The sequence below is a fragment of the Sphaerodactylus townsendi genome, linkage group LG06, assembly GCF_021028975.2.
Source record: "Sphaerodactylus townsendi isolate TG3544 linkage group LG06, MPM_Stown_v2.3, whole genome shotgun sequence".
Taxonomy (NCBI): domain Eukaryota; kingdom Metazoa; phylum Chordata; class Lepidosauria; order Squamata; family Sphaerodactylidae; genus Sphaerodactylus; species Sphaerodactylus townsendi.
This window is the reverse complement of record NC_059430.1, coordinates 28,677,509-28,799,404: the sequence shown is the minus strand read 5'-3', so window position 1 is coordinate 28,799,404 and position 121,896 is coordinate 28,677,509. Positions and strand designations below refer to the sequence as shown.

General features: G+C 50.2%; 1 protein-coding gene across 1 annotated transcript; it reads left to right on the top strand.

Annotated features, from left to right (window-relative positions):
• Positions 1 to 3,322: 3,322 nt before the first annotated feature.
• On the top strand, positions 3,323 to 108,706 carry PTN (pleiotrophin). The gene is made up of 5 exons (XM_048501312.1): positions 3,323 to 3,616; positions 80,931 to 81,040; positions 82,666 to 82,839; positions 92,315 to 92,476; positions 108,064 to 108,706. The coding sequence occupies exons 2-5, from the start codon at positions 80,932 to 80,934 to the stop codon at positions 108,114 to 108,116; spliced, it is 498 nt and encodes a 165-aa protein (XP_048357269.1). The 5' UTR covers positions 3,323 to 3,616; position 80,931; the 3' UTR covers positions 108,117 to 108,706.
• Positions 108,707 to 121,896: the final 13,190 nt, after the last annotated feature.

Below are 121,896 nucleotides of genomic sequence, written 5' to 3'. Positions count from 1 at the left end.
AACCTGCTCTGCTTCAACCAACCAGCAACCGCCTCCAAACAATGCTGGAGAGCCGCAGGGGCGATGACCGTCCCCCTCTCCATCAACAGAATGAGCTGAGTGTCATCGGCGTATTGATGACAGATCAGCCCAAAGCTCCGTACCAACTGAGAAAGGGGTTGCATATAGATGTTAAATAATAGAGGGGACAACAGCGCTCCCTGAGGTACACCACACTGAAGTGGGCGCTTTCGGGAGGCCTGGTCCCCGCACCACACTTGCTGAGTCCGGTCCCGGAGAAACGAGACAATCCACTGAAGGACAGTGCCTCGCACCCCGGAAGCGGCCAGGCGGTGGGTCAAAAGGTCGTGGTCAACCACATCAAATGCTGCGGTGAGATCTAACAACACCAGCAGCACTGATCCGCCTCGGTCTAGTTGCATACGGAGCATGTCTGTGACGGCGACAAGAACAGTCTCCGTCCCATGCCCAGCACGGAAGCCGGACTGGAAGGGTTACATGGGCCACCATAGCAAATTCCACCCAAACACTTACTGATTGGTTCCCCACCCTGGGACATGGACAATATACCCCACTAAGCTTTCCCTTCTCACTGGACACAGTGAAACAGACTTTTCTCTGTGATGCACGTCTGAAGATGCCAGTCACAGATGCAGGCAAAACATTAGGAACAAGATCTACCAGACCACAGCCACACAGCCCAGAAAAACCACCACAACCAACAGAGGACATTGTTTCTATTCCTTGACTCCATCATTAAGCAAAAGAGAGACTGCAGCCAAGAAATCAGAAAAAGATTGAGGCTGGGAAGGGCAGCCATGAAGGAGCTAGAACAGATTCTTAAGTATCAGGATGTGTCATTGGCAATCAAGATCAAGTTAATTCATGCAACAATATCCCCTATTATTTTATTTATTTGTGTATTTAATTCTATTTATAGGCTGTCCATCCACCCACAGGCTCAGGGCAGCTTCCAATATGGGGATAATATAGTAAAGATAATCCAGTTAGATAATAAAAGTAATACAGTAAGGTTAAAATGGGTCGATACAATTTATTATGTGTAGATGTGAAAACTGGTCGATGAAGAAAGCCAACAGAAAGAAAGCAGATTCCTTTGAAAGGTGTGGTTGGAAGAGAGCATATGGGTACTGTGGGCTGTCCCCAAAAATTAAATCAGTGGGTTCTAGATCAAATCAAGCCTGAACTGACCCTGGAAGCTAAAATGACTAAACTGAAGCTGTTGTATTTTGGTACATGAGAAGACAAGAGTCACAGGAAAGGGCAAAAATACTAGGAAAAGTCAAAGGCAGTAGGAAATCAGGAAATGGACTGACTCTATAAAGAAAACCTCACCCCTCAGTTTGTAAGGTTTTAATAATTTATTTATTTTTATGTTTTATATTGTACACCGCCCAGAGCCCCTCGGGGATGGGGCAGTATAAAAGTTTAAATAATAAATAAATAAATAAATAAATAAATAAATAAATAAATAAATAAATAAATAAATAAATAAATAAATAAGACCTGGGCAAGGCTATTAACAACAAGGCATTTGGGAGGACACTGAGTCATAGGGTCGCCATGAGTCAGAAGTGACTTGACAGCCCTTAACACACAAACGCACACACAGGTAGCATAAACATGTGAGACAGAAAGGTGAGAATAGGAATGGGAACAGAAGTCCATAAAAGGCTAGGTCAGTGGTGGCGAACCTATGGCACGGGTGCCAAAGGTGGCACTCAGAGCCCTCTCTGTGGGCACATGCACACAGAGTGCGTCATGTGGGGGAAGGGGGAAGCACTGTTAAACCCCACTGATTTTCATGGGAAGAACTAAAGCGTGATCCTTTACCTGGGAGTAAGCTCAGTTGCTGGCAATGGGGCTTGCTTCTGAGTAAACCCTCCTAGGGTCATGATTCACCCGTTCGAAGAGTTGCACAGTTGCTTCAAAGCAAAGCCACTGACTACCAACAAGCTTACTCCCAAATAACGTGCACCTCGGACTCGGAGCCAACCATTTTTTCTAAACTAAACCCTCAGTGTTCAAGTTAAACTGCCGTGTTGGCACTTTGCAATAAATAAGTAGGTTTTGGGTTGCAATTTGGGCACTCGGTCTTGAAAAGGTTCGCCATCACTGGGCTAGGTCTTCTTCCTCCTTTTGTAAAAACTTCAAGTCTGGAAGATGAAACTTTTTCTCCTTGCTGGTTCTCTATGCTGGGATGCATTACAATGAAAATAGGATTGAAGGAACAGCGTTTCTCCTTCAGGCAAATGCCAGAGGTGTTGCCTATCTGCCCATCCTGCAGCATTTCAAAGGGCAGAAGCAAGGCCATTGGCATGCTTTGTACCAGTGCCAGGAGCATGAAGGGAAGTTATCTACAGACTCATAAATATGAACTGCCCCTCTCTTTCGGTGTTTCTGGTCCTGTGCCTTTAACACAAAATGAAATGAAGCCAGGGATATCTTTCTTAGTAATGGAAAAATTTTCTCCTGATTAACCAGTTGCTGTTTAATACACAGAAGCAAGACTCAAGAAGGGGGCAACCCAAAGGGAAGTAACCACTACACCACAGGTGTCAAACTCCAGGCCCTCCAGATGATATGGATGATGCTGGCAGGGGATGATGGGAACTGTAGTCCATAACATCTGGAGGCCCGCGAGTTTGACAGCTATACACTACACCATGCTGGTGTACATCACATTTCCTTACAAAGGTATGCTGGAAAGAACAATGTCTGGCCTGGGGGGTAAGCAAATGTTCCCATTGAAATTCTCAGCCGCTGGTTTCAGATCTTTATTTTTGCCCTGGTTTCCCATTGGTTTGCATTGTGTTGAGTTTTCACAGGCATTTTGCACCGCATTTCCATGTAGCGGTACCTCACTAGCATGTGCAAGATATGTAGAAAGTTTAGTTACTGATGCACAAATAACGCCGGACTCTATGATGCATTTGACACAACAGGTCAGGCTGCGGAGTCAGAAAACGCAATGAAAAGAAAATGTTAAGAAAAGGAACGGAAAGAGGTTTCCGAATCCAAAGAGCAGGCACGAGAGATGCACAGCTTTCCCTGAACGTGTGTAGCCCACATGCCAGTCAGATGGCTGCAGCCAGGTAAAGTTCCCAGAAGTCTATAAGCAATTCGGCTGTTACTCTTCCTCGGCACTGTATGTCTGTGCCCCCTTGAACGCCCGTCGCTCCCTGACAGAAAGTTCTCCCCTTTCGCCCCCTCCCTGCTTTTCAGCCCCGGTGGGCGCGCCTGGCCCTTGAGTGACCTCCTTTAAGAAGCTTCCCAGTCGGATCACATGAGGGACCCGGGCGCTCTCCTCCCGCCCCTCCTCCTCTCTCCTCGCTCGCTCGCTCGCTCCTCGTCCGCCCGCTCTAGTCAAAGCGAGGATCAGGTTCCCCGCCGGAGCATAAAACCTTCCGCGGGGAAACCCGAAGAGACCGAGAAGCCCCAGAGCGGAGCGCGTTCGGGAGGCGAGGAAAGGTACGCGCGCGGGCGGTTCCGCCGGTGGCAACGGAGCGGCGTCGCCTGGAGAAGGTGCGGGCAGCCCACGGCGGAGAGCTGAAGCCACTTGGGACGGAGACGGGAGATTGCCTCGCAACGGCAAGTAAGTCGGGCGGGACCCTTCCCCTCCCCCCTCCCCCCCCGCCCCCCAAATCCTCTTTTTCTCCATGGCCAAAGTTGGAGAGCAGTGCCAAGTCGGGCCAGCGCTCCCGAGAGCGCGTGGGAGCGCTCCCGGTTTCTATAGGTTGGAAAGTCGTGCTGGGGGCTGGGAAGAGAGGGGAGAAGGACAAGGACCCGGCCACGACCCCGGGCGGGCGTTTGGTGTTGGGCGTCGAGCGGTGGCCTTTGGCCGGATCGATTGCGCCTAATCGATTTCCAAAGCGTCGAGTAACGGGAGGGGATCGGGCCATGCTGGGGCGGGGGGGGGGCACCCTCTCTGGTGCCAATTTTGGGGGGAAAGGAGGCTGGGGTGCGGTCTTGTCCTTGGCGCTTCCTTCTGGCCACGTCCACACTGGTCGGCCTTGCGAGAGCGTTTTCGGGGGGGCATTTCCTCTCGGATCCCCCCAGTGTTGGCTGATGGGCGCCCTTCGGGTGGGGTGCGAAGTTGAAGGGCAGCCTTTCCCCCTCCCCTTTGAGGAATGTCGCTCAGCCCCTTCCCGGCGGAAGGGGGGGCGCTGCCTACTCCCCTCCATTCGTGCCAGCCCGTGTCGGGTGCTTCCCCCTCCCCCCCCCGCAGGGAATGGCACTTCGATGCCACCCAGCCCGAGGCTGCGGATTGTGGGTCTCTGCCGGACTCTCTCCCTTTAGTGGACTTTCAGGAGCCGCTGGCTAAACCGGCTTTGTGCAACTTTCCCCAGTTCGGCATCCTTGACGTGTGTGAGAAGGATGCCTTTAAACAAAGAGTTTATGTCGTTTAAAAACGAAGATCTTCGGAGAACAAAGGACAGCAGAACTATAAAGTTGGCAGAAGAGCTAGAATCCAGTAGCATCTTAGAGGCTGATCAGATGTGCAGGGCAGGGAGTGTGTAAGCTTTTGGGAGTCCCAGTTCTTTTGGTCAAATACCTCTCGAAAACTTATACCTCCTAAATCTCGTGGGGCTCTAGGGTGCTGCTGGACTCAAATCTAGCACTTCTGCCAGGACCGTCTTAGCAGTGCCATAGGCCCCCTCAGGCAAAGCAGTGCATGAGATACATGCACGTGTGGTTGCAGAGGTGACCACGATACTAAATCAGAGGGGACTGCAAATGTCCGCTTGTTATCATAAAAGTTAACATTAGTACTGTTCATTATCTTTAATAAAACATGTTTTATAAAACACATGTTTTATTAAATGTGCTAAATGCCCACTTTCCAATAACAAATATTTACAGTATAGTATTTGTTAATTTAACAGCAGGTCACAACACACACACATTAGTATGGGGCCCCCTATGCTCATGGAGCCCAGCATGCCCATGTGTTGGAAGTTGGCTCTGACTTCTACTGCAGCCCAACCCGGCTTCCCTCTGACACTGTAAAGCAGGTTACATGACCACTTTGAGAAAATGTTAACAAAGGGGACCTGAGATTGTGTGGTTCCCATGCCTTTTACAGATTCCCTTGCTGCCTAGTGGAGGGAATGGGACTTGAATATTGACCCTTAGCAGATAAACTAGAGGGTCAAAGAAGGGAGGTGCAGCAACACACCATCTCCTGAAGCCTTTTTAATGTTAAAGGTAAAGTCGGGTTCTATGAGTTCAAATGTGAGTTCAAACCCTGGATAAGTTTTTATCTTGTAAGAAGGATTACGCTGAGAGAGACCTCACAAGGTTGCTTTCACATATAATTGAATAGTGGCCTGTAGTTGCACTTTAACCAGCATGATGTAGTGGTCAAAATTTTGGAGTAGGTCCTGGAAAACCCTGGCTTGGTCACACTCTTTCACTGTAACCTGCCTCACGGGGATGTTGTGAAGATAAAGAGGAGGGGAGAATACTGTTTGTTGTCCTGCATTCCCTGGAGTATGGGTGGAATAAAAATGTATACAATCAATGTGTCTGTTCTTCGCTACTGGATTTTCCTGTGTGGAGAAGACAATCCAGGAGGTAAATAGTACAATGACACCATAATATACAGTGACGTATGGATACAGCTACCTTAGTCTCTGCAATTCAAGCGAAGCCCTTTACATTACCCAAGTCGCTAGTTTTCAGAGGGTGTAGTTGCCAACTTTGGGTTGGCCAAATCCAAGATTTGGTGGTGGACCCTGGGGATGGTGGGATTTGGCAAGAGCAGGAACCTCAGCAGGGTATATTATACCATATTGTCCACCTTCCAAAGCAGTCGTTTTATCCAGTGAAATTGATCTCTGTTGTCTGGAGATCAGTTGAAATGCCAGAAGATCTTCAGGCCCCACCTGGAGGTTGGCAACTCTATTGGAATTTTGCAGTGTGGGTTTAATGCCTGGTAGATTCAGAGAGCTCCAATCAGATCACAGAATCACTTTGCCAAGTGGGTGCAAGTGGATTTCATCCTGCTCAACTGATTGTGGGGTCAGTTTCACATGTTTCCAAATTCCACCTGGTTGACGTCTTTGAGGAAGTCGATTCCAGCGAAATATGGAAACCATCGAATTACTCATCTGCTCTGCGGTTCTCCTGGTAATTAAACTGAATTGGTTTCCAAAGAATCAAGTATCGGAAGCTTGAATAATGGATGGAGAAGCAACAAGCTGACCAGGCAGCTGATCCCAAAGAAAGCCCAGCCTGGCAGCAAGAGCTGAGGACAGGTGGACTGAGAGCAAAGACTTTATTTAAGCAGAGAGAAAGATACCACCAACAGGTGCTGTGAGGAGGTCAGCAAGCGTATTCTCCTCTGCTCACACTTTTTTTTACAACATGGAACAAAATATATCCACAGCTGCATTGCTGGAATAATCACAGGGACATAAAGATTCTAAGTGAAGCAGACACTTTGTTATATTCGTTTTGGAGGGTGGCCCTGCTGGTCTGCAGTAGAAGAGCCGGATTTGAGAACAGCAGCACCTTAGAGACCAACAATTTGGGGTGGGGGGCGGGGGTGGGGGTGTTAAGCTTTCAAAAGGCAAAGCTCATTCATTCATTCATTCATTCATTCATTCATTCATTCATTAGGCATAGGATAAAACAACAATCAGACTGACAATAACAACAATAGAAAAGGTTATTAGGTGATTAACAGGAGTGTGCAGTTGTCGATAAAGCTGTTGCCAAAAACTTTGCTACGTCGGTAGTTCTTTTAGTGCAGCAGCACTTATTTTGTCATTTGTATCTGATTCTCAGAAGTGTATACTCTTGACAATCTGGTTGGTTTCTAAGGTGCTACTGGACCTAAGGTGCTACTGGACCTCTTTCTTACTTTGGTTTTCTCATCATGCTTTAGTTTTCTCTGGCCATGTGTTATGATGACAGGCATGTCTGATAGTTGGTCACCTACAGAGGCAAGTAGTTTCAGCCCTCCCAGATCCTTGTCTGGACTGTGCAGCAGAGGTGGCAAGTGGAGGACTGTGGTGTGGATCTGGAGATCTACTTGGACAGCTGTGGCAATGCCAGCTGTTCCCAGGCCTTCTCTTTGAGAGATTTAGGCTGCAATCTTAAAAGCCATTAAGATTTACCCTGATCTGGATGATTTGCCTTGGCCTGGATGGCTCAGTTTATCTTGATCTTGTCAGATGTAGGAAGCTAAGTGAGTTCGTCTTGGTTAGTAGTTGGTTAGTACTTAGATGGGATAACACTACTGAGTCAGTTTATCAAGCTCAGTGTTTTTATTCTCTCTGGCAGCGGGCTCTCCATAGACGCTTTTATATCACCTACTACCTGATCTTTCCAACTGGAGGTGATGGGGACTGAACTTGGACCTTCTGCATGCTAAGCAGATGCTTTGCCATTCAGTCAAAGCTACAAGCTGAGAAGTAAGCATGTAGAAAGGCGTCATTTCTATCCTAACTTCAACAAAACTGGTAGCAGTGAAACAGGTTTCAGAGATGATCAGTGACGTAGCTATAGATATTTTATGGGGTGGGTTTGTGGGTGTGGCCTTTGGAGATGTGGCCACACCTCCTCAAGCTCCAATCCTTGCCTCAGTTCTTCAAGGCAGGGGACGGCAGCCTCCCTTGCCCCTTCCCGTCCCCTGCTTCCCCCCCATCCATCAGCCATCAGTTCCTTCTTCCCTCCCCTCCGGGGAGAAGGGACTGCAGTCCCCTGCCTTGGAGAGTTGCTTTTATAAGCACTGAGGCCAGGAGGCGGGGCTTGGGAGGTATGGCCATGCCCTCAGGGGCAGGTGGGGTGTGTGGCCACTCCTTTCAAGCTCCACCCCCAGCCTTCGTGCTTATAAAAGCAACACTACGAGGCCGGGGGCTGCAGTCTCTTCTCCCCGGGGGGGAAGGAAGAAGGGACTGCCAGCTGGGAGTCCAGCTGGAGTGGGCGGGGGGGGGGGAAGCCTTGGACATGTAACGGGAGGGTTTGAACCTGTAACCCCCCCCCCCTTACTTATGTCCTTAGAGTTGATCATCTTTACCTTGGGGAGTGTGTGTCTACACCTTTTCTAACCTCCAGTTGATTCTGCAGTTTGTTTTTTCCTCTGGGGTCAAGACTAGGGGTACCAGTTACATGGCCTGGCAATTGGCAGGAGTCCAGGGGAAGGGAGGAACATGGGGTGGTGTTTGTGGTCAACAGCATTATGGTGCTTGTGCTTGTGGGCAACAATGTTATGCCACTTCCAGAAATACCAAGAAACTGTGTAACAATTTTCTAAAAATCACTGGAAAATATCTGGTAAACCATAAAGTTCCTGGCAATTCCTAGAACCGACTGACATCACTTCTGGGTTTTCCCTGGATGTGTCATCACAGTATCACCTGATGGCCTATTAAGGTTATTTTTTTTCTCCTGCTGGCTGGAGAAACAGCAGTGGGAAATGAGAGCCATGAGTAGGGGATTCTATGCCCTCTGTGGGAAACTGGCAGCTCTAGTTAAGACATAGAAGGGGAGAAGAGAAGGCAGTGGGCCCCCAGGGGATTATTTCTGAAGACTAATAGGATAATGGAACAAGTTCCTTGATCTTCACTAAGTGTGGATTTGATGAAACAGCAGAGAGCCCCACTTAGCCATTTGGTAATAACATCCAGGTTGAAATTATAGTGGATCAATATGGATAAATATTAAAAAGCTTCGAGGTTGCAGGAAAAATGGAGAGGAAAGTATTGAGTTTCTGTCTGGATTGTTCTGTGTGCACGGAATGCACTCAAGACACAAGGCCAGTGGTTTGAATCCAGAATGGCACAGCTCAGAAGCAATGGTGAAGTTGGCCAGGGATCTCACCACAATCCCAAGTAATTAAGGTTAAACTCTTCTCTCTGATAATAAGGTTAACTCTCAGAGACCCCTTGCTTTGTTTACTGTAGAATTTCCCCTTTAAGAGTAGGAGTGATTGAATAGCTAACAGATGGTTACTCATGTATTTTGGATTTGTTTAGTTAAACTTTTTTTTAATTACAAGGAATGTTGGGTGAGGTAAAGAATAATTACATTCTTAGGGCATAAACAAAAGAAGATTGAAGATTTCCATTAGTCTGCAAAAAATAAAATTTCATTTGGGCATAGGAAGAGGAGATTTAACCCTTGAAGACAAATTGAGTTTTGCTCTGGTATTAGTGTTTCAGTACTGCTGATGTGCTTAAAAATAAATTTCATATTCTAGGGTATATTTGTACCATAAATAATTTTTAAAAAGCTATCACCAAGACAAAAATACACCTTGTGTTTGGGGGTAAGAACACATTGTGTTTTGTCATACTTAAGCCCAGAGCCTGAAAACTCTTTCATGTGAGGTGGAAAACCTGTAACATCAATAATTAGTAGTCCTGTTTGTAACTGGGGACTATTTTTCCCCAACAACACATCTCTCTGAGGTGAATTAAATGTCCTCCAGGTTGTCTGGAAGGTCCATCAAGTTGTTAGGAGGAGCTGTATTTTATCTCTAAAGGATTTCCCTGAACTGTTTTTGGGGGGGGGAGGGGGGGGTGGCATGGAGGCTTCATAGATTACTTTTATAACCCAGTGCATTTTGGGAGCTGGTATAGTCAATAGATTTCTGGGGTCGTTTTATAATGTGAATGATTTTTGAAAAATTTGCAGAACAGCAATTTTGACTGCTAAGTGGCTGTACTGTGAGGACACTGTTTACTAATATTCAGGTTTCCGAAGAGGAAGAAAATTCCAGTCACTTGTCTATTCATTTATTTAACCCCCTCACCCCATTTAAACTTTACTAAAACAGTGGGGGCCTAATTTTGATAGGTGAAACCAAGCAGGATTTCATTCCCCTCTTCCCTTCATGACCCCCATCCAAACCGTGTCTGCTTTTCAGAGATAGATGGAGATCTGTGATGGTTCTCACATCCGTTTTGGTCCTTAGCAACACCATTTACTTCTAAGGTATATTCCACAGTTTATCATCCATGTCATCTACAAGTTCTGGTCCCAGGCAAAGCTGTGGAAGGGTACTTTAGGCTAGCGTTAAAAACTAAAACAGATGGGGAAGGAGATCCATAACTGGATCTTCCAACATTTTTTAAAAAACTTAAAAGTCTTAGTAGGTGTTTTCACTGTGAATGGAGATATTGTTGCTTGACTAAACCAAGCAACCAATGAAAGGATGGGAGGCGGGTGGAGAATTAAAATAAGCTAAAACAATACCAAGGAGATTATATCAATGATCTCCCACCTCATCTGTTTCTGTGCACATATAATAGGGAAGTGTCCCTAGTGACACTACTGTTCCACAGTCAAGAACACTGGAACATTTTACAGGTTGTATGTGCAGCTGCAGCTGTTTTCTGTGTCATGATCCTTATTCAGACATGACGAACAAAGGCCACCAACTCAGTGTGGAGGTTATGAGGCAGGCAGTTGCTGACATGTGTTTGTAACATCTAAAGGTGCTCTGTATTGGTGAAAAGTTTTAATCGCTTGGTCAAAGAGGAACTGGACTTAAAGTGCAGCCTCTGGTTTCCTCATGTGGTATGTCTGGAAATGGTCATAACCTTTGAATCCTAGAGTCAAAATAGGAACAGTTGGCAATCTCATCCAGTTAAAGTATTCCATAGTTTTATTTGTTTGTTTGTTTAAATATTTATGTTCTATTTCCACTTGGCTCAAGGAAGCTTACAGGCTTAGACTGAAGATCAAATAGACTGTCTTGTACTGAAAACAACCAAGAAAGAATGTCTGCAACATTGCTTAGGCAGTTTGGGCGGGCAAAAAGACATGGCACTGACACAGAACTGCTCCACCTTTAAATGCAGGAGGTATTACACAATTTAATATTTCAAAGTACAAAACTGTGATGGCAAACCTTATGGGCTTGATATGTCAAACATTTGGAAAATGCCTGACTGCTGGTGCATCACCTCCTCTCTCAAATAGAAGACCAACAATTCCTTACATATTCATTTTATTTAAAAAATACAGTCCAATCATGTGGTGCTATGTGTTATATAAATAAGTGTCAAATAATTACAAAAATGACCCCAACAGGGAGAATAGCTGTTGTTAGGTGCTGGTGAATGTTGATGTGTCACCCAAAACATCATGGTATGTCACGTTTGACATGCATGTCTCAGGTTCACTGTAACTGGTGTAGAAGTCTCTTGTGAATAGCTATTAGTAAGAAGCGTGCTGACATAGACTTCTTATAGATAGTTTTTCTTGTTATGATTTATGCATTTGACTTCCTCTCATGGGCTCAGGGCAGCTTCCAACATTTTATATAAAACAGTAAACATGCAGGGTTCTTTTTAATGTGGGGGAGTATTCATAAATGACACCTCTCATCATTTAAGTGCTACTGTGCAGAGTACTGGCTTTGCTGCAACATTTGTCTGAATATTGTTGAAGGCTTTCACGGCCGGAATCACTGAGGTGCTGTGTGGTTTCTGGGCTGTATGGCCGTGTTCTAGCAGCATTCTCTCCTGACGTTTCACCTGCATTTGTGGCTGGCATCTTCAGAGGATCTGCTAGCCACAGATGCAGGCGAAACATCAGGATAGAATGCTGCTAGAACATGGCCATACAGCCCGGAAACCAGACAGCACCCCATTTGTCTGAATATTTAGATCAGCTCTATTGCTGAACTCTTGTTGTGTTTTAAAAGATTTCTTGATGCTTCACATAAACCTGCTTTGTTGCTTAATATAAAGAGGGCATTGAAACATGTCGTTCTGGTAAAACCATGTTCCTTTCCTATCACTACCACTTTCCCACCACTGTAATGTGGTGTAGTGGTTAAACTCATTGGAACTGAGGAGACCTGGATTCCAATCTCCATGAAGTCACGAAGCTTGCTGAGGGATACTGGGCCTTTCACTCTCCTTCAGCCTTAACCTACCCCGTGCAATTGTTGACAAGACAAAATGGGGAAGGGCAGAACCCCGATCTCCTTTCTGGAAGAGTATATATGCATTTTACCCTTAGGAAGATGGTTACTTTCTATAGAAGAATATGATAAAACCTCCGCTCATAAATGTAACCACTTGTTGCTAATCAGTGTAGAGATAAAATAAATTTTATAGATAGGATTCATTCAGAACCTGGTTTGCCTTTCAGGAAAATATAGTAATTTGCAGTAGATCCAACAGAAAACCAGGTTGCTGTAACAGATGTTACTGGCAATGAGACTCCATCCACTTCTGGGGTATGCTTGACCAATATCGTTTGTGAAGCTGTCCTTGACATATCTTCCTCTGGCCAAATTGCTCACAGACAGCATGTGCTTTGAAAGCAACTCTTGTGTCCATTTGCTTAGCTGTTCACCTCCCAGCCACCCTTCTGCTTCTGTACCACTGTATCTTGCCCTGTTTAGTGTGTGTTTCAACTGACCTTGCCATTGTGCTGTTGAAATTCCACTGAGCTCTTAAGTTCTTTCATAGATCTTGATTTTAGGTAGCAAAGGTGTTCTGCATTCATGTACATTCAGAAAGCAGTCGAAGCCGTTCAGATACTTTCCTGGGAGGACAGAGGCACAGTGGAGAATACAACTGTAAAAAGTCAGTTCCTGGAAAGTGGGAATTGCACTGAGGGATGTGTTATTTATACTTTTGTATTTTCAACCAGTAATAGGAACATATAATCGGGCTTTGAGATGTTCTCCAGTGAAGTCTTACCTTTTCTGGTGGTAGATTGCCCAGTTCTTCAGCCTGTTAATAGGGCTATAATTACTGTGACTCACATTAGCAGTGTGGTCTCCTTAAGGTGCTTGGATAGCTGCTGTTTGAGCTTATTTGGCTAAATTATATTTTGTGTTTCTTCGCAGCTATGAACTTGTACTGGATTCTTTAATTTGAATTATGTAAGAGGGAGAATATCCTCCTATATGTTTAGTTGGAAGTGATTATAAACTGTATGTTTAAATGTGTATACTACGTAATATAGTACAGTGGAAGCTCAGTTTTCATTGCCTTTGGTTTTCATCGGTTTTGGTTTTCATCGATTTTTTCAGTGAAAAATTTGTCTCGGTTTTCATCGATTTGCCTCAGTTTTCATCGATTGGCAGTAAGGTGCAGGGGGTTTGTGGAGAAAAATCGCCCAGACAAAGCTATTGCAGGCTGTGTCTGCAACTTGTTTACTGACAATGTCTTGCCCCATTTCAGACAAATCTTAAAGAGGCGTCAGATACAGACCTCTTTGGACAGCTTTCTGGTGCGACATTGGTCCATTGGCTCTGAAGCCAATCCTAGTGTTATTGTTTGTTACTGTTTTCAGCATTAAACACTATGTTTATTCACCAAAAATGTGTTTTTGGTATGTTTTTTGGAGGTCCTAGAACGGATTAATTGGATTTACATTGAGTCATATGGAAAAGTTTGCCTCTGTTTTCATCAATTTCGGTTTTCATTGATTATTTTTGGACTGATTGCCAACGAAAACCGAGGTTCCACTGTACTTTCAGCTTTACCAGTGCAGATTATTTTTGTTTTGCCTAACCTCCAGGGGTGACTGAGGCTATAGAGATTAGTTCCCCTGGAGAAAATGGCAGCTTTGGAAGGTGGGCTCTATGACATCACATTCCTGCTGAGCTCCCTTCCCTCCCCTTCCCTCCCCAAACTCTGTCCTCTCCAGGGTTCACCCTGAAATCACCAGGAATTTCTCAACCTGGACTTGGCAACCCTAATCTCTGCTTAGGATTGTCATCATTGGTAATTAAACTACTAATGGGCTGATGAAGACCAATACATAGTTAATGGTGAAAGTGAACGGCATGCATGGTTCAATGAATGTAAGATATTTGGGGGAATTTTAAGTGTTGCTTTTAGAGATTGGCTTTCAGAGGCAACAGAGTGGCTCAACTTGTGCCTGACAGATGGCTCGTTCTGTATGGATACTTAGCCATGCTTGTGCCATATGACAAAATCACTGTGCATGGCAGAGTCAATTACATAGTTGGCTGAATGGCTTGGGGAAGGCTTTTATTCTGTATAATGCTAGATCCATTCCAGCCATGAGCCTGATTGCCAACTCTGGCTTGGGAAATTCATGGAACTTTGGGGGCAGTGCCCATGGAGGGCAGAGTCTGGGGAGTTGATGGAACTCAGCAGGGAGTCTGCCCTCCAAAATTGCCATTTTCTCTAGGGTCACTGACCTGTCTTTCAGTACCAGTCTGGTTGATACTCCCACATGATATTAGAAGTGGACAAATTGTGAGGTTCCATCTAATGACAGAAGGAGGGTTGAGGAAAGATAACTAAGCTTTGGGTCTAATAGTTCCTTCCTCTTAGAAGTGCCCTTCATGCCTGGTACCTGTGGGGGAAATAGGTACCACCTGCAGAATAGATAGCCAGAGATTGGTGAAAACAATAATAATAAAGTGATGTCAAGTTGCAGCTGACCTATGACAATTCCTCATTGGGGTTTCAAAGCAAGAAAAGTACACTGTCTTCCTCTGCATAGCAACCCTAGTCCTTTGTTTGTGGTTTCCCATCCAATTGTGGACCATGGTCAACTCCACTTAACTTCCAAGCTCTGGGAAGCTCAAGTTTGCTGTCCAGGCTGCTGTTGGTGGAAAGTCAGCATGAAACTGTCCTTTCCTCCAACCATAGCACAGATATGATTTAACTGAAAAGAAGTTCTGCTAAGTGCATCACTGTCTATTAGGTATATGCATCAGAAATTTACTAATCAAAATTACACTTACCATAACTGCTCTTAAATCCAAGCAGATATTCACAACTGAGAAGTAGTTGGAAAACCTCCACTCTGGTGTTTGTCTTGGCAGTTTCTTGCCTAGTGTCATGTTCCCAGAAAGTGGGAGATGCAGTGATGCAGCAGATGAATGCCAGACAGAAGTCTCTTCTACCACAACTGATCACTAATGTTCCCACCAAATAGGAAAAAGAGGCAAAGGCTTACCTAGTCTGTGACAGAGATGGTGCTCAGGGTCTGAGGGGGGGGCAGGCGGGGGAGAAATGAAGGCATAAACTGATTGGCCTTGGGGGCACTGCACCTTCCATGCACTTTGATGGCAAATAATACCCCTGCACATACTCAGGGCAATCCAGAGTTTAGGAAGAAGGTCTTCAGGGCCTCTTTTTATACTAGCAAGTCCAGTCATCTCTGCTGCTGAACTATTCTTTTCAAGGACTGGTTGACATTATAAACTGGACCGCAGGTTGAAGGATATGTGGCCAGGGTTACCAACTCTGGCTTGGAAAAGTTGCTAATCAGCACATAGACTGATTAGCCACCTTGCATTCTGCCAGACGAAAGGTGACTCATATACTTTTTAAATGCTACATAGGTAGATAGGTCAATATGTTGGAGCCATACTTGCTAACTAGATCTCCTGTTCCTGGCCTCTGGTCTCCTTCTACGGCTTAGTGCAGCAGCACAAGCAAAGTGTGTGTGTGTGTGGGGGGGGGAGGGGAGAACCATCATTGGCAGCACCATTAATTTACTTCCATAACCAGATTTGGTGTCACACATTGCCATGATGCTCTGCCAGTTACCCAAATCTATGCTTCTGATGATACTTCTGGGATGCTTGGATTGTTTTCAGTACCCCTTGAACTGATCCCAGGAACCACAGAGATTTAGGAGACCATTAGAACATTGCAGCAATACATGATGCCGCTTCTGGTTATGTGACCAGAAGTGACATCACATGAGGCTTAGCCCCATCTTCCAAAACTTCCAGGGATTCCAACAGGCAACCCTAGTGCTTGCAGAAGGAAAAGTTTAGAGAGGGGAGGAAGCTCAGAGAGATGTGATGCCATACAGCAGAGGACCTTTCTGAGCCTTTGGGCACATTTTGAATTCTGACTCAGCATGGTGGGAGCTGCAACAAAAGACTGCCACAAAATGGCTGCTGCAGGAGGCAGAGCCAGCCACAAAATAATTGCCACAGCTTTACTTCAGTATCACAGTACAGATTCTTATGCTATGGTAGTACAAGAAAGCAACCTTGAAAAAGTCTACACAGCCGATCAAATTTCCAATATTCAATCAGAAGCCTTGCTGGGTAAAAATCCTTTCTGGCCCCTCTCGCTTTCTAGAAACACTTGGTGGGTACCAGAAAAGGTGTTGGTGGGCATCACAATGGGAACTTCTACAATTTTCCCTCCAAAGCTGCCACTTTCTCCATGGGAACGGATCTCTGGAGGTCAGGAGAATTTCAGGCCCCAAATGGAGGCCCGTAACTACGTGTGAGCCTCACAGTGAAGCTATGATTTCCAAACTAGAGGAAACCATTCCCCAACTCCAAAATGCGTGGCGTTGCTTCATGAAAGAAGTAAAAATAGGAAAGGATTGTCATTCCCCACTAGAGTATAATTTGAAGGGGAAAAGACATGCATCTAATCTTCACACCAAATACTACACGTGTCCTTTTTTGTAATGCAGAAATAATTTCTTGAGCTGATTAGATATTGTATGCAACTACCCTCATGGAATCTGCAAGTGTTTGCGAAAGTGATAATTAATTGCAATTTGTCGATTGGCATCTAGAAAATGCTGACAGATGCAAACCTTTCACTTTATCTTCGCTGAACTGTATGTATCTCAGCAGCACAGTGACTGTTTAATGTAAGGCAGATTGAGCAAACAGTATCTCTTGGGGTCAGGAGCGTGTGTCTACAGTAAATAGGGATTTAGGCGGAAAGGCAAGTCAATAGCTTTTTCAAATTGATTCTGAGAATGTTTTGATGTTCTGTTAAACTCTGAGGGGACCTATCATCTGTTACAACAGAATATGCCCATCACTGATCTCTCAATATCCTTGTTTTGATGATCACTTAGTAGGTTAAAAGCTGGCAGTCTATAAGGAATCCATCAACTGCATACAACTATGCTTGCTTAGAGTCACCTTCATCTGTACAGTTCTTTCAGCCTGTTCAAAGTGAGGTGGGTTCAAAGCTGTGGTCACACTAAGGTTGCCAAGTCTCCTCCCCCCGGCCACTGATGGAGGATTAGGGAGTAAAGTTGCCAGCTCCAGGTTGGGAAATTCCTGGAGATTTGGAAGTGTAGCCTGGGGAGGACAGGAAACTCAGGTGGGCACAGTGCCATAGAGTTCACTCTACAAAGCTTCCACTCTCTCCAGGAGAACTGATCTATGTAGTTTGGTGATTAAACTAAAATTCTGGAAGATGCCCAGGCTTCACCTGGAGGTTGGCAACCTTATTTCAGACATCTGTGAATTTCAACAGGCTTTTCATTACTTCAGAGAGAGGGAGCAGGCTCCATTCCTTTGTTACAAAGCTGTGTTGAAGAATCATAATTTAGAAGCCTTTTGTTGACCTTTTGATTGTCCATTTCCAAGCAGGGATCTTCACTCAAGTGAGTGCTATACTCACTGACTCTAAGGTATACACGCATATTTTGTTCATTTTGCAGTTGTCCTAGAAACTGCAGCCCTGGTGCTATTGCTTCTGTATTGTCAAGGACGGGGAAAAATAAGTCTGGCTAAATTTCCACATCTTTAGTGCTAAGAGGCCTTGCTGTTACTGGGGGAAGGCCTATGAGGTTCCCTGATTGTCTCCCAGTGGCCTGTGTCACCTGACTGAGCTGTTTGTTTGGATTGCTGTGTTCCCAGAGGTCACAATGGTGTTTTTGTTTGTGTGAGAGTCTCTCACACTTCCATTAACAGCTTGCCTGGGTGCAGCTGAGCCTACAATGGGGACCAAGGCAGAGTAACAAAAAATCCTGCCGCTGTGTTTCCCTACCAGAACAATGAGTGTAAATGTTTAGCCAGCGTTCATGTGTTTTCTTCATTACATTTCCCTTCACCTCACTTGGAATTTCTCTTTTTGGAGAATCAGTTGCCCATACATAATTGAAACAGTTGGAGGATTCCTGATGAATTGGTTCTACAAGATCAGCTACTACAGCTGAGGAGAAATTTGCAATGTCTTTAATGAACATGCATATGTTCTGTGAGAGGGGAAAACAAAACAGGAAAGGAACTTTCTTTTAGCATTTGTTCCTGAGGGCTGTGTAGACAGAAGAATAGGATGTGTAAAAGACTGGATGCATGTATATGGGGTGCTGGTCTCTGTGATATGTTAGAGGTCTAGAAGAGTTTGGATTTATATCCCACTCTTCTCAGCCATATGGAGTCTCAACGCAGCTTACAAACTCCTTTCTCCTCCTCTCCCCACAACAGACACCTTATGAGGTAGGTGGGGCTGAGAGACTTTGGAGAGAATGGTGACTGGCCCAAGGTCACCCACCAGGCTTCTTGTATAGGAGCAGGGAAACAAACCCCGTTCACCAGATAAGAGTTGATTGATCATGTGAAGGAGTGGTGAATCAAACCTGGTTCACCAGGTTAGAGTCCACTGCTCTTAAACACTACTCTGTCTAGCCAATCTCCACATGTGACCCTCTTCCCCACCCTCTTCCCAGTTCTGTAACCAGGTAATCCCACATCGCCTATATCAATGTCTGTAGGTAGACGTTTGCCACAGTGAAAAACCAGAAGTTGGGAACCGGAGCTGACTTTACTAGGTTTTTAACTCCGGACCCATTAAGTGCTTATCTCATCCCTTTCCCAATGGAGCCTCCTGCTCCATTCTAAGAGGAGGATAGGGGCAAAAACATCCCATGCACCTTATTCAATTCATGTTTGCTGAAGTGTTTTTTGTAGAGCAGATTTTACATACAATGCTTATGTCTGTAGTTTAGATTTCATGCATTTTGATCATGTTATCTGTTGCACAGTGGAAAAGGATAAGGTAAAATGGGATGTCCAAAAGAAGTAACAAATAACAACATTTAAGTGGAAGACATTGGATATGTGTTAACACATGTATCAAGAAATCAAAATCCACCCAGGCTGATAACCAAGGCCGACTGTATTTGGTGAACTCCAATGGTCTTCTTGATCCAACTGAGAGGCCCTCTCTTGGACTGGTTGGCAACAGTCCAAGCCTTGATGCTACATGAAGGAAAAAGCAACCATCCAGTTCTCAGATAATATATCTGTCCCTGAGTGCAGAGCATTTTTGTTGGAATCTATTCTTTGTATTCTTTTGTCTCTTGTAACTAATAAAATTGGTCGAACTCTTACTACTTATGATCTGCAGTTCTGTACACTTACATAACCTGTGGAATCCTAGAGCGGATACGTGGCTATTTTTATATCACTGGCACATGCAAGAGTGAGATAGAACAGCCCAGGTAGCAACAAAAGAGGACTTATTGGTGGATAAGAGCAATTATTGTAATTTATGGGTTGAATCCAGACTATCTTTTCCAATGGCAGAATGGCTCCCCTCTCTTCCTGCAACCCTCTGGTCTCCACAAAATGCTGTTCTTGAGGGCTAGAGGACCCTGAGGAATGACATGAGGGGGTTCTGCATCTGGGAGGGGGAATCAGTAGAAACTGCCACATTGATCCAGATCCAATGATAGGGATGTACAGTAGAATTGTCTGCCATGTACTGCAGCCTAGACATAATATTTATGAGCTTAACCAGCACTCCGAAGAGGTGTGTGCAGAATGTGAGAGATATGTGAAAGACACCAGTGTGGAGTGTCGATGTTATCATCAGGGATTCAGTCCCACTGGTGAAATTGTTGCAGCAATTTTGAGTAATGTCGGATGTTCGATACAAGAGAAAGAAACTAAAATGCAAACCGAATGGGTAGTTTGGTGTCTATTTTTTATAGCACACAGGAACTTAATCCCCAACGCCTGTACGGTATGTGCTTAATGGTGGAAGGGGGAGGATCTGGGGGGGGGGGGAGAATATCTCAACTCTTCATTCGCTGCCATGAATAAAGAGGTTTCGTGAGGAGAACTGAATTTTTTATGAATTAAGTGCTATAAAGCTGAGCTGAAGAGTAGGTGGTGAAGGAACTCCATATAACTAAGTTATGTAATTCAGCTCAAACTGTATTTACTAATGTGAAAAAAAGGAATGGATCCTGAGCCATAATTGTGATTGTTTCGTGAAAAGACTCATAGCTCACCACATGGGAGGTAGGGATAGAATTCCCTCTCAATATGAGAACGTGTGTGTGAAACATTGATAGTTCTATAGCATACTGTTAGGGAGTTTTAGAATAAACAATTCCCTACACAGCTATGGACTGGATGATGAACACTCCATCAAAAAAACCCCTGGCCCCTTGATCATGGCTGATGAAGAAGATGTGTGGTGAACCAGCAGATATTAGAGCATCCCTTCTTGAAATGGGCACAGTCTACATCCTGCTTGTTCTTCCTTAAAATAGTTTGTTTGAAAAGTTCCTTTTCTTCTATTAATGACAATATTTCTATACTCAGAGAAAAACTCATCTAATCAAAATATGTTGACATTTTGTTTAGCTAAGTTTGCCAAGCCATCATAATAGTATTCATTGATGACATCCTAAATCTATTGATTCCTAAAGTTTCTACTCCATGTAGTGCCCATGTCCTAGTTCAGTGATGGCGAACCTATGGCACGGGTGCCAGAGGTGGCACTCGGAGCCCTCTCTGTGGGCACGTGCACACAGAGTTCATCATGTGGGGGGCAGAAAATCATCCCCACCCCTCACACACACATCTAGGCTGGCTTGGGCCACTGAGAACGACATGCGTGCACCGCGGTGACCAGGGAGGACTTGGTTGGAGGGCCTGGTGCCTGTACTCCAGGTGGCTGCTGCCCGCGGGGGGGAGGGGGGGCAACACAGAGGAGACAGAGATGCTAGAGAGGCACAGAGTGGTGTGTGTGGGACTTGCTGGAAGCTAGAGCAGGCTGGCCCCTGCTTGAGCGAGTGGGGTGGAGGAAGAGGGAGCCAACCGGTTTTTTCTGAACTAAAACCTCAGCATTCAGGTTAAATTGCCAGGTTGGCACTTTGCGATAAATGAGTGGGATTTGGGTTGCAATTTGGGCACTCGGCCTCGAAAAGGTTCGCCGTCACTGTCCTAGTTAGTTTGAGTATGCAACTGGAGGGCCACTTGGAGGAAGTTCACTAGTCAGTGGTTCCAGCCACCATTGCTGGTTCAGCCTTTAGCATCAGCTGAAACTCTTTAGTGCCTCTTTGTTGGCAAAATGGGGGCCATGTTGTAATTTTCAATGGGTGTGCTTAAGCTTAGACGTATCCAGTGGCATCTCTAGTCTGGGAGGGATTGTATTATGATGTCATTCTATCTTCAGAGGTGCAAGAAAAGATGGAATGTGGTGTTAGATGCAGAGTTCAGCTTCCTGAAAAATTAACACTCACTTTTTTTTAAAAAAAGCCACATTTCCAGCTCTTTTAGGTAGAAACTGTATTAAAACATGTGGTATAACACCTAGAAAAATCTTAGAGGTCCAAAGGTTCTGTTGATTTCGATTTTTGGTGGTCCCAGAGATAGGTCCCCTCCCCTTTCTTTTGTTAACTTCTTCCTTCTTGCTGCTGACTAGCAATCCCTCTTCCCTGGAAATTGCATTGAGCATTTTAATGGAGAAAAGGGGAATAAAAGGCTTTTAAAAATAAATTGACCAGAGGAAGCAGTATTATATACATTTCCCCAATTCTCTTAAATTATTAAGGACACACAATTTCTATTGCCTGAACACCAATACTAGGGTTTTGTTTTGTTTAGCTCAGAAAAATATAAAGATTGGTGTGAAAAAGACTGTGGGAAATGTGTACCTGGACACCAGAGGCTATTGAGAGTCAGTAAAATGGTCCCATGATGTTCCCACTGGTTGATTAATTCCCGTAACTTAGGGTAGCTCTTTCCGCAAATGGAAATAACAAATGTCTATGGAGTAGGTGTTTATAGAACCAGCACCACAATTACAGCTGTCAGGTAAAACCTTTCTCAGTGGAGTACATTTCAAGAATTATCAACAAACAATCTCTTTTAAAAAAATTACTTGTTCTCTTTGCATATCAATTGCTTGTTGTGGTACTCTATTGTTTATTCCCTTAAGAATTCTTTACCATGCTCTATGTTAGGCATTTCCAGCCTTTTTTGGTATAGTGACCCACAAGTAGGATTGCAGCTCAGGCTTGGAAATTCCTGGGGCTTTGGGGATAGAGCCTGGGAGTAGTCGGGCTCAGAAAAAGGGGAACTTTACTGAGAGATCATGTCTTTGGCCATTTATGCATGCAGTGCTTACCTTGCAGTTGTGTGCTTCATAGTGGGTTTTTCACATTTTTTGTTTAAATGGGGGGGAAAACACATTGGGAAGCATTCACAATCGAGCTGACCCACTTCCTTGTTCAGTCCATGTGGACAGAGATCCATGTGGATTGACTGATTGATCAACTAGTACAGCAATCCAAAAAGGGGTACCCGTGGGTTCCTAGCATCTGCCCGCATGTCTTCTAGTGCCTGACTGCTTCCTGGGGATAAAACCCAAAGGGCCATGATTGGAACAGGATACCAGGGGTTTCTAGATGCTGCTTACCTGTGGACAGTCTGTCAAAGTACTCAGCTCTTTCCAGGCAGGTGCATAGCATCCATATGCCCTCGGTTTGACCACTGATGAAGACTTTCTTATTTTGATGGACATTACAACCTTCCTTTCTTTGGAAATGGAAAATGAACCGCTGATGTAGTTGTGGTTAAGAGCAGTGGACTCTAATGTGGAGGACCAGGTTTGATTCACCACTGCTCCACCTGAACAGCTGAATCTTATCTTGTAAACCAGGTTTGTTTTCCCACTCCTTCACATGCAGCCTGCTGGGTTTCCTTGGGCTAGTCACAATTCTCTTAGAACTTTCTCAGCCACACCCACCTCACCTCACCTCACCTCACCCACCTCTGTTGTGTTAGCCACTTTGAGACTCCTTATGGTTGAGAAAAGTGGGGTATATGAATTCAAACTCTCCTTCTTCCTTCTCAGAGCAAAGAGATGACCCTTTTTCTTGAACCAAATAATTTCTGACACACTTCAGCAGCTTACAAATCAACACATAGGAGTTTTGACCATATCACTCTGCCCTCTCCCCAAGAGTCAGACTATGGTCACTTGGTCTTCTTCCTGAGGTGGAGCTAACACTGCTATGCATTTCTTCTAAGCTTGTTGAAACTGCCCTCCTCCCGCCCCCTCCCCCAGTCAAACAGGTCTCTAAAAGGTGACTGGATATCAGAACAGGCACTCACTGCTGATTGGCTGTTTCACCTTTGGAGCAAGACTGCTTCCCATCCACCACAAGTGCCTTTTGCTCTTTTGTTTGTTTGTTTGTTTGTTTGTTTATTGGGTTTTATAGACTGCCCTACCCCCAAGGGCTCTGGGCGGTGTACAACATACCTTCACAACAACATATAACGAACACCCATTAAATTAAAATTAAAATACAGCGGTCAGTACAATATAGCCTTAAAGAAGGGGGGGGGAGAACTTTTAAATGCCGTCTGAAATTATGTAAATTATGTGTTATGGCTCCTTATTTTAGTGGGGATTGATTGCTTTTGATGGATTTTAAATGTATTTGATTGTTGGACTGAGCCCTCCTGAGCCCTCAAGGGGAGGGCGGTATACAAATTCAAATTCAAACAAACAAACAAACAAACAAACAAACAAATAAAACGGCATCCAGTGATAAAACCCTTATTAAAACCCTCCCAAGGTTTTGTCTCCAGCTTCTCCCCATTCTTGGAACTTCATGTGCCTCTCAATTCATCCACCATGCAGTTGGATAATTAAAGACTTGCTTAATACATTCCTTTCCCAAACATGCTGATTCTTTATGTTTTTATTGCAAAATGGTTCCCTTGAATATTTCAGACGCCTTAAAGAATTGACATATTCAAGTACAGCCAAAAAGGTGTCATATTTCTCACCCAACTAACTCTGTCTCCTCCTAGGAATAAATCACCCCTGCCCCAGGGCTGACCCTTCCTGCTCCACCAGCTGTATTGTCTAGCAATTCCAGCTTTTTTCACAGATTCCACCACCACCATGCATATGTTTCCAAAGTCATATTTGCCAAAGTATTACAAATGCAAAATGAAGGGGGCCAAATTGGCAAATGAGAGGGAGGGATGTTTGTTTACTATTGTCCCCTCCAAATGGCAGATTCCCCCCCCCCCCCCAAGATTTCCCCCCCCATCAGGGTTTGCTCCCAGTTTCAGAGCCTGGTTGCAAATTGTTTTTAAAATGGCACAGACGGTGAGTTTTGAGGGGTGAATGGGCAGGGGAGGGCGACATTAAGCATTCTCACCACCTACTCTCAACTGGAAGTAGTTTCCAGGCCCTTATTTTTTCATTATGAGGGGAAAGATTTGGGAACCCTGTGTGTTCCTTGTAATGCCTCAGTTTGTTGAAATTGCTTCTTGGTTTGCCATCTGGATTCTCTCTCTGGCTTGTTGCTGAGGTATAGTTACCCTCTCAATCATTTTCCTCAGGGTTGTCAACTGAGCGAAAAATGTTGAATTGATTACAGTGAAATCTTCAGCAGAGTTATATACCTTGCTGACACCCTTGAGTTTAATGGACTTATTAAGTTGTAAGTCTGCTTAGGATTGCACTGTTAATTACCTTCTGCTTAAATTTACACTTCAAGGAAACCTTTGATATTTTGCTATTTAATCATACTGGGAGTTAGTTTTCCAGCCCTTTCTGCTTGAAGGAGGTATGTGCAAGCTTCACAGCTGAATTATGATATTCTTTGAAATCTGTCTTGCTTAGTTTTTCAAACAAATCTCATATTTGCTCTTCAACACATGCCAACATTGGTCCAGCACGAGCGCCGCGTTTACTTACGGGCAGCGCCATTTATGATCATATTCAGCCTGTATTGCGCCAACTGCACTGGCTCCCGGTGGAGTTCCGGATCATCTTCAAGGTGCTGGTGTTGACCTTTAAGGCCTTACGCGGCCTGGGGCCCTCGTATCTTCGAGACCGCATCACCCAGTATGTCCCTGCACGGCCTCTCCACTCAACGGAGGCTAATTTATTAGTGGCCCCTGGCCCCTCAATGATGCGGCTGGGTCTCCCTGCGGGCCAGGGCCCCTACGGCTCTGGCCCGGCCCTCAGTGAGACACCCTTCTCCTCCGGCTGTCGGGGCCCTCTCTTGGGACCTTGACGAGTTCACGCAGGGAGCCTGTAAAGCGGAGTTGTTCAGCCAGACCTTTGGAGGGACTAGCAGCTGAAAATGGTGCCCCGAGGATGCCCCCAAATTAAGAGCCTATATTATTTAGGCTACCATCTAATGTGGCTCGCCTCCCTCCCCTCCCCTCCTTTTTTTCTGGGAGAATTTTAATGAAAAATGGGGCTAGTCGGACGCCTCCTATTATTATTACTATTAGTGTTTGTTACCGCTGTTTTAAAGATTTTAATGACTTGTTTTACCATGTTTTTATGTTGTACACCGCCCAGAGCCCCTAGGGCCGTGGTGGCGAACCTTTGGCACTCCAGATGTTGTGGACTACAATTCCCATCAGCCCCTGCCAGCACGGCCAATTGGCCATGCTGGCAGGGGCTAATGTAATCCACAACTGGAGTATAAGACTACCCTCACTGCCTAGGGGATGAGCAGTATAAAAGTTTAATAAATAAATAAATAAATTAAATAAATAAACACGTTCCTTGTTTCAGAGGCCTCCATATCTAAACATTGAACTGTGAAGTTTTAGTATAAAGGGAGCTGGGTCTCAAATGGTAGTGTCAAAAAATAGATTTCCCAAATTCAGTGGGGCCATGGCTGGTAGCACATCAGTTAGCATGCTGAAGGTCCTAGATTCAGCCCCCATCGTCTCTAGTTAAAAAGGATCGGGTGATATGCAAGACCTCTGCCTGAGATTTTGGAGATTTGCTAGTAAGTGCAGGCAACACTATCCTGGCTTGACTCAGTCTAAGGCAGCTGAAGTGTGCCCTCATGAACAAACTGGTGAAAAGTATAGCTTTGGATTATACACAGTTATTATAGAAGTGTTCCCGGGAGCCAGAAGGCTAAAAAGCACTGAAATTAGATCAAATCATCTTGGGGCTCAATTTTTAAGCTTTATTGTGGTTCAGTGGAAAGCACCATCGAGCTGTAATCAACTCATGGCAACTCTGCAGGGTTTTCAAAGTAAGAGATGGACACAGGAGGTTTGATATTTCATGCCTCTGTGCAGCAATCATGAACTTCCTTATTCCATCCAAGCACTAACCTGGCCTGACCCTACTTAGCTTCTGAGATCTGACAGGATCAGGCCTGTCTTGAACAGGCCATTTGAACTGTTCCAACAGCGTGTCAGAACATGTGACATTGTACCAGTGTTGCAGGACAGATCTGATGGGTATTCCTCAGCCGTGCATCTCGTTTTCAAAAGCACAGCAGCATGCCACCAGGGGGGGTCATCTCCTGCCTTAAAGCACCTCCAACTGAAGGAAAATGCTTACCTACTGTATGATAATGGAACCTAAATATTTTCGTTAGAAGGCTTATCAGATAACATATGGGGGAACAGATCTGTTTTCAGTTAGTTGGTAAATGATATGTTTTAGCTTTCTTTTTAAGTGTAAACCCCACCCCCCAGAAACACATGTAATCCAAACCTAAATTTCAGGTGAGCGCTACAGCACAAGTATAACATGGCCACCAAAAATAGTTTGTGCTAGCCTGTCTATTATGCTAATTACAACACGGAAGTGAATTGCAATTCTCTGCTTCATAGCATATATCTTTGACATGACCCTCCTCAGGAAAGAACCAACGGCCAAGTCTCACCCTGTCCCCTGGACTAGAAAACACATCATTGGAAGAACTTGATATGTTGCTTCTACTTTGACAGTTTTAGTACAGGAAAAGCTTTAAGGATGTCTTTAAAAAATTACACGATGTTGACAGGCAGCACTAATTCAGGGCCCATTTGCAACATTCTCCCTAAAAGCTCCTTAAGATAGTCTATCAGGTACAGGAGAGAAAAAACAGCTGCCTGTTAAGTCTAGCACAATCCAATTATCGGGCTTATAAGGAAACTTTAACAGACATTAAATGAAAATCAAACCTAGAACTGAAATCCTCTCACTAAAATTTGAGTAGAGAAAGGGTCACACAAGATATATATTCCCAGACAGAGCTTAGTTCATATTCATAGTCAATGGGAGAGAGGTACCCACTCACATACCTAATAGTATATTTAGGAACCATAGAGCTTGGAATATGAGAAAGAACTTAAAGCAATGCCCAAAGGCTTCAGCTGTTGGCCTATGGATAGCACATGATCCATTCTGTATTTGTGATTGTTTTCAGGGCCAGTTCTGTGTTTTGGGAGGCCGTGCACAGATAATTCTCAGGGTGCCCCTTCTCTGTTCACCACCCAGGCCCTATTCGCACTCATTCCCTTCCACCTGTCCTAATTCCTCTCACCCACCCACCTGTGTGACCTCCTTCCTCAGCCTTCTTGCAAGACTCGCATGGCCCATGCCCACAGCCACCTGTTCCATCCACAACCCATTCCCTGGTGGTGCTGGGAAGTGTGTGAATGGGTGACAGAGCAGTAGCAAATGACTAAAAACTCAGACAACATCAATGGGTCCTCTTAGAATCCCTGGGCCTTGGCCAGTGTCCCGCTTCAGGCTATGTTGATGCCCTGATTGTTATTTACTTTTTACTGTTAATTGTTAATAGCACAACCAGTGTGCACAAACATATGAACATACGCGGCTGCTATACAGAATCAAACCACTGGTCCGTGTTCCTCTTTATTGTTTGCTCTGACTGGCATAACTTCCAGTATTTCAGACAGAGAAGGGTCTCCATCACTTTGACCCTTTCTGCACATGCAGAATAATGCACTTTCAATCCACTTTCAGTGCACTTTACAGCTGAATTTTACTGTGCGGAATAGCAAAAACCATTTTCAAACAATTGTGAAAGTGGATTGAAAGTGCATTATTCTGCATGTGCAGAAGGGGCCTATGTCTGCCTGAGGTTCTTTTGACAGGAATATGATGGCAGAGATATGGCTGAGCACCCTATTTAAAGCACAAAACCTGTTTTCTAGTTACTGAGCCACTCACTCTGTCCTTTGCATGATGCTGCCTAGTTGTAAAGCCACCTCCTCCTGAAAGCTTACATTTTAAAATTTGAGATGAGGGCAACAAGAATCAGAGAGGTGGAAAGTACATTCATTCCACAAACATGGGTTAAGGCACAATTTCGGTAGAAAGGAAGCAGAACTGTGAGAACCCTCAATTATTGCCAGCGTTTTTCAACTCAATGAATCCACTGATGGAGTTGGTCTTATGTCCTGATGCCATCAGAGAACACAAGCCTAATCAGGACTTCCATCTTTTAATCTGACAGGTGATAGGCAGATCAGCCATTTACCTTGTTAGTGGGGCAAAATGAGTACAATATTAAAGAGAATTTTTATGACCAAGTACAATAATAGGTATTGAATAACTTGACAGAGGCTGTGCCTGGGATGATGGTGGTAACATAGTGTTGACAGGCATGGCGACAGGCATGGCAACTGGTGGGAGTGTGGAAGATGGGGGAAAGTGGGTACTTACTGTGGAAGGACAGCAGTCTTTGACACTGTGCGATGACATCGCTTTTGGTTCACCCCGGAAGCCCTGGCGCTACACTGGGGTGATGCTCTAGTACTCATTCAGAAGCTCCATAGAATTTTGGGGCAAGTGCTAGAGTGTCACCCTGGTGCAATGTCAGCATTTGTGGGTATGACCACAAGTGAAGTCATCCTGTGGTGATGAAGGTCATTGCTCCTAGTTTTGCTGTCCAGCTTCTGCCTTCTGGTTGGGTGAGCTTTGTAATGCGGCTAAAAGAAGGGCAAATCATGGAAGCAATGCCCCCCAAGAAATATGCCAAGCCCTGTCCATGAATTCTGTGTGAAGATATTTTTTAAAATGTGTATTTTTTCTTGGTCTGGTCTGCCTGCAAATCTCTCCCTGTAGCCTCCTTGAATTCTTTAAACCAAGCTGCCAGGCCTCAGTTTGTGAATGAATGATTGGGATTTGTTCCTTCATAGAGATGCTGGAAACTTTGACATCAACATGGATGCCAGGTGAACATATATTGCTAGACTCCCTCAGCGACACATAAAGCAAGTAACATCCCCGCTAACGCTAATGAATTCTACCTGTGGTTCTGCAGTATGGCCAGAATGAGACTTAAGATGCCAAGAATGCAGCTGATTCCTTATGACTAAATATAAATAGATGGTATGTCTGTAGCAAGACCAGATGCCAATGCGTACATGCTGGAAGATGTCAGTCTTATCTCTGCTACTGAAGGGCTACAGACATTACTGGGCAAGGAAACAGAACTCGTGGTTGTCAGTGACACGCAGTCACTTCTGTGTTCAAATTGCAAATTGTTTGCAGATTGCGAGGAGTGCCCTCAAAAATCTTCACAAAGGGCTGAGAATTGTTTTAAAATTGATTTTTAAAACTGTGCAGATGCATATTGTTTTACTGCAGCTTGTGAACTATGATTTGTACGCAGGGTGTCCATACTGCTCATATGTAAGGATGTTACTGAATTACTTGAGCATACGCTTGAAAATCCTGATTTCTGGCTGGGGTTCTTTCCACTCGCAATGACACTCATTTGTCTGTTCTGACCATTCTAATGACATGTAATTGCTACTGTAACCTAATGGCTGTTTTTTATTCCAATTGCAAATGTGACACAAAACTGAGTCAAATGTCATGTCTTGTATTACAAAATTGGAATACTGTAGAAATGACACAAAAATGGCATACAAAAGAGAAAGAAACAGGGAAGATCCTCACTGAAAACCATGCAACAGCACATGAAAACAAAATTAAACTAGCACACACACATATTTGGTAATGTTGTGGGGACTTAAACTATCTCTGCTGAAACTCTCATTTTGGAAACTGGACTGTGTCCCATCTTATCTTCTGTGCTTTTATTTTCCAAATCACATAACTTCCTGCATGAGGTAACCTTTTATCTCTCCCCCATTCTCTCCTCCCTGTCTCTTTCTCCCTTGCCCGCTCGCTCTGTTGTGGCTTGCTTTTCCAGTGATATTTCTCTCTGGGTCTCTCACTCTGTGATGAATGAGTTTCATTCATTCATCTTTCTTTCGAGGGTTTTGTGAAAAGCTTTAGACTTCACTTGCTCCCATTTTCTGAGCTCTGCTAATCATTTCCATGGTGACGAAAGAAGGGGGTGGCAGAGTGGGTGGCAGGGGGGTCAGAGGTCAAGAGTGGCCACTTTCTGAATTAAAGCTTTGAATTCCATTAGGAGGTGACACAATGCAGCCAAGAGTAACTCTCCAAGAAATTGGCTGTCAATGGAATCAAAGCAAAGAGGAAGGGAGGAGGAGAAGAGGAAAGAGATCAGGGAAAGGGGACTAAGCCTTTGCCATCTCTGTCAGGATTACACTTGGTGACTTAATAGTGCGGTGATTAATTTGTGTAGCCATGTGCCATGTTTCAGCAAAGTCTCACTCTCAAGTCCCCAAGCGAGCTATGGAGAGTGCGTTCTGAATATGTCCGTAGGGAATAAATCTGACAAAATGTTGAGTAGTAGGCTAGAAAGAATTGAATATGAGTTCACAGCAGAATCAAGATTCCCCCAAATAAAAGATAGTGCAGTATTATGGCATTTGAAGAACAGAAGAAGTGTCTGGATTATTACCCTCCTTTCTCTACTGTAAGGTGGGGCTGAAAGATTTCTGAGAGAATTGTGACTAGCCCAAGGTTTCCCAGCAGGCTTTATGTGGACGAGCAGGGAAACAAGTCCAGGTCACCAAATAGGAGTTCGCTGTTCATGTGAAGTAGTGGGGAATCAAACCTTGTTTTCCAGATTAGAGTCCACAACTCTTAACCACTGTACCACGAGTACAACTGTTGCGTTAAATTACCTCTGCTGACATACAGTGCCATAAGTCCACCCTCCAGAACATCCATTTTCTCCAGGAGAGCTGATCTCTATAGTCTGGGAAGACCTGTAATTTCATGTGGAGGCTGGCATCCCCATCAGTGTTCTCATGAGATGTATTTATGTATTTGAATTGTAATCCCTCCCTTTCGTCAAGCATCTCAGGGAGATGTATTTGGTCTTTTCCCCTCATTTATCCTGGAAAAAACCTGGAAAAAACCATCCTATTGTAAATTCTTGAAAACTGTGGAGTATCTGCGGCTTACTTGTAAAAAAATCAGCTTTGTATGCAAAACAGCTTCAGTGCACAACATCTGCAGCTAATAAGACCAAGGCCGATAATGCATGGAGTGTTTTCTAGCCCCACAGTCCCTTTGCAGTGGGGTCTGCTTGCATTTCCCTCTTTAAACACAAAGAGCTGCCCCACTGCCTGCCACATAATCATGGCCTGCCCCCATGTTGCTCCAGTCAAACGTATCTCCTGCTTCCACTTCCACTTTTGCCGCCAGTCAAAAGGAAAGATCAATATTACCCTTTAAGGGTAATATCGGTATTGCTTATATTGATATTGTGGAGGCTGTTTCTGTGGCTTTTGTATTTCAAGGAAAAAGCCAGCTGTCAAACCCTGAGGTCTCCCTCTCTAGTCTTCTCAGGTATCGACAGCAGGCATTTCTCTTAAAATGCAAAAGTTACGAAAGCAGCCTCCACAATATCAATATAAATAATATTGCTATTACCTTCAAATGGCTCTTATAAACCAAAACAAGCAACCTTCTATCTTGCCTCTGGAGCCACCCAGAAGGAGGGAAGCTCTGCAGTTTCCCAGGTCTTGCAAACTGTGGGGCATCAGGGACCTCGGGTGATGCTACTTTAATGATGTCAATGCAAGAATATCTGCCCTGCAGGAACCATATGCTTGCTGCGGGGCAGAGTGTAAAAGCAGTCCAAGAATCAGATGATGTTTACGTGAGACCAGGTAGAGCAGATGTTGGTCTGAGTAGACAGTACTGATTTCGATAGACCAATGGCCTGACTCAATAGAAAGTGGCTTTGTGTGTTCAGTAGAGAACCACGCATTCACTTTTAAGTGATCTGGGGTCCCCCCCCCCCTAAATTAGCTTATTTTTAAAAGAGAAACTTATTGCTGAAACATTTTAAAATCCAAATTAAAATTTGCTGTATCTGTTTTATTATTTGTTTGTTTATTTTAATTATTTTATTCACCCCGTGGTCTGGAGATAGTACTGCAAATTCCTTGCTTTTCTAACATCTCTCGGCCCATTTGAGGTTTAGATCTGCTTTTATTTCCACAAGTTATTTCTGGAACTGTAAACAGCGGAGGTATAAGCCTTGAGCCTTAGAAAGTAGTTAGCTTAATCATCAGAGCTTGTTTTGGCAGAAAGCTACTTAGAAGCCCAGATTGTGATGGGGAGAGGAATCCATAAATAGTTGGGGGAGGGAAAATGATAGGATAGGCTGCATCACAGATCTGGAAGCAGGTGCCAGAAATCCTACTTCTTTGACGTAGAACGTGTACCCTGAAGCTCTTCAGTGGCCTTTAAACCAACTTGAATGTTCATTTGCCACAAGGTTAAACTAAATCAAATTGTCACTCTTCGCCTTGTGCCTCCCTCCCCCGTGTCATTGGCAAATAAAGAGGGGTTTTTTCTCGTCTTTGATACTACAATCAGAAAATAATGACATTTCACTGCTCCAAAGTATTTATTTTAAAATCTTGACATCCTGTTTTTCCTTAGTTGTCCAAGGCAGCTTTCAGGATGAAAACCAATGCAACATTTTACAAATTCAAGCAACAAGTTGGGTGCTATCAATTACAAATTTCACAACCCTTCAAGGTAACTAACTGTGCAGAGCCCCAAAGAAAGCCCTACCACAGCAAACTCTGGAGCACTGCATTCAGAGAAGAACAGCAAAGAGAAAATCCTTTACACTGCCCTTCTGCACCCCTGTGAAGAGGAGATCACATAAATATCGTCTAGTAGCTGAATCCAGATGGTGGCGGCTGTGATCAAGAAAACTCCATGTGAAAAGCAATCTGACTTGCCACTCTTAGCTGATGGCACATTGACTAGGGGTGGAGCACAACAATATCAGAAGAAGAGGAAGCACAGACATCAATGCAGTATTCTGGGAATGACCATAGGTATCAGGTAGAACCACACAGTTTCCATACACAATGTCCACGGTGGCTTCATCTCCAGTTAAAACATCTTTAGGTAGAAACATTGGGAAAGACCCCTGTTTGAGATTTTAGAGAACTGCTTGTAGAGAACTGCTTATACATAAGAAGAGCTGTGCTGGAGCAAACCAGAGGTCCATCTGTTCCAGCTTCCTGTCTTACATAGTGGTCAACAGTTCTTATGGAGATCCAGTAACAGGGCATAGAAGCCGAGACCTTCCCTTGGCATTCCCTGCTTTCAGTGGCATTGAGAGGTTTACAGCTTCTAAACATGGAGTCTTCTTTAAACTAAAGCTAGTAGACACTTATAGACCTATCTTCCATGAATCTGTCTAACAGCTCCATCCAAGAGCCGAGCCCCCAGCTGTGGCGTCATAACGACACTTGGTCACCACTTCCAAAAAGGTTTCTTGGTGGCATGAGAAGGCTTGAAAAGTGAAAATGCCTCCCTGCTGCTGAGAAACTTCCAATGGGTTCGACAGAAGGCTAAATTCCCAGCTGCCAGCATAATGCTGTGAATGGCTGGGAGGGATCCGACTCCAGCCCACCTCTGATATGCTGGCAGTAGGGGCAGGGATGCTGGGATCTGACTCCGCATCCAATGCCGCATCCCAGTGCCAAGGCTGGTGCCATTTTGGCAGCACATATGTGGCATGAGGTTTGAAATTATTAACCCTGTATTTGCTGCCACACGACTTGTTTATTTATATATCACATGTGTGCTTTGTAATAAATATATATTTAAGGCTGGTGGCGGTGCCTGCACTCTGGCAGCTTTGTCCCTCCACTGGGATTGCAGAATTGCCCCAGGGGAGAGGGGGGAGAAAAAATATGCACCCGGCTTGGCTGCTGATGCCACTTCAGCAACAGTAGATTCACCCTCACTGGGAAGGGGCTCTAAATCTTCTTCATTAGGAGATAATGATGGATTTTTTTTGGTCTTTTTCAGTAGTACTTTTTCTTGCGATTGGAAAACATTGTGCTTGCTTACATACACTCTTTACATACAGGCATGCCTCTATCGGCAATTCTCCTGCTGCCTTCACCATTGCTTCTACCCTAGTCTGGGTATGTAGAAAAGTTTCCACTTACGTAGTGGCATGAATCACAAAAGAAGAATGAGAGGGTTTGGCTTTTAGACTCATCTCTACCTTTAAGGAGTTTTAAAGTGGCTTACAATCACTTCTCTTCCCCTCCCCCAACAGACACCTTGCCTGGTAAGTGAGGCTGAGAGAGTTCTGAGAGAACTGTGACTAGCCCAAGGTCACCCAGAAGGCTTCTTGTGGAGAAGTGGGAGGAATTGGAGAAAGCAGCACAGCACACAGTTTTCTTGCAAGCTGCTTCTTCTGCTGCCTTCTAGGTCAGCTCAGTTTCTCCTCTTAATGGTGAGATCTTCCAGGCTGTATGTCTTGGCAAGCCACGACATTAGCTCACCTCGTTGTCTAGATGCCAGTATATTGTATACTGAAATATATTTATTACAAATAGCACACTCATATGAACAAGCCATTTTGGCAGCAAATATATGGCATGAGGTTTGAAATTATTAACCCTGTATTTGCCGCCACACGACTTGTTTGTTTATTTATATATCACATGTGCTTTGTAATAAATATATATTTAATTTTGAAGTTTTTTTAAAAAAATGCTTTTTGTGCCAGTTACTTGGAAGTTGTCTCGCAAATCGAAAAGCAAGATATAATACTGTAACTTTAATAAAGGTGAATAACAGTGCAATTCTGAACAAAGTTATATCCTTCTAAACCTATTGCCTTCAGTGGTCTTGGAAAGATATGACTTTGCTTAGGATTGCACTGTAAATAAAATAAAAGACGTAAAGAAAACCGGTTGTTGTAGGTTTTCCGGGTTGTGTGGCTGTGGTCTGGTAGATCTTGTTCCTAACATTTTGCCTGCATCTGTGGTTGGAATCTTCAGAGGTGTATCACAGAGAGTAGTTGGTTACACACTGTGTCCGCACTGTAACAGACTTCCCTCTGTGATACACCTCTGAAGATGCCAGCCACAGTTGCAGGCGATACGTTAGAAACAAGATCTACCAGACCACAGCCACACAGCCTGGAAAACCCACAACAACCAATTGAATCTGGCCATGAAAACTTTTCGACAATAAAGTAAAGAAAACCATTTGTGACCCTAGTTAGGCCCAGCCCCCTTTCAGCTTATTTTTTGAGTCAAATCCCCTGCACTTTTAACAAGTTCTGCAGACATCAAGGAAAACATACAAGACTTCTATACCCTTCTTTAAAGGAAAGGTTGCATGGTATGGACTGATCTTGTCATATCTTGGAAACAAAGCAGGGTCAGTCCTCGGAAGGAAGACTTCCAAGGAAGGCTTTGCAGACAAATGCACTGGCAAACCACCTCCACTTCTCACACCTGACTGTGACTTGATGGGGCTCTGCGCACTCACATTCTCTTATTTTAATTCTTCGGACTTTGAGTGGCCAGCAAGCTTTTGGGGTTGTTGCAGCTTGGAGTTCAAATCTTTGCTTTAGCTTTCCACACCCTTAAGCCTGTGGAAATCAGGTGGAATCTCTCCCCTCCGCCCCCTGAAGTCATTTTCAGAGATTAGATGTTGTCGGGCTTGATCGGCAGCCAGCTTTGGCATTCCTCTGGGACTGCAGCATTGATCAGCTTCCATTGCTCTGATTCACAGCAACCAGCTCTGCTTCACGTGGGACTCTGGGGGAAAGCATCAGACTAACTGCTTGGCTGAAGTTTTAATTTGCTCATCATCTTTGGCTGATGTGATTAGCAGCCGGGGCTAATTACCTGCCGGAGCGCTCCCTAGCTCTCCTCCTGACTCGCACACCAGAGAAGCAGCTTTGCTCCTCTTGTGAAAGGGTGGCATCTCCAAATGGCAGGGATGGCTGATGACTGAGTGGCACTAAAGAGTGCTTCTGCCCACACTGCTTTGGATTTCTTGATTGCTGCTTGCTGAAGTAAAGTCTTGAAGTGCATTTTGAATTTGCCGTGGCTGGATTTTTATACTAAAAAAATTGTTAGTTTGGATTCCTGACTTTTTTTGTTTAAAAACCACAGGCTTCATAAAAAAGAGTTTGATTTGCTGCTGTTACCTTCATTTGTACCCATTGGATGGTTATTGACATGGCATAATTTCCAAGTAGACAGCGGCAAAGGCAGGATTCCCAGCCCAGTGTCTGATGCCAGTATGCAATATAGTGGAATAGGATGAGACAGAAGGGTTGGCTTAAATTTCCCGTCAAAATCAGCAATATGAATTGTGCCTGAAAATATGTAGCTACCGAGCAGTTTTCAGAAGGCCAGCTTAATTGCTTCCTTCTGCACAGACTCAACAACAACAAACAGGCAGTAGCATTTTGAACCTGCTCGGTTGACAGGCTAATGTGGGAATCCCATGCAGATTGCATTGAGATAGACTTCTCTAAAAGTTACTAAAATATATTTTTGCTCTAGTAGTGGCCACAGCCCTGACCTGAGCAGCCCCAGGCTAGCCTGATCTTCTCAGATCTTAGAAATTAAGCAGGGTCAGCCCTGGCTTGTATTTGGAAGAGAGACCACCAAGGAATACTATGGTCACTAGGCAGAGGAAGGGATTGGCAAGCCACCTCTCAATATCTCTGGCCTTGAGAACTCTACTGTGTTGCCATAAATCAGCTGTGAAGTGCGGGGGAACCAGCCACAGCTGGTGATAGTGATGAAAGGGACCTCTGGAGATGACCATCACCTGAGTCTCCAGAAACAAAGACAGATGAAGAACTCCCACAGTGCAATCCAATGCGGCATCAGCCCAGTCTAAGTCCACCGAAGTCAGCCGATTTAGACTGGAGTGACTCTAGATAGGATCTAGATTAGATCTACAAATCTAAATGTAAAACTGTTAGAAAATGTTCCATTTCCCAATAATAAGACCCTGTCAGAATATTGTGCCTGGCAACTGAATTATTTCATTTTAATAGCTGAATGGTGGTAGCTCTCTGACATTTATGACAAAGATTTTTTGTCAGCTTATAGCTGAGATCACAACTGGAAATAGGAAGGATTGAACTGGAGAACTTCTCTGAGCAAAGCATGTCTCCTACTACTGATCTGGTAATTGCATGTTGGGGGAATTCTGGTGAGAGTTTTCTCGGGACATTTGCACTTTCAAGGAGGACTTGATTGCAGTGAAAATAAAAGAGGGAGAAAGGAATCTCCACATACAGGTATGTGCTGCCTTTAGAAAAAAATCCTACTTATTACCTGGCTTTGATTTTCTAATGTCTCACATAGTGAAAAGAACAGCCCTTTTTGCTCATGGCTTCTGGAACAGCTTCCTCAGGGACAGAGAGTGAAGGCCAATATTTCTCTGATCTCCTACTCTGTCTTTTTAGAGTTTTTGTGCTCTCTCTATCTCTTTCTCTCTCTCATCTACAGCTGCCACAGGATCTGCTGTGCATCTACATATGACATGGGAACAGTAGATAGTTCTGCAGTAGTTTTATTCAGCTGGAGAGTAATTCTGCCTTTGGCTGCTCCTCTTGAAAGCTTCTGTCTCAGTGATCCTTCTTTTTATTTTTGTTACATCTTTATTCCTGATAGAAGGAATTTGTAAATGTACAAATTATGTACATTTATTGTTATGACTTTTTGCTTGCTGCAGCGAGGCTTCTCATGCAAACTACTCAAGTTGTGACTCAAGGAGTTCACCCCAGACCACAGCAGATCACCTAGAAGTGAGCAGCACCCTTCAAACACCCTTCAGTTTGACATTTCATATGATTACAGATGGGTGAACTCTCTCCAGCTCACCTCAAAGCATGGTTGCCAGCTTCCATTTGGGAGATTCCTGGGGTTTTGGGAACGGGGCCTAGAGACAACGGAGTTTCGAGAAGGGAGCAGTCTAAGCAGGGTATAATGCCATTGTCTACACCTTCCAATGCAGCTATTTCTTCCAGGGGACTGATGCCTATAGTCTGGATATCAGTCCAAATTCTGGGAGATCACTGGGGGGTTGATAACCCTAATACCTTAGATTCCAGCTCAAGCAAGCAAACATTTTGAGGATTTATTGTCAAAAACTACCTCTATCCAATGATGCCATCAGAAGTTCTCCTCTTCTTACATGTTATCCCAAATGATTATGGACAAGTAATTAACGTGGGAGGCAGTCATTGGGAGGTAAAATTCTTACAGAATTCCTCAGTTCTTCTGTTCTTCTTCCCATTCTCTTCATGGCCATAGTGCCTGGTGGATTCTGGGAACTGTAATGGAACCCTTGCTAATGGAAGAGTTGCTACAATTCATCGTCATTAGAGAATGGCCTGTAGTTTCTATGTAAAATCAAGCCACAAAGAAAGGAAGGGAAGGAAGATTAGAACAAGGCGCTTCCCCTTTTAATAATATGGAAATGACAATGACACCATTACATCGCATTGCCTGTTACGGTTGTGGAATTTAATTAACTCAATTTGTAACTGAAAACTAATCATAACACCATTTATTTTTAGACTGAGACAGTCTCCCACAGCGAAGCACAGAGCACCTTGATTTGAAAGACTAGCAAATATGATGTTTAGAAGAAAGGTTTCCATGAAGGAGGAATATCTTTAGCAATGGAGCTTAGTTGAAACTTAGCTGCTCTCATGTGACAGCAGTGGTTGGGCGAGTAGGCAAGAGGGATGCATGTGTAGCAAGCAGTGGCGTATTTGCTTTCTGCCTAGGGTAGTTGTTCCCCTTCGTCCCTGAGATCTAGGCCTGTGCTCACAATAGATAGGTTGGGCCAAGTGTGTATGACTGGCCCAAAGTCACCCAGTGAGCTTCAATGGCACAGTGGGATGCAGAGCTGGGTCAGTCAGGTTCTCGTTCACAAACGCTTTCGCTACAATAAAATCTGTTAGGGTGCAGTTTACCACTAGACCCATTGTTTGTTTGGAGGTGGGCCAACACTTACTCCGTACAAGAGCATGGTGCATGACTTTCTAATTTTGGATATGATTGTGCTTTAACAACTGCGATAAGAGTTTCACTTATCAGGCTCTTTCTCTCATAACTAAAACTAAATGGTGGCCTTTGTTGAGGGGAAAATTCATGAACCGAGTCTGTCATTGGACGCACTGGCTCTACTGAATGCCAATGAGTTAAAGCTGACCATCAAAAAGAGACTATTTCATCTCGAGTATAGCTACCTGAAGCAGCAGGCAAATAAACTTTGCTCTCCCTTGCACTTGGGCACTAGACCCATTCTTGTTGTTTTTTGGTCAGGGTCTGACTTTCCTAGATGTTCTTTTCTCATATATAGACACGCAACATCTCAGGAAATGGTTCACAGCTACAGAAACAGAGAAGAACTGTGTTGACTTAGTTCTTTCTCCTAACAGTTGAAAAACACTTTTGTTGATAAGATCTATCATATTCCAGCAGAGGGCTGTGATGCTTTGTGTTGGCATCGAGAAACCATGGCACAAAAGGCTTCTGACAAGAAACAGTGACTGCTAACATGACAGCAAACTTAATTTATGATGAAACACAGTCAGGTTTTTTTTTCTGATTTAGAACGGGGGAGCTTGGATTGTTGTTTCAACGTGGTCCATGATACGGAGAGGCAAAAACCCACAGCGACTTTGTAACCTGAATTTTCGAGAAGGCAGAATGTTTTCCATCTGCCTTCTTCAATGGTACAGTTCTGAGAGATTTCTTTGGGGTATTGTGGGGAACATATGCCGAACTGAAACACACAAATTGGCAACAAACATCGTTCGTGTTCTCTGGGCATAGGAGACTTACATGCTGTAGTCAACAGCCTTTGACTTAACGTTGGCATAAAAACATTTCATGCCATTTGGGCATGTCTAAAGTTTATCCCTCTGACAAAACACAGATAAGGTCCTTCTAAGAGCCTGCTCTCAGCAGGTGCTGCTAAAACTACTCATAAAGCCTAGGAGCAAGAGATTTTTCAGAGACCATGGCACCAAATGGCTCAAACAGCTGCCAGCCAGGTTTGCATTGGAATCTTTCCAATGGCACATGCACAATGGCAATATTTCCAATGGCATATGCACAAAAATGCTACTGTTCAAAACAGATTTGCAGCCTTTTGGTATGGCTTAGATGAACACTGAACTATAAGTTATTTTTTTTTTTAAAAATGGTGTTTATATATGATAGATCTGTCAGATTTGTGAAGGGCTTAATTCAAAATCAAAGTTTATTCACAGATCAAGACCAACGCACGATAAAGCAAGATAAAATACAAGCAGTTCAGTAAAATAAGATATGCAGTAAAAATAATAAAGACAGATGTAGATATCAAATAAATCAGGGACCTTCTAATCCTACAGACCATGACCAGCACAAGATAAAGTAAAATAAGATACATGTTAAAAACAATAAAGACAGATTTAGATATCAAATAAATCAGGGACTTTCTAACCCTACCTACAATTTTGCAACTTGGCATGATTTCAGGATTCTTATCAGAAAGCATCAGTGAAAGATAATACAGTCTATATCTCCCTGGGTAGTCTGTGAGTACTGCAGTGATATAAACATCACAAATCCGGTTGTAATTAGCACAGTCGAATGATGGGTATTGCCTGCCTAGAAGCCATACAATGGGGGTGGGGAGGTGGGGTGGGGAGAAGGAATTAGAGCTGTGTGTGAATGCACACTTCCCAAAACCCAACTGAGTATTGCCAGCATACTGGTGACAGTTCAGCCCACAGCCCTGAACAAGCTGTGCCAGGGGCCGCATACAGATGCTTAATAACATTGCAGAAATGATAGCCCCTTTCGCCTCCGGAACAACTCCCTCCCACATGTCATCTGCTGTGCCTGGTCCTGGAGAAACGGTTAGCCATTTCAAGGCGACACCTTGAATCCCAGCATCAGCATAGGGGTGAGCCAAAAGATTGTAATCAACCATGTCAAATGCTATGGTAAGATCTAATAACAGCAACAGGGCTTACCTGCCTCCATCTAGCAGTATCCAGAGCTTGTCTGTGATGGTGACCAGCATGGTATCCATCCCGTAGCCAGGACAGAAGCCTGAGTGAAAGGGGTATAAAACTGGTGCATCCTCCAGAAATGCCTGCAGCTGTTCACCAACTGCCATCTCAACTAACTTACCCAGAAATGGTATATTCAAAACTGTGTGGTGGTTGGCCAGATTTTCTGGATCCAGTGATGGTTTCTTCAAGAGTGGGTGTTCCACTGCCTCCTTTAACCCTCTCCCCCAGGAAGACTCCCTAATAAAGAGTAGTTGATGATTTCCAGCCGGAGGTTCCACAGCACCTCACCGCTGGCCTTCACCATCCATGAAGAACATGGGGCTAGGGGGCAAGTGGTAGGTCTTAAAGCCACAAGCACTCTGTCGATATTGGATGGGGAAAGCAGCTCAAAGTGGTCCAATATAGGACCAGAAGGTGGCCAAGTGGCTTCCAGTTCTCTTACTGTATCAATTGTTGGCGGAAGGTCACAACAGCCTTTATCTGCAAAAAAAGATTGTGAGTGCCTCACAGCCAGTTCCAGATCATTTGTTTTAGATCCCAGTGGTAGGGATGTCAAATACCAAATTGAATTAAATAATTAGGCTGGGTGAAAGCTTACAGATGCTACGGAGGCTGCAAAGAAACTCTTCTTCATCACCTTCACAGCCATCTCATAGGCTTTCATAAACGTCCTACAAAATGTTCTTGTGTTGTTATAGTGGAATTGGCAAGGGGAGAACAAAAGGTCTGTCTAATTGAGAATAACAAATGTTTTGTGCATCGGCATTAGCAGACCTCACTGCGCCCTGGTGCTACAAAATTCCTTGTGCATCACCAATCACAGCTGACCCCACCCACTATTTTGTGCCACTCTCCCCTTCGTTTCTGCTGGGAGCACCAGCAGCCAAGGTGGCTGATCAAGAAGCAATAGATGATTTCCCCAAATCAAACTGAAAACCAAGGGATTCGGTTACTCTAGACTTTCTGTATGCTCATCTTCATAATGTGTATACACCCCATCCTTCCTTTCACACTCATGGGAGTCATGGGAAAGCACTTAGGCAGAAGAAGAATAAAACAGTTGTGTCCAGAAGGATTTGTGCCTGAAGGGATAAAGAGAAAGAGATAGTTGAGACAGCAGAGCCATCAGCTGAGCAAGGTTTCGGTGCCCAAAACAGCCACAAGGAGGAGGGGGAGAGCCAGAGAATTTAAACAAGGGGAAAGGCTAGAGAGTTTTGAGAGAAGAGAAATGAAGTTCAAGGCCACCAAAAGAGAAGGCATTTACTTATAATCAGTCTGCTGAGCTGAGTCTTTTAAACTGAAGGGCAGTGATCCAAAAATTGAATTCAAGTGAGCTCTATCCATACCCGTGAAGACTGTCACAGGGGTAAGCTGCTAGAGGGAATTAGAGGGCAGGGTTTACACTTGGAGAAAAATGATAGAACAATAGGGGACACAGGCCGAGCTTCCAAAGGTCCTGAGAAAATGATGAAAGGAATGGTGGTGGAGAGATGCTCCTTCATGACAAGGAACCATCTTGAAGTGACAGAAGAAAAGCAGAATTGGCAGCCTGAGATTGAGTGGAAGGGGTGAGACATTTTGGCTGGTGGAGCAGCAATAATTACAGACCTTAGAACAAAAGGAATATCAAATAAATGACTGGGAAAAATAAAGAAATTTGGAGTGAACCCACAGTGAACATCTGTGGATTTCCTGGATCTGAATGGATAAAAGGAAAATCTTCCCAAGAGGCCAACAAAAAGTTATCATGTTCAGAATGAGGAATATCCTGGGTGAGCGGAAGAGCATGGAAGTGTGGAAATCTCACCTATGCTTGAGCCCCGTGCTAGGAGATGTTCAGACAAGGTCAACAAGAATGATCAAACCCACTTGACAGCTTGACAGTGATCTGATTTTTCAGCCAGGAGAACTTGCATTTGCTGACCAAATCACATGGGTAGGCCAAGATGGGGACCCAGTTTTGCAAGACTCCACGATGATGGGCAGACAAGCAGATGCCCCATCAGTGGGAAAATGCATAGCTTGACCAACATGAAGCATCACTTACTCCTAGAATGGCTGCCAGGATGCAATTTGAAAACCAGAACATTTTGCACAAAAAGTGACTAGCAGTCAAAAGACTGGCCCCTACTGGGTGGAACAGGCTCCCAGGTGAGATCGGGGCCCTGCAGGACTTACAGAGTTTCTGCAGGGCCTGCAGAATGGATCTGTTCCACCCGACATTTGGCCAGCCAGGGTAACATAGACATCTCGCCTTATAATATACATCTGGCCTCCCGTGGGTACCAGTAAGGGGGAGGGATGGGAGTTCTGAAGCCATCTGTAATACAATATGGTTCTTAATTATTGGGTATTGGTGATTGGTGTTTGGAATATGCTGCCACAGGAGGTGGTGATGGCCACTAACCTGGATAGCTTTAAAAGGGGCTTGGACAGATTTATGGAGGAGAAGTCGATTTATGGCTACCAATCTCGATCCTCTTTGACCTGAGATTGCAAATGCCTTAACAGACCAGGTGATCGGGAGCAACAGCTGCAGAAGACCATTGCTTTCACATCCTGCATGTGAGCTCCCAAAGGCACCTGGTGGGCCACTGCGAGTAGCAGAGAGCTGGACTAGATGGACTCTGGTCTGATCCAGCTGGCTTGTTCTTATGTTCTTATTAGGGTTGCCAGCTCTGGGTTGCGAATATTTTGGGGGTGGAGCTTGAGAAAGGTGGGAGGGGAGGGACTTCAGTGGGTCATAATGGTACAAGAGCCCATTTTCTCCAGGTGAACTGATCTCTGTTGCCTGGAGATCAGTTGTAATATAGCGGAAGATCTCCAGTCACCACCTGGAGGGGTACCACCCATGTCAATTACTTGGTTCTGACTGTTAGCGCTGGGAAAAGCTGTCCATATTTTCTCCTTGTTTTCGCCAGGATTTCTTGAGACTATTGGAAGAGCACCACAGGGTAGTCCATTGGTCACCAACAATCAGCAGGCAATATTTCTGTCTTCTGATTGGGGCTCAACATATGAATATTTTCCCCTGAAAACATTTGAATTTCATTTAGAAAAGTTCTCAGGACATCAAGCTGTTGGAGCCTGTGCTGTTCATAATAGGAGGGGAGCTTGGGAAGGAAAATCCTGACAGATTTTGATTTGGGGTTGGCCTGAATGGTCTGCCAGGAAGAATGGAAGGTTTGTGCAACTTTACCAGTGATGATTTGTTGACATGACCCTATGGAGAGCCCCTGCCAACAGACTACTTTCTTTTCTTGCCAGCTACTTCATATTGAAGTACAGTATGGGATTTTTGCATGTAATTAGGTGCTGTCAATAGAGGGGCAAGGGAGATGGCAGCTCTCATTGTGCTGCTGTTCTAGGGAAGAGGGAGAGAACTGAGATTGAAAAAGGGATAGTTCAGCTCCTCAAAAAAGAATTCCTAAATGATTCCAACAATGTCAGGGCTGGAGCTATTGGAGAAATCAGACCCATGTTTTTAATTTGAATGGGAAATGTGTTCCCTGATCTGTCTGCCACATTTTTATCCCAATCTTCCACTAGGAACTCGGGGCAGCATATATAGTTCTCCGCTACTCCAGGTTATCCTCACAATAACCCTGTGAGGTAGGTTAGGCTGAAAGAGAGAGAGAGAGAAATATCAGTCCCACCCAGTGAGCTTCATGGCAGTTGAGTAATTTGAAATTAGGACTCCAAATATGACACTTTAGGGTAGTGGTGGTGGTGGTGGTGGTGGTAGTAGTAGTAGTAGTAGTAGTAGTAGTAGTAGTAGTAGTAGTAGTAGTAGAAGAAGAAGAAGAAGAAGAAGAAGAAGAAGAAGAAGAAGAAGAGGAGGAGGAGGAAGAGGAGGAGGAGGAAGACTCACCGTCACTTTGAAGGCGTGGTGGCTTACGCGGGGTGATAAGCCCAGCTTTGAAATAGTGCAGAGGCCCGCGGTCGGACACCACCTTGAGGGGAGGTAGAGCGTCACTGTTTGAATGAACAGTAGCATATGTAATTTAGAGCTGAGGAGGGAATGGAGGTGCAGGGGATGAAATACATGGGCTTGTTTGGAAGTAGGTCCACCACCACCACCCTACTTCCTTGACTCTCTGAGCCAAATGCAAGCAAAATCCATCGAGATAACTTCCCACGGACGGAGGCAACCAGGAGAAGGTTTTAACAGTCCATGGGAGCTTTCCAGATGGTTGGCCTCCGCTAAACCGAGCACCTTGATGTAAGCCTCAATGTTTTCTGCGCGTAAGCGCCCTGGCTAAATGCAAGTGTTTTGAAAGCCAAAATGTCCAGCCGAGCGGGCGGCGGCAGGCTTCGAGAACTTGCTACAGGGGAGGCGCACTGGCACAATCCCCTTCCAAGCGCCACCATTCACCAAAGCGCCCGGTCGCCCGCCGGCCGGCTCATGCACCTCGAGTTCCATGGGGAAGAGGAGCAGGCGGAGGCCGGATGGCGTGGCGGCCAGCCCTGGTTGGGAGGGGAGAACAGTGCAGCGGAATGTCGTAATGCAGCAGCCACCACCCCTCCCGGGAAAGCGCGACAGCGCATCAACTAGTTTTCGGGGAAAAAAATGGACAGTGAAAGAAAAAAGCGGAAGGAAGAAATGTTAGCGTGGTTATTTTGGTAGGGGAGGTGGAGAGGGCAGCCAAATTCTTGTGATCCGACCAAACCTGGAAGGGGTGTTTTATCTCAAGCCAGTGGCGCCAAGTGAAGCCGCTACCTTGATGGCAGCAGTCTCTTTATCTACGGTCAGTTGAGTGCACGATAGTAAGCACGGAACAAGCCTACCATCTTTATTTCTCTGCAACAGACTCGCTAGCTGTATCCGAAGCATCCGTGTTTCTCCGAGGAGGTCTGGAGTGGGGGTGTTTTTAAGACGAACAGGTAGTGAAAGCGATTCAAAGTTGGAAGGCTGTTTGTCCTGAGACCAAGGGAGGGAGCTCCAGGGCTTAGCAGCCTGAGTCTTTACCCTTAGTCACGTAGAGGTCTGTGAGTGGAAGGGTTAGTTCAGCAAATTGGGAGGTATAAAAATCCACGATAAAATTAACGTCTAGGAAGAGTTAGACTCTTTCGGTGGGGAGCGAGCCGAGCTGGAGGACTGCGTCGTAATCTTCGCAGGATCCATTTTAAACCCTCAGATGATGAATCTTAGCCTAAATATGGAGGATTGATGAAAAGCAACACTTAGACAGTTTTTTCGCGAGGTTGTTGACAGGTGCCGTACTTCCCGAACAAAGCCTCATGCTCTCCTCCATGGTTTGTGAATAAATTAAAACATGCGTCTAAGTACACAACTACTCCTTTTATATATAGTAAGTCATGCAAAGAAACTTCATTGATGAGGGAATAAGCGGGTGCCCCAGCTAACGAATGGCATGGTAGTATTCATACTGTCCAAATTTGGTAATGCTGTTGTTAAATGTTAAGTAGCCTTCCATATTACAATGACTCTCACCAGTATTGAAACCCTCAAATCAACGAAGTAAGTCACTTGCCCAATGTCTAAGGAGGTCCTTGATTAAGGGCAAAGGGTATTATTGAACATGGAAACAGCATTTAATCACCATTGAAGTCTTAAAGACCGTCCTTTTCTTTAAATGGAAGTTGGGGAGCAGCGTCGCTGTTTGAGAGTAGCCGCCATTATGAATCCATGAGCAAAGGTTTTATATCTAAAGAGAGCCGGAGTTCCTTCTCTTCGTTAGAGCTCATCGATGGGTCCTACCCTTGGTGGATTGAGCCCGGGCGCTGTAATAATATGATTACTGCAGTCAGTGTGTGTCTCTATGGGGGAATTGATCACATTCCTGTTCTTGAAACACTCTGGCTAAGTCCTGGTAAGCTGGTGGAATGCCGGAATTGAAAGTCATTGGGTTCAACCCGAAGAAACCAGGGGTTTATTGATAAATTTGGATGGTGGCTGTCCCCCACTCTCTCCACATGGGGATCAGTGAATTCTACCAGAATCGTTCTTTCCAAATAATATTTGTTGGTTCATGTAACAATAACCATGGCATGCCAGGACAATGGAATGTTTGGCCACTGGAGCAGGTATCAAAAACTAATCTTCTCCAATGGTCAGCGCAGCGAAGGAGGACGGTTAGGGCGGGCGGCTCCGAGTGGTGGGCTACCCGTCCATTTGTGTGAAGCGGTATATGGAAGAAAAGCTTTGCTAGGGAACTTCGGTCTAAACGCCTTCAGCCGCAGGGCAGTAAGCAATAGGGCAATACGCAGAATCACGAGGGCGAGGCTAGAATCGACATGCTTAGCAGGGTGGCCAGAACAGCTTGAACAGTAATGGGGAAGCTGCCTTCACTCACGCGCATCTGGAGTAGGATCCACATCCATAGATTGCTGATGGCTTCCCCTCGCCAGGATCTGCCGGTAACAGCTTTGAAGCGAGCCTGTTGTGGAGGAGGACGGATCTCCGTGTGTGGCTTAGCAGCAGTGCCGTGTGGTGTGGGCGGTGGACTTCTGTTTTGGGCAGTTGGCAGCCAGATGGCCTGGTCCTCATAGAGGCACAATCCCAAAGCGTCGAAGATTTGGAGGTGGTTTCAGTAGAGCGGCTGGAGCTGGCTTGCCGATGCAGAAGGCGTTAGTAGCGAGGTTCGGTGATGGGGCGTAATCAAGCATTGCAGGATCCCAATTCGATCCATTCAGCGATAGTCGCGGATACGGATGAAACACCGTTTCTCGGATTTTGATGTCAATGGCATCAGAGAAGTATTCACATTTCATGGATTCAGGCCACTCAGGGGAGGAAGTCGAGCAGCGCCCTTGCGTGATTCCGGTCGGCCAAAAGAATGCGGTTGCCCTGCTGAATAGATTTTATGGTCGCGGATGGCTTCATTTTCAGCGTTTGGATCTTGGAAGGCGGGCGTAAAGGCTTGAAAATACCACTGTGAGAATCGGCTTGCAGCTCAAAAAGAGTCACAAACCAGTCAGCAGCCACCCATCAGGACAGACGTCCGTATTTTCTCCGCGATTCCAGATGGAGTATAAGTGGTCATACTCCTCCATATGTGCATCGAGGTTGCGGTATGAAGTAGGAGGAAGTTTAGAAGCGGTCCGGCCGAAGCTTGGGCAGCGTCGGGATCGGGGGGCCTGGTATCCCTCCATGGCCCTTGGAGCCGCTGGGAGACTCTGCGGTTCATGGGTGAGAAAATCGGTGGAGCGAGGGCCTGGTGCAGCTGGCCCGCGGGGAAACGCGGACCTTGGGAGGCGGCAGGTGTCTTGTGATAACCCAGGACCCTAAAGCGTCGCTCCCGATAGGGAGGGGCATTGGTGTTGTTGGCTTGGGTGGCGTGGAGTGCAACTCGGGGCGTCCTATCCCGCTGTTTCTTCAACTCTGTTCCCAAGACAGCTAATTCCCTCTCCTTGCGAGGTCAAGGCATCTTGATGCGCATGCAAGGCACACCAGCTCCAATTTGGCTAGTGCCGATGCACCGTTGCATGGCTGCAGTTAGTTCACCTTAGCGTTGGGATGGCTTTTAATGCCTTGGCGTTGGCCAAGGTCCATTCTGGGGAGTGTTCCAGGACCTTATCATGGATCCTGCATATGTATTGCGTTGTAGCGTCTTTGCTTCCGGTCCAGTTGAGTTGGATGTCTTTGCTGTTCCGCGGTCTCTTTGCGATTCTCCAGCATCTTTGTAGCTGTTCGTTCACACTCACTCAGCAGCTGGCGTTCCACGGGCCACGCTTCTTGGGCATCATGATGAAGACCAGCCCACTTCCTTGTTCCAGTTTTCTGGACGGGAGAAACAAATCGGATGGGGAGTCAGACTTTCGCCGGATTCCTCCTCGCCGGAGGAAGCACCTCAAGTCCACCGGCAACTCCACGAAGCCTCACCAATGCTTCAGCATACGTCGGGATCTGAGGCCGGTTGGGAGGCCGACTTGAAACCCCTCGGCAAAAGTCGGTATCAACTGCGGTCTTGTTGCTATGCCGCATGGATTGGGGGGCATCGCCAATAAGTCAAGGAACGTTCAATGTCGACTCTGGGTTTGCGCATGAAAGGTGGTCAGACCCATCTCCTCGAACAGGTTGCATCTGAGGTTTTGCCGATACACAGCGGGTGAGGAGTGATCCACAGCACGATCCATAGACAGCACCCCAAGCGACTCATGCAACTCCCGCATGATACTTCCGCGTCCATCATCATGAAGTAAAGGAAGGCTAGGTGTCGGCGGGCGGGGAGAGAAATTGCAGCGAACCGTTCTCCGCTGGTTCTTTGAAGTCAGGAAGGGAAAGGTTCCGGAGCTCTGTAAGAACTCTGGCGCCTTCTGGATTTCAGGAAACCAACCTCTGCATGCCGAACACCAGAGAGGTCCACTGATATTTAGAAGTAAAATGAAGATGGATTCCTGCAATGTAAAGAATTCCATATAGAGCAAGAAATAAAAGGCTTTTTTTTGGTTGAAAGACGTTTATTCGAACATCTTGAAACTCTCCATTACCGCCCGTGACAGGAATGAAAGTCTCTCCCGCCGAACCACAGGTTATAGCTTTTCCGTCCCATCCCCTCCGGTTTCCCCACAGTCCATTCTCATGGAACGGCATTCTCATCTCTTTCTTATTGAGATAAGGCCTCTACCAGAGTAATAGCAAAGCTTCTGGCCCATGCAGCCGAGTCCTGGGGTGATCCAGGAGGCCAGCGTGCAGTGCTGAGAATCAACACCATTGAAACCACACACCGCCCATGTCAATTACTTGGTTCTGACTGGTGGCTAGGAAAAAGCTGTCCATATTTTCTCCTTGTTTTCATAGGTTCTTGAGACGCTATTATTGGAAGAGCACCACAGGGTGATCCATTGGTCACCAACAATCAGCAGGCAATATTTCTGTCTTCTGATTGGGGCTCAACATATGAATATTTTCCCTAGTATTGTGGATTTCATTTAAATACTCAGGACATCAAACTGTTGACCTGTGCTGTTGTTCATGATAGGAGGAACGGGAAGGAGGAAAATCACAATGATTTTGATTTTGCGGGGTTGGCCACGAATGGTCTGCCAGGAATGGGCATTAACTTTACCAGTGATGATTGTTGACATGACCTATGGAGAGCCTAGCCAACCAGACTACTTTCTTTTCTTGCCAGCTACTTCATATTGAGAGGTACAGTGTTGCATGTATGGTAGGTGCTGTTAGAGGGGCAAGGAGATATGGCATCTACTGTGCTGCTGTTCTAGGAAGAGGGAGAGGGCAAGTTGAAAAGGGATAGTTCAGCTCCTCAAAAGAATTCTAAATGATTCCAACAATGTGTCGGGAGGCTACTTAGACTATTGAATCAGACCCATGTTTTTTTATTTGAATGGAAATGTGTTCCTGATCTGTCTGCCACATTTTATCTGTCTTCCACTAGGAACTCGGGGCAGCATATATAGTTCTCCTTCTCAGGTTATCCTCACAACCCTGTGGGGTAGGTTGGAAAAGAGGAAATCAGTCCCACCCAGTGAGAGCTTCATGGCAGTTGAGTAATTTGATGGGACTCCAAATATGACACTTTAGGAGGTGAGTGGTGGTGGTGAGGTGGTGAGGTGGTAGTAGTAGTAGTAGTAGTAGTAGTAGTAGTAGTAGTAGTAGAAGAAGAAGAAGAAGAAGAAGAAGAAGAAGAGGAGGAGGAGGAGGAGTAGTAGTTTGGATTTATAGCCCCCTTTCTCTCCAGTAGGAGACTCAAAGGGGCTTACAATCTCCTGTCCCTTCCCCCCTCACAACAAACACTCTGTGAGGTGGGTGTGGCAGAGAGAGCCCACTGACCCAATCTTTACCGAACATAGGAGTTCAGTTAGGAGAGTCACCAGCAGCAATATTTGGTGCCTCCACCTTAAAAAAAAAAACCTCCCAGAGTCTCAGAAAGATTATTCTTAGGGTAACATGGAGCCAGAGCCCCATAGCGCAGAGTGGTAAGCAGTCAAAACTCTGCTCACAACCTGAGTTTGATCCCAATAGAAGCTGGGTTCAGGTACCAGCCCAAGGTTGACTCAGCCTTCCATGATTGGTAAAATGAGTACCCGCTTGCTGGAGGTAAAGTGTAGATGACTCTGTTCTATCATCCTTCACAGTCTTTCCAGCACCTCCAGCAGCAGTATCCTGCTTACAGACATTTTCAACAGCAACATCCCTTCCATAAAAAGCTAGGCAGAGAGGCATCCAGTTTTCCTCTAAAGGGCCTCGAACCCCCCCCCCCCCAGTTCTGACTAGCTTAGTCCCCCTCTATTGAGGGCCCCACTTTTAAGGACAGACTCTGTAAGTTTGCTTGTGAATGGGAAAATATTTGTTCTGACGCAGCAGTGGTTGAGCATGCATGTTTATACATTCGCCCACTACAACTGAGGTTTATTAAACTCTATGTCCCAGTGTCCCACCCTCCTTATCACCATTTCCTCATCCATCACTGTTTTATACGATGCCTCAATTGGTAGCTTAGCCAGGAGAATCTGACCAAGGATGGGCCATTTGGGATGTGGTGCCCTCAGGGCACCCTTACCTCGGATGCTTCCCTTCAGGGTTGGGGTGCCCATTGCAGGGGTAGGACAATGCAGAGCTGTTGGCTGAGGACTCTCATTCTCTGTGCGTTAATAACCTTGAATTGTGCACTGTGAGATTTGCCCTTACCTCCTTTGCAGAAATGCTTCGAGGCAAGAAGCTCTTGGTACAGACCAGCAACAAATATACAGTCTATTATCTCAACTAGCAGGGAGGAATGGGGTCTGTCTCTCTTTGCCAAGACCTGGGACCTAGCTGTGGCCAACAGAATGTCTCTGTGAGCCATTCACATAGCTGATACCAACAGTGCACTTGCAAACCACCTCAGTTGACAATGTTGAACCAATCATGGGTGGTCTCTCAGGGATGTATATTGACACCCATCTTCCAGACTTGGGGGCGATAGACCTATTTGCCACCATGGAGTCAGCTAAGGCACCCCATTTTTGTTCACTAGCGGTCACAGTCCCTTTTTGTTGGGGGACACTTTTCAGATCCCTTTGGTAGGCCATCTATCCTACGCATTTCCCCCCTTTCCACTTCTGAGCATATTTCTGGGCAAACTGCTGGCCAACAATATGGAATGCTTACTTATCACTCCATACTGGCTGAGACAGGTGTGGTTCTTGGAACTGCACAGGATCAGCCAGCCAGCCAGAATCCTGCAGAAGAGGGATCTGCTAGTACGGGGAGACGTCCTCCACCATAAGGTGTCACAATTTCATTTCACAGTGTGGCATATTCTGCCTTGCACTAGTAATTACAATTTTTACCAAAGGTGTCTTCAGCCTTTCATCTAGCTCAGGAGGTTGTTTTGCTGGTATATTTCCCTTACCCTTCCTCAGATGGGAGAAATCTTTATATTCTTAATAAAGTTATGTGTGCACTGTTGCATTTCATACACAGGACCAAGTCCTTTAGACAAGCTTTGTTTGTTTGTTATTCAGGACCAAAGAAGGGTAGGTCTGCTTCCCCCAGTCTATTTCCAGATGGGCTGTTTCATCAGTTAAGATATACCCACTTTGGCATCAAGTGTCCCCTTACTGTCCACATTCATTGGCTCTTCCACTGCCTTCCATAGGAAGGTCTCCCTTAGGGACATACCAAAACTGCTTCATAGCGGTCTTTGCCGAGGATGCATTCATCCATCATGTTGCCAGCCGGACACCAGCTAAAGAAGAGAAGCAGAAGTTGATAGAGCGATCCTCTGATGGTTGTTTCAATAGAGAGGAGTGCCCTACCACCTTTGGGTACGCTCACTAGAATTCCCGTGCGGGGCTGCATTGAAGACTGAAGAAGAAAACAGAGTTTTACTTACTTGTAACTGTTATTCACTGAGGTCTCCTGATCAGACACATATAACCTCCACCCTGCCCTTCTGTGAGCGCTCCACATGTATTACAGGACTTGTAGCCTGAGTTTTCTTGAAATCAGGCACTTAACGGTGGCAATCAAGAACCAAGAGTAGAGGGGGCACACCCTCCCAGTCACGTGACAGTTTGAGCAGGAAGGGGCCATAATGCCCCTTCTCTGTCGGGAGGATTGTCCTCCTCTGTTGCTAAGACCAAGAAGAAATTTCTTCCAATTGGCAGGCCTGTGCAAATGCAGTTTCCATTTGTGTCCTCGCCTCATTGAACAACAGTTACAGGTAAGTGAAACTCTGTTTTCCTGGATTCCTGAAGCTACCTATCTCAATTCCTGCTTTTTTACCAGAAGTGAAGTTGATGCCAAAGCCAGTGTCTTGCCCCCCCGCCCCTCCATTCCTGTCCACTGTACTTTTACCAGTATTCAAGCACTTCTTGGCAGTCCTACACATCACATTATTTCAAGATGCTAAATGTACATTTCCTTGACACACCTTGCATAATTCCTGAATCTCATGTCTACAAAGATTGCTGAATATTTAATGCAAGGATTGGGAACAGCATTTACAAGTACAACACCCCCCCCCCCCCACACACACACTTTCCTGAAGATAGTATGAGTCTGTATTTCATTTGAAGACACCTGATTCCCGTAGGACTATGATAGTTTCTTTATGTGCTTTACCAAGCTCCAACTGTTTCAGTATATAAATAAATAAAGTTTGTTTAAGCACCAGGAGAGAGAGCTCCTGGCCTGAAGCTGGCATAAGCTGCTGATTGACTCATTAACAATTTCATCAAAAATAATGTCTATTTATACCAAGAGACAGGTGAGGAAAGAGAGAGGGAAGTCATCAGGGATTAGACAAGGTGACACACAGAAGGATAATTGGAAAGGGATGATGTTCACATCAAGGGGATGAAATTTAAAATATATGTAACAGCCATGTGATTTATGTCACTAGTCCCTTCAGCTGCCATCCTTATGGTTCCACATACGTTTTTTAAAAAATATTTTATTTCCTGAATTATCTTCTTGGAAGTCTTATTAGGAGCAGCAGTGGCATAGTGGTTAAGAGCAGGTGCATTCTAATCTGGAGGAACCGGTTTGATTCCCCGCTCTGCCACATGAGCTGTGGAGGCTTATCTGGGGAATTCAGATTAGCCTGTACATTCTGACACACGCCAGCTGGGGGACCTTGGGCTAGTCACAGTTCTTCTGAGCTCTCTCAGCCCCACCTACCTCACAGGGTGTTTGTTGTGAGGGGGAAGGGTAAGGAGATTGTAAGCCCCTTTGAGTCTCCCACAGGAGAGAAAGGGGGGATATAAATCCAAACTCTTCTTGTTATTATTATTAGTTGATTCTTATAAGTTGTCTTTGTGTGACATCAAAGCACAGCTGACTTAAAGCGACCCCATAAGATTTTCAAGGTAGGAGATGTTCAGAGATGCTTTGCCATTGCCTGCCTCCATGTCAGGACCCTGGTATTTCTTGGAGGTTCCCCTTCCAAATTCTAACCAGGGCCAGCCCTACTTAACCTCTGAGATCTGACAAGGTAGCTAGAGACTATCTAAGTCTAATTACCACCCAACATGGGGCTCATAACCACAACTCTGAGATTAAGAGTCTCATGCTCTACTGTCAAGCTAGTCAGTAGTTATGGGTTATGAATTACCTTTTGTTTATTTTGGATGGACACCCATCGATGTCCCTAGTCACCAGGCTTTGGATTCATATACCCACATGCATAGAGTTCATTAGATGACACTGGGCCAGTGTCCAGAGGCTGATGTAGCCTTACAGCCTCAAAATATTGGAGAGTTTCCCACACTTACCTGACAGAGCTGGGGAGAAGGGCAGCAGGTGGGGCTGCTACTCCAGCCTCATGATGAGGCCAGGAGAATGAGACTGTCAGGGCCAGTGGAAGAAAAGCCAGAAGCAGAAAAATAAATCAAAGGTCAGAGGCTTTAGAACCAGTTGAGGATATAAACAGATCACAGCCAGAGGAGCCATCAGTAAAAGCAGATACACAGGAGGAAGGATCAGCAGGAGATAATAAATCATTAGAACAACAAAGGCAGAAGCAGGGACAGGAACTAAACAATAAATGGAGAAGCCCTTGCATTGCAGCTTGTTATGGCAAGAGGCTCTGTGAACTGGAAACAGCTGCCTTAGAGAAGGATTGAAAGGAATTAAGTCTCTGTAGTGTGCTGGTCATAGTAATAGAGTGGCTGATATAAGTCTTGACTTGGGTGTGATTCTGCATGGATGCAACAAGTGTGATTTTCTGAGAAGCATTGTGTGCCTGGACTCATTAGCCATTGCCTCTGATTCCTGCCTTGACCCCTGGATTGCCTGACCTACCCACCTACAAACACTGCCTGCCTTAACCCCAGACTGCCTGCCTTACACCCACAGACATTACCTGCCTGGATCTCTGAACTGTTGGACCTGGGCTACCTTGCACCACCAGCCTAGTCACCTGTTTAATCTGTGCAATTGCTTCCTGGCTGCCTCTGACATCTGCTAGTCATGCCCAGACCCAAGCAGCACACTGACTCAGCTGGGTCCAAAGCATCCCAGGCTTGAGCTCCACTCTGACACAAGCTGGCAGGCAGGATATGTGGAGAGAGATGATTGCTGGTGCAAGTCATCCATGGAGATCCAAGGAAGGAAACATCTGCATACAAGGAGAATGAAGACAGCAGGGCCAGAAACAGGAGGTTGCCACTGAGTTGAATACGGGGATGGAGGGATGGAGTTGGCATGGTATAGAAGCATAGTGGTAGGCAGCCCTTAGCATGCATGCTGACCGTGGTATAGAGCAGACTCTTTTGACTGGTGCCCAGGTCTCTATCCAATCAGTCAAAGTGTTGACAGCCCTGCTGGTGTGGAAGAATGTAACAGACAGTGCTTATGCCTTCCACCCCTATATAACTCCCAGCTGAATCCAAGGTGGATTCAGGTATGCTGGCAGTGCCAGCTTGCGCCAAGCATGGCAGGCCAAGTTCAGCCACCATCACCCTGGATTGCTGGGATCATATTTGTGAGCAGACATTCTATTTTGGACTACTTTTTCCTGGCACTTGAGTCAAAAAAGATGGCCTCCCATTGGTCTGATGCTTCATGGGTAACTTGGAATAGTTTGATATGACCAACATTACTGATGCACAGCATAGAACATATCTTTTTTGCAATTGCTTCCTGCTCGTTATGTGCTGCAATGGAAGCTTTTTTGCAGATGTCCAGTTCTTTGAAAAATAATTACTTACCCAGAAAGAGATGTAAAAGCTAGCTCTGAGGCTCTGTTATTACAATCACATGGTGGAAAGGGAAAAAAAAACAAAAGTAATTTGCAACAACCCATTTGTTTGGGATGAATTAATTTTCTCTTTCATTTCTTTACAGTTCTCTTCTGGTGTCCTGAATTTCTTTGGGGATTTCCCCCCCCCACTCTTGTCATTTGAGTAAGGAGGGGGATGCAGTTTCCAAGATAAATTGTGAGGGTTTGCATGCCAGTGGAAAGATTAATAGAGGGCAAAGGTGAAAAGTCATAGGCCTTTAGTTTAAATAGCTTTCCAATAACATTGTGTTTTCAGGAGAGCCTGAACAGTAAGCCGTAGGAATAAGAAGCATAATGAACAAATCAGACTAAGAATAGGGTTCACTTTCTCTGGGTGAACCAGAGAAGGTCCAGAGTTCCCGCGATAGAATATAACCAGACAAACCACACTAACTGTTAGTGTTGAGTAAAGCACACCATTCCCTTTCATGTGACCTCTAGCATTCCTACTGAACAGAATGGCTTCTGGAATTTGGAAGCAGTTGGGTACCTTCGGCTTCGAAAATGTATTTTGTTGTCTAGGTGTCTTATTTCTTTTATGTGGGCAGAGGAGGGAGAGATTGAATCAATGAATATGTATCTAACAGGAATATCATCCAACCAGAACATGTAGCTTATTTTTCTACCGAACAGGATCATCACTCTTTGCGCTTCTTAGACTTCCAATTTGCACTAGACTATTTTTTCACTGTTTATTTTATATCCCACTCTTCCCCCACCAAGACAGAGCTTAGAGTGGCTAGAGCAAGGTGTGGGGACATTCATAAGAAAGCAATAAAAAGATGTGTACGCACAAAGCAGTTTGCAACAGAGTTGGCACAATTTGAGGCCTCAATCAAATGCAAGCATTCTAAGTGGTCTGCAACTTTGCAGTCAAATTGTGATTTGAACAAAAAGGCGTTTGCACTCTTAATGTCTCAAACAATGCTGCTTAAAGATTATCTTCAGAGTTGGGAAGAGGTTGAGAAGGGCATAGGGACATTTCCCCCATGTGACCTCCTTTCAATACATTTTTCTCCTTCCCAGTATTATTTGAGCAGTATAGGAACTAGATATAAGAAAGCAGCTCCCACACTGCTGCCTTTGAGCATAGCTTCCACCTACAGCTATCACAGACTAGTGGAACTTTCAGCCCTGTTCAAAGGCAAGAGGAGCAGCATTTCCCCCCACTTGTTTGGGAGCAGTTCTTAGACAGATTCTGCATGGGCCAAAAAACAGCGGTGTGAAAACAGTGTAAAATGGTTTAAAACTGTGTAAAAGCATTTACACCGTTTTCAGACCGCTGTTTTTGGCCCATGTGGAATCTGCCTCGCAGTAGATGACTTTACTCATTCCGCACTATTTGACTCAGGAGACAGGGTCAGTATCTGATCTGCAATGCACTTTTACGAGCAAATCCTCTTTCTCCCCCATCCCCGTCCCTGCCCCCCACAACTTCGCACCTACATTTTTCTAGTCTGTTACCGCCAAACTAAGCAAAATTTGAAGCCTCACTAAGCCAGTGCACAGCTGCATATACATCAAAGGGAGTTTCTCACTGACTTTGTATTGTTCATCTTCTGTCTGTTGACCTGAATCTAATTCATCTGTGTAGTTGATGCAGAAATCCCAGTGACTGGAGTGGACTCAATGGCTTCATGAACTCTGTTCAAAGAAGTGGGAGGAGGTTTTTTTCTCCTCCCCATTATGATGGAAATGGTGAATTGATCATTTTGAAACTGTGAACTGAATATTCATCGGATCTATAATTGCAAAGACAATGGCTCAAATGATAGATTATGCAAACATGGATTTAACTAATAATAACAAAAAAGGAATATTCAGCTCTGTGCCTTTGAAAATCCTGGTGGAGATTTAGATCTGAACTGAGGAAAATACTGTGGATTTGACTCACAGAAACAAGGCATCAAATCATAATTAGAGTCAAGTGGATTTCCCATTGTGTATGGCTGTCCTCTGTTCTGTAGTCCATTTCTAATGAGCCAGCATGGTATAGTCAGTGGTTATGGCCTAACAAAACAGGAAGAATGGGTTCAACGTAATGCAACCCCAACAAAAAAGAAACCCACTGAACCCTAGTTGCCAAGTATTAACAAAATTATTAACACCTAGAATATTAATTTGATTAAAGGTGCAAAAGTATGAGTAAGTTCAATAATTATACATCCTATATTTTTAAACAATAGCAACAACCTTTATTTGGCATTTAAAAATAGGTTCTAGAGCATTGCCAGACATTTTTGAAATACAAATCAAGAGTACATTCAAAGCGCAGACAGGAAGACTATATAGCAGTATACATTATTTAGAAAGTTCTGTCACTTGTAAAAGAAATTTTGCTACTTTTTCCAAGAGCATGACATCTGTGTCGTTTAACAGAAGCTCCGCAACAGAACAGTCAGAGTCACGTTCAGATTTGTCTAGGGCCAGCCTGGGAGAGAAATTCCTAATGCCCACATATCTCGGACAGTCAAGAATAATGTGAGCAAGAGTCTCCATTTGATTTTTACAGTGTGGACAAACCCGATCCTGGAGAGGTATGGATAAGTAGCGACCCTAACATCCTATATTGAAGTATAACAACAGCAATCCTAGTACCAATATAAACAAATTTGTCATAGAATTACAATCGGGAAAGTCTTAAACATACAAGTTATAGTCTGCTTGAACTATCAAATGCAGACTAACCCATTTATTCATGAATACATTTTTCAGACAACTACTGGAATTCAAATCAGACAATAGTCAGTAATAGAGTTCCAGAAAACTTGTATTCTCTGCCAATCCTTTAAGGAAACTTTGCAAAGCTCCAGGTTTTCCCCAAAATGCCGCTTACTGCGGGTTGCATTCTGTGGAGCTTATTCTACATATTCATCATTGAGTATTTGTGTGAATTTCACCAGAAAAGCGCTATTGGTCTTAGAAGAATGGGAAGCCAACTAATTGAAGGACCTTTACAAAGTAAACATTCAGTGCCCCGCAGAAAGGTAACAATAGGGTAAAACAGAAGTTGTTTGGTGGGAGTAACATGGCCAAGCAAATACTGATGTTGACATTTGGCATCCCAAGGAGGCAAAGCGCATAATAGCAGCAATGGCCCTGGCATTATGGAACCACAAGACACCCACTTTCTCAGGCCACTCATTCACAAGAAATAAGCAACAGAAAGCTACAGAAGAACGAATAAAAGTGTTCTCTCTCACGTTCTCTCTGAGAGTACTTGGCACAGACAGATAAATAGCAGCAAAAGTCCTGCTTCTATTGAATGCAAAAAGTCCTGTGCTTTGAGACAGTGTGATGACTGGAGGAAAACCTCTTCACAGAAACAGATCAGTCCAGTCTCGTTTGATGGCAAGATCAATATACTCTGCTGGGTTGACAACAAAACATCCCTGTCAGTTACACTATCCTCTGACACGTACTCTCATTTTTCACGGTTTGGTGGTTAAGAGCAGGCAGACTGCAATCTGAAGAACTGGGTTTGATTCTCCCCTTCCGCACATGAGCAATCTTATCTGGTGAACTGGATTTGTTTCCCTGCTCCTCCATTATTGCAAGTCCAACCTTCTGCTACCAAAACAGCTCCCTGTCCCTCTCTAAGGGACAGCCCTTCAACTACTTGAAGAGAACATCTACATGAAGCCTGCTGGGTGACCTTGGGCTAGTCACAGTCCATTCAGAACTCTCTCAGCCCCACCTGCCTCACAAAGTGGGGAGAGGAAAGGAGTTTGTAAGCCACTTTGAGAGTCCTTATGGTTGAAAAAAACCCCCAAAGGATAAACTCTTCCCTTCCTGCCCTCATTGAACTGAAACAGCATCCTGAGGGTTTAAAACATTTTAATGGATTTATTGTGACACTATTAATACACAGAGTGAGTTTGGGGGTCAGCCTGTGGGTTGGATCCTGAGTTGCCATTTTTGCTCCTTTATAAAAGGCCCTGCTGCTAGTGTGCATCTTGGCCTGTCCTGACACATCCATAGAGACCAATGCCTTTAACTTTTGGTGTCTCCTTTTGTGATGAACAAGAAGACAGTGAGGCAAATTCACTCCGCAGTGGAGAGAATCCACAGAGACTTTAGTTCTTCTTTTTTTTGTCATATGAATGAGATGTGACTTGCTGCCACCTGTGGTTAATGGTGGGGTCTCAGGTCTGGAAAGGGTGCAGAATACTGCTTGAAATTCTTGCTAATGGATCTTTTTTTCTTTTCTGGCTGAAGCTCTGTGCTAGATTATAGGGCATTTTAGATTTCTATATAGTCAAGGAAATAAGTTCAGAGCAATTTTCTGGTTTTGCCAGAAGCTCGAGTCACATTATATAGTATTGTGTGGCAGAAAGAGAACATGATGGCCAGGGGTCAAAACTTTTGTTCAGAGGCAGGTGGTGAGAATGTTAAGCCAAGGTACATCATGTTCGTTAAGACAATGTTCCATCATGTTTACAGGCATGTGGACATACACACTGAACTGCTGAAACAGACAAGCCTGGCTTCATCCTGAGGATACAGTATGAAAAAAACACAAAGCAGTGTACTTTTTTTTGCCCCTTCCGCACATGCAGAATAATGTACTTTCAATCCACCTTCAGTTCACTTTGAAGCTGGATTTAAATGTGTGGAATAGCAAAATACATTGCTGTTAAATACATTGCTGCCATTTCATCTGACCTCCCGTGGGCATAAAGGTAGGGAGGGTGAAACGCCATCTGACGCTATACAGTTCCTGGTTTTATTATTGCTAATTAGTTGTTCATGTTATGTTTTTAAGCTGTTTTAATCACTGTTGTCCACTGCCCTGAGCCCCTAGGGGAAAGGAGGTTTAGAAATCTAATAAATAATAATAATAAAATCCACTTGGAAACAATTGTGAAAGTGAATTGAAAGTGCATTAAACTGCATGTGTGGAAGGGGCCGTTAAGAAAGAACAGACTCACCTACTTGTCCCTTGAGGTTTCCTGGAAAGGAGGGCAGTTCTCATCCGCACACTGATTCTTGCCTTCTTATGGCCACTGTGTAAGTGGTCAGCTTAATCTCCTTCAGAGCTGGGACCCTTTTACAAAGTTCTGCAAAATTTGGGAGAGACAGTCTTTTGGGTGAGCATTTCAAGCCCTGAGAGTCTCCCCCCAATTGGGTGGAGGATGGAAGAGGAAGGTTGTAATTAAAAGATATTCTCATTGAAAGTGGTTGAAACAATTGGATTGAGTTTTGCAAGAAGGATAATTGCTAAGCATTTCACTACTGCTTTAAATTACTAGCAATAAGAGCAGCAGTATTTTGAATGGTAATGTTGTGCTTCTGTGGGCATTCCTTTCCTACAGGTAAAATTTTCATTTGATTTTTTTTAAAAGATGTGGTAGCATAGGAAATCTAAGAGAACTGTATTCATTATTAACTTGTTTACTGTTGTTATTCTTAGCGGGGTTCCAGGGAAAGTGGGGAATATTAGTGAAAACAGTGTAGAAAGAGGTAACTCAAAGCAGAAAATTCAATAAAGAACCCAGAGGCATATACAAATCAGAAAAGAAACGTCAGCTCAGTGCTTTTGTGGAGGGTTGTATAGGGGAAGCAGAAGGCACAAAAGCCAAATAGGAATGACAGGATGTGGGTTCAGAATCAGACACTGCCTGAGCAATTAAAAGTGCAATCCTATGCTGAATCAACTGGCTTAGAAGGGTGTTCTTCCTCATAGGATTGTTCTGCAAGAGTGATATGCCACCCACAGTTCCTCTGGGTGGACAGAAACAGATTTGAATGCAACCTGACCAGGTAGGTGCAGGAAAGTCTCTGGCCTTTCCACGACCAGAAGAAAAATCCTGAAAGCAAATTCTTCAGGGCCTCTGAGACAGAGATGTTCCACCAGGCATGTGGCTGAGAACAGCAACAGTGTACAAAAACCATCCTGGCCCTCCCTCTCCATTTCCCTTTTTTATTTTGGGCGAATTCCTCCAGTTTATTATTTACTATGTAACTGCCAGTTTAGACCATTCTCCTGAAAGGATATTTCTGGGATTAAGCGCCAAATTAGGAATGTGCTATTTGGTTGTACTATTTTAACATAAATGGTGGTTTAAAAATGCAAATGTTATATTATGTTTGTATTGTATACTATTTGCTGAACCTATCTTGGCCAAGGGAGGGCAGAGTATAGATAAAATTAGGAATGGTGGCTTTCCTGTAATTGCCTTAAGGTCTCCCAATAGCATTTTGTGCTGAATAGGCAGCAATGAGAAGTGAGACTACTCTTAAATGCACAGCGCCACCTGGCATCTAAACTGTTGTGCAGGCTGAGTTGGACTGGCGTGCTGCCACAGCAACACCAACACTGAGGAGGCTCAGAGGCCGGAAGCTGCCCCTACAGCAGCCCAAGGTGGTAAACAGTCAACAAAGTCCAAACACAGACGAGACAGACCAGTGGGAGAGTCCAGGAAGCAGGGTCAAGCAAGCTAAATAGTGAATTGCCAAGGCACAAGCACATGAGGAGGGAGTGGCTGGAAATTAAGATTGTTACGAGGTGGTCCAAAGTCAAAGCAGAGTCTGGAAACAGAGCAGGGAAGTGTAGGCAACCTCAGGGAAACAGCATGTTGCATCCATGGCTTCGGCTTTCACTGTAACTCATTATATTTACCCAGGCTTCTTGCTTAGGAAGGCTGCTCCAGAGACTTAGGACAGCACTGGGCCTGAGCTGTCTCCCTCCTTTAAAATCATTCTCAGCTCCTGCCTACAATGCTGCATCATGTCTGGAAAATCAAAACTTCTGGCATCTCGCCCAGCACTTTTGATAAGCTCTAAGCTGGGAGCCTGCAAATCTTCCTCCTGTGTTGACACAGCTGGTTTGCCTCTTTGAAACTCAACTAAGTCTTCATCTTGTGGACTCTCAGCTTCAGTGGAGGGTGAGTGGGGCACGACAGTCATTCATATATATTTTTTGCATCTTTCGGCATGCACTCACAATTATAAAACAATCTGTGTTATTATTTGTGTGCATATGACAGGCAGACAAGGCAAACAGATGAGTGATAGTGAAAGTAGGCCTGCTGAGAATTGCACACAGACAGAGTTTGTTCAACTGCCTTTTCCTGCTCATAAGTCAAGACTCTGATCGTTCTGCCTCACCCTCAGAAGTGCCCACCTGAACTTGGCAGTGATGCTGAAGCCATGGTAGATATGTACCCTGCCTTTGTGGCATGTGATTACTTTAGCTCCTGTGCAGTGGGTAAAATCTATTTCCACCTGGGTCATGGTTGGGTCAAAACATGATAAGTCACTCAGTCTGATTTCAGTGATGTGGGTAGGGGTAACATGACTTATATGAGGCTGTGCAAGAACAGGTTTGCATGAATTGCTCCGGAGCCAAAGAGTGAAATAACCATTACATTTCCCCCCCAATAAATTATTTATTTCTATGTTACGTTAATCTTTTCTGTAAATAATTTGTGGTGGCATTCTTTTGTGCGTGTTTGGCTGCGTATGGTTGTGGCAGCAGCGAGGTAGAAGGTTAATGCAGTGAATGCTTTCTCTCTTTTTCTATACTCTGCATGCACATTGATAAAAACACTACATTCGAATAGCTTAAAGTTATTGTAATGCCCATTGACATGTTTCTTGTTGCCCGTGTGATTTTTAACTCTGGGGGAGGGGAGGAATCCAAAGAGTTTACAAGGAAAAAAGAAAAAAAAGGAAGGTCATGCTTTACCAGCTGATTGACTTACGAAGATGACAGAAACTTAATGGGCAACTTGTTGTCTACCATGTGGAACAGGATGCTGAATTTCTTTTGTTCTGTGCTTTGAAATTGAGCTAATCTTGGACAGCCAGGTCATAGCTTCTGTTTGGCCATAGGCATTTACTATATTACTATCTGTGAGTTCGGCAACCTTTTCCTGGGGTGATGCAGGGAACAAATCTTCCCTTTGGAAAGAGCAACTAAACAGAAATTCAAAGGGAAGCCATTTTGTGATTTCTTTGTCCACACAGCAGTCACTTTATTATGAGATGTTGCCCACCATGCTTTTTCAAAAAAGATGGACATCTGGGATTATGCTAAAAAAATTGTGCACATCAATAAAACATTAAAAAAGACCCCCAATTCAATCATGTACACAATGGTGTCAAAATACAATGATATGAGCATAGCTAACTTACTGGGCAGGAGGAACTGCAAAAGAAAATAAAGCTGTGTCAAACCACACAAGTCACAGTTCCCGGAAATAATTTTAGGAATTTGTTGTAGTGAACCTCTGGAACCTTAAATGGGAAAAATCCAGTTATTCTGGTCTAGTAAGTCTTCATCTCTCTGATGTGCAGTGCAGGTAGAAGCAAGGAGATGTAGATTGAGCACTTTGAAATGAGCATCCCATGAACAACTCTAAGACAACACTGATTATACTGTGTGCACTCTCCTGCATTTAATTAGCTCCACATAGCCCTAATCAACCCTAACTATTTGCAATTAAAAGAGAAGCCTTCCAAATTAGAGTGCTCAATTTCCAGATGTGCATGGGTCCCAGAACCTCTCGCCTCTGAAATTTATTTGAAGCACTGCGCGTTTTGCAAGTGTATCTTCTTCACAGAAATTGAAATTATTTTTTTTACCTGTGAGTGATCTAACCGAGACCCTTTTTCCTATAAAAATATCCTGAGCGTTCTGAAAATCTAATATACTCTTAGAGCCTTAGAATTTATAAGTATGCTTCCCCAAATTATCTCTGTATGCTTCTCCCCAAATTTCTGACTTAAGAGAGACATAACAAAATTATGTATTTTCTTTAAAAAGGTATAAAAGAAGGAACGTGGAAATTGGGAAAACAAATTCCTTTTGTGCAGCCATAGAACAGAAAGTCAAACACAGTTCCTCTGTATTCAAGGGCCTATGCATTCATTCAGGACCATGGACAGCTCTACCCAACCATCCCTTTTACTCATATGGAGATCTTCTTGACATTCAAATGAATACTATGCCCATTGCTTCTTGAGAACTCCATGAATGCAGTCGACAGCATCCATGAAACTTTGGAGCTTTTAAAGTGAAAAGTCATATTTTAAAATACAGGTGTTTGAATATGAGTGTAATAAAGGAAATTTTGTCCTGGTAGTGCTGTTTTTGTCTGCACTTTGAAAAAAGTTGTTCCCAGTGTCAGATTTCTTTCACCAGGGCTGAAATACTCAAAAAATATTTTTAAAAATGGAGAAAATATGTCCTTAACTGAAAAACCAACTATACACATTTGTGATGCTGTACTTCACTAGTTTTTTAATTCATTCAGAGTTCTGATACGGGATAAATGTCTGCAATTAAAACCGAGCATGGTTCAGCTGAAACGTGGCAAAAAAGTGGAAATTTCTTGAGAAGTCAATTGTCGGGAGTGTTTTCAGACTCTTTTTCTTCTTATGCAGCCATGTGTGTGATTCACATGGCATGAACAAGATAGCCATAGACTAATTGTGAGGGTCTTATTGCAAGGCTCTCCTTTGAACAGTGGTCATGATCCAGTGGATCAGACTGACTCACGTAAGAAGTGTTGCATGCAAGCAATGGTCTGTGCATACAGCTTCCTGAAATCTCAGTCATTTGTGCATGCAAGCAGACCTACATTTTGTGAAACGAACTGTCCTTTCGACCCAGTGACCTCTTTTTTTCAAAAGCTGCTGTGATGGAGTGGAAGGGGAGTTTTAAATCCTCCGCAGCCATAAAGCTCTCTAGGTCACTTTATGTCACTCACTATCCTTCTGTCTAACCCGAAGTAGAGATTAAAACTGGATAACACAGTATACCCTGATGCTCTTAAAGAAAGAATTAGATGCAAACACAAGGATAAAATAAGAAGCTTCTTCTCTGGTTGAAACTTTATAAATAATTTCCAGTAAGCTTATAAACTTGGCTAGCTGAAAAGACTGCTGCTGTGTATCTCATACTTATATTCCCTCCATTTTATTTCCTTGTCCTCACCAGGAATCAGTGGTGAAATGAAGCATTTCTTCTCAGTAATGCCCATCCCTCACGCTCCTCCGGAGAAAAAATTTGCTATAGGGCACTTCTCCAAGGTGGCCTCTTTTTTTCTCATTATCCATCTCATGCTTTTATAACTCCAGCAGTTGAACTCTTATTATCTGCTTGTCCTTTGATTTGATTTTCCCTCTTCAGCACCTTCAACTGTCTTGTGAGCTTCACCCATCCCTTTAAAACTGTTCTGAATCCTTTCTGCTTTTATCTTGATCTTTACAGTGTGTCTTCACTGAAGTCCTATTCCCCCTCATTCAAAGACAGTGCAGCTATACAGGCTAAGAACATATGCAGCACCCTTAAATGGAAACAGGCTCAGTCAGATCAGATCTGACACAAATTATTCTTCCTTTTGAGTTCATTTTAAAAACCGTATTCATTTCCATTACTTACTGGTCCTCACCCTTTCTCTTGCCTCCCCATTTATTGTGTGAGCTTGACAGTTACCAGAGCTAGGGTCTCAAATACTGTTACAGGTTGTCGATCTCTATCCTCGCCCCTGCCTGCACTCTTGGACACTTTTGATGATGCTTCCAGTTTTCTGGGAAAATGGGAGGAAATATTTTTGGTCTGTGCTCCTTCCCTTCCTGGTCTGGTTGGCCACACTAATTCGGCAGTAGCAGAAATAACATGAATTCTAGCAGGAAAAGTAAGGAGAGGGTCTGTTAGCTTGTACTGGACTGGCTGATCTGCCCTAATACATGCACCTGTTATGGACTGCAAAGAAATGAGTGTTTTTGAATATGCAGGTCTGTCTGCTGCCATTGTTGTTTACCATTCAGAGAGAGGCACAGGAACAGGAGAAACCACCTGATTGGTTGTGACATCTTGCACTCTGATTGGCCTAATGGCTAGATGATGTGGGGGAGGAGGTTAACTTCCTGACAGAACATTTGGAGAGCTTTTGGTCTTTATAATTCCTGGTGTTAAGAGCTATCATGCCTTAGCTGAGTTTTTAAAACATAACATCAGCAAGGGGAGTAGTTCCATCATGATGTGACTAGATCAGGGGTCTGCAACCTGTGGCTCTCCAGATGTTAATGGACTACAAATTCCACCAGCCCCTGCCAACATGGCCAATTGGCCATGCTGGCAAGGGCTGATGGGATTTGTAGTCCATGAACATCTGGAAAGCCATAGGTTGCAGACCCCTGGACTAGAATTACTGATAGAAGCCTGCCAGCTGTGGTGAAGCCTGCCAGCTGTGGTGAAAACAGTTATATACAGACTGAGAGAGCTGGTAGATAAGTTTATAAAGGGGCCAAGCTGAAGGGCCGTATAAAACATTGGCCGTTTCCGCACGGCCTTTCTATGGCGCCCTGGGAACGGTAAAAACGCTGTTCCCAGGGAGCCATTTGCACAGGCGGCGCTGCTGCTAAGCAGCAGCGCCGACCTGGCGTCACTCCCCCTCCCCCAGGGCGGCGTCAAGCCGCCCTGAAAAACAACTCTTTAAAGGGTTGTTTTTCCCTCAACAGCGTGTTCCCGGCGGCGCGATGCGAACAGCACCGCCGGGAACACGCTGTTTCACCCCCCCCCCCCCCCACCCCCCCCCCCCCCCACCCCCCCCCCCCCCCACCCCCCCCCCCCCCCACCCCCCCCCCCCCCCACCCCCCCCCCCCCCCACCCCCCCCCCCCCCCACCCCCCCCCCCCCCCACCCCCCCCCCCCCCCACCCCCCCCCCCCCCCACCCCCCCCCCCCCCCACCCCCCCCCCCCCCCACCCCCCCCCCCCCCCACCCCCCCCCCCCCCCACCCCCCCCCCCCCCCACCCCCCCCCCCCCCCACCCCCCCCCCCCCCCACCCCCCCCCCCCCCCACCCCCCCCCCCCCCCACCCCCCCCCCCCCCCACCCCCCCCCCCCCCCACCCCCCCCCCCCCCCACCCCCCCCCCCCCCCACCCCCCCCCCCCCCCACCCCCCCCCCCCCCCACCCCCCCCCCCCCCCACCCCCCCCCCCCCCCACCCCCCCCCCCCCCCACCCCCCCCCCCCCCCACCCCCCCCCCCCCCCACCCCCCCCCCCCCCCACCCCCCCCCCCCCCCACCCCCCCCCCCCCCCACCCCCCCCCCCCCCCACCCCCCCCCCCCCCCACCCCCCCCCCCCCCCACCCCCCCCCCCCCCCACCCCCCCCCCCCCCCACCCCCCCCCCCCCCCACCCCCCCCCCCCCCCACCCCCCCCCCCCCCCACCCCCCCCCCCCCCCACCCCCCCCCCCCCCCACCCCCCCCCCCCCCCACCCCCCCCCCCCCCCACCCCCCCCCCCCCCCACCCCCCCCCCCCCCCACCCCCCCCCCCCCCCACCCCCCCCCCCCCCCACCCCCCCCCCCCCCCACCCCCCCCCCCCCCCACCCCCCCCCCCCCCCACCCCCCCCCCCCCCCACCCCCCCCCCCCCCCACCCCCCCCCCCCCCCACCCCCCCCCCCCCCCACCCCCCCCCCCCCCCACCCCCCCCCCCCCCCACCCCCCCCCCCCCCCACCCCCCCCCCCCCCCACCCCCCCCCCCCCCCACCCCCCCCCCCCCCCACCCCCCCCCCCCCCCACCCCCCCCCCCCCCCACCCCCCCCCCCCCCCACCCCCCCCCCCCCCCACCCCCCCCCCCCCCCACCCCCCCCCCCCCCCACCCCCCCCCCCCCCCACCCCCCCCCCCCCCCACCCCCCCCCCCCCCCACCCCCCCCCCCCCCCACCCCCCCCCCCCCCCACCCCCCCCCCCCCCCACCCCCCCCCCCCCCCACCCCCCCCCCCCCCCACCCCCCCCCCCCCCCACCCCCCCCCCCCCCCACCCCCCCCCCCCCCCACCCCCCCCCCCCCCCACCCCCCCCCCCCCCCACCCCCCCCCCCCCCCACCCCCCCCCCCCCCCACCCCCCCCCCCCCCCACCCCCCCCCCCCCCCACCCCCCCCCCCCCCCACCCCCCCCCCCCCCCACCCCCCCCCCCCCCCACCCCCCCCCCCCCCCACCCCCCCCCCCCCCCACCCCCCCCCCCCCCCACCCCCCCCCCCCCCCACCCCCCCCCCCCCCCACCCCCCCCCCCCCCCACCCCCCCCCCCCCCCACCCCCCCCCCCCCCCACCCCCCCCCCCCCCCACCCCCCCCCCCCCCCACCCCCCCCCCCCCCCACCCCCCCCCCCCCCCACCCCCCCCCCCCCCCACCCCCCCCCCCCCCCACCCCCCCCCCCCCCCACCCCCCCCCCCCCCCACCCCCCCCCCCCCCCACCCCCCCCCCCCCCCACCCCCCCCCCCCCCCACCCCCCCCCCCCCCCACCCCCCCCCCCCCCCACCCCCCCCCCCCCCCACCCCCCCCCCCCCCCACCCCCCCCCCCCCCCACCCCCCCCCCCCCCCACCCCCCCCCCCCCCCACCCCCCCCCCCCCCCACCCCCCCCCCCCCCCACCCCCCCCCCCCCCCACCCCCCCCCCCCCCCACCCCCCCCCCCCCCCACCCCCCCCCCCCCCCACCCCCCCCCCCCCCCACCCCCCCCCCCCCCCACCCCCCCCCCCCCCCACCCCCCCCCCCCCCCACCCCCCCCCCCCCCCACCCCCCCCCCCCCCCACCCCCCCCCCCCCCCACCCCCCCCCCCCCCCACCCCCCCCCCCCCCCACCCCCCCCCCCCCCCACCCCCCCCCCCCCCCACCCCCCCCCCCCCCCACCCCCCCCCCCCCCCACCCCCCCCCCCCCCCACCCCCCCCCCCCCCCACCCCCCCCCCCCCCCACCCCCCCCCCCCCCCACCCCCCCCCCCCCCCACCCCCCCCCCCCCCCACCCCCCCCCCCCCCCACCCCCCCCCCCCCCCACCCCCCCCCCCCCCCACCCCCCCCCCCCCCCACCCCCCCCCCCCCCCACCCCCCCCCCCCCCCACCCCCCCCCCCCCCCACCCCCCCCCCCCCCCACCCCCCCCCCCCCCCACCCCCCCCCCCCCCCACCCCCCCCCCCCCCCACCCCCCCCCCCCCCCACCCCCCCCCCCCCCCACCCCCCCCCCCCCCCACCCCCCCCCCCCCCCACCCCCCCCCCCCCCCACCCCCCCCCCCCCCCACCCCCCCCCCCCCCCACCCCCCCCCCCCCCCACCCCCCCCCCCCCCCACCCCCCCCCCCCCCCACCCCCCCCCCCCCCCACCCCCCCCCCCCCCCACCCCCCCCCCCCCCCACCCCCCCCCCCCCCCACCCCCCCCCCCCCCCACCCCCCCCCCCCCCCACCCCCCCCCCCCCCCACCCCCCCCCCCCCCCACCCCCCCCCCCCCCCACCCCCCCCCCCCCCCACCCCCCCCCCCCCCCACCCCCCCCCCCCCCCACCCCCCCCCCCCCCCACCCCCCCCCCCCCCCACCCCCCCCCCCCCCCACCCCCCCCCCCCCCCACCCCCCCCCCCCCCCACCCCCCCCCCCCCCCACCCCCCCCCCCCCCCACCCCCCCCCCCCCCCACCCCCCCCCCCCCCCACCCCCCCCCCCCCCCACCCCCCCCCCCCCCCACCCCCCCCCCCCCCCACCCCCCCCCCCCCCCACCCCCCCCCCCCCCCACCCCCCCCCCCCCCCACCCCCCCCCCCCCCCACCCCCCCCCCCCCCCACCCCCCCCCCCCCCCACCCCCCCCCCCCCCCACCCCCCCCCCCCCCCACCCCCCCCCCCCCCCACCCCCCCCCCCCCCCACCCCCCCCCCCCCCCACCCCCCCCCCCCCCCACCCCCCCCCCCCCCCACCCCCCCCCCCCCCCACCCCCCCCCCCCCCCACCCCCCCCCCCCCCCACCCCCCCCCCCCCCCACCCCCCCCCCCCCCCACCCCCCCCCCCCCCCACCCCCCCCCCCCCCCACCCCCCCCCCCCCCCACCCCCCCCCCCCCCCACCCCCCCCCCCCCCCACCCCCCCCCCCCCCCACCCCCCCCCCCCCCCACCCCCCCCCCCCCCCACCCCCCCCCCCCCCCACCCCCCCCCCCCCCCACCCCCCCCCCCCCCCACCCCCCCCCCCCCCCACCCCCCCCCCCCCCCACCCCCCCCCCCCCCCACCCCCCCCCCCCCCCACCCCCCCCCCCCCCCACCCCCCCCCCCCCCCACCCCCCCCCCCCCCCACCCCCCCCCCCCCCCACCCCCCCCCCCCCCCACCCCCCCCCCCCCCCACCCCCCCCCCCCCCCACCCCCCCCCCCCCCCACCCCCCCCCCCCCCCACCCCCCCCCCCCCCCACCCCCCCCCCCCCCCACCCCCCCCCCCCCCCACCCCCCCCCCCCCCCACCCCCCCCCCCCCCCACCCCCCCCCCCCCCCACCCCCCCCCCCCCCCACCCCCCCCCCCCCCCACCCCCCCCCCCCCCCACCCCCCCCCCCCCCCACCCCCCCCCCCCCCCACCCCCCCCCCCCCCCACCCCCCCCCCCCCCCACCCCCCCCCCCCCCCACCCCCCCCCCCCCCCACCCCCCCCCCCCCCCACCCCCCCCCCCCCCCACCCCCCCCCCCCCCCACCCCCCCCCCCCCCCACCCCCCCCCCCCCCCACCCCCCCCCCCCCCCACCCCCCCCCCCCCCCACCCCCCCCCCCCCCCACCCCCCCCCCCCCCCACCCCCCCCCCCCCCCACCCCCCCCCCCCCCCACCCCCCCCCCCCCCCACCCCCCCCCCCCCCCACCCCCCCCCCCCCCCACCCCCCCCCCCCCCCACCCCCCCCCCCCCCCACCCCCCCCCCCCCCCACCCCCCCCCCCCCCCACCCCCCCCCCCCCCCACCCCCCCCCCCCCCCACCCCCCCCCCCCCCCACCCCCCCCCCCCCCCACCCCCCCCCCCCCCCACCCCCCCCCCCCCCCACCCCCCCCCCCCCCCACCCCCCCCCCCCCCCACCCCCCCCCCCCCCCACCCCCCCCCCCCCCCACCCCCCCCCCCCCCCACCCCCCCCCCCCCCCACCCCCCCCCCCCCCCACCCCCCCCCCCCCCCACCCCCCCCCCCCCCCACCCCCCCCCCCCCCCACCCCCCCCCCCCCCCACCCCCCCCCCCCCCCACCCCCCCCCCCCCCCACCCCCCCCCCCCCCCACCCCCCCCCCCCCCCACCCCCCCCCCCCCCCACCCCCCCCCCCCCCCACCCCCCCCCCCCCCCACCCCCCCCCCCCCCCACCCCCCCCCCCCCCCACCCCCCCCCCCCCCCACCCCCCCCCCCCCCCACCCCCCCCCCCCCCCACCCCCCCCCCCCCCCACCCCCCCCCCCCCCCACCCCCCCCCCCCCCCACCCCCCCCCCCCCCCACCCCCCCCCCCCCCCACCCCCCCCCCCCCCCACCCCCCCCCCCCCCCACCCCCCCCCCCCCCCACCCCCCCCCCCCCCCACCCCCCCCCCCCCCCACCCCCCCCCCCCCCCACCCCCCCCCCCCCCCACCCCCCCCCCCCCCCACCCCCCCCCCCCCCCACCCCCCCCCCCCCCCACCCCCCCCCCCCCCCACCCCCCCCCCCCCCCACCCCCCCCCCCCCCCACCCCCCCCCCCCCCCACCCCCCCCCCCCCCCACCCCCCCCCCCCCCCACCCCCCCCCCCCCCCACCCCCCCCCCCCCCCACCCCCCCCCCCCCCCACCCCCCCCCCCCCCCACCCCCCCCCCCCCCCACCCCCCCCCCCCCCCACCCCCCCCCCCCCCCACCCCCCCCCCCCCCCACCCCCCCCCCCCCCCACCCCCCCCCCCCCCCACCCCCCCCCCCCCCCACCCCCCCCCCCCCCCACCCCCCCCCCCCCCCACCCCCCCCCCCCCCCACCCCCCCCCCCCCCCACCCCCCCCCCCCCCCACCCCCCCCCCCCCCCACCCCCCCCCCCCCCCACCCCCCCCCCCCCCCACCCCCCCCCCCCCCCACCCCCCCCCCCCCCCACCCCCCCCCCCCCCCACCCCCCCCCCCCCCCACCCCCCCCCCCCCCCACCCCCCCCCCCCCCCACCCCCCCCCCCCCCCACCCCCCCCCCCCCCCACCCCCCCCCCCCCCCACCCCCCCCCCCCCCCACCCCCCCCCCCCCCCACCCCCCCCCCCCCCCACCCCCCCCCCCCCCCACCCCCCCCCCCCCCCACCCCCCCCCCCCCCCACCCCCCCCCCCCCCCACCCCCCCCCCCCCCCACCCCCCCCCCCCCCCACCCCCCCCCCCCCCCACCCCCCCCCCCCCCCACCCCCCCCCCCCCCCACCCCCCCCCCCCCCCACCCCCCCCCCCCCCCACCCCCCCCCCCCCCCACCCCCCCCCCCCCCCACCCCCCCCCCCCCCCACCCCCCCCCCCCCCCACCCCCCCCCCCCCCCACCCCCCCCCCCCCCCACCCCCCCCCCCCCCCACCCCCCCCCCCCCCCACCCCCCCCCCCCCCCACCCCCCCCCCCCCCCACCCCCCCCCCCCCCCACCCCCCCCCCCCCCCACCCCCCCCCCCCCCCACCCCCCCCCCCCCCCACCCCCCCCCCCCCCCACCCCCCCCCCCCCCCACCCCCCCCCCCCCCCACCCCCCCCCCCCCCCACCCCCCCCCCCCCCCACCCCCCCCCCCCCCCACCCCCCCCCCCCCCCACCCCCCCCCCCCCCCACCCCCCCCCCCCCCCACCCCCCCCCCCCCCCACCCCCCCCCCCCCCCACCCCCCCCCCCCCCCACCCCCCCCCCCCCCCACCCCCCCCCCCCCCCACCCCCCCCCCCCCCCACCCCCCCCCCCCCCCACCCCCCCCCCCCCCCACCCCCCCCCCCCCCCACCCCCCCCCCCCCCCACCCCCCCCCCCCCCCACCCCCCCCCCCCCCCACCCCCCCCCCCCCCCACCCCCCCCCCCCCCCACCCCCCCCCCCCCCCACCCCCCCCCCCCCCCACCCCCCCCCCCCCCCACCCCCCCCCCCCCCCACCCCCCCCCCCCCCCACCCCCCCCCCCCCCCACCCCCCCCCCCCCCCACCCCCCCCCCCCCCCACCCCCCCCCCCCCCCACCCCCCCCCCCCCCCACCCCCCCCCCCCCCCACCCCCCCCCCCCCCCACCCCCCCCCCCCCCCACCCCCCCCCCCCCCCACCCCCCCCCCCCCCCACCCCCCCCCCCCCCCACCCCCCCCCCCCCCCACCCCCCCCCCCCCCCACCCCCCCCCCCCCCCACCCCCCCCCCCCCCCACCCCCCCCCCCCCCCACCCCCCCCCCCCCCCACCCCCCCCCCCCCCCACCCCCCCCCCCCCCCACCCCCCCCCCCCCCCACCCCCCCCCCCCCCCACCCCCCCCCCCCCCCACCCCCCCCCCCCCCCACCCCCCCCCCCCCCCACCCCCCCCCCCCCCCACCCCCCCCCCCCCCCACCCCCCCCCCCCCCCACCCCCCCCCCCCCCCACCCCCCCCCCCCCCCACCCCCCCCCCCCCCCACCCCCCCCCCCCCCCACCCCCCCCCCCCCCCACCCCCCCCCCCCCCCACCCCCCCCCCCCCCCACCCCCCCCCCCCCCCACCCCCCCCCCCCCCCACCCCCCCCCCCCCCCACCCCCCCCCCCCCCCACCCCCCCCCCCCCCCACCCCCCCCCCCCCCCACCCCCCCCCCCCCCCACCCCCCCCCCCCCCCACCCCCCCCCCCCCCCACCCCCCCCCCCCCCCACCCCCCCCCCCCCCCACCCCCCCCCCCCCCCACCCCCCCCCCCCCCCACCCCCCCCCCCCCCCACCCCCCCCCCCCCCCACCCCCCCCCCCCCCCACCCCCCCCCCCCCCCACCCCCCCCCCCCCCCACCCCCCCCCCCCCCCACCCCCCCCCCCCCCCACCCCCCCCCCCCCCCACCCCCCCCCCCCCCCACCCCCCCCCCCCCCCACCCCCCCCCCCCCCCACCCCCCCCCCCCCCCACCCCCCCCCCCCCCCACCCCCCCCCCCCCCCACCCCCCCCCCCCCCCACCCCCCCCCCCCCCCACCCCCCCCCCCCCCCACCCCCCCCCCCCCCCACCCCCCCCCCCCCCCACCCCCCCCCCCCCCCACCCCCCCCCCCCCCCACCCCCCCCCCCCCCCACCCCCCCCCCCCCCCACCCCCCCCCCCCCCCACCCCCCCCCCCCCCCACCCCCCCCCCCCCCCACCCCCCCCCCCCCCCACCCCCCCCCCCCCCCACCCCCCCCCCCCCCCACCCCCCCCCCCCCCCACCCCCCCCCCCCCCCACCCCCCCCCCCCCCCACCCCCCCCCCCCCCCACCCCCCCCCCCCCCCACCCCCCCCCCCCCCCACCCCCCCCCCCCCCCACCCCCCCCCCCCCCCACCCCCCCCCCCCCCCACCCCCCCCCCCCCCCACCCCCCCCCCCCCCCACCCCCCCCCCCCCCCACCCCCCCCCCCCCCCACCCCCCCCCCCCCCCACCCCCCCCCCCCCCCACCCCCCCCCCCCCCCACCCCCCCCCCCCCCCACCCCCCCCCCCCCCCACCCCCCCCCCCCCCCACCCCCCCCCCCCCCCACCCCCCCCCCCCCCCACCCCCCCCCCCCCCCACCCCCCCCCCCCCCCACCCCCCCCCCCCCCCACCCCCCCCCCCCCCCACCCCCCCCCCCCCCCACCCCCCCCCCCCCCCACCCCCCCCCCCCCCCACCCCCCCCCCCCCCCACCCCCCCCCCCCCCCACCCCCCCCCCCCCCCACCCCCCCCCCCCCCCACCCCCCCCCCCCCCCACCCCCCCCCCCCCCCACCCCCCCCCCCCCCCACCCCCCCCCCCCCCCACCCCCCCCCCCCCCCACCCCCCCCCCCCCCCACCCCCCCCCCCCCCCACCCCCCCCCCCCCCCACCCCCCCCCCCCCCCACCCCCCCCCCCCCCCACCCCCCCCCCCCCCCACCCCCCCCCCCCCCCACCCCCCCCCCCCCCCACCCCCCCCCCCCCCCACCCCCCCCCCCCCCCACCCCCCCCCCCCCCCACCCCCCCCCCCCCCCACCCCCCCCCCCCCCCACCCCCCCCCCCCCCCACCCCCCCCCCCCCCCACCCCCCCCCCCCCCCACCCCCCCCCCCCCCCACCCCCCCCCCCCCCCACCCCCCCCCCCCCCCACCCCCCCCCCCCCCCACCCCCCCCCCCCCCCACCCCCCCCCCCCCCCACCCCCCCCCCCCCCCACCCCCCCCCCCCCCCACCCCCCCCCCCCCCCACCCCCCCCCCCCCCCACCCCCCCCCCCCCCCACCCCCCCCCCCCCCCACCCCCCCCCCCCCCCACCCCCCCCCCCCCCCACCCCCCCCCCCCCCCACCCCCCCCCCCCCCCACCCCCCCCCCCCCCCACCCCCCCCCCCCCCCACCCCCCCCCCCCCCCACCCCCCCCCCCCCCCACCCCCCCCCCCCCCCACCCCCCCCCCCCCCCACCCCCCCCCCCCCCCACCCCCCCCCCCCCCCACCCCCCCCCCCCCCCACCCCCCCCCCCCCCCACCCCCCCCCCCCCCCACCCCCCCCCCCCCCCACCCCCCCCCCCCCCCACCCCCCCCCCCCCCCACCCCCCCCCCCCCCCACCCCCCCCCCCCCCCACCCCCCCCCCCCCCCACCCCCCCCCCCCCCCACCCCCCCCCCCCCCCACCCCCCCCCCCCCCCACCCCCCCCCCCCCCCACCCCCCCCCCCCCCCACCCCCCCCCCCCCCCACCCCCCCCCCCCCCCACCCCCCCCCCCCCCCACCCCCCCCCCCCCCCACCCCCCCCCCCCCCCACCCCCCCCCCCCCCCACCCCCCCCCCCCCCCACCCCCCCCCCCCCCCACCCCCCCCCCCCCCCACCCCCCCCCCCCCCCACCCCCCCCCCCCCCCACCCCCCCCCCCCCCCACCCCCCCCCCCCCCCACCCCCCCCCCCCCCCACCCCCCCCCCCCCCCACCCCCCCCCCCCCCCACCCCCCCCCCCCCCCACCCCCCCCCCCCCCCACCCCCCCCCCCCCCCACCCCCCCCCCCCCCCACCCCCCCCCCCCCCCACCCCCCCCCCCCCCCACCCCCCCCCCCCCCCACCCCCCCCCCCCCCCACCCCCCCCCCCCCCCACCCCCCCCCCCCCCCACCCCCCCCCCCCCCCACCCCCCCCCCCCCCCACCCCCCCCCCCCCCCACCCCCCCCCCCCCCCACCCCCCCCCCCCCCCACCCCCCCCCCCCCCCACCCCCCCCCCCCCCCACCCCCCCCCCCCCCCACCCCCCCCCCCCCCCACCCCCCCCCCCCCCCACCCCCCCCCCCCCCCACCCCCCCCCCCCCCCACCCCCCCCCCCCCCCACCCCCCCCCCCCCCCACCCCCCCCCCCCCCCACCCCCCCCCCCCCCCACCCCCCCCCCCCCCCACCCCCCCCCCCCCCCACCCCCCCCCCCCCCCACCCCCCCCCCCCCCCACCCCCCCCCCCCCCCACCCCCCCCCCCCCCCACCCCCCCCCCCCCCCACCCCCCCCCCCCCCCACCCCCCCCCCCCCCCACCCCCCCCCCCCCCCACCCCCCCCCCCCCCCACCCCCCCCCCCCCCCACCCCCCCCCCCCCCCACCCCCCCCCCCCCCCACCCCCCCCCCCCCCCACCCCCCCCCCCCCCCACCCCCCCCCCCCCCCACCCCCCCCCCCCCCCACCCCCCCCCCCCCCCACCCCCCCCCCCCCCCACCCCCCCCCCCCCCCACCCCCCCCCCCCCCCACCCCCCCCCCCCCCCTGTGGCTGGCATCTTCAGAGGATCCTCTGAAGATGCCAGCCACAGATGCAGGCGAAACGTCAGGAGAGAATGCTTCTAGAACACGGCCATACAGCCCGGAAACCACACAGCACCCTTGTATTGTATTGTTTTTTTATACCTGGAACTGTCTAGAGCTGAGAGAGAACTTTCCTTTCCTCTTAATAAAATTTTAAAATCTGAACTGTTTGAGAGTATTTGGATAAAGAAACCCTGGTTTCAGTGCATTACTGGTAAGATACTCTGCTTTGGGTAACCTTTTCACACAGATGTATAAACCAATGGTGTCTTCATAGACCCGCTGAGCACTCAGAATGATCAGAAACCCCAGCATATTATTATTTATTATTATTATTATTTATTTAATTTGTATACCGCCCGATCCCCGAAGGATTGCCTCTGAACCCCTCCCTCCTCCCTGTGGTTGTCCACTGTTGAGCCTCCATTTTTCTCTCTGAACTTCTTTGTGCATGTAGTTAATGGAGAATAAAATGTGGGAAAAAACATTTTTAAACAGAAGGCATATATCCAAACAATTTGGGTTTCACAGTCAAATGACAGATGTGCTTTTGGTATCATTTGTCATCATCCACGAACATTTTTTTATGGTGTTCTTAGAATATTTCTAGTTTGAGAAACTGCTATTTATTATTGAAAGCCTTTTTCCATAATGTTTGTTTTCAAATGTTTTGCTTGAAGAGACAACAAAGCAGTTACAATTACTTTTTTGCTGCTTGTGAACATGTCCAATGTTGTTTTCATGGTGTTATGAATATAATAGAAATGTTCGACCCAAACTGTGGCTGTACTGAGCGATTGCGAATAGTGAAATCAGCACATTCTGGCAGCAGAACTGATTGTCAAAAAATAGAGGACATCTTACTTAATATTCAGATTGCAATGATGCTTTCTAATTCCCTGGTGTCCACTTGGGATGTTCATGTGTGTAGGGCATATGTGGAAAACCTTAGGCTGAATTTAGCCAGGGCAATAAAATAATCAGAAGAGATGAGCTCTGGCTAGATTAGAATAAATGACATCAGTCTTTAAGGTGCCACTGGACCTCTACTTTATTTCACCAAAATAAAAACATAGAAAGACTTGATATAGAGGTAAATTGGCTAAATTTGAATAGATAATTATTTTGAATAGATAAATTTGAATAGTAATTATTTTGAATAGATAAATTTGAATATATAAATTTGAATAGCTAATTATTGTCATTGATTGGTTCGTCCTTCAAGAGACATGTTTATAAGGCCTGCTCCCTAAGCTGAGGGATTCTGGTAGAAAATTCTGTTGTAGCAAATTCTGGGTGTTTGGTTGGGGGGGATGGCAGTGTCTGGAGAGTTTAAGGAAGTGTGATGTCACTTCTCATTAATGCTCTAGGCTGTCTCCCAAATGTTTATGGTTTCTATATTAAAGACTAAAGAAAATTCATAGGCCCCTTCCGCACATGCAAAATAATGCGTTTTCAAACCACTTTCACAAGTGTTTGCAAGTGGAGTTTGCCATTCCGCACAGCTTCAAAGAGCAACGAAAGCAGTTTGAAAGTGCATTATTCGGCATGTGCAGAATGAGCCATAGAGTAGCATTACATGGAAGCCGCTTTTATCTTGCTGTTCAGTTTCTCAGAGATAGCAAATTGAGCTGGGTGTGTGTTAATACCAGCCTCCAGAAAGGTAAATAGAAGACCTAGATTCAGGTGGTAACTTTCCCCAATGAAAACTCATAGGAACTTAACTTATGGGAAAGATAACATAAATTGTGATGTATATATTTTGCCCTTGTTCTTCATTTCACTGAAGAACAGCCCAGATCAACCATGTGCTATGTCTTGGATCCTGCTGAAGTAAAGACCTTACAGTTGAAATACAGAGATCAGGCTAGACATTTAGAGTAAGGAACATACCTAGTTATTATGGTTGCCAACTTCCTGAGGATGGCTGGTGATCTCCTGGGATTACAACTGATTTCCAGGTGACAAAGAACACTTCACTGGGAGAAAATGGCCACTTGGGAAGGTGGACTTGAGGGCATCACACCTCACTGAAGCAACCCCCCTCCTCAAATCCCCTCCTCCTCAGGCTCTGCCTCTAAAATCTCCAGGTATTTCCCAGCCTGGAGCTGGCAACTCTACTAGTTATATATGATGTCATCTCTTCCTGTGCTGGAATTTATTTGATGATTCCCTTAATATATTCCCCATTCCAGTCTCTATTGCTTCATCCTATTTCAAATTTGAATAACCTTATGTCTTTATTTTGATTGCTGTAGGGATGTGGTTTTGACTGCTCCCCACACATACTTTGGAGCTGCTCAGCAAAATTACTCAGCAAGTTAATATTGTCCCCATCCCCCAGCTGCTAGTGTAACTTGTATAAGTCAGAGTGGTGAGGCTTGGGTAAAATGCAGAATTCAGTCCCTTGGGTTTTGGAGAGTCAATTCTGATTCTGACTTTGGTGGCAGCTTTACCCCTTCTCCTTATCCCATGATTTGGGAGGGGCTACAGTTCAGTCCTGGTCACCACAATGCCATGGCATTTCTTCTTCTTCCCTCATTCCTTTTATTGACTGCACAAAATTAGTTGAAATCACAGTACTAAATCTGGGAAGATGACATAATGGGTCCTCACATAGACGAGCATAGCCAACGAGAGGACAAAAGACCAAAGACAATGAGGGGAAAGTGGAAAAAAGAAAATGGCGGTGACAGGAAGAGGCAGCCGGAAGAACAGAAGGATTCCAGATGGCAGTGGAACATTGTGACTAGTGAATGAATTTTACCTTTTTGGCAGTTATTTTGACTGCTTTGAAGATGCTCAAGTTAATGAAAATGTCAGTTAGAGAACATTTTCTGAAGCTTTCTGAAGCTTTCTGAAGCTTAGAATTCTTAGGATACCTAGAACATGAACTTGAAACCTTATGCCAAAGGAAAAAATAGTATACACAAAAATGTTAAAAAGTATGACCATGCTGGTTTCCCACAATATAATAAGAATTCCAAGGCAAGGTAAATAGAACTTCTTACACGCATATAGGATACTTTTCTTAATAATCTCACTTTGTTTGTTCCCTTTGTGCATTAATATCCTCATGCATAAGCCTATTTACTATACAATATATGTACTTCTTGGGAATTTTCCCTGTGCACTGATGTCTAACCTGATCTACTTTTTCCTTATTAATCCACAGAATGCAGAAACAGCAAGAACAATGTCAGATGTTTACAGTTGTCCTCTTCACTTTTATTGTCCTGCTAGCAGCTGTGAGCACTACTGAAGCTGGAAAAAAGGAAAAACCAGGTAAGGGACTATTTCATTCCTATGAATTAATAATGTTTGGATTTAACCCCCACCTACCGCAAATATACTAGTTATCTAACAAACTTTTAGGTGAATCACTAGATCACAGAGATGGAAATACTAACCAACGTCATCAAGTTTAACTTGTAAAGAGCCATTAATTTCTGTGGGAGTAGACCTGATCCATGGAGTTCATTTTCCCATAGAAAATAATCAGCCTTTAAAATAAAAAAACAGATTCCCCACTAAACTGCTGCTTGCTTGGGCTTGCTTCCACTTCCTTGTTTCCATGCAATGTCCATTGGGGAAGGTTGCTTGCTGCTTTTGGGGGGGGGGCATATTTGGTCAATTGTTACTTTGCTAGACCATGTCAGCTTCATTTTACAAGGTCCATTGTTCTAACAATAGACCTTCAGTATTAAAATTAAATAAAAGGAAGCCCTTCTGATCATTCTGAAATGATGGCCCGAAGAGTGGGAGGAACTGCTGAGTTATGGGTGGAGGAAGGAGCAAAATAGCCTGAAGAAACCTTAACACATATTGGTCTTGCTCACTGTCCCTGCAATGTTGGAAGCTGCCCTTATGCTAGAACCAGGGGGCATTCATTGAAAATGCTGGGGGGAAGAATTAGGACTAATAAAAGGAAACACTTCTTCACGCAATGTGTGATTGGTGTTTGGAATATGCTGCCACAGGAGGTGGTGATGGCCACTAACCTGGATAGCTTTAAAAGGGGCTTGGACAGATTTATGGAGGAGAAGTCAATTTATGGCTACCAATCTTGATCCTCTTTGATCTGAGATTGCAAATGCCTTAACAGACCAGGTGATCGGGAGCAACAGCCGCAGAAGGCCATTGCTTTCACATCCTGCATGTGAGCTCCCAAAGGCACCTGGTGGGCCACTGCGAGTAGCAGAGAGCTGGACTAGATGGACTCTGGTCTGATCCAGCTGGCTTGTTCTTATGTTCTTATGTTCTAAACTCACAAGGAGAAGGGCAGCCTATACATTAATGATGATGATGATGATAGTGACCCTATGATCCCCTATTGCCCAACACATCAAAGTTTCCCTGGCTTCCTTAACTCACACAACAAAGTAACTTTATTCCTTGCAGTCAAGAGGACATTGGTCAGCTCTGAGTTCCAGATCAGAAGTGATTTGTTGCTTTGTATGGACATATATCACTGTTAATTATAACATGAAAGTTGATCAAAATATCAACAAATAGAAAAAAAGAAAGAAATCAAATAGGGAATATTTGCTCCTATCACACTTAACAGTTTAGATTCTGTACTACGGGTTGGATCCAGTCTAAGCTTTCTGCTAATGGAAGGGAAGATGTCTTGAATTTCTGCCTATTGTTCTTTATGCGCCAGATTTCCAATTCCTCTCATGTCTTTCTTGAGGGTGTGCTGTCTCCCAGGAACAGCAGGGGAGATCCGGGGGCCACTGTAGAAGCCCGGATAGTGTTCTGCTGGCAGAAGCACCTTCCACTGGCAAAACTTCCATGTGGACCCAACCCTACAAATCTTTGTGTTTTGAACATTGGTCAAGATGTACTTCTTTTCTTAAGCATGTCCTGACCTTTCTTTCCTAATGTTTGTCCCTTGTGGTTCTTTCCAGAGAAGAAGGTGAAGAAGTCTGATTGTGGGGAATGGCAGTGGAGTGTGTGCGTTCCTACTAGTGGAGATTGCGGGTTAGGGACCCGCGAGGGAACTCGCAGTGGAGCTGATTGCAAACAAACTATGAAGACGCAAAGGTGTAAGATCCCCTGCAACTGGAAGAAGCAGTTTGGAGGTAATGACCGTTGGGACTGCAATAAGTGTTATGCTCAGGAGGATTTGAAATGGAGCCTAGTATCCTTGGGTATTGGCTGTGGCAAAGTTAAGTTACATGAGTGGGCTTGGCCAAAGACTGTATTTTACCAAAACAAGTATCCCCTTGGAGGGTGGGCATTGTCTTCTTGCATCTCCGTTGATGAGGGGCCTAGGTACCCTGACCTTTTTTTTGCTGTCAAGTCTCAGCTGACTTATGGAAACCCCATGGACTTTTCAAGATGAGAGATATTCAGCTTTGCCTCTGATCTGGACTTCCTTTGTGGTCTCCCATTCAAACGCTAACCAGGGCTGACCCTGCTTAGCTTCCAAGATCTGACAAAATTGGGCTACTCTGGGCTATCCCTGGCCTATTCCAATCCTTCAGTGGCCTTGGATGTACAAGATATTTTTGTTACTCTCCTTATTAAATCTGCTGTGAACTATTTGTTAAATATAGTTAACCACAACTAGAATCTGTGTTAAATGCAATTAAACACAATTAGAATCAAGCCGCTGTTGTGACTTTTCTGAGTTGCATGGCCGTAATCTGGTGGTTTTGCCTCCCAACCTCTTGACACGAAGAGAAACACAGCTTACCATGACATGCCTCTCAACATGCCAGCCACAGATGTGGGACAAATGTTAGCAACTAAAACCCCCAGACCACGGCCACACAGCCTGGAAAACCCACAACAGCCAGTTGCTGTAAACTATTCATCATTTTGGTAGTCTTTGCCCTAGGATCCAGAAACATGATCAGCTGAATCCAAAAGTCCAGGTGTCTGGATGCAGTGCCATGGCCGTGCAGACTCACCAGGTCCCAAGGAGGCTTTCCATCAGTGTGGGGAGGCTAAACATGCAAACATTCTCCCCACTGCTTGAAAGCCCCCATTGGGCTTAATGGAGTTGTGCCACCAAAAAGGTGGCATGAGTCCAAAGCCACTGCTACTGGCACAACAGGGGTAATGGCCAGGTGGAATCTGACTAGCATTGACTGCTCCCAGGCCATGTCCCTGGACTACTCCTGGGGGTGCAGGGATGCTAGCGCAACATTCAGCACTGCATCCTACTGCTGTTCATGGCTGTAGCAGCCAACTGCTGGGGGACTTGACATTTCACCGAAGCAAGTGCCCTAGGGAGGGCAAATCCAGTAGCAGATTTGCCCCCCCCTTTGGATGGGACCATATTACTAAATTTTATTTTGTGTATACATCTTTGTGTTTGCCCCCTGACTACTGGCAAGGGGACATTTTTCCTATGCTGTATCTCTGCAGCCAGGTATCTTCCAAGAGTGGTTTCCATTCAGTGAACTGTGTTTTGTAAATTCGGGTGTCACCATCAACCGCAATTAATACAAACTACTTGTTTGAAATCCCAGTTAGGTGCAAATGAAAAAAAAGGGGGTTTATAGGCCCACATTCATTTGGATGTCACAACTGAATAGGGTTTGGTCATCTCATGGTTTCCAACCTGCAGCCTATTATGATGTTTGAATGTAGTCATATTATCAAAGACGTGGAAGATACGCTTGGAGTCATATTTGTAGTGGCACAGGAAAAAAAACACACAGATGAATGTGTAAGCTTCATTAATCTCTCCAGGAGTTGAAAAATGATCAGAGCAAATGCATTTTTAAAGGTGGCCAAGTTAGGTGAACAGGGTTAATTAGCTCATCAAAGTCTTGAAGGCAAAAAAAGATCTCAAGCAAAAGTGGGTGAATCAGATGAGATTGTTAAAAGATAAAATAAATGAAACAGAAATTACAATCAGCAGTCTGTTGCCTTCATTTGTGGCAAATTTGACAGAACAATCTTATTAAATTAGACCTTTTGTTCTGATGTGAACGTCAGGAAGTTCCTGTATTTTCTTTCTAACAGAGAACAGAGATGGGGAGTAGGGAAGCCTGGTGAACTATAGTACTAGCAATATGTTGTTCTCTGGCAAAATAATAGGCATATGCAGAGAGGTGGGTAGGTTGATAATTCAGTTTCACAATCAGAATTAGTCATTACAATTCAGTTTATTGGCACAATTTTTTGTTATGATCTGCACAACAGATTTACGCATTGAGAGAAATAATACGGGATATTTGGTAGAGCAAGGGAAGATGTTTAGGAAAGTTTTACTCTTTGCTAAATCCAAGGTTAAATTGCTGAACTGCAGTGCATTCTGAGAACATTTGTTGTATTTATTTTGCATATGTTATAATTAACAGTGATATATGTCCATATGAAGAAACAAATCAGTTGTGATCTGGCTGATCATTTAAAGAGAACTCATGTTCTCTTGGCTGCAAGGAAATAAAGTTACTTTGCTGTGTGAGTTAAGATAGTTTGGGAAACCTTGATGTGCTATTGGTAGTTGGGCAGTAGGGGATCATAGGGTCACTATTATTATTAATGAATAGGCTGCCCTTCCCCTTGTCAGTTTAGGGCACCTTCCAACATCAAGTGTTAATAATAAAAACAATAGAATATGCCCACCAAGCTTGGGTTCTTTTGAACCCCATCCAAAGCAAAGGCAGAGGGGCTGAATTCTCTTCAGAAAGCGGCACACTGGCTGTGCCAGCGGATTCTCCCTCCCTAGGGCTCTTCCCCAACAAAGGGGTGATTCTGCTGGCATGCAGTCACTGCCACGTCTCACCCCAGCACCACTGGTGGGGGCAGGGAGGAGCTGACATTAGTCATCTCCCTGCTTTTGCCAGGGGTATGCCCAACAGGCTGTGGGTGCATTGAAACCAGCCTTTGGGAGTGGCAGCCGGGTGCAGCCATGGTACCATGTTCGGGCACCCAGTTCATGGATGAGGTTGCCTATGTCCAATAGGTTGACAGTTAAATTGTACCCCAGAAATCATCATTCATTTACACCCAGTGTTGAGGAAAGGGAAAAGGGAAATGGGGAAAATAGGAGAGGGAAAGGAATTATGACACAATACAACAGAAAATGTCTATGTATCTGTTGAAGGAAGCTTTGACTCTTGAAAGCTTGTACCTTGTTGGACTCAAATCTAACAGAAAATAGGTTAAATTAGTTTTATTTATTTAAAATCATTTAAAGTAATTAAGTGGCTGATCATTTAAAGTAATTAAGTGTCTGATCTATCTATGTCACTACTTATTTTAATAAGCTGGCATCCACCAGGTCTGCCTTTTGAATTGATCCACCCCAGCTCCCAACTCAGCCAGCATTTACACCAACCTAGCTTATAACGACCTGCACAGCCATGTGCACAGAGTGGCGCCCAGTTTCATCCCTTTCCCTAGATGTGCTGCAAAGCTTCTGCCAGGTTCAGACAATGCATCATTCAGTACAAAGCTGTGGTTAGGGCTGCCAGGTTCCCATTAGCCTCCTGTGAAGGATGGGAGGATACGGTTTTCAGAGCATGGGAAGGCAGGGACCTCAGTGGGGTACAATGCCACCAAGTCTGCCTTCCAAGGCCTCCTCTTTCTTTGGGGGGAAGTGATTTATGTAGTCTGGAGATGAGCAGTAATTCTGGGGGGAAAACCAGGTCCCATCTGGAAGCAGTCATTCCTACCTGTGAACCAGGGGTGTACTTTGTTGGGCATGGGGGGGAAAGGCTAATAACATCATCAAGCTAAGCAGAAAATGTTCTGCTCCTTGATTCTAGCTCCTCATCCTTAGATTTCACTCCTTTTCTGGGAAAACTGAAATAGGTGAACAGGACCACTGTAAACAGAGCTACACTATTCTAATTAAGGTCAATTGGCTTGGGAAGGAGCAACTTTGCTTAGGAGGGATCGCATTAGAACATAAGAACATAAGAACTAGTCTGCTGGATCAGACCAGAGTCCATCTAGTCCAGCATTCTGCTACTCGCAGTGGCCCACCAGGTGCCTTTTGGAGCTCACATGCAGGATGTGAAAGCAATGGCCTTCTGCTGCTGCTGCTGCTCCTGAGCACCTGGTCTGCTAAGGCATTTGCAATCTGAGATTAAGGAGGATCAAGATTGGTAGCCATAGATTCACTTCTCCTCCATAAATCTGTCCAAGCCCTTTTTAAAGCTATCCAGGTTAGTGGCCATCACCACCTCCTGTGGCAGCGTATTCCAAACACCAATCACATGTTGTGTGAAGAAGTGTTTCCTTTTATTAGTCCTAATTCTTCCCCCCAGCATTTTCAATGAATGCCCCCTGGTTCTAGTATTGTGAGAAAGAGAGAAACATTTCTCTCTGTCAACATTTTCTACCCCATGCATAATTTTATAGACTTCAATCATATCCCCCCTCAGACGTCTCCTCTCCAAACTAAAGAGTCCCAAACGCTGCAGCCTCTCCTCATAAGGAAGATGCTCTAATCCTTCAATCATCCTTGTTGCCCTTCTCTGCACTTTTTCTATCTCCTCAATATCCTTTTTGAGATGTGGCGACCAGAACTGAACACAGTACTCCAAGTGTGGTCGCACCACTGCTTTATATAAGGGCATGACAATCCTTGCAGTTTTATTATCAACTCCTTTCCTAATTATCCCCAGCATAGAGTTTGCCTTTTTCACAGCTGCTATGCATTGAGTTGACATTCCCATGGAACTATCCACTAAGACGCCCAAATCCCTTTCCTGGTCTGCGACTGATAACACTGACCCCTGTAGCGTGTATGTGAAGTTTGGATTTTTTGCCCCTATGTGCATCACTTTACATTTTGCTACATTGAACTGCATTTGCCATTTCTGAGCCCACTCACCTAATTTATCAAGGTCCGCTTGGAGCTCTTCACAATCCTTTGTGGTTCTCACCACCCTACATAATTTGGTATCATCTACAAACTTGGCCGCTGAAACTTCAGACCAGAACCCCAAAACTGTCATTCTTCTTCTGGAAATTGTAACTTTTGCAATTTGTCAAGGCTTTGCTCACGATTCCGTGATAAGTCAGGAAAATTTGTTTACCTAAGGCCCCTTCTGCACACGCAAAATAATGCGTTTTCAAACCACTTTGAAAGTGGATTTTGCTATTCCGCACAGCTTCAAAGAGCACTGAAAGCAGTTTGAAAGTGCATTATTCTGCATGTGCGGAATGAGCCTAAGTTTGTGGTAAGTGGGCACTGATGCAGCCCCATCTACAAAACTGTGCATGGTTGCGTTTCAAGATGTCATTGAAAATAGAAGATTCAAAAGTAACTACAAAGAATGTGAAGACTATGGAGTGTATATCACATAAGAGAGGTCCAAAGAACTGAGCACGCTTGAGATCAGGCAAAGACCACTTACACGGCAGTCCAACTGAATTAGGCTGGAGCAACTTTGCTTAGGATTGCAATGAGTGAATTAATAAAACATCTAAAAGGCTGCCTTGAAGATGAAAAACAACAGCTGTTCACTCCTGTCCCTGTGAGAATGGCAGAAATAATGAGTTCAACATATGGCATCACAATCTGAAGCAAAGTGACTACATAGTAGAGGAATGGGATCAATTGCTACCCGGAGTGGAGAATATACAACATGACTTGGACAGTTGTTTTAAAGGAAGTAAGCTCTCAGGTAATACTCAGCATCTCCAGTTAAAAGGATCAGATAGTAGGCAATGTGGAAGTCCTCATCCTGTCTAGCTCCTGCCAGTTTTAGATTACAATGGCCTTAATGGTCCAGAGGTCTGATTCAGTAGTTTTGTGTGTTCACCTCTTGCTTTCTTGGTTTTTATGCAACAGGTGAAGGCATTATTGTCTTGGAGAGCATTTGGCATTTGAGAGCTGTTGTTTCGTTTGGATTTGGCTCCTGTTGCGGTTCTGATTTGTTTGCCTTACATTAACATTTTTATTGCTATTGCTGCTTTGAAGTAACTGTACTCTGTTTTGAGGTTATTAATGTTTGTTGAGTCTCCTGAAAATATATTCCAAAAGGTAGGCTAGATGTATTTTAGAAAAATTTAAATACATATTAGAGTTGGAGGATCTCCGGATTAGGTCCGAATTCTGGATTTTTACCGAATCTTGCACCGATTCGATTCGACGGATTCGATTTTATAGGCCGAACTCTGAGCTGTCCGAATCCTAACAGATCCGAATCCATGGAATTCGGATCACCAGCCGAAATTCATGCTTTTATTTTTTGGCGTTTTTTTCAATGCTCTTGGCCTGCAGGCGATGAACATATATCGTAAGGCCAGGTGGGCCTCAGGGAAAATATTAGGAGACTGTCCTGATGATACCTCTGCTTGGTGTGTTTGGGGCTAAAGTTATGGACCACCAAAAGGTGTTCCTATCCCCCCATTCTTCAATGGGAACCAAGGAGATGAGACTACCTCTTTGAGGTCCATAACTTCACCCCCCCCTGAACCAAACTGCACCAAACTTGAGGGCATCATCAGGACAGCCCCGATGATACACTGAAATATTGCACCATACATCTTACAAATGCAACTCTGCAGGCACCCCCCAGAAATTTGCACAAGATCTTTTGTTCTGCAGTGACTTCTACTGCATTAAGCGTCAATAGGAATTTCCTCTTGATAGAGGGCTGTGGAGTGCACATTTTTCATGGTAAAACCCAATAAAACTTTCAGGGTATTCTCTAGAGAGTTCTGGATGACAACTATCTAGGCTAGAACTTTACTCAGGCAGTGGGAGATGGGCCCCACCTCCTTTTGGGGTCCCATAGAATTAAACTCTGAAGCAAAATTCTGCACACCTGGATGAAACACCGAGATTCTCCTGAAGATAATTCCCGAAAGATTTGTGACCATACCTTTCAGAAATGTGCACCTCACAGCCCTCTACCGAAATTCTCATTGACAGCAATACAAAGCCAAGTCACTGCAGAACAAAGAATCTGTGGCAATTGGGTGCCTTGCAGGGGATGCATTTGAGATGTATCGGCACCAGTTCATTGCAGAATGTGCGACTGTTCCATTGCCCACCAAGTTTGGTGCAGCTTGGTTCAGGTATGGACTCCTGTGTTGTATCCCCTATTGTTCTAAATGGTTTTGATAGATGGGGCTACAACCTTTGAGAGTCCATAACTTTGGCTCCTCTCTGAACTAAACTGGCAACTAAACTGTGGACATCAGGACAGTCTCCCGATGATACTCCTGAAATGAGGTCACTTAGCTTTAAAATGCTGGTTTGTATTGTTTCACTGCTCACTCACTCCAGCAGGCTTCATGCAGGAGCGTGAAACATGAAACCAGAATTTTAGAAAGCTAGTGGCAATCAGACTTCCGAGGTACTATCAGGACTGTCCTATGACACCCCCCCCCAAGTTTGGTGCAGTTTGGTTCAGGGGGCCAAAGTTATGGACCTCAAAGGGCCCCTATTCCCCATTTGCTTCCAAATGGGGTTTCTAAGGAGATGGTGGGCTACCATTTTGGAGGGTCCATGTAACTTGGCTCCCTCTAAACCAAAACTGCACTGTGTGCTTGTGGGAAACATCAGGACAGTTCTCCTGATGATACCCCTGATATTTTGGTGCTGATATGTCTAAAATGCGCCCCTTATAAGTAACTCTGCAATCGGCCTCCAAGATTCTTTTTTTTCTGCAGTGACTTCTCGTGGAATATGTCAAAATGTGAATTTCTGTGGAGGGCTGTAAAGTACATTTATCAAGGTAATAGCCAAACATTCAGATTCTCTGTTAGAGAAAGAGTCTCTTAAATGATGACTCATCCAGTCGAGGAAATCCTCGCCTGGCAGTGTGAGATGGACCCACCATAATGACAACCCTCTTATTAGCTTCTATTTTATTTTATTTTTTTAAACTTACACCCCAGTTCCCATCCCCAGGGAGGGCTCTTATGACACCTCCATTACTCTTGAAGCTAACGGTCACTAAACCTGATGGTGTGAAGAGATTCTCCAGGCACACCTTGAGGTTTCGTGGTTTACTATTGACAGTACTGACAAGCCTCCACAGAAAATTTCCCATTGGCCTTACTTTGGAGCCTAGCCAGCCACTACAGACACAGAATCTGGGAATTCTTTGGTGACTGTGAGGGGGCGTACTTTTAGAGTCAGCCACCAAAATTCTCAGGTATCGAGCATAAGTATTCTGTCCCTATGATACTCCCCGAGTTTAGTTGTTCAGGGGGGTCCAAAAGCTGCGGACTCCTTCGTGCCAGCCCCATCTCCTGTTAGCCCCATTGTGTCACTGGGGATGGGGCACCCTTTGGAGTGGCCGGTCAACTCTGTCTCCTGAACCAAGTCCATCAAATTCGGGTAGGAGAATCATCAGGACAGTCTCCAGATGATATCCTGAAAATTTAGTGCCGCTAGCTTTAAAATTGCGTCCCCTGCAGGCCAAAACGTAAAAACAACTTTCACAAAAAATTCAAAAAAATAATAAAACGGACCCGAATTTTTTGGATTTACCCGAATTTTCACATATCTGGACCGGCCAAGTGATTCAGATCTGCATATTAAAATCACTTTATGCTCCAGTACCACCTAAACTGAATTTTAACGAATTGTTTTAGTATTGACCAATTCTAATACATATTTGCACATGAAGTCCCCTCCCCTCCCCTTATTTATTTGCAGTTAGCATCTTAATTAAACATGTCATGGTAGCAAATATTCTCCAGAGACAGCAAAATCACCAAAGCATCCTTCACAGGTTTGTAAGATCATGTGTGAAAGTTCATTTCAGGAAGAAGAAATGTTGGCTTTCTACCCTGCTTTGCTCTATGTTTAAAGAGTCTAAAAGCCATTTACAATACTTCCTTTCTTTTTTCCACAACAGATACCTTGTGAGGTAGGTGTGGCTGACAGAGTTCTGAGGGAACTGTGACTAGCCCAAGGTCACCCAGCAGGCCTCATGTGGAGCAGCAGTGGCATAGGAGGTTAAGAGCTCGTGTATCTAATCTGGAGGAACCGGGTTTGATTCTCTGCTTTGCCGCCTGAGCTGTGGAGGCTTATCTGGGGAATTCAGATTAATCTGTACACTCCCACACACACCAGCTGGGTGACTTTGGGCTAGTCACAGCTTCTTGGAGCTCTCTCAGCCCCACCTACCTCATAGGGTGTTTGTTGTGAGGGGGGAAGGGAAAGGAGATTGTAAGCCCCTTTGAGTCTCCTACAGGAGAGAAAGGGGGGATATAAATCCAAACTCTTCTTCTTCTTCTACGTGGGGAAACAAATATGGTTCACCAGGTTAGAGTCTCCCGTTCATTTGGAGGAATTGGAAATCAAACCCGCCCTCTCCTTAGGGACTAGAGTCTGAATTCATTCTGTCCACTAAACCAGTGGTTCTCGTAACCTGGGGGTCAGGACCCCTAGCCTAAACCCACCTTTCTGCCAGGGGTCGCCTAAGACTCTGCATCAGTGTTCTCCATCTGTAAAATGGATAAATGTTAGGGTCGGGGGGTCACCACAACAAGAGGAACTGTATTAAAGGGTTGTGGCATCGGGAAGGTTGAGAACCATTGCACTGAACCATACTGGCTCTCAGTTAACTTTATTTTGCTCAGATGTTAATAAAATGGTACATGTTCTCTTGTGCATTGCAGCGGAGTGTAAATACCAGTTCCAGGCATGGGGAGAGTGCGACCTGAACACCGCCTTGAAGACTCGAACTGGAAACCTAAAACGAGCTTTACACAATGCCGACTGCCAGAAAACTGTCACCATATCCAAGCCCTGTGGGAAGCTTACCAAACCCAAACCTCAAGGTAACACTCGTTTGGAAACATGGGTCTCCAATCATTATTTTCTGTATTAAAAATTTCCCCAGAGATCTTTAGGTATAAAAGCTTTTAAATAAATGCAAAGATAAGTCAATACATCTTTAGCTTTCATGAGGTTATCCAGTATTCGTGGACTTTGAAGAGCACGGCTTTCCTGTTTCCCCTGTCTACTGCAGTCTGTTGAGCGCCTCAGTTTTGTTCCTGGTGATTCCTTCAGACTTTGGACCTGCGTAGTTGGATGAATGCTGGTATCTTCAAACTTGTGCTGTGCCTGCCTAAGGAGAAAGATTTATTCTTAGGACTGTTGATTGAGTGGCTTAATAATCTGACTTATTGAATAATCAATTAATTGAGCAAATGTAAATATACTTGCCTATCCAAGGGTGTGTTCTGAAAGTACATGATGTAGCAACTTTACTGCAGCTCAACCAAATAGGGACATTTGGGCTCATTCCGCACATTCAGAATAATGCACTTTCAAACTGCTGCAAATGCTTTTCGAAAGCCAAAGTGCGGAATAGCAAAAATCCACCGCGCAGCAGTTGTGAAAGCGGCTCTGAAAATGCAAGACGCTTGTGTGGAAGGGGCCTTGGTCTCATGAGCCAAAGTTCACCTTCTCTGTGGAATTGGACTATCGGTTTTATCTAGCTTTAATCTCAATTCCTTTGCTGGTAGCTGGATTCTCTAGCGAGCATTGCTGTCCGCTTAAAAGTTGTTTATTAGATTCCTGGCCTTCTGATAGCAAAGCAATACTTAATTTCTTTCCACTTGGACAAGAGCATCTCAGAGTAACTTTTTTATTTATAATGTGCATTTATATCCTGCCTTTTTTCCAGCTTGGAACTTAAGGTAGAATGTGTCAGGTTTCTCAGTGGTCTCCTATCCTGGCATTTGACTATGCATGGATCTGCTTTCATTCAACAAGGTTGCTGCATGATGCGTCATCAGTTCAGACTGTCCTTGAGACCTAGTACACTTTTCTGGGTGTAATGCAAGGTGTAAAACATTCATTCAATGAAGAAAAATAAGAGTTTGGATTTATACCCCACCTTTCCATCCAGTAAGGAGACCCAAGGCGGCTTACAAACACCTTTCCCTTCCTCTGCCTACAATAGACACCTTGTGAGATAGGTGGGGCTGAGAGAGTTCTGAAGAACTGTGACTAGTTCAAGGTCACCCAACAGGTTTTATGTGTAGGAGTGGAGAAACAAATGCAGTTCACCAGATTGGAGTCTGCCGCTCATGTGGAGGAATGGGGAATCAAACCTGGTTCTCCAGGTTAGAGTCCACCACTCTTAACCACTACATGACGCTGAAAGTGCAGAATGGCAGCTTTTGATCCAGCATATTGCAGTGCTTAGAGTTTGCAGGTGCTTTGTAAATGGAAATCTAATGATAGTAATGGTGCTAATGTGTGTAGTAATTTTTGGAACAGCAGTTTAGGGAAATATGAAATGGGTAATTCTGTATCTTTTCAATTTTAATGTAGAGTACAATGTCAGCTGCAAAATGGAAGATGAGTTTCACGCAACCGTAGTTAAGCGTAATAAAAACAGCATCAAACCTTAGACCTCTCTTAATTTAGGACCTTCTCACATTGCTCAGCTGAACAGCTGGCTTTGTCACTAAAAGTACACTCAACAGAGAGCCATAGACAATGATTAGTTGTGTATAGCCCTCTTATTCTGTGTGAGTAGAAGGAATGTATGTAGCAGGGAGAAGTGAGATGGTACTGGTACATAAAACACCCACGTATGCACAAATTTGTTTTATTATACAACAAATTATTATTAAACTTATAGCCATACACTAAAATGTGCATGACGCTTTGTGTATGATTGGGGAATCACAAAAAGCGGTGCTTCTGATGACATGGGAAAAGCTACATGAAGATACTTCAATACACATTATAGGATGTTTGCATTTGTTTAGATGATTTGTGTTATGTACATGGTGTCATGGCCCTCTCTTACATCCATTCATTTTACCCTCTTATGGACCTCTACAGAGGACTTATGCAATTGGGATCATTGTTTAAATAGGATTCTTTGCTCTGTGAAGACAGATGGATGAGTATGGGGTTAGGGTTAGGGTGCCAGCATGCAAAGTGGCAGTGGAAAAATATTTTCAAAAAGGGACCATCGCATGTAGTGCTGTGACAGTTTGCTACAAACTTGGGCATGATATAGGGTAGCTCTAGGAATCACTGGAAAAAAATATACGTCACTTCCAGAAAAGATGTAACACCACGGTTGGCATTGTGCCCTTTTTCATTTCTCTGCCCACATTCCTCCCACCAATTGCTAGGCACTGCCTAGAAGCCCTAGTCTGAAATATGTGGTCGGTACAAATATTTGTAACAGCAATTTTGACTCCTGACTTCTGGTTAACCCTTTTTCATTTAGAAGTTACTTTTTAAAAGACGCGTGTATATCGATCGGCTTTTATTTCTTCCTCACGTGCAGTATATTCAGACTTTGAGTAAACCATTGGTGAGTGTCCACGAAAACGCTCACTTTAATCACGATTTGGTAAGTGGTAAAAGAGCAGAAAGCAATGAAGTGGAGGTCGCCCTGCACGTGTTTCTTTTAAAGGAATGATTTGTGAGAAAACTGCCATACACAGAGCCACGTGCTTGTTCAGAGGCATACCTGTGTCATTCCCAGATAAATATGCTTCTGCTGTAATTAATCCAGTCTTTTAATGAACTCTGCAGCTGCAGCAGCTGCTGCATTTGCAGGGAAATTGGTAGCGGGAGTGGAGGCTGCATGGTGTGCCAGTGAGCCTAAGACAAGGTACTGGCACATATCATAAAAGATGCACTGCGTGGCTGCTTGTTTACTGGTTCAGAATTGCTGCTGTTACCCAAAGAGCAGCAGGATCTAATCAAATTCCAGGGTCTCTTCTTGGTTTGGATAGTGAGAAGAATGCTAGATGGCAATAAAACAGGCAGAAACCCTGCAGATCAGTAGAAGGTTTTCGGAGGGGGGAGTGTATAAGCTTTTGAGAGTCAAAACTCCTTTTGTCAGATCTAAAAGCAATATCTTTCAAAATGTCTGCTGGCGATCCTAAAGAGGTTGGGTGGTTGCTGGGCTTCAGGCACAGCTCAAGTTCCTGAGCTGGAGAGCTGAGGGCCTGCTTACCATACCTTCTGCCTGTGATTACTCCTCTGATATCAGCCCAGGGCTGGGACTGACTTCCTCCACCTCCTGCTCATCTGAGGCGGTATCAACAGGCAGACCCATGAGAGAGAGAAAATGGAACCAACACTAGGGTGGCAGCTGCCACTGAAACAATGTTATTTTAATTTGCATAAACTCTGCTTGCTGTGCTTCACCTACTTTCTAAAAAACACTTGGCGGGCACCAGGAAAGATGCTGGCAATTGCCATGGCTAGCATTGCCAAGTTCTAGTCTGGAATTCCATCTGATTTCCAGAGTACAGAGTTAAGTTTCCCTGGAGAAAATGGCAGCTTTGAAGGTTGGATTCTATGGCATTATACCCTATTGAGGTCTCTCCACTCTGCAAACCGCACCCTCCACAGGATTTACCCTCAGATCTCCAGTAATATTCCATTCTAGAGTTGATAACTCTAGCCATGGAACTGATAGGTGTCTCACTGGGGGCCCCCAGGCTCTGTGCCATCACATCTTCACTGAGCTCCCTCAGCATCTTACACTCTACCCTTTCCAAGCACTGCCTCCAAATCTCAAAGAATTTCCCAAGCTGGAGATGACATCCTTAACTGGTTCACTCACCCCTTTGCAAGGGCAAATTTGTTTGGAAGGTGGAGATAATTAGCAGTCATGATTACCTAGTGGTGACTAGCCAGGGCCGAAGGAGGGGGAAACTGCGCCCAGAGCATGCGTACGCCTGCACCCCTGCCATGCCCCAAGCCCCCACCACATCCTGCATCGGAGCGTGCCTGGTGCGTCACGCCCCCACTCCCTTGGCGCTACGCCACTGTGACTAGCCCTAGCTAGGCCCAAATTTGGACGGTTTGGGTCAGGCTTATACTGAGGGATTGATTTCTGAACAGATGTAGCTTATATTCTGAAATTCCAAGTGCTGAAATTCACCATTTTTAGTTTCACAGTTTTCTAGTTCCAGTGGTAGGGTTCATGGCCTCATCTGAACTGAGAATATACCTAACTCTGTTCATTGCAGGAGATGATCCACAGCCATGCCAAAGGTGTAAGGAAACTTCTCTGACATCACTTAATTCCTTGTTGGCAGAACCTTGATAAGCTTCTGAGTAATTCTAGGTTTTCTTGGGACACTGGTTGGAAACCACTGTTCCTGATCAGTGAACCCCAGTTATGTCCATACTAATGAAATGACTGAGGAATGACTTGGGAGCAATTCAACAGAGAGTGTAATAAAGACAGTTTGACATGAGCAATTAGTGTCACTGTGATGTCCATGCCAGCAAGCAGGAATCAATAGAGAATGTCCTTCATGTAAGCTTTAGCAATAACTGCTTGAGGTTAACAATTCCTCTGATCCGTAACTAGTTGCACGTAGAGCACAATGATCACAAAATCTATTCTCCGGTATTAAATATAACATTATTGACAATATGAGAAACAGCAGGCGAATGGCAGTGGCTGGTGTTGCCCTCCAGCAAAAGGAAAATCGATACAGATGTGGTAGTCTTGTTATATAAAGCAAGAGATCTATAGAGTAAGGGAAGAAGATAATATAAGTGTTTTGGTACTGTTTGGTTGTGTAAAAGAACACATTCCAAACATCAACAAGTAGTAGTTTTGTACCCTGACTTGCATAGGCCAAACTAGACTGATTTTATCAGATCTCAGAAGCTAAGCAGGGTGGGTCCTAATCAGTATTTAGATGGCAGACCTCCAAGGAATATCACGGTTATGAAGCAGAGTTATGCAATGGCAAACCATCTCTGAGGCCCCTTCCGCACATGCAAAATAATGTGTTTTCAAACCACTTTCACAACTGTTTGCAAGTGGATTTTGCTATTCCACACAGCTTCAAAGAGCACTGAAAGCAGTTTGAAAGTGCATTATTCTGCATGTGCGGAATGAGCCTGAGTTTTTCTTGCCTTGACAACCTCACCAAAGGTCCACATAAGCCAGATGTGACTTGATGGCAAAAGAGAGTAGTTTTATATGTTTGAGAAGAGAATGTGAATCATGATTTTTCTTTCTGGAAAATGCCCCTGGTTAAGTCCTTGGCATTACCTGTCTGGGAACTGGTATTGGGAAAGATCTTTCTGTTGACCAAAAGTGCCTGCGGAGTAGTAAAGCTTACAAGGGTAACAACTGCTTCAGTGATGGTTTGTATTTCTCTTCTTTCTATTAAGCTCCCCTTTGGTGGCAGATTATTTTTGTTTGCCTGGTCCTATGGGACTGAAGAGGCTCTTTTGTAGATAACTGGGGAGGAGGCAGGTGTATTATGGGCACTGCTTTATTTTATGTCACCTTTTGTCCTAGAATGAAACATTCAATCACTGAGTGTCACCCTTTGTAGTGTCCTGCTCTCTTGGCATAACAAAATGAATGCTATGGTCTTCAGTGCTATGTTCTGTCAATAGGTGTCACTGTTTGCTACCACATTTGTGGCTTACCAGAAAACCTCAATGTTCCATTTTTATTTTTATTTGTTAATGTTTTTTCTCTGGCCTGATTTTTCTTTGTCTCCACCCCCACCCCCACCCCCACCCCCACCCTCTTTCTCAAACCAGTTTCTCCTTTGTCTTTTTTTGGAATGGCATAATTTCACATGATACCTATTTTTTAGATGTCTGAAAAGTCTGTGCCCCTTCACAGAGTACTGTTTATCCTGCCCAAAAAAGGTGGGATGGATAGCATTTTTTTTCAATTTGCATGCTAGTATTTCCCCTTTCTCCACCCCCTCTGCAGTGTAATCAGTAGTCTGGAAGAGGAGTTGGTTCCTTTGTTTCTCCTGGTCTCTCTCTGCTTTTACATCTACCTGACCTTTAGGTGTGCTCTGGGCAGCCAAACTGCCCAGCAATTCTCTCTTCGTTTCAGTATACCGTAGTAAAGAGAATACAAATCACAGTGTACAACATATTCATGCACACACCTCTCTTTTAAACTCCACAATGAAATTAGCAATATCTTTAAGTGGTCCCATTAGCTGATGGGGGGAGCATACATATCTTGAATGAGGTGTGGAGTGGAGTGGTGGGCTAAGTCAGCCTTGGCAACCTTGCTTTCTAGGATTCTTTTCTTTTGTTCCCCCTGGTGAATTGAGACTCCCCAACAAACAAATGACATTTACTCAGCTCAACAGCCCAGAAGCCATCAAATTACACATCTGCATATGTTTGCCAACGAAAAACCTCTTGTCATCTCAATTTGCTGGTGGTAGATTGGCTTAGAATGAAAAGGTAGAGCAGTGCGGGGGAAATAAAAAGCTCTGGCACTCCAGGAATGGGAAATCCTTCTGGCTTTCAAAGGGAAAAGACAGCCAGCTGCCTGAAGAACCCATTCAGGGTAGGTGAACGGAAACTGTAACTCTAATCTCTGCTGGCCAAAAGAGATGTATGGTTCCCCCCCCCCTCTTCTCTCTCTCTCACACACACACACATCCTGTGAATAAAATCAGTTATCAGTAATCATGAATGGAGCATAAACACAGCAAAGTATCAGAATAGGACCAGTGCTTTGAAGAACCTCAACAATAACCTTCCAAAGCAATATTTCCTTCGCCCTGCAAGCAGCCATAATCACAGCTATGCTGAATGTTTTACCTAGTGTCCCTAATTCAAAAAGGGGAGGAAGGGCAGCACAGCCAATCAGAACAACCAACCTCATGTTGGAAATCAGTTAGCCAATCAGACGGACACATAGGCAAGGTACAGTTCACTGATGGGTTTGGGGAGGGGTAACTGCACAAGCCATGTGGGTATTAAATGGGGACTCCAATGCAAAGTGCAAAAAATCCCCTCACAAAATACTGAACAGTCTTTAAAAGTACAAAACGAGCATGGGGAAATTTCACATAAAAATGATCACTCCAACAGTGCTATCAACCAAGCCACCCTGAAGGCTGGGACAATTTGGATCAGGGCTGCAGTCTGAGTAGCACAGCATCTGCCTTGCTTGTGAAAGATCTCAGGTTCTATCCTGGCAAGCTGGACACAATGCATGAATAGGAGAGCATAGATTAGAACTGTTGCACCCTTTGACCTCCTCCCAACGTTCCTCCTTTACCAAGTCTCAGGCTGCCAAAAAAAGCCCTCTGGAGCATCTCTTTTGCAGCCATGCTGCAAAGCCAGGAGGGTATGAGTCACCTGACCTCTTCATGGGGACTGTTCCAGAGTTATGGGGCAGCCCTGAAACACCTGGAGCCCAGACTGGGACAGAACATGCCTTAGACAGTGAGGGCATCGATAGTAGACCTTGCTGGGTAAAACAGAGCTGCCGCACAGGAACATTCAGGAAGCAACATCCCTTTAATATATGGTTTTCAGGTCATGTAGGGCTCTAAATGTGAGCACTAGCACCTTGAATTTTACTGGGAAATTTGTCAGCAGTCAGTTATGGGGTTTCAGAATAGAAGTGACTTGTTCCAATTGACTAACCCCAGGTAACAGATGAATTACTGCAATTTGCACCAGCTGCAGCTCCCAAATCACCAACAAAAGCAGCCACAAATTGGCTGCAAAAAGGGAGCCAGCTTCCTAACTAGATGTAAGTAGAAAAATGCTTTTTTGCCATCCTGGACACCCGTCTCTCCAGCAGGAGATCCTGAAATACTCTTTCACTCTAAAAAGAGTACCATCTATTCTATTCTATTCTATTCTATTCTATTCTATTCTATTCTATTCTCCCCCCCCCCCCTCCCCCCCACCCCCCCCCCCCCCCCCCCACCCCCCCACCCCCACCCCCGCCCCCCGCCCCGCCCCCCCCCCCCCCCCCCCCCACCCCCCCCCACCCCCCCCCCCCCCCCCCCCCCCCCCCCCCACCCCCCCCCACCACCACCTCCCAACCCCCCCACCCCCCCCCCCCCCCCCCCCCCCCCCCCCCCACCCCCCCCCCCCCCCCCCCCCCCCCCCCCCCACCCCCCCCCCCCCCCACCCCCCCCCCCCCCCACCCCCCCCCCCCCCCACCCCCCCCCCCCCCCACCCCCCCCCCCCCCCACCCCCCCCCCCCCCCACCCCCCCCCCCCCCCACCCCCCCCCCCCCCCACCCCCCCCCCCCCCCACCCCCCCCCCCCCCCACCCCCCCCCCCCCCCACCCCCCCCCCCCCCCACCCCCCCCCCCCCCCACCCCCCCCCCCCCCCACCCCCCCCCCCCCCCACCCCCCCCCCCCCCCACCCCCCCCCCCCCCCACCCCCCCCCCCCCCCACCCCCCCCCCCCCCCACCCCCCCCCCCCCCCACCCCCCCCCCCCCCCACCCCCCCCCCCCCCCACCCCCCCCCCCCCCCACCCCCCCCCCCCCCCACCCCCCCCCCCCCCCACCCCCCCCCCCCCCCACCCCCCCCCCCCCCCACCCCCCCCCCCCCCCACCCCCCCCCCCCCCCACCCCCCCCCCCCCCCACCCCCCCCCCCCCCCACCCCCCCCCCCCCCCACCCCCCCCCCCCCCCACCCCCCCCCCCCCCCACCCCCCCCCCCCCCCACCCCCCCCCCCCCCCACCCCCCCCCCCCCCCACCCCCCCCCCCCCCCACCCCCCCCCCCCCCCACCCCCCCCCCCCCCCACCCCCCCCCCCCCCCACCCCCCCCCCCCCCCACCCCCCCCCCCCCCCACCCCCCCCCCCCCCCACCCCCCCCCCCCCCCACCCCCCCCCCCCCCCACCCCCCCCCCCCCCCACCCCCCCCCCCCCCCACCCCCCCCCCCCCCCACCCCCCCCCCCCCCCACCCCCCCCCCCCCCCACCCCCCCCCCCCCCCACCCCCCCCCCCCCCCACCCCCCCCCCCCCCCACCCCCCCCCCCCCCCACCCCCCCCCCCCCCCACCCCCCCCCCCCCCCACCCCCCCCCCCCCCCACCCCCCCCCCCCCCCACCCCCCCCCCCCCCCACCCCCCCCCCCCCCCACCCCCCCCCCCCCCCACCCCCCCCCCCCCCCACCCCCCCCCCCCCCCACCCCCCCCCCCCCCCACCCCCCCCCCCCCCCACCCCCCCCCCCCCCCACCCCCCCCCCCCCCCACCCCCCCCCCCCCCCACCCCCCCCCCCCCCCACCCCCCCCCCCCCCCACCCCCCCCCCCCCCCACCCCCCCCCCCCCCCACCCCCCCCCCCCCCCACCCCCCCCCCCCCCCACCCCCCCCCCCCCCCACCCCCCCCCCCCCCCACCCCCCCCCCCCCCCACCCCCCCCCCCCCCCACCCCCCCCCCCCCCCACCCCCCCCCCCCCCCACCCCCCCCCCCCCCCACCCCCCCCCCCCCCCACCCCCCCCCCCCCCCACCCCCCCCCCCCCCCACCCCCCCCCCCCCCCACCCCCCCCCCCCCCCACCCCCCCCCCCCCCCACCCCCCCCCCCCCCCACCCCCCCCCCCCCCCACCCCCCCCCCCCCCCACCCCCCCCCCCCCCCACCCCCCCCCCCCCCCACCCCCCCCCCCCCCCACCCCCCCCCCCCCCCACCCCCCCCCCCCCCCACCCCCCCCCCCCCCCACCCCCCCCCCCCCCCACCCCCCCCCCCCCCCACCCCCCCCCCCCCCCACCCCCCCCCCCCCCCACCCCCCCCCCCCCCCACCCCCCCCCCCCCCCACCCCCCCCCCCCCCCACCCCCCCCCCCCCCCACCCCCCCCCCCCCCCACCCCCCCCCCCCCCCACCCCCCCCCCCCCCCACCCCCCCCCCCCCCCACCCCCCCCCCCCCCCACCCCCCCCCCCCCCCACCCCCCCCCCCCCCCACCCCCCCCCCCCCCCACCCCCCCCCCCCCCCACCCCCCCCCCCCCCCACCCCCCCCCCCCCCCACCCCCCCCCCCCCCCACCCCCCCCCCCCCCCACCCCCCCCCCCCCCCACCCCCCCCCCCCCCCACCCCCCCCCCCCCCCACCCCCCCCCCCCCCCACCCCCCCCCCCCCCCACCCCCCCCCCCCCCCACCCCCCCCCCCCCCCACCCCCCCCCCCCCCCACCCCCCCCCCCCCCCACCCCCCCCCCCCCCCACCCCCCCCCCCCCCCACCCCCCCCCCCCCCCACCCCCCCCCCCCCCCACCCCCCCCCCCCCCCACCCCCCCCCCCCCCCACCCCCCCCCCCCCCCACCCCCCCCCCCCCCCACCCCCCCCCCCCCCCACCCCCCCCCCCCCCCACCCCCCCCCCCCCCCACCCCCCCCCCCCCCCACCCCCCCCCCCCCCCACCCCCCCCCCCCCCCACCCCCCCCCCCCCCCACCCCCCCCCCCCCCCACCCCCCCCCCCCCCCACCCCCCCCCCCCCCCACCCCCCCCCCCCCCCACCCCCCCCCCCCCCCACCCCCCCCCCCCCCCACCCCCCCCCCCCCCCACCCCCCCCCCCCCCCACCCCCCCCCCCCCCCACCCCCCCCCCCCCCCACCCCCCCCCCCCCCCACCCCCCCCCCCCCCCACCCCCCCCCCCCCCCACCCCCCCCCCCCCCCACCCCCCCCCCCCGCCACCCCCCCCCCCACACACCCCCCCCCCCCCCCCCCCCCACCCCCCACACCACCCCCCCCCCCCTCCCCCACCCACCCCCACCCCCCCCCCCCCCTCCCCCGCCCCCCCCCCCCCCCCCCCGCCCCCACCCCACCCCCCCCCCCCCCGCCACACCCTCCCCCCCCCCCACCCCCACCACCCCCCCCCCCCCCCCCCCCCCCCCCACACCACCACCCCCCCCACCCCCCCCCCCCCCCCCCCCCCCCCCCCCACCCCCCCCCACCCTGCCAGCATGGTGCTGGCAGGGGATGATGGGAACTGTAGTCCATAACATCTGGAGGGCTGCAAGTTTGACACCTATGCTCTAAGGCACGGTACTCCCCTGAGGTCCCTGTCTTCCCCACGCTCCATTTTCAAAACTCCCAGAGTTTTCCAGCTTGAATCTGGCAACTCCTCCCTCCAACCCCTGCCAGTGGCCAGGGGGACCTGGCAAACATCCTTGAAATAGATCACCAACAGATGGAGACTACTGTGCATTTTCTACGTGCTGGGAGTTTTTCTTTTTCATGGAAGACCAAGGAGAATCCAGTCAGGCGAGAGCCATTTAAAATCTAAAGTGATACAATTCAAGAATCAGTTCCAAGACACCTAGGCCTGCATTAAGAATGTTAATGGGGCACACTCCATTGCCACCTTTCTTTCAGTGCCTTGATTTTTCTCTACCCGTGTGCAGGGCAATCTCATTGCCATTCACTTAACTTTTGGAATGATGTTGTTCAAGCGTGGGCTATGCTGTTCAGATTAGAATTGCAACAACCATTTAATTTGTTGAAGAACATATGCCGCTCCAACTTCTGAACAGAAAATTTAAAGAAAAAAGCTGAATGTGCCCATGAATCAAAGGTATCTAGCCCTCATTCTCATTTCTTTGATGAGTGCCCTCAATTTTATGTGCATACCATTGCATCAGCAGAATCAGAACTGTGAATCGACACTGTTTTCTATGATTCACATTGCTTTTTAGGTTGCAATTTACCATGGTTGGAATTAAAACCATGCCAGCCCTTCCCTGCTGGGTAGGAAAATAAATAGCCACGTAGTTTGGGTTTGACTCCCATTTAAAGGGTAATTATTCTATTCGATTTCCCTTTTGTGGCTTTAAATTGCTTCAATCCTCGGGCACCAGCTCTTCAGATAATTGGTTTTCCCCTGCTGCTTCTATAGTATAGGGTTGCGCACAAAAAAAAAGTAAAGGTGACTATTTAGAGAAATGCTGCCTGCAGCTATTCAGTACTGGGTTGCATTGCTACCAAATTACAAAACTGTGGTGCTAAGCAGTCATACCTGAGCACAAGTTCAATGCAAATCGTTGGGATATAGTTTTAAGTAAACGTTTTGTTAGAAGTCAGACAGTAGTTCCACTAGACTGGAGATTTCTGGTTTGTGAATTGATCGTAGAATTAAAATTTTGCATCCTTTCCAGACTTAACTGATTGTCTCCTGGATCTGAGCATTTAACTGCTTCCTTTGTAACTCCCATACTTACAATCAGAAATACTTCTGTGCTAAAAATCTAATTTGCTTATGCAAGTCAGGTTGAACCTTCTGGCTTGCCTAAAGGGATATTGGAAACTGTAGTTGTACAAATGTGATGTAGAATCCCTAAAGAAGCCACCCCCACAAACAGGATCTGGGTAGGCAAAGAAACCACTCGGGTTCCATGGGATCAGTTTTTTTCCCTGACAGAACTTCTGTTTCTCTAACAGATAAAGGACAAGCAAAAACTCAGCAAATGGCACTTTTCCCTTCATGATCATAGAATCATAGAGTTGGAAGAGACCACAAAGGCCATCAAGTCCAACCCCCTGCAATGCAGGAACACACAATCAAAGCACTCCCAACATATGCTGATCCAGCCTTTGTTTAAAAACCTCCAAAGAAGGAGACTCCACCACTCTCCGAGGCAGTGAATTCCACTGTAGAACAGTCCTGACGGTCAGGAAGTTCTTCCTAATGTTTAGGTGGAATCTCTTTTCCTTCACCTTGAATCCAGTACTCCGTGTCCTAGTCTCTGAGGCAGCAGAAAACAAGCTTGCTCCCTCTTCGACATGACATCCCTTCAAATATTTAAACTTGGTTATCATGTCACCCTTTAACCTACACTTCTCCAGACTAAACATCCCCAGCTCCCCATCATGTAAGGATGGGGAAAACATCTGCTGAACTTCTACTTGTTATACACTGTTGTTAAAGGTAACAGGAGCTCTACTAGGAAAAATGTTGGTTACCCCAGTCCTTGATCACAATGTATAGAGATAGTTATGGGGATGGGGGATTTTTGGTAATGATGTTACATCACCTGTAATGATGTTACATTTCACCTGTGTGCACCACATTTAATACAAATAGAGCTGATGTGATCCTTTACGTTGGGAAATGTGTTTAGTCTCACCCTACAAGTTATATAATACATTTCACTCAACGGTGATCACAGATGATTGTAATTGCCACTTTGATGCTCTGAAGTAATCACAGTTGACATGCTACCAAATATATAACTGTCAACATTGCATTTAGTTCTTCCATGTTTTCTTCCCAGTGGGCACCCAAAGCCTTTACAGAGTCATTCTACCCTACTCCCTCCTTCATGTCATTCTCCCAACAACAGGTGGGTTAAGCTGAGAGTGGACAACTGGCCAAAATTCACTCAAAGTGGGGATTTGAACCTGGATCTCTCATATGCCCGACACCATTGCCTGCATTTTTTTAAAATCTTCACAACAGTGCTGTTGTGTCAGCATGAAAGGAAACACTAAAACAGTCTTAGGAATGAAGGAGGTGGAGAGAAAGCTTTCTCCCACCTTTCCTGATCCCTTTTGCTCTCTGGAAAAGAAAAACCCAAAGATTCCAGAATGAATGAAAACAGAAAGGTTGGGAGGGTCTCTCTGTGTTTATCAGTGTCTGGATGAAATCTTTTCCCCCCCAGCTTTCCACTGAGCCGTGACCTGGTTTCATCTGGAGCTGCCTGCTATTTTCATGTTTTCAAACCAGACCTCTGAGACAATAGCTTGCATGCCAAATAGAGTTGGCTGGCAGAGCTAGGAAAAGCTCTGCCTGAATTGCAGTTTGGTTTCTTTTTTTGTCCCTCCCTCCACCAGCTTTCAAGCCGCATTCGTTCTTTTTTTTTTAGAAAGCTATCATCAACATATGCATTGCCTTTTAACTGATGTTATGTTGGTGCATGCGAGTAGAGGGAGAGAATTCATCCTTCCTTGCTTTAGTTCACTCATTCTCTAGTTAGGGGCAGTGTGGTGTTTTTTCATGGCACTAAATGACTTGAGACAGGATACATGAAGGACTGTTTCCTATTGCATTATCCGGTTCACCTGAGATTCAAGCCCTGCTGTCTGTGTGCCCTTTCAGAGGTGAGGTGGGCAGCGGCCAGGATGTTTTCTGCAGTAGCAACTCCCTCCCTGAGGCTTGCCTGGTTGTTTGCTTTACTTTCTTTTAGGCAGCAGGTCAAAACAAATCTATTTTTTTTTACCCAGGCTTATAATTACCAGCTTTTGAAATGGTTTGCTTCTGTTTCACAGATAGTTTTTACTCTTCTTTATGTCCATTTTAAATTATATTGTTTAATTTCTAAAGAGGCAGCAGAGAGATGTTCTAAATACATCTTCCCCCCCCTTCCCCTCCTCCCTCCCACTTTCCTCCCTCCCTCACTGCTGCATCTGAAGTCCCATTCAAGTTTGAAGCTGCAACTGTTGGCAGAATGAGGGACATGTTAATGGTCTGATCAATGGCCTGTGCTAGCTATATTGTTAGTCTTTAGTTTTGTATCCATTTTAAAATGTAAGTTATAAATTATTTATAATGTTTATATACTGCTTTATTAGATGTCGAAGCCTGAGCCTGAAAAGGGAAGGGGACTGTTTTTTCATAATTTTTGGGGAATTCAGGAGCGGGGACTCGGTGGGGATAAAAGGGGGTGGCAAAAGCCAGGTTTCCCCAGAACTGGCTTTGCCAAGCTCTGGTTCTCTGATGCGTCTCAAAGAATGCTATTGATCAAATATACAGAGTCCGATTATTGGCTTAAGGTTTGAGACCTAACAGACTCAATCATTCAGTCACCTCTGATGCCGAGGAAACCTCAGAGTTCCTCCTCTCTTGGAGTGAATCACTGCAACCAATTTTGATTTTAGTACTGTCTCCTATACTTGACAACCTCCAGAAGGAGCCAGCATTATGGAACCGCAGCTTATTTTTAGGCTACAGCGATCAGTTCAGTTGGAGGAAATGGCACCTTCAGAGGATACACTTTGTGACAACATATCCGTGCTGACCCTAGATTCCAGCCCAGAGGCATATTGGGGGAAATGGCAGCTGGAGACAACTCCTTCTCTGGGCGCCCCCCCCATGCTCAGGGGTGTGGCCCCGCCCCTGAGCCCTCCCACTCCTCACAGGCCAGTTTTCAAAAGCTTTCAAAAGCCGACCTGCACGGAGACCAGGGGTGGCGGGGCACACACCTCAGTGCAGGGGAGGTGGGGACATTCCTCTGAGCCCCGTCCCCCACAGAAAGCTGGCTTTTGAAAGCTTTCGAAAGCCAGTTTTCCTGCATGGAGGCCGGCGGGGGCCTCAGGGAGCAGGGCCACACCCCTTAGCCGCGCCCATGCCTCCGTGCAGCCCCAACCACATGCCACCAAGTCCCACCCCCCAGGAGCTGGCCTGCGTGAAAGTGGAGGGGGTGGGGCTCGGCAGTGGCGGGTTGGCCAGGTGGCTCCCCACTCCCAGCCTCCCTGCAAGCTTGGAGGGGCAGGACTTGGTGGTGTGCGGCTGGGGCGCATGCCATTTGGTCACGTGAAGGGGTGTCTGGCGCCCCCCACATGACCGACAGGTGTGTGCTTGGGGACATGGACAAAAATCTTGCCTTGCCTGCCAGATGTTTGGTAATCACAATTTTACTCTTTCTCCTGAACTCTGTTTTAGAGGCACCTTTGAATTTGTCATTATTTTTGTCTTCCCAGAACCCAAGAAAAAGAAAAAAGAAGGCAAGAAACAAGAGAAGACACTGGAATAGGGAGGCTGCACCGTGCTGCGTGGGAAAGGGACTTCCTCGAATGTAATCAGTTAACCACTTTCATTGACACCTAGGCAATTTATTTATAGTTTAATTGTACAATAGGAAGAAATAAAACATACAAATATACCCTCTTTCCTTTTTTATTTTTTACACTAACATTTTAAAGATATAATCTTAACTTCATTTGTAGAAATCTGCAATAAAGGGCAGTAATGTGGTTTAGTAGATGATGATGATGACGATGACTGTGTATATTGAAAAGTGTAGATTCATTGTGAACTTTTCCTTTCCCCCTTTATGAGTTGAATCTTAAAGCCTGACTTCACAAATTAAGGCGGGACCGTATGACCCTTGTGGACCTCCCAAAACCTACACAATAAAGGTTCTATGATGTCATAACAAGCTGTCACAGTACTGTGGGACTAGCCACTTAGTGAAAAACCAATTGATTTTTTTCGCTTGGGGGAGGGGAAGTGTTTTACGTTTATAATAGCAAGAGTGGGTCTCTATCCCCAGATTGTACCTGCACTGAAATAACTAACTTGGTTGTAATTTACACCTTTTAATAAAACAATTGAAGGATCTAATTCACAACCTTTTTTATGTGTATCCAGATAATGTTAACCCTTGCCATTATAGAACTATTATCCTGGAAGTGTTCTTACTGAAAATATATTTGCATTCAAGTGTTCTCATTCTGTCCCTGTGAAATGTAGAATCAAGGATGTGATGAAAAAGTTGGCATTTTCCAGAAGGATGTGACATTGTACACTGTGCACCAGCCTGATAGCAACACTGATTAGTGCTGCTTGTGGAAAGTTAAATGTGATGTCTGGTATAGAATCAGGGGTTGGCTCTTTCTTATTGAGGATTCCATGAAGGTTTGACATGGTTTTCTACCAGTGGAGGAAAACAGTGGAAGTCAACCGCCCTAGCACATGTATACCAAACACAGACTTGGATTCTAACATTCACATGTTATTTTTATAATTATTAGGGTTGCAATCCTAAGCACACTTACTACAGAGTAACTCTTGTTGACCTCAGTGGGATTTACTTCTGAGTATATATACTTAGGGTTTTAGTATAACAATTATAATGCTAAATATTGGAGGCATAATGTTGACTCCGATTAACTTTTCCATCAGTGATAAAAGAAAGAGGGATTCCTGTTTGACTACTAAAAGAGCTATCCTGGGGACCATGAGACCAATGTGATATGGAGTTATAGTATGGTGGGGAACCAGGCAAGATTGAGCAAAAAAAATGGTGGTGGAGTCCAACCCTTAAAAATTGAAGACAACATTAAACTCTGTATCTCAAAGTTTCAGATTTCTGTTGCAAAGGGGGAAAATGACAAATACATCCCTTCAGTCCGCCAAATGAAGAGAAGGGTACACTGAATTCCAGATGCATTCATTTGGTTTGTGCCATAAAAGTGGCAAGCATGCAAATATAGTGTTGTATCTCAGAGGTAAAGCTCCTGGAACCATTTTATGGTTTATGTGCCAAAAAGCATGGGATGAGTAGGAAAGTAGGGGATGGGTAGGTTGCAGATTATTATTTGTTGAATATACAAAAGGCTTCTTAAAAAGATACATGGTTGTAAAAGTTTCAAACTGAAATTTTGAAGTGACTGTCATTTTTCTGCTTGGTGTGAAATGTCACTATGATTTCCTGGTACATTTTCTGACTGGAAAAACTCCAACAACTAGCAGATGCAAACGAAGTCCCAGCAGATACAAACCATAGACATTTTCTCTTGTATTCCCAGAGGATCCTGCTGTATTTGTTGAATTTTTTTTTCAGAGATGATGCTGTAGGCAGGATAAAACATCTCTGTAGGGCTCATGGATTGCTTCCCAGAAATGTCACCTACATTTGCAACACTGGGGCAGCTTTTCCAGATGTATATATACTGCTGCTGCAATTATTATTATTATTATTCTGCTCCTTGTCCTCTCATAGGTGTCAAACTTGCGGCCCTCCAGATGTTATGGACTACAGTTCCCATCATCCCCTGCCAGGATGATGAGATGGTATGATGAGAACTGTAGTCCATAACATCTGGAGGGCTGCAAGTTTGACACCTGTGTATGTGACACTTTTTAATCTTATGAAATGCTTATCGTAGGCACCTTCACATCTGCCGTGTGTAAGGTTGCCATCCTTCAGATGGGCCTGAAGATATCCTGATATTACATCTGATCTCCAGACTACAGAGATCAGTTCCCTTGGAGATAATGAATGCTTTGGAGGGCTTGGACAGATTTATGGAGGAGAAGTCAATCTATGGCTACCAATCTTGATCCTCCTTGATCTCAGATTGCAAATGCCTTAGCAGACCAGGTGCTCAGAAGCAGCAGCAGCAGAGGGCCATTGCTTTCACATCCTGCATGTGAGCTCCCAAAGGCACCTGGTGGGCCACTGCGAGTAGCAGAATGCTGGACTAGATGGACTCTGGTCAGATCCAGCAGGCTAGTTCTTATGTTCTTATGAGGGTGGACTCTATGATTTCATAGAGGTAGACTTTCAATACAACTCTTTCAGCCAAGGTTGCTAGGTCCCCGCTTGCCACTGGTACAGGATTGGCAGGGGGAGAGGGGGCAGTGTAAGAGTGTTAGATCCAGGTTGGGAAACTCCTGGAGATTTGGAGATGGGGCCTGGGAAGGACAGGGACAGTGGCCATAGAGCAGTGATGGCGAACCTATGGCACGGGTGCCAGAGGTGGCACTCGGAGCCCTCTCTGTGGGCACGCATACACAGAGTTTGTCATGTGGAGGGCGGAAAATCACTCCCCCACACACACACATCTAGGCTGGCCTGGGCCACTGAGCACAACATGCGTGCACCGTAGTGAGCAGGGAGGACTCGGCTGGCGGGCCTGGTGCCTGTGCTCCAGGTGGCTGTTGCTGGGGGAGGGGCGAAGAGGCAGAGATGCTAGAGAGGCACAGAGCGGTGTGCGCAGGACTTGCTGCAGGCTAGAGCAGACTGGCCCCTGCTCAAGTGGGTGGAGTGGAGGAAGAGGGAGCCAACATTCAGGGTTGGCACTTTGCGATAAATAAGTGGGGTTTGGGTTGCAATTTGGGCACTCGGTCTCAAAAAGGTTTGCCATCACTGCCATAGAGGCCACGCTCCAAAGGGAACGGATCTATGTAGTCTAGAAAGAACTGATCTATGTAGTCTAGAGGTGAGCTGTAATTCCAGCAGATCCCTACTTCCTAGCACCCCTACTTTCAACTCCGAAGCTAACTTTCTATTTATCAGATAAATCAAATTATCTGTTTAGCCCCTTGCTCTCAAAGCAATGGTCAGTCTTTTGTTCTTGAAACCATTTCCTTCTCTCCACGACAAACCAACTCATCAGTCTGTCTCTATTACCAGCATAAGGGAAATAAAATATAACTGAAATGTTTTGAACTTGTCAATATGTATCTAAAAGAATCTACTGATAATGAAATAAAATTGGAAACATAATACAATAGGATAAAAGCCATGAGTATGAAAAAGGAACAAAAGCTTTAGAAACTTTTAAAAGGAGTATTAAAAACCATTTAAAAGGGGGTAGGCATAGGGGAGTAATAAAATTGATAAACCAAAGGCTATAGCTATCAACTTATAAAGTCTGCTCAATAACATAGGCCATTGTGTGACATATCTCAATATCTCCTACACAAAATCTGGTAGCATTGTATATTATGTCAAGATTGGTATCTGTAAGCAGCAGGGAGATATAAGATTGTTCTATGCGACTTGAACATCTATAAGCAGTGGTGAAATAAATCCAATAGGTATATTTTTGTGATGCTGGCAATAGAAAAACACCTGTTCTATTATTTCATTATGCCCATATCTGCAGGGGCATTTCCTTCCTGATAAGGACAAGCCAAGTCAAGAACCTAAGGAGATCAAGGCTGCTTCTGCATGACAGAATTATGCTGGGTTTGAAGCGGGCTCTTACATACCTCGTCTAATTTATTTCTGTTTCTTCTTCCTCGCGGCTCCCCACTTCTTCCCAGAGCATGCCCAGTGTCCCGCATTCTGATTGGTTGTTGTTTTCGAGTGGCAGCTGCAAGCACTTCTGAGTGTGCCCAGGGTCCCACATTCTGATTGGATGTTGTTTTTGAATGGCAACTTGAATGAACGTCAGGTGGGGAGATCAGGCAGCTGGGCAGGAAAGATAAACTGGGCCTGCTCCGGATTGTTTTTTGCATGGTACCAGGCACAAGCAGGGTCACAGCGGGATATTTAAAAAGAACCTTCAAACTGGTGATTTTTGAAAACCCTGGGCTAAGGTACATATTGCGGGGCAACACCGAGGGAGGCCTACATTAGCACCGGGTACCATGCAGAATTTTCGGCTGCACAGGGATATTTTTCGTTCTCACCCCGAGATATTTTGGCCATGTCAAAATGGCCCAAGACTGTTTTATTGGTGAAACTCCATCTAGCCAACCATATTGTCTCCAACAGTGATCAGCTAGAGATTCTTAAGCAGCTAAAAAGAATGTTTGGCATCCCAACACCCTTCTCTCTCTGTAGAGACAGTTTTTCCTAGCTTTATTGAGACTGAGCAGCTTTTCAGGTACTGTATGAGGGTTTATAGCTTAAGATATAATATTGTCCCACACTATAGCTGGCATTTCAGAGGCTTATTTGCACAGCCCAAGGAATTCCTGAAGGGTGAAGAGAGCCTTTTTATTTAAACCAAAAAAAAACACCCTTTTAAGGCACTAGTGAATTTAGGCAGGTTCAACATATAAAAACAATTAATTGAGCATCAAAATGGAATTAGGAGATATTAGGCTAGAGTAACCATATATAATATTTAGTTTTGTTACAGCCTTAGAGATTTTTTGGTCTCAAATGTTGTAAGAGAGGTTCATTTCCTATGATGGTGCAAGCTTGTCTTGATTTACTCCAGTGTTTCACAAAGTTTCTGGGCTCCTGCAGGCTGGTAACCTTTCTTTAAGTACATACAGCCTATCCTTTGTTCGACACCCAATCTACAGAAATTTCCCTTGTGAGCTAACTTAAGCAGAACACTAATACACCAGACAGGGAATCTTCCTTTGAGTATAATTCTTTTTCTAACTGACTTAGGAATTCTTCTGTCTTCCAGAAGATATATTCCCCTCACCCTGTATTTATGGTCACTGTGGAAAGTTTCTACAATTCCACCTCAAACTAGACCAAAATAAACCTCCAGTTCTATTGTCTGTGTATCTCTGCTTGCAGCATATGCTGACACAATATTCTACAGGTCAGATTCACGCTCTGACTGAAATTCCCACAGAGTAGAGTTTCCACATACACAGCTAAGAGACTTGATATTCACTAGCTGGAATCCAAATCAAATCTGTTCAACCTTTTCCCCCTCAGAGAGATACCTCTCTCTGAGGAATCTCAGCTCCTTTAATCAGCAGGTTTCTCCATCAATTAGAGTGCTATCTTGCTCCTATGAAGGTATTTGTTTTTGTTTTTGAGCTGCACTTTGTTCCTAGCTGCACTTTTAAATCTTATTTACCTGTGCAGTCTATCACAGTACAGAGGACACAATACAGATGGACACCCCTTGTTATTTTCTTTCAATTTGATATCACATGGTTGCTAACTCCTAAAATGTGATGTTGACAGGACTGCGTTGTCCTATATTGACTTCCATATATCTGTCAGGTTTCTTCTCTTGAAATATTGATAGGTGCTGGTGTTTTAAAACAAAAGAGAGTTCTACATATGGTAGAGCTACCTCACATGAAAGAAGGTAAGCATGAATGTTTTTCAGTTCTACTACAGGATTATTTGAAGGTTTTTGTACATCTGTGTTCCAAAGTGACCAGTGAAATGGGACATCTCCTGTCCAGTGTTCTTGGTCAACATACCAAAGACATTGAAAGCATGCCAAAGAAACCCCCACAGGCCATTGGGAATGCATCAAGACCCTTCCAAGTCAAAAACAAAAAGCCAGGTAATAGGGACCACATGACATAAAACAGTTTGTGAAGTTCTGAGTTCTCCAGAACTCTTCCTCAGACTAGATGTTATGGGGGGGGGGGGAATCTCTTTCAGGACATGGTATTAAGACCTCCCAATTGGATTGTCAGTCTCCAGGTGGAGCCTGAAAATTTCCCAGAACTGCAGCTTACCTGCAGACTACAGAGATAAGTTCTATGTGAGAAAAGGATGGCTTTGGAAGGCAGGTCTGGACCGGGGGATGGCAAGGGGGCAGGTGCCCTGGGTGACAGGCAGAGAAGGCACAATGGCAGAGGGTGAAGGAGGCTCAATTGCATGGAAGAGATGGCTCATCCTGCATACCACATGCAGCCCTTTCCCCAATTAGCATGCTACTAGGAGGTGGGGGAAGGTCAGGGAGATCCCAGGTTGCAAGTGGGAATCACATCCCGGGCAGTCCAATTCAGATGAGGGCAATTGGTCACAGGAGTGGTGTGCTGGTGCATTTGCCCCCTCTACCAGTGCAAGAGGCACTCATGCCAGCAGAGGCAAAAGCCAGAAGTCCTGGCTGTGGCAGACCTGCACTGGTGTACAAAATGGATTCCACATGGGGTGTGTGTGTGTGTGGGGGGGGTTTGGATAGTTCCACCCTGGGTTTGTAGCCAGTTGCTCTGCAGCACTGGCCCTGGCCCTACACCACCCAAAAGGCCCAATGGAGGGCTTTACAGTAGCAGGGAGGGTCTTTTCTTTTTTTCTCCCTCCCTGCACCTCTGGAAAGCACATTGGAGACAGCGCATCACTGCCTTTGCAACACTATTTCCAGCTGCTACAGCATGGTCCAGGGATCTGGACTGTCCTATTAGTAAGTCAGAAGCTATGTCTGTTTGTCAGGTGAGATTATGGAGAGCAAAGAGGAGGAAGAACTAAATCCGTTGTTGATTATATAAGTTGATTATATAAAGAAAAATAGGTATATAATATATGGGGAGCATTATTTTGTACTTTTGCCCTCCCTTTTAAAAAAGAGCTTAAAAATGAGAATAAAAGAATCACAAGAAACAAGTCTTGCTTCATTAAAAGCCAGAAGGTACGACAAGATTTTAACTGAAAACTGAAAAAGGGACTGGAGCAGTTAATTCTCCTAGGAAGGGAGATAAGAGAGGTGCCCCTGGAACTGAACTGAAAAGATCCTAGAGTCTCCATCATTCAAGTACTGCCACTATTGCATGAAACAAGGCTTCCCTTGTATAGGACTGATGTGGAAGGAGACATTGGATTGCCAGGGTAGGCATAGTGGTTAGAGTGCTGGACTAAGATCTGCAAGACTGAGGCATAACAGCCCAATCGAGAGGGAGAGGTTGACTTACTTGTGGAGCTGGTGCAGGCTTGCACCAGCACCAGTGCTCACCCAGCCAGAGCAAGGGGAAAATGCATCGGCGGAGGGCCCAATACACAGGCGGCCTGGCATGCCTCATCCCTGCTGCCAGAAAAGCTGGAAATCGGGCTGGTGGTGTCTGAAATGGATGCTGGTGTGTGTGTGTGTGAGCCAGGGTATTCCCAGGGGCAAAGCTGACATTGTGACCAGCTGCATAGCAGCCCTGGACATGGGCTTACACCACTCTTGGGGTTGGCATAAGTCCATGGCCCCAGTGGAGGACTTTCTGGAAAGCCCTCTAGAGGTAGCGGGATGGTGTGGCAGCAGCACTGTCCACAGTCACCTCTATGGTTTGGCTGGCTGTTAATCCCCACAAGGCCATGAAGCTCACAAGATGATCTTTGAGCAGTCACCCACCTTCAGGTTGACTTGCCTCACCCGTAATGAAGATGAAATGGGAAAGAGTTAACCTTGAATACCATTCTGCACTCCTTAGAAGATGGACAGGGAAAAATGTACTAGGCAGGCAGGCAGGCAGGCAGGCAGGCAGGCAGGCAGGCAGGCAGGCAGGCAGGCAGGCAGATAGATAGATAGATAGATAGATAGATAGATAGATAGATAGATAGATAGATAGATAGATAGATAGATAGATAGATAGATAGATAGATAGATAGATAGATAGATAGATAGATAGATAGATAGATAGATAGATAGATAGATAGATAGATAGATAGATAGATAGATAGATAGATAGATAGATAGATAGATGGACGACTGAAGCATTCCCCAGATCCTGGCTCCAACTGTACCTATTAAACAGGGACAGTCCCTATTTTCTGGTAAATGTCTCTCACAAATCACTGTCCTCATTTTCACAAATCACTGTCCTCATATTTTGCCTTTTCAGCCTTTTAAAAATTCTATTAATACTGTCCCTCCTTATGTTTCTCCCTGGTCGACCCAGTTTCCAGAAGTTCAATCTCTTGGAAGGGAAAAAATGAATTCCACTTGCATCAAGCTCAGATGTATGTTGGTCCATCAGATTTTTACCCCATCCTTCCTGCAAAGCATTTGAGGCACATGCCTAAATTCCCCCCCCCCCCCCAGCATTTTGCCTCCCAGCAATCTTCCGAGATAGCTTAGGATGATAGAGTGTGGCTGGCCTAAACTCACCCAGTGAGTTAGCATTTGAGCCAGCAGGGTCTTCATAGTCTTGTGATGACACTCTAACACACTGCCTCTCTCAATATGATTTGCAGCTCAGGAGAGATGGGATTAATATTTCAGTAAATGTTACAGAATGAACACCGTGGAACCGAGAAATGTTACATGCTGAAGCTACAGAAATGTCAAACAGACCTACGATATTTTATAATCTTAATTACTTTCTTTTAAGATCCCCCCCCCCCCATGCTAAGTTATATTACAGACAATCTACATATAAAGAGTAGAGTTCTTATTCTGAGCTTTTGTGGCTTTCAATCTAATTATTGTTAACTGTATGTCTGGTCAATGACTGCATTAATAAACTAAGCTAAGCATGCTGAAGCTAAGGGGTTTAGTTTGAACTGCTCATGATGTCTTCTAGAATAATTACTTTTCTGTCGATCAGCTTAGTTAAAAGAACATATAACCGCTTTGCTTTTAAATTATCAAGAAACCGGCAGCAGAAAGCAGCAGAAAGCAATGACATGTTAGTAGTATTGTGCTAGGGACATGGAACATTTGGACCATGATAAGAGGCTGGATTCAGCTGGATTTTTTGCAGATGAAAAAGAAGGAAGGATTCCCTTTGATCCCCCAAAAGGCAACGCTACAGATGAAGAGTCCTGTGTATATTAAAGGTGTGTAGGGCAGGGGCTATAATAAGGAGATGCTTTCAGTGAAACTGAGCAAAAAAGTTGGCTGGTTCCCACTCAAGAGTTTTATATGAGCATCTTTAGTAAGAGTGGAGCCTTTATCTAGACTAGCCTGACCTCATCAGATCTCAGAAGCTAAGCAGAGTGAACCCTGGTTCATAACTGGATGGGAGACCATGAAGGAATGCCAGGGTCATTGTACATTGGAATGCAGTGGCAAACTACTTGTTAGTCTCTTGCCTTGAGAAGCCTACACAGCTGGTGTCTGGTGTGACTTGATAGAACTTTGCACACACAGTAAGGGGAGAAGTTTATGAAAGACAATTGTGGTGGGTCCTACTGGGGGTGGGTGTGTATATATGGAAGTTATATAGTATGTCAATGTTTCATACCTTAGTGGTGGTGGAAAGTGTCATAAAGACACGGCTGACGTGGGGTATTCAAGGCAAGAGACGTTCAGAGGTAGGTTTATTCTATTTATTTGTTTGTTTATAATTTGATTTCTGTTCTGCTTTTCCTCTTGATGATCTCAGGGTGGCTTACAACAATAAATTAAAGGATTAAAATATACTACCATACATTAAAAGGCACCATAAAATCTCTTACTAAGGCCGTTTCCGCACGGCGGCGGAAGGGGTCGGGTCGGCATAGATGATGCCGACGCGACCCCTCTGGGACCGTTCGCATGAACAGTCCCAGAATCTCCCAGGACGACGGCGCAGAGCTGCACTGTCATCAGGCCGACCTACCTGTCCTGCGGCCCTCCTGCCTGCACAACTGCTCCGGAGTCACAGGGCAGAGGGGGCGTATCCCCAGGCCTCGGCGACGCGCCGGAGGGCCACAGGACAGGTAGGTCGCCTGGACATGGGGGAGGGAAGGCACCTTGGAGCCGCTGCCATTCGCACAGCAGCGGCTCCAAGCCGCCGTTTTCCAAAAACCTCGCTGGGGAAGCGAGGTTGGAAAACGGCGGCTTCGCGCCTGTGCGAACGGCTCCCTGGGGACGGGAGTGGGTGTGTATACATGGAAGTTATATAGTATGTCAATGTTTCATACCTTAGTGGTGGTGGAAAGTGTCATAAAGTATTCTGCCCGTGCGGAAAGGGCCTAAGGGGAATGAATTGAAGAAAGGGGGGAAAGGAAAAGAAAGGGGAAGGGAAAATAGGAAGAGGGGAGGTAGGAGGCCAGCTATGATGGAATGCTAGTGTTGCCCTCAACTGTAGCTGAGAGTCTCTGCAGGCTGAGAGAGTCCTGAGTGAACTGTTAAATGTGATGAATGGATGCAGCATGTAATTTTCAATGCAAGTAAACAATGTTCAAAACAGAATTCATGGTTTTAATTCACAAGAAGGAGATGAAAATTACAAGGCACATTTTGGGACTGAAACCACAGGGATGAGATTTCAAAGGCATCCCTAATCCCAAGGTTATGTGCATTATTTTTCAGTGTCATGACTATAGACAGTTGTACTTGTACAGGCTAAAGTTGAGACACGACTCAGGATGGCTTTGCATTCATTGGTGCTTCTCTCTGGTTTGTGTACTCACTTCTGTACCACTGATATTAACAAAGCAGAAGAGTGAAGAGGAAAAAAGCATTAAAAAGAAGCACTCAGACAATTGCAAATGAAACAGGAGTTAGTTCTAATGTGCTAATGTTACCTTCTTGCTGCAATACAAATTGTTTTGACAAAATTTGGTCTTTTTAAATTGCTGGTTGTTGTGGGAAGCAAAACTGCATGTCATTTTTGACTGAGACAATTTTAGAATCTCATGGAAATAGCACCGTATTGCACGGTTTCTTTATCGTTTAAAGAACACAACAAACCTGTATGCTTCATTCACATTGTACAATGTTATAAAATAAGATAATATGTATTGCATGAAAAAAAAAGCAGGCAAACGAACCAAGAAAGGCTAAGATTTGCATCCAGCAATCCTCAAATGGAAAATTTGCAGATTTCCCCACAATCACCTACTTCTGGCACGCTTTTCGAGCTCTTGGATATGTTATTCTCAGAGTGTCAAGGTCTGTGTGGAGTAACACAGGGCGGATGGCTGAAGTGGACTGAATAAAGGTTAGCAAAATGAACCTCTCCTAGAATCATAGGCTGTTTCTGCACAGCCCAATAACAGCACCCTATGGACAGTAAAAACTCAGTCCCTGTGACGCTGTTCACACCGCAGGTGCTGCTGCATTGCAGCAGCACTGTGCTCGTGTCGCCCAAGTGGCACAAAAATGCCGCTTTTAAATCTCACTCGGGGAGTGAGGTATTTCAAAAGAGGAGTCTTCCACCCGCTGCTGTGCGAACTGCAGCAGGTGGAAGGCAGCATTTTCCCTGCGCCGGCCCCAAGTGGCCCCTTACCTCCTCCTGGCTTCCATCGCTCTGTTAGGCCAAGGGACATGCCTCCTGGCCTCCATCCCTGCAATCATCGCTCTGGCCATGGGGGTGTGTCCCCTGGCCTCCACAGAGCAACAGAAGCCAGAAGGAGGTAAGGAACCATTTGTGGGGCTGCACAGCCGGGTGGAGTCTGCTCCACCAGCTGCGCAGCCAGCGGGCTCCTGGGACTTGCATCATGCAAACGGCCCTGGGACTTGCATCGGCATGAACCAATGCAATGCAGGAACTCAGCAGAGCTGCATTGACCAAAAAACAAACAAACTGATTTTATTTATTTATTTATTTATTTATTTATTTATTTATTTATTTATTTCCCCCCCCCCCCCCCTCCCCCCCTCCCACCCCCCCCCCCCCCTACCCCCCCCCCCCCCCACCCCCCGCCCCCCCCACCCCCCCCCCCCCCCACCCCCCCCCCCCCCCACCCCCCCCCCCCCCCACCCCCCCCCCCCCCCACCCCCCCCCCCCCCCACCCCCCCCCCCCCCCACCCCCCCCCCCCCCCACCCCCCCCCCCCCCCACCCCCCCCCCCCCCCACCCCCCCCCCCCCCCACCCCCCCCCCCCCCCACCCCCCCCCCCCCCCACCCCCCCCCCCCCCCACCCCCCCCCCCCCCCACCCCCCCCCCCCCCCACCCCCCCCCCCCCCCACCCCCCCCCCCCCCCACCCCCCCCCCCCCCCACCCCCCCCCCCCCCCACCCCCCCCCCCCCCCACCCCCCCCCCCCCCCACCCCCCCCCCCCCCCACCCCCCCCCCCCCCCACCCCCCCCCCCCCCCACCCCCCCCCCCCCCCACCCCCCCCCCCCCCCACCCCCCCCCCCCCCCACCCCCCCCCCCCCCCACCCCCCCCCCCCCCCACCCCCCCCCCCCCCCACCCCCCCCCCCCCCCACCCCCCCCCCCCCCCACCCCCCCCCCCCCCCACCCCCCCCCCCCCCCACCCCCCCCCCCCCCCACCCCCCCCCCCCCCCACCCCCCCCCCCCCCCACCCCCCCCCCCCCCCACCCCCCCCCCCCCCCACCCCCCCCCCCCCCCACCCCCCCCCCCCCCCACCCCCCCCCCCCCCCACCCCCCCCCCCCCCCACCCCCCCCCCCCCCCACCCCCCCCCCCCCCCACCCCCCCCCCCCCCCACCCCCCCCCCCCCCCACCCCCCCCCCCCCCCACCCCCCCCCCCCCCCACCCCCCCCCCCCCCCACCCCCCCCCCCCCCCACCCCCCCCCCCCCCCACCCCCCCCCCCCCCCACCCCCCCCCCCCCCCACCCCCCCCCCCCCCCACCCCCCCCCCCCCCCACCCCCCCCCCCCCCCACCCCCCCCCCCCCCCACCCCCCCCCCCCCCCACCCCCCCCCCCCCCCACCCCCCCCCCCCCCCACCCCCCCCCCCCCCCACCCCCCCCCCCCCCCACCCCCCCCCCCCCCCACCCCCCCCCCCCCCCACCCCCCCCCCCCCCCACCCCCCCCCCCCCCCACCCCCCCCCCCCCCCACCCCCCCCCCCCCCCACCCCCCCCCCCCCCCACCCCCCCCCCCCCCCACCCCCCCCCCCCCCCACCCCCCCCCCCCCCCACCCCCCCCCCCCCCCACCCCCCCCCCCCCCCACCCCCCCCCCCCCCCACCCCCCCCCCCCCCCACCCCCCCCCCCCCCCACCCCCCCCCCCCCCCACCCCCCCCCCCCCCCACCCCCCCCCCCCCCCACCCCCCCCCCCCCCCACCCCCCCCCCCCCCCACCCCCCCCCCCCCCCACCCCCCCCCCCCCCCACCCCCCCCCCCCCCCACCCCCCCCCCCCCCCACCCCCCCCCCCCCCCACCCCCCCCCCCCCCCACCCCCCCCCCCCCCCACCCCCCCCCCCCCCCACCCCCCCCCCCCCCCACCCCCCCCCCCCCCCACCCCCCCCCCCCCCCACCCCCCCCCCCCCCCACCCCCCCCCCCCCCCACCCCCCCCCCCCCCCACCCCCCCCCCCCCCCACCCCCCCCCCCCCCCACCCCCCCCCCCCCCCACCCCCCCCCCCCCCCACCCCCCCCCCCCCCCACCCCCCCCCCCCCCCACCCCCCCCCCCCCCCACCCCCCCCCCCCCCCACCCCCCCCCCCCCCCACCCCCCCCCCCCCCCACCCCCCCCCCCCCCCACCCCCCCCCCCCCCCACCCCCCCCCCCCCCCACCCCCCCCCCCCCCCACCCCCCCCCCCCCCCACCCCCCCCCCC

What these genes read in the sequence shown, in the direction of transcription:
- PTN (XM_048501312.1), top strand. Translation starts at nt 80,932, where the DNA reads ATGCAGAAACAGCAAGAACAATGTCAGATGTTTACAGTTGTCCTCTTC. An exon ending in TGGAAAAAAGGAAAAACCAG is followed by an intron (nt 81,041 to 82,665) that starts GTAAGGGACTAT and finishes GGTTCTTTCCAG; the next exon opens with AGAAGAAGGTGAAGAAGTCT. An exon ending in TACCAAACCCAAACCTCAAG is followed by an intron (nt 92,477 to 108,063) that starts GTAACACTCGTT and finishes TTGTCTTCCCAG; the next exon opens with AACCCAAGAAAAAGAAAAAA.